The 144,179-nt window shown below is 37.4% G+C and overlaps 2 protein-coding genes across 3 annotated transcripts; both read left to right on the top strand.

The window, feature by feature from the left end:
* Window positions 1-32,424: 32,424 nt before the first annotated feature.
* LOC129238879 (SET domain-containing protein SmydA-8) lies at window positions 32,425-60,408 on the top strand. The gene is made up of 2 exons (XM_054874102.1): window positions 32,425-33,598; window positions 59,478-60,408. Exons 1-2 carry the CDS (start codon window positions 32,747-32,749, stop codon window positions 59,922-59,924), a joined length of 1,299 nt encoding a protein of 432 aa, XP_054730077.1. The 5' UTR covers window positions 32,425-32,746; the 3' UTR covers window positions 59,925-60,408.
* A 25,188-nt stretch (window positions 60,409-85,596) lies between these two features.
* LOC129238941 (SET domain-containing protein SmydA-8) lies at window positions 85,597-129,530 on the top strand. 2 transcript variants are annotated; one of them, XM_054874185.1, is made up of 2 exons: window positions 85,597-86,767; window positions 128,588-129,530. In XM_054874185.1, exons 1-2 carry the CDS (start codon window positions 85,898-85,900, stop codon window positions 129,020-129,022), a joined length of 1,305 nt encoding a protein of 434 aa, XP_054730160.1. In that variant the 5' UTR covers window positions 85,597-85,897; the 3' UTR covers window positions 129,023-129,530. The 2 variants fall into 2 exon arrangements, with proteins under 2 accessions (XP_054730160.1, XP_054730159.1); XM_054874184.1 differs by lacking the exon at window positions 85,597-86,767 and adding an exon at window positions 112,314-113,699.
* The last annotated feature ends 14,649 nt before the right edge of the window (window positions 129,531-144,179 follow it).

Genomic DNA, 144,179 nt, shown 5'->3' with positions numbered 1-144,179 from the left:
AAATCTTTGACCGACGAGAGCAGCACAGCTGAGAATTAGGTGCTGAGATGATTCCATCTCATCCTCCAGAAAATTTCTGTGTAAATGAATTTAAGCAATCCCAAGTCTCACCGCATGGAAACATAACGGACAATGTTTGGTAAGGATACCTACCAAATTCGAGATCTGCGGCTTCGTTAGCCTTAGAAGTTCCCTCTCCCCCATCTGCCCGTGGCCAGAAGGATCTCGCAACTTTGCGCCTCTGCGCACTAGCCCAGCGCTCGCTGAGTTGACGCGAGGCCCATCTTTGCCCTGCAGCAGACCACAGCTTTTCATGGAAACCCCAATCCTCTCTTTTTGCGATGAAGCCGTCTCCAGAGTCCGGTGTCTAGCCAGCTCATCAGTGCAGTAGTTTCTCTCCATGCCGCTGTGACTGGGAACCCAAATGAACTTAATATCGAAGTATAAGGATGCCATCGAGAGAGAAGTCAGGCAATCCCCGACTAATTGTGAACGCACAAACAACGAGGCCAAAGCCCTAATGCCGTAATACTACTTTCTGTCTATTTAACTTCTAAAATATTGACTTTTTTTGAAACCATCTAGGAATTTTCTACGAATGACTTTTGGTCGCCTTGATTGGTAAAGTACCCCTACGTACAACGTAGCCGATGCGGTCAACCATTTGAACAAAAAAATGCTTTGCTGCTGGCTGCTTCTTCTCTTTTCACGACACGTTGCTAGCAATGCTTCAATGGAATTGCGTTGTCAGCAAATATTTCACGTAATGTCCCACATCAGCGTTTATAATTTGTTCCAATGTTAATGTGCACACATTGGCTTTCATTAATAAATAAATACTTTACGAAACATGCTGTCATATTCGCAACCGATGAAGCGATCGACATGGAATGCTTGTGGCATCGCTTTGATTTGTGGCAATAATTTTTATTGACGCGATCAACTGTTAGCTTTGGCTGCTGGCTTTAAGCCATCGGCTAGCGATGTGAGATCGCGCTCTTCGCATTGCATGACATTTGGAATTTTTTATTGATCTCCGGCGCTCGCCGAAAGATACAGTGAATCAATAAAGTTTAGGTACAAAGATATTTTCTTTAAAAAAAGTTGTAATTTCTATAATAAAATTAATAAAAATAAATTTTTGTTCGTTATTTTACTTTATTTCGATTTTTTAATGAATCACTCAAATTTATTTCAAACAAATAAATTTTATTCCATTCGAACTTTTTTTTATGGTATAAAAGTTATGCAAAAACACAATTGGATGATTAATTTTGCCTCATCTCGTATTTCAAAACAAGTACCATTTTTTTACAAACACAATCAAATTAAAATCAAAAAGTTTTGATAAAGAAATGAATGAAATTTGAAAAACTGTGCAGAGATTGTCAGTCCACGGCTGGCTGTAATTACTGATTGTAGTTAAAGGTGCCCAGGAACCAGCATTAACCCCGATAACAATGTCAGCCTTGAAATCTAACGGAGAATCACTCTTGCCAACAAGTGCTACTTTGGACTGAGTAGGCAACTGAGTAGTAAAGTCCTCTCTCGACGAACACAACTAACACTCAACAAGGCTCTCATCATGCCCGTCCTAACGTATGGCGCAGAAGCTTGGACGATGACAACATCCGATGAAGCGACGCTTGGAGTGTTCCAGAGAAAGATTCTGCGGAAGATGTTTGGACTTTTTCACCTTGGCGACGGCGAGTATCGTAGGCGCTGGAACAATGAGCTGTATGAGCTTTACGACGGCATAGACACTACGCAGCGAATAAAGATTTGGCTGGATCATGTCGTCCGAATGGAAAGTATGAAAGTATTCGATGCGGTATCAGCTCCAGGAAGCAGAGGAAGTGGAAGGCCTCCTTTGCAAAGATGGAGAAGGAATTGGCTTCACTTGGTATGCCCAAATAGCGCCGGTTGTCAAACTCGACCAAAATCGTGTAGGGGATTATCGCGCCAATCAAGAAGAAGACGAAGAAGTACATACATACGTATTTTTGATTAGCACAGCGGTGTTGGACTTAGTTCTGGTATTTACAAGGGTGTCGAAAGTGTTGTACTCTTGTATGCCATAAACTTTAAATGGCTAAAACTATATTTAGGGGACTCGCAAGGTACCAAGCCATACACAGCTAATAAGTAGTTGATTTTGATTTCGATTCGTCTGAAGATTTATGCAACCATTAAGAACTTGATGACACATGTAAGACAATATGGCAGTTACGGAACCTTATGAACCATCTAAGTAATTTTAGCCCGTTGAAGGTTAAAACGATTTGAGTTTCCTTTCTATAGTAAGTTCACTGCGACAAAGTCCGACAAAGTTTCCTCCGGCCCTACTTTCCTCAAAATGTTGAAAACAATTGATGAATTTGATTAGTGCTGAGTGATAGTAAACACTTAGAAATAAGTCGAGTAATTTTTGATTTATTGCTGTTTTAAAATTGATTTTATGAGTTTGTAACACATTTTGGCTTAGAGACATGCCTCTTTTGGCAGTTGAAACAATTTAGATAGACCAAAATCTTCTAGTAGAGATTAACTTCAATACACAAGACATTCTGTAGAAATCGGGTCATTGTGCGAATAGTTATTAGTTTACATAATTATTTTGGGTCTTTATTTTATGATGTAAGATATCGATATTCGCCGACTAAAGAAGATATCTGATCTGCAGTCCAGATCTAAATTTTAAGTTTAACAAAGCCACGACGGCGTTGTACTCCTTCAGAAGGCTAATTTGGGGAAAAAGGGGGTTGGAACCCAGAATGACACATTGACTCTATACGGCAGTAGTTAGGCTAATTATCTACTTTGGTACTGTAGTATGGTGGAATGCTCTTGACAAAGGTGTGAACATCAAAAGAGTTGACAAGGTTCAACGACTCGCATCTGTTCTTATAACCGGTGCAATGCCAACCACACCATAAAAAGCATTATATGCGACATTGAACTTCCTTCCGGTAGATCTGCAGGCAAGATATAAGTGGTCAAACACGGACTACGGTCACGGTAAAATCCTGGCTGGCATTTTGAAGTTTCCCAGACTGTTGGACTATACACTCCCGTGTGCAAATGGCATTACAATGTTCATGACCCTCCTACCCTAAAGGGAAGAGTGGGAATGGGACGAGCCCATTCATGCATACACAGATGGCTCACAACTCGAGGGCAGGGTGTATATTCCGAACAACTGAGGATCTCCTTCAGTTCTCGGCTTCCCAGCTATTGTAGTGTCTTTCAGGCTGAACTGATGACAAGAACGAACGCCGTAACACTGATACAGTGTGATGCGATACCCGGAGATGGCATCTACATTTTCATTGATAGTCAGGCGGCGATAAAATCGCTCACAAAGCAGCCGACACGCTCCAAGGTAGCCACGAAGTGCGGCACATCTCTTAACGAGATGGCTGAGTCATTTCACCTAAAGGTAACATGGGTTCCTGGCCATTGCGACATTGAGGATACCTGCAGAGCCGATGGATGAAATGGCGAGACTCGGCACCAAATTGAGCGATGAATACATAGAAAATGGCATAGGCAAACCCTTACAAACAATCAAGTTACTTATCCTTGAGAAAATCCTAAGAGCAGCGAAAGAAAGATGGCGTAATGAAACTACCTGCAGAATCGCCCGAAAATTGTGGTCGACTCTCAATGCTGAACGCACAGAATTTCTGCTTAGCCGAGATAAGCACAGTCTTAGCACACTGATTTCTGTTATAACGGAACACTGCCTAATGGGTAGGGACGTTCACAGAATGGTTATAAAACTCTTGACGTCTGCAGAAGCTGTCTAGATGAGAAAGATTTAGAGATGATCTCCCACTTTCTGTGCCATTGTCCTGCTCTATTCAGACGTAGGTTTGCTATTTTAGGTAGTCGATTTTTTAATAAATTGGAAGATCTCAGTTCTCCGGAAATCAGGGATTTTCTAAAATTTTTGCTTTTAGGAGAGATAAGGACAAAGTATCCACGCGGTATCAGTTTTCTTACTGTGAGCGAAATTTCTAGACCACAACATTTCTTACAATTTGAGCAGTGCATAACGTTTGAACATTCATTCTCTCTCACTCTCTCCAATGAGAAAATAGTTTTATAATATGTATAGTTTTCACCAAAACATAGAAAAAACTTAAAACTATCAGAAGTAGATTTACTCATGGTGGAGAGAATTTAGATATCAGAGGCAGATATATCCGTTATCAGACCTAAATCTACAGTTAAGACTATGAAACTAGCAACATAGGATATAATATCGCCAATCATTTATGGGTAGAGAGGTTGGCACCGATTTCTCAGCGTGGAGGAGATACAGAAGTTGTGATCGACATCAGACCGGCTTTCAGCGGTTTTGAACGAATCAGCAAGTTTGCTGACGCAGCAGGGGATGTGACAGCTGGTTTTTTGCAATAGAGGCCGGCAAAAACTGAAATTATGCTGGTGATATAAGGAAAAACAGCACAGCCAACGCTCCTGATACTCTGTTGCCGTCTGAACAATTTATCATCTATATATCTACCTATCTGACATCATTATCCTTGATGTTTATTTACTTTCTTACTTCATTGCCTATGTGGTTTGCCATGAGATATAATAGAACAACAATCGGTTGTGCTGATCAACAAAATGCTTGTATTAGAATTAACCACAACATAATTTTTTTGTTTTTTAATTTTTTATAGTAAAAGCTATTGATAGGATTTTTAGAAAACAATTATTAGTGTACTTAAACTTTATTGATTCACTGTATATACATACATACATATACTATGTATATACATACACACATATACTAGATATAAGTTCGTCCGCCTATATTGCACCGTGTTAATGTCAATCGCCGGTTCTGCTTTACGGCATTTGTGGCAAGGCATGAAAAAACTAATGATGAAGGCTACAGCTAATTTGTCAGTCGCGTAAAATCGGTGCTCCTTTGCTCTTGCCAAGAAAGACATGGATTTCTAATAATTTTTCAGCTTTTATTCAGCAATAGTAAATACGCCGTGTTAGGGTCATGATGAAGGAGATGGAAATGTGAAATGGCCTTGAAATGAAATTCCAGCTAACTGAATCGCTAGCTATTTGGTTCACCCAACAAATGAGCAGCTGTCCATATGAACTTCTGCAAAAATGCTTGTACATATGTACATATGTGCTTGTGCAGCATTCAGGGGGGAACTACAAAAAAACCACACGGTAAAAGTGTCCAAAAACATTATACTATATTTTTTACCCACCAAATGCCTCATTAAAACGAAAGATCAGTACAGAATCAGTGGTTTTTTAATGTTTGTGTGCTGTTTTTAATCTTCCAAGAATGTTTTTCTTTTTGACCGGCAATGTGTAAATGCCACATGGGTTTCTATTTAGACAAACATTAAGCAGATGTTTTCGAAGTGAATGGTTGTATATATACAGTATTTGTATATAAAAGGTGTATTTCATATATATTATGGTATATGAAAAAATAGACAAACAATTTAGTACAAAATAAAAAAAATCAGTAAACAATTTTTTTAGATAATTTTTACTAATTAAAAATTTGTTTTAGAAAAAAAAAATAATTTTTTTTATAATTTTAGAAAAAAAAATTGGATAAGTATTTAAAAAAAAAAATTATACTCCAAATTTTTTTCTAAATTTTTAAAATAGAAAAAAACTTAGTACAAAACACTTAGTAAAAAACATAAAAAAACAAATTTAGTAAAAGATGTTAGATGTTTACTAATTTTTTTAGAAAAGAAAATTTATATTTTTTTCTAAGTTTTTAAAATAGAAAAAAAAGTTTTCGAAGACAATAAAAAAAGTTTAGTAAGTAGTAGTTTTTCGAAAAAATAAATTTTATTTTTTACAATTTTAGAAAAAAAATTTGGAGTAAGTATTTTAAGAAAAAATTTTAAGAAAATAATTTTACTCCAAATTTAAAGACAAAAAATTTAGTAAAAAATAAAAATGAAATAAAAATTCAGTAAACAATTTTTACTAATATAAAATTTTATTTAGATAATTTTTACTAAACTTTTTTAAAAAATTTTTTTTTAGAAAAAGTATTTAGTTTTTTTATAATTTTATAAAAAAAAAATAAAAAATTGGAGTAAGTAATTTAAGAAAAAAAATTTTACTCCAAATGTTTTTCTAAATTTTTAAAACAGAAAAATTATTTTTTTATTTAGAAAAAAATTTGGTTCAAAACATTTAGTAAAAAATAAAAACAAACAAATTTAGTAAAAAATGTTTACTAAAGTTTTTTTTACAATTTTTTCTTAGAAAAACAAATTTAAATTTTTCACAATTTTAGAAAAAATTTTAAGAAATAATTAAAAAAAAACAATTTCCTCCAATTTTTTTTCTAAATTTTTAAAATAGAAAAAAATATTATACAAAAAATTTCGTAAAAAAATAAAAAAAAAATTTCGTAAAAAATTTGAATTTTTTACAATTTTAGAAAAAAATTTGGAGTAAAATTTTTTTTCCTAAAATACTTTTAAAAAAATTTACTTTTTTTCTTAAAATACTTACTTCAAACTTTTTTCTAATTTTTTTTTTTAATAATAAAAGAAGTGAACATAAAATATTTTGCATGCATTACACAAGTGAGAGAATACAGAACGTTATTACAAAATCAACTGTTGAGCTAACGAAATTTTAAATGTTCATTTCCTTACTCCCTTTTCTATTATCTTCTTCATTTGCATTTTGCAATATTCGAGCCAGTTATGCCTGCATAAATTTTCCGTTTTCGCAATGTCTATTCACATTAACATTGACTCTCTCAACATATTTACGATCTCCAGCGAAGCTTTGCTGGAACAGCCGCACCGTTAACCGCTGCCAACGCCATCGTCAACATTGTTTTTGTTATACACACCGTAACATAATTAGAATAGAATAGTTCTTTATTTGCTTCCAGACTAAAAAATAGAATAAGAAAATAAACAAACAAATAAATAAAGAATATACGGCAATGACCTTAAAGGTCGTCTGCCAGAATGTGCGATATAAAGAGGTTTCCAATAAGAGATGTTATTCCCGTAAAATATCAATGGTTTCGTTGTTTGTATGGCACGTGGCGCCGTCTTGTTGAAAATCAACGTTGTCCAAATCAATACCATCCAATTCTGGCCATAAAAAATCGTGAATCATCTCTCGATAGCGCAATCCATTCACCGTAACTGTAGCTTCAGCTTCATTTTCAAGTAGGGTCCAGTGACTCCGCCGGCCCATTAACCGCACCAAACAGTCACACGTTGAGGATAGAGAGGGCTTTTCAACAATGACTCTTGGATTTTCTGAGCCCCAGATCCGAAAATTTTGCTTGTTGACGAAGCCACCGGGGTGGAAATGGGCCTCATCACTCAAAATGATTTTCCGATGGAATTCCGGATCATTTTCATGCATTTCAACGACCCAATCAGCCAAGACACGACGTTGTTGACGATCGGCCGGCTTGAGTTCTTGTGTTAACTGGACTTTATAAGCCTTAAGACTCAAATCTTTGATGATCTAATGACGTTTGTGGAATGCCTAATTCCAAAGAACGACGAGGAATAGACAAACCTGTGTTTTCTTCAACACTTTCGGCTACAACAGCAATATTTTCGGCTGTTCTCGGGCGACGTGCACGGGTTTTATTCTTCACATCACTAACTTGTCCCAACAGCTCGAATTTTTTCACCAATTTCTATATTGCGGTCACGATGACCTAAAAGTGTTTTAAGAACCGTCTTTCCCAAATTTTAACTATTTCTATAGTGAATTTTTATAATTTCAATGCATTGTTTAAGGGTGTATCGTTCCATTTTTATTAATGGCGTAGTTTCTACTAGTCAAATATCAAAAAATGACAGCTGACCGAAATAGCGAGCTATTCAAAATAACACCTGTTATTGGAAAACCCTTTATTTTTAGCGATCACGTGAATTCATTCTCTGCACTTTAAAGCACCAGTTATGGAGGAAACTAGCTTTTTCCAAGGCTTGTCATTTTTTCCATTCAACTCAGTCTCTATATCATAATGTGTCAAAGTTTATTTTTGAAAATTTGCAACACGGAATTGTGAAAATATGGGGCATTTTCCAATAAAATTCTCAACGTCTTCTTTTTCGTTTAGATTGCTGAGTGTACGATTATTATTATATAATGTCAATGAGAACTTTTGCTCTGAATTTCGAAAGAGTAAGGCTTTGATATTACGTGACACTACAGTAAGGACCAGTCTCCTGCATCCGCAAGATCCATCGCTACCCAAGTATCACTTTCAGAATTTGAATTTGCCATCCGCTCAGCAAGTGGAAAAGCACCCGGATTAGATAAAATCTCCTTTCCACTAATCAAAAATCTTCGACACAGTATGATATGGTGTGGTATTTTTCCACAGTTTTGGAAACCAGCCAACATAATGTCAAAACTTAAGTCTGGGAAGGATTCCACTGATCCTTCTTACTCTTCTCAATCTCTATTTTAAGCTGTCTTGGAAAAATCTTAAACAAGATTTTCGGCAACCGCCTTGCATCGTATGCCAGAAGAATCGTTTTATAACCAAGGTGTATCTTTGTTATCATTAGACTACCAAAAGGCTTTTGATAGCATAAGAAATGATCTTATTCTAAAATATTATTAAATGGAAAGTTGGTTAAAAAATGTTAAACTTCATAAAATTCTTCTTACTAACAGGAAACTCTTAGTCGCTGTCAATGCCTCTGAGGCATTTGATGAATTAAGCCACTTTCTATTTAAACACAAGTACATCGATCACCAAATTTATGCCGATGATGTTGTCATACTCGAAGCTCAACGACATCCAAACTCTCAAAAACACTTTTACAGATATCCCTAATTATATTTCATCGTGGTCGTTAACCTCTGGCGGATGACTTTCTTTTGAGAAAACTCAGCTTTTACACATATTTTTATTTTTTATTCATTTATTTTTTTTATTAACGCATCTTAAAGTATAAACAAAATAACGTTTAGAAATTACAATTAGTACAACAAAATAAAGATACTAATGAGCAATTTTTATTGGACATATAAAGGGTGTTTTTTTAGAGGTTAGGTTTTCAAGTTGCACTACTTTTTTCGTAGATGGTCTTTTTGACAGCTGTCACTTGATTTATGCTCAGTTTGGTTTGCCATTTCACGTTTGCAAATCGTGCAAATTTATTACGAAAATAATGGTTCGGTTCGCGCGGTTCGAAAATAATGATTTTTGTTCAGCGATGAAGCTCACTTTTGGTTGAATAGGTATGTCAATAAGCAAAATTGTCGCATTTGGAGTGAACATAATCCACAAGCCATTGCTGAGACGTCGTTACATCCTCAAAAAGTCACTGTTTGGTGTGCTCTATGGGCAGAGGGAATCATTGGTCCATATTTCTTCAAAAATGAAGCCGGCTATAATGTTACAGTCAATGGAGAGCGCTATAGAGCCATGATTAATGACTTTTTCGTGCCTGAATTGGACGATGTTGATGTGTACGACCTTTGGTTCCAACAAGACGGCGCTACATGCCATACAGCCAACGCAACAATCGATTTATTGAAGGAAACTTTTGGTGAGCGCATTATCTTGCGCCGTGGACCTGTGGCGTGGCCTCCAAGATCGTGCGATATAACACCGCTGGACTATTTCTTGTGGGGCTATGTGAAGTCGCTTGTCTACGCAGATAAGCCCGAGACGATTGACGTCTTGGAAGAGAATATTCGGCGCGTTATTGCTGACATACGGCCCTAATTGCTGCAAAAAGTGGTCGAAAATTGGGCCTCTCGGCTGGAATTTATTCGAACCAGCCGCGGCGGCCACTTGCTCGAAATCATTTTTAAAACATAATGGCGAACCCTTATCTTTATAATATAATAAATCTAAATTCTTGGCCATAACATTAAATTATATACGTTTTATTTCATCTTGAAAACCTAACCTCTAAAAAAAAACACCCTTTATAATATATTAAAATAAGGAAAAACTAAAATGCCTCAATATTTATATATTCATTATAAATGTATAAATATAAATGGTACAGCTGCTACTGGGTGCCCATCTGGTCTAAAACTGTTTTACGCTTGAGCCGCTGACGATAAGTGTTTGGCTGGAGCAAAACCAATGCTTCAGCGTTGACATGTGTACTTAAACGTTGTCCGTGAACCATGTCATACTTTTTCGCCACGTCAGTGACGAGCAGCATACCAAGATCACAATGGAGGTCGAGATTTGATTTCTCACATAGTATGGAGCATTGACGATGTTGCGCAACACTTTATTTTGGAATCTATGGATAATAGACATGCATGATTCGCTTGAGCATCCCCATAGCTAAATGCCATACGTCCAGACCGGTTTAAGAATTTGATTATATAGCAGTAGTTTGTTGTTTGCTGATAGAATAGAGGGTCTGCCAATACGAAAAAGAAGGTTTTTGGTTTTTAATTCTAACTCTTCACGCTTTTCCTTGAAGTACGCCTTCCAACGCAGTTTAGCATCAAAGGTTATTCCAAGATATTTTGCCTCGTTTACGTACGGTATATTTACGCTGTTTATGTAGACTGGCTTGTAAATTGTTTTTTTCAGGACGAAAACAATGTGCTCTGATTTTGAATTATTTAGTTTGATGCGCCATTTTTTGGCCTATGTTACAATAGAATTTACCGCTGATTGCAATTTCGTCCTTGTAGTCTCGATTAATTCTCCAACTGCTAGGTGCCGTGTCATCTGCAAAAGGTTGCGGTAACGTGTCGTGCTCGTGGACCGGTAAGTCATGCGTATACAAGAGGTATAGGAGACGGCCTAGGATGCTTCCTTGAGGTACCCCTGCGCTTGCTCCACCTAATTAAGAATAGGTGTAGTCAAGTCTGACAAGAAAGTATCTGCTATCAAGGTAGGAACAAATTATTTCGCAATAATTCCTAGGCTAAATCAATTTTAGTTTGTGCAGTAAGTCCGAATGCCAAACTTTGTCGCAAACCGCTGTGCAAGCCTTAGCGTTGAAGAGCGTTAACTTCGCTAACAAAGAGGTCCTTAAAACTGGCTCAACAACTTTTTTGGCACCAGACTAGGCGAGTTTAGGCGGAACGGCATTAACATATTGGTCGAGAGGTGGGAAGAGGTTATAAACAGCAGTGGCGATTATATAATTGATTAAATTACTGATATAATTATTGTTTTTTGTTTAAATAAAAGTCTTCGGAAAAAACGCCACGAACTTGTTTCCTAACCCAATATATCTATGTATATATAATTTTCTTTAATTCCGGTTGGAGCATAGGGCCATAGGCATATGGATTTTTCCTTATAATAATAATGTTTCCTGACGGTGCTGTTTCAAGCATTTTTTACTTTATTAATACGCAAGTGCTTAACACAGCCAAAGTCGTGAAAAAAATTTAGTTGACGGCTGTAAAAAGAAGAACTGTTATATATCACTTACACAAATTATAGCATTTTTAATAATTTCGAAGACCTTTAAAGCAATTAATGTGCGATCGAATGAGCATCAGTAATAAATATGGTCGCATAGTGACAGCAGCTCGCATATAAATAAATACAAACCTTCATACAAAAAAATATGCATATCAAGATGCAGGAAAATTTACTGTTCGCCGAGCAGCTGCAAGCAACCGCAAACGATGTACGTGCCACATTATATTTATGCACTTACCTCATCCAATGATTGCACTTACAGAATCGCTTTAATCATATTTTTTCGCTTAAATCAACTTAATTTAGACGCAATTAAAGTCATTAAAATGTAACATTGCATTCGAATCGGCAATAATTTTCAAATTATCTTCAAGACTATTGAATTTATGTGGTCAGCAAAATTTACAACCATCAATCCGCAAGGATTTGGCGCACGGACATGGTTTTTACACATGCACACACAGGCACATACACGTGCGTATGTATTTATTTCTTACATACATCTACTTGTAAATTGTAGTCATTTATTATTGCTTTATATAACAAAATTAAAATTTCACAAAATGCAACAGCGTCAAATTTTAATGACAGTCCAAGTCACCACCAACGGCGAATGGACAGTGGCAGCTGCACTGCGCTTAATGCATTAATTATTCGGTAAAAATCTAAAAAGTAAGCCACAACAACACCAGCAACAAAATCAATACTTGCTCTCAACACAGAGATTAAAATAAAGACACATGTGTGTGTGTGTGTGTGTATGGTATGCGTACAGCGGCTGTCAAAAATAAGTAAACAAACTCATCAAGTTGCCTTTGCTTTAAAAAAACTACGCGCTTTGCTCTTCATTGTTGAGCATTTTTAATTATTCTAAATAATCAGCTGCTTCTTTCTTATGATGAGTGAATGAAATGCGTTTGGCGCATTTTGAGTTCTTTGTACGAGCAACAGAAAGTAGACCTAATTTGCGTACACCACAAGAATAAGTAAAAAATCATAATTGGCAAGTTCTTTTAACCCTGCTAAACCATCGACGGTCTGGTGAGACCATTTAGATAAAAGGTAAAAATTAAGTATTTGGATGGATGTTTTGTGTGCTTGAGTCGTGAGTTGCATTTTCATCGCTGAAATCAGATGTAAATTATCATGAACTGGTCGTGAATTCAATCATTAATAGTTACTGAACGCGACAGGGGTTATACGCGAATACGAGATAGAAATAGATGGCGAGATAGTAAAATAGAAAGAGATGACGGGCAAAGCACAACTTTAAAAATACCACTAACAGAGCAAACAAACCAAAAGTGTATGTCAGTAGTTAAGAAAAACAAAGAAAAAGCTACACAAACAAAATACAAATGTATAAGTACAAGTAAAGTTAGGTATCTTTGAGGTATCTTGATACTTGGCTCCAAATTTCATTAGAAGCTACACATTCAAAATCTAGTAAAGAAGGTCAGTATAGCTTCTACTCCTGCAAATCTATGTTCGGCAAAAAATTGGGACTTAAGCAACAGGTCCTGCTTTGGATGTAAACGTAGCGGTTCCGCCAATTTTAACTTAATAATACCACTAAAATGTATTGGCATCACCGAAGCATGCAGAACTTGCCCCACCAACTTTCACGTTACTTTCATCGTTGCTCAAAGTGCAATCAGGTTAAAGGAGATTGGCTTCTGGAGGCAATCTCTCAAGGGCCTTGGTAGCATTTTTAGGCAGTTAACACCGTATTTCGCTGAACTTCGGACAGATTACTCTATTCGCCAACTGGAGTTTGGGGGTCGTGCCAGTTCAATCTTTTCAAGTAGGCCGGATTGGAGCGTGGGGAAAATCTGCACCGAAGCTGGCACCTCAGTGTTCACTTACGGCTTCCAGATGAAATGGAGAGTCAGAGAAGGGTTTTTTTTTCTAAATCAGCCAATTTATTTCCTTAAAACTGCCAAATACTGCTGGTGTTTCTCAGGCAGAAGTCTTTGCGATCCTGCAGGTATGCAAAAAGCTTGAGGAATCTGTGAGTGAGGGAGATATTAACATTTTTACCGATAGTCAAGCTGCCATCAAGTCTCTGACGACGCCATGGTGCAGATCTAAACTAGTCAACTCAGGAGAAGATTCAATATCTTGGGAGTGCAGGTAACATTTATCTGACCAGGGTTCCAGGAAATAGGAGTATAGAGATAAATGAGATTGCTGACGAGCTTGCCAGGAAGGGGACTGAATTGTCCTCAGAGACCTCCTACCCGGTTATCGGCAACTCCCTGGCTGTTGTTGAAGGAGAATTACACAGCTTATTTCTTAAGAAAGTGCAGAAGAGATGCAGCTCCATTTCTTCATGTATTATTTTGATAGCCCCTGGGCCTCACAGTACAATAGACTGAACAGTCAGAAAGTCCTAGAGACCCATACCATTCAGTTTCTAAGCTCTCTGCTGTGTTTACTAACCATTGGACGATCGGCTCCCACGCGGAAATGCTAGGTTTACCATTTAACCCCCATTGCCGAAACTGTGGGGACTTTTCAGGGAAGGAGACTGTTGAGCATTTTCTCTGTTAATGCCTGGGCTTGGCAGCTAGACGATTAAGGTCACTGGGCGCTTTAGTTCTACTACTACCAAAGTGGTATTTCGACCATTTCACCTACCTACCAACATATATTGTATGTACAAAGGCTATGTGACCCACTTTTATTGCCACGAGATTTTGTATGCCCTGGATTTGCGGTGAGTACACGCGATTTAACTACACTCTCAGGAGATCTGATAAGGCCAGAAAACTTAGTCGACATCATGATGATTTCAAGAATTGCTTGGGATAAGATTTCTCCCTTTTAGGGAGGGCTTTCTCATTTCCTTCTATGTTCCTATGCCCAGGTGCGCAGATGAGAGTGATGTCAGTCGTGCATGCTAAAGCATTAAGTTCCTCTTTGAGTTGTCTGACGATTTTTGTATTGGACTTTAAACTAAGATGACTACTTGACTATCTAAAAAAATATCAGGTTAGTCCATAACTTCGTGCGTGCTTTAGAGGTGGTTTTAAAATTAATAAAAAAGATGTTTAAAGTATTTATTAATCAATAATATATTTTCCTTCATTATTTACAATGTCTTCCCAACGTTTAGGCAAATTTTTTATTCTCTGCTCAAAAAATTGTTTGTCCTTGGAGCCAAAATACGCTTCGATATCCCTTTTTATAACTTCTTTTAGTTCTTGTTACTCATATGGGATTGAAGACCATGGAAAAGGTGATAATCACAAGGTGCAATATCCGGAGAATATGATGGATGCGGTATGAGGTCTTGCGTTGTCGTGGTGAAACAAAACTTTGCGTCTATTCACTAAAGACGGTCAATTTTTTTGATGTGGATGGTTTCTAATAATCGTGCAAGCTTCCCTTCTGTTTGAAAGATACTATTCCAATTTCTCAGGCGAAAAGACGGGAAGTTTTGAGGTCGTTTGAATACACTGCAGCGTTGATGCCGCAATCCATCTTGGATCCGTCCGTAATGTGCAGTTGTATGCTCTTTGACCACTGAATTCAAATCCCATTCATTTCGGTTGGGAAAATATTCAAATGGTGAGTTCAGCACTACGATGAATTCCTGAATGCAGAATCAATGATTTTATCTGAGATGTGCCTTGCAGGCTGTATTCAGGGCATAAAGCTTTAAAAAGTGCATAAAACAAAGAGGACGCTTCGATTACACATTTTTTCTTATTTATTTACCATTTATTTGAATTGTTTTATTATAAAAATAAAGGTTATAAAAAAGGGCATGAAAAAATTTCAATATTCCTTTTTTGATCAGCAACTAATGGAGGAAATGCCGCAAAAAAAAAAAATCATGCCTTAAACATATTGGATTCATGAAACTTCTGATGCCCCAGAAAAATTTACGAAAATGTCCAAAATATAGTAATTGTATCACGGAGCATGTCATCGCTCATTTGCATTATATTTTTCTCGTAGGTTATATGCACATCCATATGTAAGGTAAATAAATATTGTGCTTAATCTATGCTTACGCCAAATACGTAAATATTGCATTAACTAATTAGCGAAAATGTTTTCAAAATCCACCAAAAAACATATTTACATATGCATAAATCCATCTACTGCGTTTAGTTCACATATTTGTATATTTATATTAATTTGTATACATATATGAAAATTTTACGAAATGTCAGGCGTGTAACAAATTGTATGTGTAAACATTTATCAATGTTCTAAAAATGGTGTAAATACTATTAACAGTGGACAGCCATTTTAGTGAGTGGCTGCTGTTAGTGTCAGAACTGATAGATGATTCTGAATGGCCTCGGAGCAGTGTTGGAGAATGGTTGGTTAGGAGGAAAACCTGCATATGAGCAAATTGCATTAATTTGAATATATAAGTCAATATCAATTCGAATCCTTGATCTCCTTGAGTTTATTAATTGATTTTGAAGTTATTAAATAGAATCACTTTTAAAATTTTTTATTTCACATTTCATTCAATTTTTTTGTCTATTTTGGTTCACTGAATTTTTCTAACTTTATTTTTCTTAGTTTTTCTAGCTTTATTTTTCTGAATTTTTCCAAATTTATTTTTCTGAATTTTTCTAAATTAGCTTTTCTGAATTTTTCTAACTTTATTTTTCTGAATTTTACTAACTTTATTTTTATTGAATTTTTCTAACTTTGTTTAAACTGAATTTTTCTACATTTATTTTTCTGAATTTTTCTACATTTATTTTTCTGAATTTTTCTAACTTTATTTTTCTCATGTTTTTTAAATTTATTTTTCTGAAAATTTCTAACTTTATTTTTCTGAATTTTTTTAAATATTTTTCTGAATTTTTCTAACTTTATTTTTCTGAATTTTTCTAACTTTATTTTTCTAGCTTTATTTTTCTGAATTTTTCTAACTTTATTTTTCTGAATTTTTCTAACTTTTTTTTCTGAAATTTTCTAAATTTATTTTTCTGAATTTGGAAAATGAGTGCGCACATTTTTGTTGCCGAATCATGTTCAAACTTTGTAATCTATCATCATTGGTTAATATACCTTTTTTAATTTTCGGTCAAGTTTGGGGTAAATGAGCGTAATAATGAAATATCTTTTGAATAGAGTGTAAACAGCCCAGAATCACTCGGACATCCGCGCCAGTCATCGAAAACAGAAAAAACCCGCTCACAAGTAAAAACGCTGAAGTCTATCTTGTTCATTTAACATAACTTGGAACAAAGCTGCTTAAATTTCTGCGACTATTTGAAAGAAGAACCAGATTTGTAGAGAAGACTTCGTCACAGCAGAAGTGTCACGAGGGCGCTTTGACATTGATATGAGTTTAAACAACATATTTCACTCTAATAAGAAATCGAGCCTTTTTTCTACTTATTTTAAAAACACTTATGCAAAAACTTGCAAATTTAATATGGCCATAAAAAAAATGTTAGCCGAGAATGCAAATAAATTTTGAGGTTTTACTATGTGGACCTCTCAGTTTGAGTAGGAATCATTTCGCCTCATAAATTCACTGTGTTTTCTAAGGTCCGAAATTCTAACGAATGTGATGTAAAATTCCGCAAAAATGCAACATTTTTATAAACTTTTATCAAACTTTACTTCTACAAAAATTTACTCTTGGTTAGAAACCTGGTTTAGTTTCCTGTAGAACATTCTGCTGTTGTTGTTGCTGTGCTATTTTATTTAAATATTTAATTTATACCTAAGAAAATAAATAAATATTACAGTTTTGAGGCACAAAGTAATACAAGGTGTCACAAAATTATTCATCCATCCACTTTTCACTGCATCACAATTCTTTATACGTAAAGGGTTTTCCAATAACAGGTATTACCGGTGAATGGATTGCGCTATTGAGAGATGATTAACGATTTTTTATGGCCGAAATTGGATGGTATTGATCTGGACAACGTTTATTTTCAACAAAACGGCGCTACGTGCTACACAAGCAACGAAACCATAGATCTTTCCGGCCCGTGTTATCTCTCGAAGAGGTGATCACAATTGACCACCGAGATCTAATGATTTAACACCTTGTGACATTTTTCTTGGGGGCCACGTGAAAGAGAAGGTCTACGCCACCAGCCCAGGGTCGATTCAAGACCTCAAAGATGGAATTCGTGAGGCTATCGAGGACATAGGGCAGCCACTTTGCAATCCCGTTATACAAAATTTTATGAAAAGGATATTGTCCTGTTAGCGTGGTCGTGGTGGTCATTTCCCACTATTAACGGTCTACCCTCCTTTTTATAATGAAATAAAAAAACATCCCATCATTTATATTAAAAAATAGCATTTTTCTTTGAATATCAAAATAACACCTCTTATTGGAAAACCCTTTATATGCCATAGTTTTAAGTACAGCAACACGAGCTATACGATCCTTTCCAAGAACAGTATTCATAATTCTGACTAGTGGGTACTTCAGCGGAGGATTGTTCTCTTTCTTAACTAAAACCAAATCACCAGACTGTAAGTTTGCTGAAGATGATTGCCACTTCTACTGCTGTTGAAGAATAGTTAAATACTCTTCATGCCACTTCTTCCAGAACTACTGCCGCATACGACACACGCGCTGCCATCTGTTGAGGTGGCTTATTTTAAGCTCAGTTATGTTGGGCTCCACAATAGCTGTAAAGAGTGCACCAATTAAATGTGGGCTGGCGTTAGCACCCCTAAGTCATCGGCGTTCCCCAATACGGGGCATAAAGGCCGCGAATTATCAATTATATGTAAATATTTGACAAAGCTAGACGACTAAGGTCACTGGGCGCTTCTTTCTTCGACAGCCTGGGGCAGTGCGCCAACCTAAATCCCATCAATCTTCTCCATTATATCAACAGCTCTGGCTGGCTGTAGATCTCTCTGTTGGAGGTCTTATAATGGTATCAAAACGGCGCTTTAGTTTTACTTGAAGAGTGTTAGACCGGCACTTACCCCATTTCACCTAAAATGAATTGCGAAATTTACAGTTTAAGGTCGCGAAATCCTTCTGACCATGGGTGGATCGGGGGCGCTCGGGCGAGCTTCTGAGGTTAACAAAATCTCAGCTCTCGAATCTCGTGGGTTTAATCACACGACACTATGCGCGAGGAATGCATGCTGTGTGACTTGGAATTACCTCGAGTCCTATTTGCGTCGGATGCATGGCTCAGCAACTTCTCCCTAGCTGCCCTGCTCTGGCGAGGTTAATATCTAAAGATTAAGATTTTGGTTTGTACTTCATTGCTACGCCTGCTGATATAGCTGGCGTTGACATTAAAAAACTAATGAATTTCAACAGCAGCACAAAGCGGTTGACGCAAACGCAGCACAGTCATCGTTCATAATCCACGCACTTTAAACCCATCCTCTTAAACATCTCACCACCATCTCTCCCCGCCCTCTCCTTTCATCCCATCGGTTTTCTCTTTCACCTTTCCTCCTTTACAATGGTATCATAAAGGACGAGTTCATTTATCTTCGTACAAGTGAGCCCGTTCCTTGGGTAACCATTCCAACCTAACCTAATCTACCTGACTCATTACACAGCCATGATAAAATAATGGTTGAATGTGACTAGCAAAAAACTTGGCACTTAAAAATTCTTAATTTGTTTACTTTAGTTACGAGATCGGCTAACAAAAATGCAGCGGAAAGCTTAAGTTTTGGAACTGCAAGCGTCTTGAGTGTCGCTACTCACGATCTCATTCATCTTGAACCATTGCCTCCTCTGCAATACGCCCCGCTTTCACGCTATGTTGTGAGATTTTCATCTTAATGATTTGGAACAAATCATATTTGTGTGGGTGACTGCGGCTCTCTCTGCATCAACTCGAAACACAAAATGCATGTATCTGTGTATCGACATCAGGCATCAGGCTTTAACACGTATCTGTCAAAATTAAGAGTCGCTCGAGACTAGTTCCTATTCATAGCAGGGCCTCAAGCAAAAAATCAAAGTTTAGTTTAAAAAAATCTAAGTCCATTAACTTTGGAAATTATTTTAACAAAGTGAAACTTTTTATAAAATTAGTTTCGTAGATTGCGTATTGATTTAAAAAAATATTAATACATTGAAATGTATACAAAAAATTGTTTTAAAGATCGTATGTGCTTTGCCGCTTTTCAAGCGATCGCCTGCACTCCGAAAGAGACAGGAGGGATAACTGGTTTTGCTCTCCAATTTACTGACACACTTATTGGCTGTGCTTCCAAGTACATAAATTAAATGCGAAAGACTGGCTCGAATTATGTGGAAATCTTCCATTTGAAATTGAAATTTGAAAAGATCGAGCCAAGGAGCACCAGGGGATTTGGCGGTTCCTAAAACTTTCAGGCTAAAGAGCCCATTGTATTTAAAGCTCTGGAAAGAGGGTAGATAGTCTAGGAGGGAAGGAGGAAAGTATCAGAGAAAGAGATAGGAAAGAATAGAGATAGGGATAGAGATAGTTAGTCCTGTGAAAATTTTCCAGATTCTTTGGCAAATCTGTAAATACCCTCCAGATTCTTACGACATCAGAACCCAAAACTCGTAGCCGTGCTCTAGCAAAGGCGGGACACTCACTGAGAAAGTGCTCAGTGCTACCCGTCTCCTCCAAGTACAACAGGCACATTGGGTCCTCAATGATTCCAATGGTGGCCATATGCTGACCCCATGGGTTGTGTCCTGTAATGATGCCAACCATCAACCGAATGTCTTTCCTTCCAAGTTTTAGTAGAAAGTTTGACAGTTTTCTGTTCGGACTTGTCACAAAACACTTTGCAGTTCTGCAGCGTTCTAGACCGGACCATCGCTCTTTATGTAGATTGCCTACATAATCGCTGATCCAGTTCATGATTCCTGCGGAACTGATTCCGATTATTGGCTCTGGCCCCTGTGGGGGCACAGTTGGCCAATTCGTCGGTGATTTCATTTTCTTGAACACCGGAGTGTCGTGGAACCCATATAAGTACAATCGTGTTCCGTGCTGCAACGGAATTAAGTTTCTTTTTTCATTCTTGAACAATCTTTGAGGTTTGCTTCGCGTTCTCCAGGGCCTTCAGTGCAGCCTGACTGTCACTGAAAACTCCAATCTGTTTCCCGTTCCATCTCCTTGCGATTATCCATTTGGCTACTTTCAGAATGGCAAAAACTTTCGTTTGGAGAACAGTTGCCATATCCTCCACAGCATAGTATAGTTATTACTATCGTTTAAGTACCATCCGGCTTCAGACCCTATTTCATTCTTGGACCCATCGGTAAAGAAAATATCCGTAAAACCTCCCTGAATGCATGCTTACGCAATAGAAATCTGGCATTCCTTCCAAATGAAACTGTGGGTATCAGGTCATCTTTAGGTGCCAAAAACAGTGGATACTGCTCAGATAGCAACTTAAAGATTTCTCTGTGCCCCAAAGTTCCATCTTCGTGCGAGAAATCATATTTATGGAGGCTTCACATTGCTTTTATTGCTTCCTGTTGTATCGTAAGATCCAAGGGGAGCAAATCAAGCATAGCATTTAGGGCATCGCCGGAGGTTATACTCATGGTACCCGTGATGCATAAACATACCCTTCTTTGCATCCTGTATAATTACCGGAGTGTGGACTTAACCATGCTCCGTCGTCACCAGACCACAGAGGCGTAAGTGATGATTGGTCTGATAAGTGCTGTGTATATCCATAGGGTCACAGCAGGTTTCAGATCCCAGGTTTTACCAAAGGCTCTACGGCATTGCTGAATAATCCTCAAATCGCGATAAACCTTCAGTGAAACGTTTGTCTCCCAAGTCAGCTTCTTATCCAAGATTACTCCTAGATATTTAACTTCATCGGAAAGACCAAGTGTCACACCTTTCAGTGTTGGAAGACTGAGTCCATTCAATTTCCGTTTTCTCGTAAACAAGACTATGGTTGTTTTGTTCGGATTGACGGACTTGTCTCATGCACCAGTCATCGATTTTGTCCAGAATCCTCTGCACTTTCGTGCAAAGGCTCCTTAGGATTGCCTCCGATGTTAGCGCACAGACATCCTCCGCATTTGCTTGGACATGAAAACAGAGTTCCTGCATCTCCGCTAGTAGAGAAATCTTCCATTTAAAAAAAAACTTTTCTTCACTGACAAAATTCGGCATTTCGCCGCATTGTGGGAATAAAACTAAATTTTAACTTTTTCTGTCATTAATATTCTAATGAATTTGGTCAGAGCAGCTATTTAACTAACAAACGGCATTTAGGTGTCTGAAAATTAAAATTATAATAACTTAAATTTGCTTTTATTTTCACTCGCCAAAGTTCAATGAATGGGTTGCAAGCACATGTGCAACATGTTAATTTGCGTGCAAGTGCAATAAACCGTTAAACACTTAATGCATTACTTTATGTGTTTGAAAAAAAAATTACATGAAATTTCGAATAAAAATTTTCATCGAAATACTTCAAGAGTGTAATGTAAAAGCTTTTGAATTTTTTTTGTCTGAAGTGCTCCAAAAATCAAAACAAAAACAGCAGAAAAAATCTGGCAGCCACTTTGATTGGCATGTAAACAATTGTGCGTCAACAACAACAACAAGCGCATTTACTGCGTGAAACGCTAAGTGAGAATTCTGGTTGTGCATACGAGTGTGTGTGTGTATGTATGTGTTTTCATAATGTGCTCACAAATCACCTAACAATGACATGATGGGGCAGCATTTGTTTATGCCGTACCGTCGCAAGCAACAGCTAAGCAAACAAATCGGTGAGCACACCGCCAGACACCAACTGAAAATCGGTCAAATTGGCTCAGTGTGTGGGCGTTTAATTTTATAATGATACAGTGCGTATACGTAACATAACTTCCGACACACATACTTACATACAAACATATGTTAAGTGACTGTCAAGTAACAGTGATACAAATGAGCGGCTGCCGCCAAATGCGTTAAATGTCGCTCACGCTCCGAAAGGCTGCGAAAAGCAGAAAAATCACTCAAAGTGCACACCCCCTTCTCTCATTAGCTTTCGTGTTTTTCAGCGGCAACAGCAATTAATTTCCACAACTTCCGCAATCTGTCACTCATTTCGGCCAAACATTTAGCCAGGCAAAGAAAAATAAACGCTCTGGGCATACAAGTAAACAAATTTACACATTTATGCAATATTTACTAAGCAAACAAACATCGGCAAAATGTAGGTGGCATATTGAGCTTTTAAGAGTCAGATGTGAGAAATGAGCGTCGGCGGAAGTGGTGCATGCCGTGGTGTTGCTTCGCATTTTTAATTCAGTTGGCCTCTTGTAATTTTATTTTTTAATTCTTATTTCTTGCAATTTATGTGTGGCCTGCAATTTTTGTGCATTAATTTTAATGACTTGTTCTTTTTCGAATCATCGTTCGTTTTTTCTTTTTGCTAACATTTTTACTTCTTGGAATTCTGCATTCAACTTTTAGTTCACACTGCAAATTTGTCTGCGCTGTCATATGCGAGCGCACACACCCACACACATGCACACATGCACATAAATCACGCTCGATTAATAAAAATGTTCACGCTGACTTGATTGCATGCTGCCTGACAGGCGACGTACCAGCAACAGCAATAGCAACAACAACGGTTGCGCTTCGTATGCGGAAAGTGTGAGAGTGAATGCTGTGGCCCAGCGTTGCTGTTGGTTTGAGTGCCTTTCGTGTGCGGAAGTGCGTGGTGCCAACGCCGAAGTGAGGCAGTGCAATCACATTGGTTATCAGAGGCGCGTGAATATAAATGCTTGCATTTATACATAGAACAAATATTGCAGAGACTTGCGGATTCCGTGAACTAATTCAAAAAAAATTGTGTTCATTTGTCTAGGCGTTTGCAATACTCAATGGGCTTATGCATTATTTGTTATATGTTTTTATCATCTGACAGCTAGTTGTTGTTGTTGTAGCTGTGTTGCTAGTGTGTTAAGCTTACTGTGAAAATTTAATTTCCCAACTCGAAATTTACCTAAATCCAACAGGGCTTCATTTAAGTTTAATACAAAAACAATAGAAAAAATAAAGGGGTTTAATTAAGAGGGGTTTAATTAATCGGACATTGAAATTAAATAAAACAACTAATGCCATATGCATGTGGTGAATATATAAGTACAGTAATATCTGCCAGCCGCCGAATGGGTTGGTGCGTGACTACCATTCGGAATTCACAGAGAGAACGTCGGTTCGTATCTCGGTGAAACACCAAAAATTAGGAAAAAACATTTTTCTAATAGCGGTCGCCCCTCGGCAGGCAATGGTAAACCTCCGAGTGTATTTCTGCCGTGAAAAAGCTCCTCATAAAAATATCTGCCGTTCGGAACCGGCTTGATTAGCCACTTCGTTGATCCCATTCTAAATCTAATAAAATTCGTGTCCTTAGAGTCTAGGCGTGTTCTGTTGTCGATGTATTTTGCCTTTGATATTTGTGCGGGCTCAATAGATTGCCGGTATCTGCCCAATGAAATTAATTTTAATGTCGTTCCTCATAATACATTGTTTTTTGTAGGTATTGCTAAAATTGTTTATGAAATGAACGCTCCTTTTAGGAGCCTCCCTAGACTTTGACTTTTCTTACTCTAACTTTACTTTTAAGAAGTTACTTATAAGACTCCTGTCATTAGGTATTTTTGTGTGTTCATCTTATAAACCGTAAGCATCCTGCTTGTTAGTAAATAAATAAATAAATGACAAGTTGATATCTTTGATATTATTCAATTAATTTCAGGTACGCACAATGTGTGCATTCATAGCATAATTGAATTTGTTCAATTGCACTTTAAACATATTGAAATTGCGCAAGTTCCCAACAGGTGTTATCAGCAGGTAGAGTCACCGGTAGGAGTGAGCTTTAGCTTCATCAACTGGCCTTCTTCAAGTTACTCGATTTAAGGCAGCAGAGTTCTAGTTATATATTTTAAGCCTAGTAATACCTTTGATGACGTCATCTAACTAATTTTTCCTAAGCCTTGCTTTACATTTGGTGGCTAGAACGTTGTAATTCAAGAAGGACTTTTGCGGACGTTAATTATTTGTGCGCATGACATGGCCTAAGTATTGGAGTCATTCCGATTTGACGAACTTAACGACATCTTCCTCTTTTCTGCATTCGCCTTATATGGGTCGCTGGACATAGCTGGCACCAAATTATGGAGCTCCACCAGGCGAAGTTCTTACTGGCGGATATAATCAAATAATACAATTCATAGCTCTCCCCACCAACCAACTGAGAAGCGAAGTCATCTGCAGGTTTGATATTTGGTCCACTCCCGTCCTTTTCTTGGACTAGTCTCCGAAAACTCCAACTTATCTTCAACTCGAATGTGATGCTACAGCGCGAAGAAGGATAAGATATCTGGTAACAGAGGGAATACCTACTTAGCATTACTTGTGTAATTTTTGAACACTAATCGAACCAAAATCGACCAAATATTCACAATACGCCAAATCTTGGAAAAAACCCATGAAAGGAGAATCGACACACACTATCTTTTCGTCGATTTCAAAGCTGCATTCGACAGTACGAAAAGGAGTCACTTGTATGCCGCGATGTCAGAATTTTGTATTCCCGCAAAACGAATCCGGCTATGCAAGAGGACGTTGCCTAATACGAGCAGTGCCGTCAGAATTGGGAAGGACGCCTCCAAGCCTTTTAATACCAAACGAGGTTTCAGACAGGGTGAATCGCTGTCGTGTGACTTCTTTAACCTGATGTTGGAGAGGATCGTACGAGCCGCAGAACTTAATCGCTCAGGCACAATTTTTTATAAGAGCGTACAATTTGTGGCGTATGCCGATGACATTGACATCATCGGCCTTAACAACCGCGCTGTTAATTCTGCCTTCTCCAAACTGGATAAAGAGGCAAAGCGAAGGGGTCTGGTGGGGAACGAGGACAAAACGGAGTACCTCCTGCCATCAAACAAACAGTCGGCGCACTCGCGTATCGGCACTCAGGTCACTGTTGACAGCTATGACTTCGAGGTTGTAAAAGACTTCATTTATTTAGGAACCAGCATTAACACCGATAACAATGCCAGGCTTGAATCTCTCTTGCCAACAAATGCTACTTTGGACTAAGTAGGCAACTGAGTGGTTAGGTCCTCTATCGGCGAACAAAACTAACACTCTACAAGGCTCTCATCATGCCCGTCCTAACGTATGGCGAGAGAAAAATTCTGGGTAAGATTTTTGGACCTTTACACGTTGGGAACGGCGAATATCGCGTGCGATGGAACGATGAGCTGTATGAGCTTTACGACATAGACATACAGGGTTGTCTATATTCGACGGACCCGACGGATTTCGATGACTCTTTGGGCCCATTCCAATCGACGATGCTTGTCCGCAGGCAACAGTCTTTGCGTCAATTGAATCTTATACGGGAATAAATGCAAATCAATGCGGAGAACGGCGATTTTGGGATGTCCTTGGCGACGCCTTGGTCGGTTTTGATTTGGTCTCTTTGGATTAGAAAGAGCATCACTAATCGAAAACCTTTCGTACAAACGTTTAATAGTGTTCTTAGAAAGCGCACTTTTCACATTATTTAATTTTTTATAGGCACGTTGAGTTTTCACAATTGACTTCTTTTGTTGAATGTAAATTTCAACATTTTGGGAGCGGTCGCGTGGCCTGTACTGTTCCATGGTAAAAATTTGCTTTACGCTTCCAACGCGGTATGTCATTAAGCGATCTGATGTCTCTGTCAAAAGATACAGAGTTACCAGATGGGTCCGTCGAATATTGGCAACTCTGTAGACATAGCGCAGCGAATAAAGATCCAGCGGATAAGCTGGCTGAGTCATGTCATCCGAATGGATACAAACGAAAGTATTCGAAGATGATGACCTCCTCTGCTTTGGAAAGATCAGGTGGGGAAGGACTTGGTTTCATTTAGTGTGTAAGCGGTTATCGCGCCAATGAAGAAGAAGAATCCTTTAGACTGTAGGGTCTTACAAGGAAAGTCAACAATAAGACACTAAACGTAAATTGGAAAGAAACTCGGCCCTAACTCCTCTTAAGGACCTTAACGAGACCTTCATTCCCCAGCATCATCATCAATAGCTCAGGGTGAGCTTTAGCTTCGTCCACAATCATCGTCTAATCTTTACGCTTCATAGCAATAGACTTCCAGTTCATTGCTCGTAGCCTTTTCAGCTCGGTTATGACTTTGTCAAGTCAGGTTAACCTTGGACGTGCTCGTGTCCGGGTCGTTAGAGAGTTTGTTGTTAAAAAGGATTTTTGAGGGCGGCTGTCTTCCATGCACACAGTGTATCCTAACCATAGAAGCATTTGGGATTTAATGTGTTTAACGACATCTTCTCCCCGACACTTTCATTATTATTACGTCAGACCAGCAATCAGAATGAGCCAAAGTTCTAGTAGCAAACAATCAGCTTGAATGGAATAGGTGCACACATTTTATTCATATGATTGAATAAAACATTAATTTCGGCTAAATAAATATTTTTTCTTAAAACATATTCGGCAAAAAGCATTTGATTATCGAAAGTATTTAAGACTTTTCATGCTAGCCACTACTGCTTATGCATATATTTTGAAGAAACACTCACTATTGCGCCCTAGAAAATTTCACGGCAATGCAAATATAATTTCCATACTGAAAATATTGATATTTCGAAGCTTTACAAGTTTTCTCTAAGAAATTTTCCAATCGTAAGCAAATTTGTAGTGATTTGTTGATTTAACTGCTAATTGCGGCTAAATGTACGAAGCTGCCTGTCGGAGCAATAAAAAAGTGCAAAACCCAAAAATTGCTAGCGATCCCTTGCGCACACGCATGACAGTTGCAATTAATTTCACGCAGCAGCACAGCGTTTTATGCATAGCAAAGCTACAGCAACAGATATTTAAATTAATTATAAATATATAATCGAATGCCAACAGCCACCCACCCACCCACACTACTATACACACACACACACGGACACATGCACTGTGCGACGACCACCGACCGACCGCCAAGCAGCAGCGAGCGAAGACGTGCTGCGAGACAGGTAGAAATAGGTGGCAACAACAAACAATATTTCCAATAATTTATAGCGGAAAAACAAATTTTCAAATTTGCATGAATTTTTACACATATTAAAATATTTGTTACGGAATTTTTTTTTATATTCTCAATTTTTTTGAAATTTGACAATTTTTTTTTTATTCTTGTTTTTTGATTTTTTTATTTTTTTTTATTTTTTTTCTTTTTTTTTTTGATTTGGCAAAATTTCCGTTTCGCTGCAATGAAAGTGCAAAATTTAATTGATATAAAAATTTAATTGACAATTTTCGAATTTGAAATGCACGTAAATATTATTGAATTAAAATATAGAATTTTGTGATGTCCATATTTCAGCTGAAAACATATAAATTTTGATATTTAGATATTTTTGCCAAAAACCAAATACAAAAAATTCACAAAGTTCTATCACACTGTTGCTGTAATGTGATTTTGCAATCGAAAACGTGATTATACCAACGGCACTTTTACTGCTTGCCCAACAGTAGAATAGCAGCAGCAAGCAACAACAATTATTCGAAAATTTGCATAGCGATGAGTACAGAGTAAAATATGCGAGAATTACGTATTTGTTGATCTATAATTATTTGCGTCAAAACACTCGTGACAAAAATACTGAGACACCCTTACAACTCATGTACGAATGTAATCATGCATGTATGTGTGTGTGTGCCTCTGTGCAGATGGTCTGAGATGGCCCTCCGAAAACAAAAAAAATGTTTTTTTTGCTAAATTAATATATCTAATCAAACGCCTACAAAATGCTCAGACAGCAAGCATATTTGTAAGGATCACAAATTAAAATACAACAAAAAAGTAAAAAAAAGTAATCGCAATCAAGCAAATCGTGGTGGTGGCTCAAGAATATTTTCTGATATCTAAAGCAAATCGCAATTTCACGCGCGCTTGGCTGCTAGCGTCAAATTCATAATTCCACCAGGCATCCAACGGCAAGTGAGCGCGATTTTTTTATGGCGCCACTGCACCGCTGCCTATCTAAAATAATGAGCAACAAGATTCTGCAGCAACATGATGTTGGTTTCGTGCACCTCACCTGTAATCAACAGCATCTCCTCCTATGCAAGTGTCAGTCTGGGGCGCTGCCAACTGATTGAGTGCTTGGCCGAGTGCTAGTATCGTGGGAGCTGTCCGTGCAGTGAGAGTGAAAAATTAAGGCATAATGAGACATAGTGTTGGGGCGTGAGTTGAGTGAGAAACCGGTTCTCCACAAGTATTAGCACAAAATTAATCATTCAATTTTGGTTTTGAATAACTTTTTTATTAAAAAAGCAAAAGAAAAAACTATTTTGCGTAATGAAAATCTTTATTTTGACCTTCACGCACTCTATTGCTTATCTGTTTGTATGCTGCAGCTGTCTAGTTCACGACACCATTTGCAAATATTTATTATATTATAAATTTTTCGATAATTTTGCGCCACCTTGTATTTATCTATCTAAAGGGTGGTTAAATTTCAAGGGCCGATGTTGAGTGTGAACCACACCTAAGCGTCAAGTTTTTTCTGCACTTCATTTGACATTTTTCAATTCCAGACTAATTCAAATTGAACAATGGAAAGATACACAATCGAACAACGCGTTAAAGTTATTCAGGCTTATTATGAAAACGGGCGTTCAAATTAAAATGCATATCGCGCACTTCGGTCAATTTAATAGTCCAAATGTGCGTTCAATCGGAAAAATTGTGCAAAAGTTTGAGCAAACCGGGTCTGTAGGAGATTTGAAAACACCAGTGTATGCTCGTACAGTTCGTACTGCAGAAAATATTGCTGCTGGTCGCGATAGTGTGGTTGAAGATAAGTCCACCTCAACTCGTCGTCGTGCCCAACAATTGTAATTCTCATGCTCGTCGTTGCTGAACTTTATGCATAAAGACTTGCATTTACACGCTTACAAAGTGCAATTAATTCAAGAACTAAAGCCTCTTGACCATTTCAAGCGTCGTCAATGGTCAGAATGGTGGTAGGAAATAGCAACAGTGAATTACCAATTTTCCAAGAATATCATACTCAGTGATGAGGCACATTTTCACCTCAGTGGATTCGTCAATAAGCAGAATTGCCGCATTTGATAGTCCAAGAGTGATTGCCATGAAAGTGAAAACCAATGCACCCACAAAGAGTGACTGTTTGGTGCGGTTTATGGGCCGGCGGCATCATTGGGCCGTATTTTTTTCAAAATGAGGCCGGTCAGGCCTCACAGTTACTGTGAATAGTGTTCGCTATCGTGAGAGGATAACGAACTTTTTATGGCCCGAATTGGAAGATATGGATGTGGACGATATGTGGTTTCAACAGGACGGTGCCACTTGTCACACAGCTAACGAAACAATGGCCGAATAGTCTCACGTCGCAAGTCGAGAATATGATGTCATGTAAATGGCCGTCGCCACAGTTGATTGCCATTTGAACCTTTTATGGCATTTTCCATCACTTTGGCCAAAACATCCGGCGATAGGTCCTCACATTCTTGACGGATATTGTCTTTAAGAGCTGCAAGAGTCTGAGGCTTGTTGACATAAACCCGCGACTTCAAAAAACCCCACAAAAAGAAGTCTGGAGCGGTCAAATCAGGCAATCTTGCTGGCCAGTGCAAATCGCCAAAACGGGAGATTAGGCGCCCGGAAAATGCATCCTTCAGCATATCGGTTGTGGCACGTGCAGTGTGTGCCGTTGCACCGTCCTGTTGGAACCACATGTTTTCCAATCCCAATTCATCAAGTTGCGGCAAAAAGAACTCGTTGATCATTGCTCTGTAGCGCTCACCATTCACAGTAACCGTTTGGCCCGCGACGTCTTCGAGGAAAAAAGGTCCGATGACTTCTCCAGCGAAAACAGCGCACCACACAGTGACTTTGAGCGGGTGTAATGGCTCTTCGTGGCTTACACGCGGATTTTCAATGCCCCAGAGGCGTAAATTTTGCTTATTTACGTACTCGCTAAGATGGAAATGGGCCTCATCACTCATGATTATTTTTGATGAGAGCTTGAGCGTATGTTAGACGGGATTGGCGGTTAGCAGCTAACAGCTGATGCACCGTTTGGACTTTGTACGGAAACATCTTCAAATCTTGTACCAAATTCGCTGTAAAGACCGTCGACTGATACCCATTTGCGTGGCACGTCGTCTGGTCGATGTCGACGGCGCTTCCATGACATGCTCGGCTACAGCAGCAATATTCTCTGCAGAACGGCTACTCCGGGGTCTGCCACGCCTGGCAGCATCTCGTGTTGTGCCAGTCTCTTCGAGGCGAGCAGCTAAACGTCGCAGTATTTCACCAGTAGGCGTTAGTCACTGGCCGATTATTGGTCAAATAAATAGTCAGCAATATTCCGCGTTCTGGAGCAGTGTAGCGTAACATTGTTTATTAACGTGTATTTCGCATGTGTTTACTACACAAATGTCAAAACAGAACTGACATTAGGGACCAATCACAAAATTTATAGCATTTTCTGATAGGAGGATTACTTTAGCGCCACCTGTTAGTTCTTGTGATCCTAGTGAAACGAGTTGGAAATGTATTTCCATTAATTTTGAGGCCACAACTGCTGAGTCGTGAGCTGGTGCGTTGTCGTGATGATAAATGAAAATCTCTCAACTTTCTCGATTCAAACGAATGCCTAACACAAGGAAGTAGCTGAAACTTGGTTCGTGTTCTACCAAGAGATGCTGCTAACTAAACATAATCTCGATATGTGTCAGCTCTCTGACACGGCATGGACTTTTCAAACGAACCCCGTATATGCAGTAAGGCTTTACTTTTTTCATTTAATTTGTCACATTTTTCCATACTTATTTATGCCAAAAATAATAGTTTTCTAATGCCATAATGTTCTATGATTATGCTATGATTTTAGATGGCCACCTTTTAAATTAGCCATTACTATTAAAACAGCCATTACGCCTTTTTTTAATCCAGATCGGTTTATTGGGAAAATCTTGGAATGAAATGAACTCTCCCGGTGGCCGTCTGCTTTACTCAAAACTGAAATTTTTTTAGAAGAGTTAAACAATTATTGTTTGTGGAAAAAAAACTAAATATAAAATTGTGAAAATGACTAATTTTAACGATGTCATTTACTACGGTTTTGTTGTAGGAACAGTTTTCAACATTTTTTAAAAATTCCCTGTTGTTAGCTATTTCTTCAAAGAAATTTCGCAAAGGAATAGAGGGAATGAGAGTGCCGATAAGTTCGTAAAAGCAGGTATTCCCTTGCCGAGATTGGGCACGTCAGAAATATTAGTCCGGGAGCCAGGGGGCATTTTGACCAGGGTAGGCATGCATTTGAAGGCTTTGCAATTAGCCCGGAATTCGCTATCTATGTTGAGAAGCTCTAATACAGTCTCGGGAGCCTTGGTTAGGAAGAAGACAGTGCTCCTGTGACTAACAAATCAACGAACAGTGATAAAGACAGCATTCTACGCGATTTCGATAAAATGGGCGGTGTGCACAGTACAGGCGATTGACGGAAAACAGAAAATACTAAACAAAATCATCCATCTATGTGTGGTGTTACGATCGTTTTTGGTTCAGAAAGAAATTCATGATGCGCCACATTGCTGAATATTGTAAAAGAATGAATTTCGAGTGAATTTCGACGTGATCTACCGATCTAGTCCACCCCATCTAGACGACTTGATCTACCATTTGCCGCCACTTACTAGCCGAGTACTTACCTACTCAACTATCACAACCACTCAGCCAATCGCATCACTATTCGCAGACGCCGGCAATGGTCTAGACCACATCGAACACTCTATTTGAATCGAATTAAAGTCAAATTAAGCAATTTGAAAAGAATTCGTTAATTTCACTCAGATGTTGGCACTCACTCTCAGCGAATGTGTATGATGTTCGTGCTCGGCGCGGCAATGGTGGTTGGATTACGGCGATCGCGTCGTCATTTATTTTGAGATCAAGCATATTTCACAAAGATATTTAAAAAATTCAGAGATTTTCGAATAAAAGCGTTGTAAACTGGAAAACGGCGACAGTTTGCCAACGGCTACGTTGCGCGAAATATTAAGAAAATACAAAAAAAAATTGGCTGAGCAAATAAATAACTGTTTGATAAACTTAAAGAAAGTCGTGTGCAAAAAAGTGAAATCGGTGTGTTGGAAAGTGATAAACTTATTTTGAAAATTTAAAATAAAGAATATTAAGACAAAAAATAAAAAATAAATAAATAAATTAGAGTTGCAATTTTGTGCTAGTGAATTTATATATAATTTTATTTCGAATTTTATTTTCGCAAGCAACCACACACACGCACACACATTTGTATACACATAAACGACAATTATGATTTGTCCGAAGCGTACAGCAGAGTTGATCGCGCTCCATTTGGCGCCCCTCAAGGATGCCGAACCTGCCTGGGAGGTGGGAGTTTCCAAAATAGCTGGACGTGGCATTTTCACAACGCGCGATCTTAAACGCGGCGATGTGATATTTCGCGATATTCCGCTGCTGATCGGTCCTTCCGCGCGCGCCGAGGATACGCTCAATACGTGTTCGGTGTGCTTCAAAAGTTTGCCTGATACGAAATTTATGTGCCGTCAAGGCTGTGGTTTGCCCGTCTGCTCGCTTTGTGGCAAAAAACAACAACACAAAGTCGATTGTACACTTTTCAAAACGTGGAAACCCTGCGAACCGGATGTGGCCAACTCTTTGCTCATTCGTTTGTTGTGCGTCGGACGTGCCATCAATTTGACAAAGGATCAACGCGATCTTATCTATTGTTTGCAAGCGAATTTGGATAATAATCATCGCACGGAAGTGCGCAATGCCGCCAAAGGTTTCAATGAGTTCCCCAACGATAAGAAGATAATTGAGATTATGAATCGTACGGTGGCCGTGTTGCGTACGAATGGTTTTGATGAGACCGCCGATCGCACCAATGACAATCAGGAGTTTCCCCATCGTGCATTGTATCCATTGTTTGCTGTCATGAATCACGATTGCATTCCCAATTCATATTACACTTTCGAGGATAAGACCAGGAATATGGTGGTGCGAGCCTCAGTGGATATACCAGCTGGCACGGAGGTCACCACCACGTACACGAAATTGTTCACCGGAAATATTGCACGACATCTATTTTTGAAAATGAAGAAGGGCTTTACATGCAAATGTCCGCGCTGCTCCGATCCGACAGTAAGTGTGATCTCTGTGAAGTTTCTATGAAAGTGAATGAATTATTTGTAACTCAAGCGCTAATGAGTGTAGATGTGGCATTAAAAATAAAGCGGCAGCCAATTGATAGAGGGTATATGTTGTATATAATACGCGCTTACACTCTTTGTGGGGGTGTTTGGCCGAGCTCCTCCTCTTATTTGTGGTGTGCGTCTTCATGTTGTTCCACAAATGGAGAGATCTGCAGTTTCAAGCCAACTACGAATGACAGATATTTTTTATAAAGAGCTTTTCAAGGCAGAAATACACTGGGAGTATTGCCATTGTCTGTCGAGAGGCGGCCGCTATTAGAAAATCATTTTTTTTCTATCATTGGCGGGGTTTCATGCACGAATATTCGAACCTACCTTCCGAATGATAGTCATGCACCAACCCATTCAACTTTGGAGCGTATGGGTAATATTTAGAGGGAATAGCTAATATTTACTTGTGTAAAATACTTTTAAAACCAATTTCCAAAAATCCAGATATGGCGTATGAGAAGCATAAGTAAATATTTTGAGTTCATGATCGGTAGGTGGGAATAAAAATTGCTTCAAATTATTTCCTTGAGATTGAGTTAAAAAATATTACTTGATTAGTAGCAAAAATGATGCTTAGTAATAGTGTGGGTCGAAATGAGCAAAATTTTGGAAAAATATACAGTCAAATTACCTACTACTAAGTTGGTGTGGTAACAACAGAAAAATTCCCTATAAAGGGTGATTAAGTTTCAAGGGCCGGTGTTGATTTTGAGTAAAATACAATTTTTTTAGGAAATTATTGTCATTTCTCTTTGTTATGATAATATTGGTATGGCTCAATAATACACGTATGGAACAAAATATCGGCCAAATGGCCGCCGCGGCCTTGGTGGCACACCTCCATCCGACGGTCCAAATTTTCGATGACGCTAAGGCTAATTGAGGTTCTATGCCGTTAATGTGCCGAATTATCTCATCCTTTAGCTCTTGAACTGTTGCTGGCTTATCGACGTATACCTTTTCTTTCAAATAACCCCAAAGAAAGAAGTCCAATGGTGTCAAATCACATGATCTTGGCGGCCAATTGACATCGCCGCGACGTGAGACTATTCGGCCATCAAATTTTTCGCGCAAAAGAGCCATTGTTTCGTTAGTTGTGTGACAAGTGGCACCGTCCTGTTGAAACCACATATCGCCCACATCCATATCTTCCAATTCGGGCCATAAAAAGTTCGTTATCCTCTCACGATAGCGGACACTATTCACAGCAACTGCCTGACCGGCCTCACTTTGGAAAAAATACGGCCCAATGATGCCGCCGGCCCATAAACCGCACCAAACAGTGCATTGTGCTTTGTGGGTGCGTTGGTTTTTCGGCAATCACTCTTGGACTTCCATTTGTCCAAATGCGGCAATTCTGCTTATTGACGAATCCACTGAGGTGAAAATGTGCCTCATCACTGAGTATGATTTTCTTCGAAAATTGGTCATTCACTGTTGCTATTTCCTGCCACCATTCTGACCATTGACGACGCTTGAAATAGTCAAGAGGCTTTAGTTCTTGAGTCAATTGCACCTTGTAAGCGTGTAAATGCAGGTCTATATGCATAATGTTCATCAACGACGACGGCTCTTCAACCACACTATCGCGAACAGCAGCAATATTTTCTGCAGTTTTCACATCTTCTACAGACCCGGATTGCTCAAACTTCTGCACAAGTTTCCCGATTGTACGCACATTGGACGATTAAATTATCCGAAAAAATCACGAAGGTGCGATATGCATTTTGATTTGATCACCCGTTTTCATAATACCTAAGCCTGAATAACTTTAACGCGTTGCTCGATTGTGTATCTTTCCATGGTTCAAAGTGAGATAGTCTGAAATTGAAAAATATTAAATAGAATGCAAAAAAGAAATTGACGTTTAGGTGTAGTTTACATTCTACATCGGCCCTTAAAATTTAACCACCCTTTACATGCACAGGGAATGCTGCTCGAGTGGCTGTCCTTGGTAATCGTGGATATAAATTCCAGACGTTCCGGTAACCTAGAACCGACTGTTGTGGAAAACCATTTTCAAGTGTTTCTGCCCGGCTATGCGAGATGTCACAACGGTGCAAGGAGTTAAAAAAAATTGCATTTTTAAGAATGGTTTTTTCGAACGGAATAAAAGAGAATGGAAAAAGGATACAGGTACTAATGTCGAGTTTCGCCTGTTTCGTTTCGTGCTGATGAAGTTACTAAAAATGTTTGCTTTAAACGATGTATTTTAGCTATGTTAATACTGAAATTTCGATTTTGGATTGGGACAAACAGTGAGTCTAAGCTGGAGTTAATCTGTCAACTTGCTGTAATATTTTTAAATGAAAATCTGCGATCATTTTTTTAAATATGTACCATCTACTAGTACTAAGAGCTATACAATTTCTCGGTGCACATTTAAATTACATTTGAGGAACATGTTTTTTTTTTTAATTAAACTATCTAATGCCAAGTTTCATAGGGATAAATATTTGCGCTTTGCTAAAAAATTCAAGTCCTTAAGTAAAGTTGCACAGCATAATTATGTGCGAGGGTTTGACGATGCGATTAAAACAAATCCTAAAGCACTCTGGCATTATGTAAAATGCAGAAAGTCCTGCTCTAGCACTCCCTTGGATGTATTCTTCAATAGAAACTACGCTTTTACCAAGAAGGCTGTTGAACTTTGGCGAACTTTTTCAGTTCCAATTTTGAAGCCGCGTCAGAATCAATTCGATATGACAGAGTCAATACTGCTTCTTCTGTTAATTTTTGTTCTCTCCAGTAGTTAACTGTTGATGATATATGGAATGGTATTCAGCACATCAAAAGTTCATGACAAGTAGATGTTGATGGATTATCATCTTTTCTTGCCCAAAAATGTTCGACTTCTGCCTATCCACTTCTGCTAACCTTTAATACATTTTTTTCTTTAGCTTGTGGACAACTCATGGATGCTTGGAAAGTTACTTCCAACACAACTTTATTCAAAGCTGGGAATAAAAATAACATCGCGAAGAACGGACCTATTTCCAAGTTTGCAACGGTTTCAAAGCTCTCTGGACCTTTTCCACTCATATTCCCTTAAGGCATGAGAGGGAGGGGTGTTTCATTTGGCGGTAAGGTATGGCAAACATGTTCACGGATGGCTCAATGTTGTACGGAAGGGTTGGTGGGGGAGCTCTCCATCAAGTTCAAATTTAGGCTTCCGGACCACTGTAGTGTTTTCCAAGCGGAGGTAGCCGCAATTAAGGAAGCAGTGGATTGGTTGCTTACTTCGGTAATTACCATTAAGGATGTAAATATTTACTCCGATAGCCAAGCGGCAATTAAGGCCTCGGGCGCGATGTTTGTGTGTTCGGGATTGGTCAAGGAATGTCTAGCTTCTCTCTCGATTGCATTCGAATACTTCGATATCAGGCTCATTAGGGTTTCCGTCTTTAGAGACGGTTTCATCGCGAAATGAGAGGTCTGCTCCTGGAAAGATAGGCCTCGAGTCAACTCAGCGAGCGCTAGGCTAGTGCGCAAACGTGCAAGATCGCGAGATCCTTCTGGTCACGGATGAATCGCGGACATTCGATGGAACTCCTAAAGCTAACAAAGCCTTAACTGCAGGTAGGTGTGCATGCGGTGAGACTTGGAACGCCACAAGCCCGTTTTGCAGAAGCTGTCTTGAGAACGAGGTAGAATCATCTCAGCACCTTCTTCTCAGCTGCCCTGCTCTCGTCTGGTAAAGATTTCAGCATCTAGGTTCTGATTTTTTCGCTACGTCTGCAGATATAGCGGGTTTAAATATCATACATTTGGTGAAGTTCATCAGTATCATGTTGCGGCTAATTACGAACGTAAATCAGCCACCGTCGGCGACGTTGGAAGGTCATGGTCATCATCTTCTAATCCCAAGGCTCCTTCTTCCTTCCCTTCTCCTTTCTCCTTTTTTCTGTATGACATCACAATGGACGAATCTTGAATATTTGTCCAAGTGGGCCTCAAGTTAGGGGTCATTTAACCGAACCTAAAGCTCTCTGAGTATATCGTAAAACAAAATTTTTACTTCGCTGTAAAACGTAATATATCAATTAATCAGCATTGTTTTATGGCTAGTAGGTCAACGGTCACTAATCTTCCTTTTTTTCAGATTTTTTTACGCCGACTTTCAATAATAGCCTTCAAGTTGATGCTGTTTATATGGATTTTTCTAACGCTTTCGATAAAGTCAGGCACTCAACCTTATTTTCTAAACTAACAGCTTTTAGATTTCACTCTGTTTTCCTTAAATGGATAAAATCTTAACTTTTCAGTCGTAAATGTGTAGCTGTTGTCGCTAATGTTTCGTCTATCCTTTTATTGTCTTTTCCGGTTTCCCTCAGGGCATTATTTCAGGCGCTTTGTTATTTGTAATTTTTATTAATGACACATCCGACTGTTTCCATTTCTCCGAGTTTCTTTTATATGCAGATGACCTAAAAATGTTTAAAACTGTACTAAGCCTGGTAAAATTTTTCTAATCTGGGTTCCAGGACATAGGAGCATAGAGGGAAATAAAATTGCTCACGAGCTTACCGGGAAGGGGACTGAATTGGCCACAGAGACCTCCTGCCTGGGCATCGGCATCCCCCTGGCAGTTGTTAAAGGGGAACTGCACAAACATTTCTCAGGAAAGCGCAGAAAAGATGGAGCTCCATTTCTTCATGTGCTATTTCGAGCACCCTTTGACCCCAGTAAAATATACGGAAGACTCAGAAAGTCCTTTGGACTCCTCGCCATTCAATTTCCTAACTCGTTGATATGTTTACCGGTCACTGGACGATCGGCACACACGCGAACAGCATTGCAGAAGCTGTGGGGACTTTTCAGAGACGGAGACTGTTGAGTACTTTCTCTGTAAATGTCCAGATTTGGCAGCTAGACGATTAATATCACTGGGTGCTCTTTTCTTCGACACCCTGGGGCAGTGCGCCAACCTAAATCCCATCAATCTTCTCCATTATATCAACAGCTCTGGCTGGCTGTAGATATCTGCCTTTTGGAGGTATCAAAACGGCGCTTTAATGTTACTTGAGGAGTGCCAGACTTAAGTGCCAGTCACCCATTTCACCTACCTACTAATCTTCAATTAGACCTCAAAAGACTTGTGGCGTGGTGTGATAGGAATCTATTTCATCTAAATATTAGGAAATGGTCTAATGTATCATTTTCTAAGTCAAAGCATTTAATCTCTACTTCATATTTTATAAAGAAATCGCGTCTAAATATTCTTAATGAATTTACTGATTTGGGAGTAATATTAGACTCCGCTTTTCAGCTTCTTCCTCATATGAATTTTGTCATCGCCAAATCGTATTCTACACTTGCCTTCATTTGGTGTTTTGCTTCTGATTTTACGGATCCTTACAAGTTGAAGTCTCTATTTACTTCACTTGTACGATCCAAGCTGGAGTATACCGACTTTATTTGGAGGTCATATCATCAGTGCTCCCATCAAGGGACCTGAACGCATTGAAAAAATTGTCTTCGTTTTGCACTCAGATCTTTGAACTTCACGGATCCGACTCCTTCATATATTTTGCAAGGTGTGCATTACTAAATTTAAAACCGTTACAAAGTAGAATAAGTAAACTTTTACTCTGCTTAGTATATAATAGCATATAATATATATATATATATATAATTGGCGCGTACGCGCTTTTTGGGTGTTTGGCCGAGCTCCTCCTCCTCCTATTTGTGGTGTGCGTTTTGATGTTGTTCCACAAATGGAGGGACCTACAGTTATACGGCTGACTGAGTTGCGGTGGTGCTAGCCGCTTCATATTACTGAAGAAATTTATTAGGTTTTTAATATCAAGGCCTTCCATACAACTGGTTTAAAAAAGAACTTGAAGCAATGCCGAGTCTCACAGCATGCATACCTCGCGGCCAATATATTGTAAAGATACCCACGAAATTTAAGACCTGAGAATTGGTTAACCTCAAAAGATCACTCGAGCGTCTTCGATCCACATGCAGCCAGAAAGATTTGACGTCCTTACAAGTTTGTGTACTTGCCCAGCGTTCACTCAGTTGACGCTAATCCCACCTCTCCACAAGCAGACCGCAGGTAGTCAATGGTATTCCAATTCTCTCATTTCGCGGAGAAACTAATTCACAGGTCCCCTGTCTGGCCAGCTCATCCACCTCACAGTTTCCTGGAATATCGCCGCTATGACCAGGTACCCAGGTACCTAGATGAGCTTTATATCGAATTCGGATGCGATCGAAAGTGAAGCCTGGCATTCCCCAACCAATTTCGAGTGCACTATTATCGATCTCAGCCTACCGATTGCCGCTTTGCTGTCGATACTAACGCGTGTGACAATTATTACACAAGTGAGCAGCCAGTTAGCTGTTTCTTTAATTGACAGTACCTCTGCTTGGAATACACTGCAGTGGTTCGGTGACCTGAATTTGAGTCTGATGGGTAGCTCCTCCGCCAACCTTTCATATAACTTCGAACCATTCAACCAACAGGTTCAACGCGCCCTGACTCCAAATTGCTGCACTCCGCCCACTCTTCACTTGAAGGGATGTGAGTGGGGAATATTCCGCTTTGACTAAGCAAGGGTGTGCATTATGTGCAGTGTGCAGTAGTGTCTCATGCCCTACAATGTTTAAACCAATCTAAAAAAAATGTGTTTTAATTCTACAGTTATAACTATAGAACGACCGAGCCTCGGCTTCAGCTTCGGCAAAGAAAAGGCCAAACTTGGCCGAACATTTTCAATTTTTATTCCTTCAGAACAAATTCAAAACAGCCTTCGGGATATACAAAGTAGCTCTGTATATGATTTGCAGTAATAACATGGAAGGAATAAATTTTTCATTAAAAAATGAACGCCTGCTGAAAAGAAATTGCAACATTTTTGTTAAGGGGTTTAGGGGTAGTCAGAGACCCGAAAAAATGATGATTTTCGATAATTTTTACAAAAATAAAAACATAGCATTAATACATCATGTACAATTTCAAAAAACAAAAATTAATAATTGTAAAAGATATCCCTACTTGAGTGGAGCCCGTTTCTCCATCTAAAATCAATCGGACAAGAGAAATTAGTTTTATTAATAGATAATCTTGTGCCTGATCGAAGCTTTTTTTTCAAAATTAACAATATGGCGGCCTCAGGAAATATATTTCAGATTTTCGAGAAAAGAACCGACAATTAATTAAAAAAAATCGAAATTTTTGAAAAAAAAAATTATTCGATCAGGTGTCCGAACGCCCGAGTGCCCTTTGTTAATTGTTGAATAACTCGAAAAGTATTTGTCGGATTTACATAATATTTTTAAGATATTATACTTAAAGAAAATGCAGAAAAATCCAATTTTTTGAAAATTCTTACTACTCCTAACCCCTTAAAAAATTGCTTTAAAATGCTTTCAGATATGGTTTTCTAAGTCTAGGCAGTCATTTACAGCTATTCATTTATTCATTTAATAATCTAAAAATGCAATATGTCCTACAGACTATGGGAAAACAGATTAATGCTAAATAATTCAGGCAAAAAAAAAACTAAATTTATAACTTACTAGCTTCATTGCAATGAATAAAAGAAAAGGTAACATTTCTTATAATTTACAGGGAAAGAATATTAGATAATAATTAGAATTTAATTCAACAATTCATTTAGTAACATTTTAAAGTGGTTCCTTGTTGAAGAAAAATCTAGAATTAGGAGCATTGGAAGCATAATTACTTCTAACCACCCCTAATCAGAGAAAATAATGTTTTCGTAAGCTGCGCTGCGGAATATTGAAATTAATTTTCTCGAGTAGCGATGGCGAGTCAATGGCCCCAATTATGAAATCCAAAACAAAAGTGAGGAAGAGAATAGTCCTTTTATTACCTTGTTGTGTTCTTAGATTAATGAACAAGCACCGCCTTTTATAGGATATAATTGGATCATTAAAATTCAAAGAAAGCAAAGCATAACGCACAAATGCCGGGATATTCCAGTTTCGAACGCACTAGAGAGTCTTAAGAGCTTAAAAGCTTTAGAGTATTTGGATCAACAAAATCAAACAGACTAAAACGTCGAATAAAAGCTAGTACAAAATATGATTTTACAATGGTGTAATTTAAATGTCTCTGAAAAGAGAATCTGGAGTCAAATACCACACCAAAATCAATAATTTCACTTCTATTGGATAAACCAGAACCACCAATGTGGTAGGATGTGGGTATAAGAGAACAAGATTGAGAATAAGGATAAATAATAATAAATAATAACATAAAAGCACTTGCTTATATTGGAATGGCAACTAAGTAATTGCGGATTGTTTTAGAAAATCAAAGACAATTTTTTCATGAAACTAAATAACTTTATTCTATTTTATTGCCCATTTTGGTCAATGACCTTTTGCTATCTTTCAGGCAGCATCATAATCCCTCGATCATAAAACTTCTGGTTTTTATTACTATTACAACTGAATCAGGAACGATTTGACATCATAACCATTATTGAAATTTTTATCATTCAAAGAGTTTTGTAAAGATCGAAACAAAAAGTAATCAGATATCGGATACATGAAGCTTCTCTGCAATCTCACGTCTTGTACTGTGATGATCCGAATCGATTATTCCTTTGTTTAGTGCGTCATCAACTTCGACCAGAGCGATTTTCATCTTTGAGTAAAAAATCACCAGAACGAAATTTGGTAAACCAATTTTGGCACTGCTATTCTTTTAAGGCTTCGTCACCATAAACAGCACATCACTTTTTATGAGCTTGTGATGCGGTTTTCTCTTTCCGGAAATAAAAAAGCAAAATGTTACGAAAATGTTCCTTTTGATTTTCCATTTTTCAACGAACGCCAAACGAAAACTACGCTACCGATCAAAAAACTTTTACTTTTATTGATTGACAGATGAGTTGCCAACTATCAAATAACAAAATGTGTTTTACATTTGTACTACGTCTGCAAACCTAAAAATTCAACTGAAGCCATCTATGAGTGAAATCAGCAAATTATTTAGTTGCCAATCCAATATTTTAATTTAACTTACTTCTTTTACACCAAGCAATCAAGTTTGTTTTCTAATTTTCAATCTGCGATTTATAGAGTCCGCGGTACTTGCAATCACCGAGTATATCTTTGAATCATGAGCACATAAAAGAAAATTTGCGTTATGAAAATAACCTGAAATGTCATTAACAAAAATTATAAAAAGTAGGGAACCGAGTATACTTCCCACGGGTTACAACAGAGGACGCAATAAAAGAAGAAATAGATGACGCACCATCAGCATTAGCAACATATTTGCGGGACAAGCGACAGGATTTAACCCATTTTGAAAAAGTGTAGCGAAATCCTAAAGAAAATCAATTTGGGCATTAAAACTGTGTGATTGATCAAATGTTTTTGAAAAATATGTGTACACAGCGTCAGCTTGAACTTTTTTTGAGAAAATCTGATTGGCCATATTCAGAAAACATTGCAAGATTTGAAACAGTCGATCTACCTTTCATGAAACCAGGTTGGTCTACTGAGATTAAACGATTAACTGCAAAATAAATTTTATCTTTCACAATAAGTTCAAATATTATAGTTTCGAAACTGTGGATAATTTGCAGATGGGTCTATAATTTGCAATATTATTTTTATTGCCACTTTTGAATACTGGATTAATGGCTGTTATTTTCCAGGCATCTGAGAACTCCCCGTTCAGGGAAGATTTTATGGACGCCTTGAGTTGTCGAATTCCATCTTCAACATTGGAAAGCATAAATTAAACGTACCAATATAAACTGAGGAATTCATGTGCAAGAGACACTCATGAATCAAATCCGACTCTACTTGAATATTTGAGCGGAAGAAATTTGCATAAAGATTAGATGCATCTAATTATAAGTAATAGACAACGGAAGGAGTACTTGAGTATGATTTTCTGGATTTAAAATATCGCCAGAAGGAAGTAGGATTAAATTTTTGAAGAATATAATTTCGATTTCAATTTTTATCCAATTAATACCTCACATAGGTATGTATAATGAAGGAACACGTGTCACAGTTATGAATAAAGTTTCCGAAACTTTATTTTTATATTTTTTATATTTTTATTTTTGACTAAAAATTCCTATTTCTGAGTCATTTAAACTATATAATTTCTAAGTCACATTCAACTCTTGCCTTAAGATACTCTTAGGTATAGTAAAAGAGTCACGTTTTCAGACATTAGGGCCCAGCAGCGATGAAGTCTTAACTTCCTTATAATGTGAACTTACGACGATAGAGTGAGAACGAATTTCACTGCCAGACGAACCAGCAGGCTTTTCATATATTTTATGTTTTATCCTACGCATGATGGCTAAACGATCTAGCGATGATACGTTAGATAGTGACAGTTCTGACGAATATTACTTTGAATCTGATAAGATGGAAGATGATGGCATTACTTCGTCAAGTAGAAGTGAAGTCCGTTTTTGATTTAATGAACAAATTTTCTTGGGTTAAATAAACACTTAGTTTTTATAACGTTCAACGTCGATCGGTGCCATCTCCAAAAGGTTAATAGACTTGAATGAGTTTTTCGTTTCGCTCTCAGTTTGCTTAATTTTGTTGATTAGGTTCCTTCGTATGTTGCAAGATGCGGTATTATAAATTTGATGCTTCCTTTCGTAGGACAGTGAAAGAATTTAAGAAGACTTAAAAGTCTGTGGCTTTTGATTTTTCGTTTTCTAAGCAAACTTTTAAATTGTCACTGAATGAGTTGCATATAGATGTTTTGTGGGACTGGGAGTGCATGGTGCACTGGGAAATGCTCGAAAAGAATGCCACGCTCAAAAAAGAGATCTGCATTGCTCAGCTTCATCATATGAATGAGGCTATTCGACTGAAAAGACCTGATTGATATGGTCAAACCATACTTCATCACGACAACGCCATGCCCCATGTTGCGCAAGTCGTGAAAGCCGCACTCCAAGAACTGAATTCGAATGGGAGATGCTTCAGCATTCGCCGTATTTTCCGAACCTTGCACCGATCGATTACCATCTTTTCCCCTACTTGTCAAATCATATGAAGGGCGTTACCTTCGATTACAAAGAGGTCCTTAAAAACTGGCTCAATGACTTCTTTGACACCAGACCAGGCGATTTTTATCGGAACGGCATAAACAAATTGGTCGACAGGTGGGAAGAATTAATGATATAATTTTTTTTTTGCTTAAATAAAAGTCTTCGGTAAAAACGCTACGAACTTATTCCCCAACTCAATACATCCGTTTTTAAAACGGTTTAAGCTTAGCAATCCCATATGAGACATCATCGGAAGACAAAGTCTCTAAAATTGACAGAGGAGTTTATTGAAAAATCGAATGTGCATTGAGCACTTTCAGTAGGAAAATTTGAACTGAAAAACTCACCAAAAAGATTAGCAAACTTTTCCTCGAGAAAGACTATTGATGGTTAGATTTTTTAGATTTGACAAAATTCCAAAATGCCTTTGGGTTAGCTTTAATATTCGACTCCACCCAAATTATGTAATTCCTGTAAAGAAATTTAGCCAAACAGTTAAAGTCCTTGGAATATTTTTGAAATTCAGCAAAACAAAAATTGGTTTCCAGGTTTTTAAATAAGGTTCTTTAAGCTTTTTAGTTTTCAGTCGTACCATTGCAATTTATAAGGCCTTCTATGCAAAATTGGAATGTTATTCTTACAGAATTCTAACATAACTGTAAGATACGTTAACACTATGAAACAACTGAGGAGGAGAGTAACTCTGCCAAATGAAGCTTAAGGAGTAGGCTATTTAACAATCACAAAAATTACAAAATTTGTAATTATATACAATTTTGTCATTAAAAGCAGAAGACGGAAAGTTATAAATTCGAAATTAAAACCTATAGAAACGTGGTGCATATCAGAAGGCGATAGTGGTGAAAAACATTCTACGATACTATAGTTTATGACTGACAAAAATAAGATCAAGAGTTCTATCCAATTTATTAGTCTACTTATGAATTGGTATTAGATTAAGGCTTGAGAAACTATCAATATAAACAACTTCATCCTTGAAAGCCAACAGAGCGTATACATACATATGTATGTATGTATGTATGGATGTAGTTATTTTAACATAACATCGATAATTTATAGCTCATTAGCATCAAGATCGGCGCAAATAAATTCATAAATAAGCAGGCAAATATAAAAAAGGTGCGACAAAAATAGGCCAGCAAGAAGCTCAAAAATGAATAAAGCGTATTTAAAGATTTGGACAGCACAGATTTAAAAAAAAATATATACAATAGATATTGATACATAAATATGTGTACATACATATGTACATGGAATTTCACTGCCACTCTTAATAAGCACTTTACATTTAAGCAGGAGCATATAAAATAAATTTGTATAGGATTTAGACAGTCAACTAGGTTTTTAGCGCTTCAGAAGGGGTTAAGGAGTTTGATTTGTGAGCCAATTGTTTTATTCAAAAATTCCAAAGTGATTTTTCAGCATCAAAATATTTATTATGTTAAGTATATTAGCGCGCGTCCATTTTGCTTACGATGCGTGAGAAAGTATGTAGCGTAGCAATATTTTAAAATTTATGTTCGCTCCGCAAATTATATGCATCTACAGTATTGTGCAAAATGTTGGGGTCCATTGGGGTCTCTGCTGAGTCAAATATCTTAATGCTTTCGAAAGGATTTAATAGAACTTTATAGCACATTTAAGGGGGACAAACAGTGTAGAGTTTTCAAACAATCGCATTTTTTTATTGCATAAATTGTTAGTGTAACTACTCAAGAATATCCGGTAAAAATTTTAAAGCGAAATTCGCATTATTCCCAATTCTATGAGCACTTAAATGACTGCCCGTCGGTTCCGCACCGTAGCGCGCATACGTTTTTCTCGAAGAAACTACTTTTTTTCTACTGGTGGGCACTCTAGCTCAAAAAGTTATCGACCAATCGTTATATATTTTTTTCGGAGTATTTTTTATTTAATTCTTATTCATATGAACTTAATTTGGGATTATATTATATTATCATTAAAAATATTTTTTTTCAGCAAAATATAGTAGATGAAAAAATATGGTATGAAAAAATTGCATTGTGTTCAAGCGCCTCAAAGATATGCAATTTTCAATATTATTTTATCACAATTAGGTTCATATTCTTAGGAAACATGCTGTTAAAGAAAAAAATTGTTGTTCATAACGGAGAAAAATTGAAACTTCAGGAATGCCCACCAGCAAGGCACTCGGATGGCGATTGTCCATGGACAACACGCTCTAACGCCACTATTTTCGGCGGAAGTGGTTTGAAAGAATTTTAATGTGTACTTAAAAATATGAGTAAAATACCCTCCAAGTTTAAACAATTTCTGATTATTCCTTCCTTGTTCAAAAAATTCACGAATAACACCAAAATTTCGGCCCCTAAACCAGTTTCCCCCCTTAAGGCCCTAGGTATGGGTTTTTGCAATGAAAAGGTAATAGACTTCTCGCGCTTTGACTGTTTTATTTTAGGTTCGAAAATCATTAGAACAATCATGTTCTGGCCAAATACTATATTGAAGCAGAGCCAACGCTATTAGAGATTCGAAAGAGAAGATGCTCAGGGAAAATGGTGACATATCCATGGCGGCAAATGATTTGAACCCCCATGGCAACCGCAGACGACGAAGACCAACGCGCAACTGGAGACGACTGCTGGATTCAGAAATCCACAAATGCGCCTTAAATATACCAGAATGCAAGAAATTCGGCGTGGCTTTATGCTCCATACTGGAACTCTAGCAATTTATGATGAGTTATCATACATACTTTAAAATAGGTATACTCAAAAAATTGTTTTAGTACCGAAAAGTTTGAGCATATAGAGCCCTAATGGTAGAAAATCCTTCTCTCTATTAAATAGTACAACTGAACCGAAATATTTCTACCGCCATTAAATTTTCTTTATATAAATTGAGTTTATTGAGTTTAGTTTATTTTGCAAAAATTTTTGACGTGATAACGTCTTATAATTCGATGTAGCCGGGTGCACGCACGAAAAAATGCGTCGTTATCTTGCTCAATCGTCGTTATCTTGCTTATTCGTCGTTATTTTGCTTGAACTGCAAGCGAGAGCTCGGAACGAACGACAAATAGCACAATCGGGAGCCCATTTGGCAACGTTCGACATCTGGCTCTCTCCTACTTGAATGAGCATATATATGTATGTATATGCGCATATGTATACAAATTCACATACTTGTATGTGCATATGCCTTCTTCCTGTGTGCATGGTAATGAACCATTTCTCTGTTGAGAATAGGACGATGATAGAAAAAGTAGGAAATGAAAGGGAGTGTTTCGAGTGTAAAGTGTCTTGAAAAAGGCAAATCGATGATGGCGCCTCTTAGTGTTGTTGACTTATTAACATCTGATGCACAATCGAAATTGAAGATATCTTTCATGAATTTGATAAATGTTTCGTCATTTTGCACGTTTGTGTAAATGTAACTTGACCTATTCCATTGCAATTCCATTTACCTCCTCCTCTATATCCATACAAAATATCTATCAAACAAATAAAATTAAAATTTTGTTTTGAAAATTGCAACCCTTACATCAGTATTTTCTTATGACGTCGTCACGTTAAACTATCGTCAGTAAACCGACTTTACAGACAACCTCTTTTTTTTTAAATAAATGTGTTATGCCTTTGTACAATTTATTTTATGAGTTTTTTTTGTTAAGCGAGACTCTTTTGTTAAGGGAACGACTTTTTTGCTATATTTGAGATTATGTAACTAGATAAGGTACTCTTTTTGTAAAAATGTCAGTATGGTTTCTTTAATATTTTCTGGTATTTTGTGGTTTATTTTTACAATGAATACACCTCCTGATGCCCTATGTCCCACTAAGTATTGATGGCCAGAAGAAACGATTACACCTGTAAGGTTTTAATTCGCATTCAGTAAGTTCAAACGCTTTTTAAAATGTGTAAGAAGGTTTTCACTCTTAAGAAGATTTGAGAGAAGAAGATTTAATATTCTTGCATTAACTTAAAAGGAGCAAACAATTAAATTTGCACTTTCAGAGTGACCGTTGTCAACCTTCTTTTGTTTAATAATATAGTTTTTTTTTTAACTTACAGTTTCGGTAGCTTTGAATAAAAAAAAAGAAACAAACACGAAATTTAAAAATTTTCGCATTTTGGGTATAAAAAATCACTAAATTTATTGTGAAGAGCAAATGGTTGGCAAGATTGCACAACTCGGAAAAACGTGACGTCACGCATTCTTGATGGGCGCAATCTTCTTTCCATCATTCTTGCTTTTTACCTTTTTATTTCAGAGTATGTCACCGTTGTTTACAGATCATATTACGATTTCTTTATAAGTAGTCTTAAATCCATTCAAAATATGTACTTTCGTACGCTTTGCTCGCCGATCATTGATTCCCGTTGATCTCGTTTGTTCGTATGACATCACCTAAAGCACCACACAGTTCAGAGTATAAAGATTTTCCTCCTCTCCTTTATCTTCGTTATTACAATTGTTGTGGTTGACTCTCAATTCCCTCTTGAACGCATTCACTTCCAAAGAAGTTCTCAGAATTACAACACTTTTTTTCTTAGAACGAGTCAGACAAGCCATTGTTTTTGCGGTTGTTTGTCTTGATTGGTAAAGTGGCCTGCTTCTTTGTTGCTGCTTTGCTTATTCACATTTTCATGGAAATTTTTACATTGAGAATCACTTTTACAAAATCAAAATACATGTAAATATGCCTAAGAGCGTCAAAATAAGTTTACTTGCCCACAGACCTCGCAGACACTGATTTTATGTGGTATAAATATAACTTTCTATCGGTGATCGAATATTCATCCTTTCAAATATTTTGCACTGTCATCCATGGACATTGCGCTTTTGCTCTTTGTCTCTTTGAAAGCAAATATAGGGTTATTCAATAGGTGCGCTTCAACTTTTTTCCGATAGGGAGGGCGAACGACGCAATATTTTTTATTTTTCGCTTGTCATTTGTAAACTTTATTAGTATACATTTCATCATGGAACGCTACACACTTGTGCAACGATTGCAAATCGTGCAAATTTTTTATGAAAATAATCGTTCTGTTGCTGCTACTTTAAGAGCATTACGGCCATTTTACGGTCCATTTAACAAGCCGTCCCGTTTTGGGGTTATGTGAAGTCATTGGTCTACAGTAACAAGTCGGCGACGATTTGTGAGCTCAGAGTCAATATTGAACGCGAAATTGCTGGAATTTCGGCCGATTTATGCGAAAGAGTGGTCGAAAATTGGGTTCAACGATTGGACTTCGTAAAACGTACACGCGGTGGTCATGTAAAAGAAATCGAATTTCATACTTAAATGTTCAAACTCGATAATAAAAAAAAAATAGTTAAAAAAGTCAAACCGTTTGTGTTTTATTCAAAAAAGTTCAAAAGTTGAAGCGGTCTTACTGAAAAACCCTTTATATTTGAGAGAAAGTGCGCTCAGTGAGTCAAACGGTGCTTATCACAAACGAACGAAAGTCTTACATTACATTTAACTCTTTAATATGATTTTTTGCACAATAAGCTAGTTGATTTTTCTAGATTATAATTAAAATAAATTGTTAAAAAATTAAATTAATTAATTGCTAGCTTTTCTTTTAACGAGATGGAAAAATAAACCAAAGAGAACTGTAAATGAAAAAATGGTAATTATTTAGAAGAGCGGCCCTTCAGAAAATCAATATTTTTGTAAAATTTTTTCAATGATATCAATAAAATGTATTGTAAAAGAGTGTTTAAGATCGGGGGAACTATACTTTTATGTAGGATTTACTGTTAATATGAATATGAAATCCGGCGGGCGACACAACAAGAATTACCGCTTGAACATTATATAAGTGTTTTGAAATGTTGTCCAACTCCGGCTACGCAATCCACAGTATTTTTGCGTAGAACTCCTTTTTGCGTGGGCGGCCTTCGGCCGCGCTTCAAAAAAATAACCCTCATCAGTCCAACTCCGGCTACGCAATCCACAGTATTTTTGCGTAGAACTGATTTTCGCGTGGGCGGCCTTCGGCCGCGCTTCAAAAAAATAACCCTCATCAGTCCAACTCCGGCTACGCAATCCACAGTATTTTTGCGTAGAACTCCTTTTCGCGTGGGCGGCCTTCGGCCGCGCTTCAAAAAAATAACCCTCATCAGTCCAACTCCGGCTACGCAATCCACAGTATTTTTGCGTAGAACTCCTTTTCGCGTGGGCGGCCTTCGGCCGCGCTTCAAAAAAATAACCCTCATCAGTCCAACTCCGGCTACGCAATCCACAATATTTTTGTGTAGAACTCCTTAAACACTCTTTTACAATACATTTTATTGATATCATTGAAAAAATTTTACAAAAATATTGATTTTCTGAAGGGCCGCCGGATTTGATATTCATATTAACAGTAAATCCTACATAAAAGTATAGTTCCCCCGATCTTAAACACTCTTTTACAATACATTTTATTGATATCATTGAAAAAATTTTACAAAAATATTGATTTTCTGAAGGGCCGCTCTTCTAAATAATTACCGAAAAAATTAACCACAAAAAACATGGTTTAAAACGGAAACATAGACGAAAATCTTTGTCTAAAGAAAACAATTTGCTTAGGTCGTGCACAATACTGTACGTGCTTGAAGCATTAGAAAAATTAAGAAAAGAAAAAAAAACTAAAAAAAAATAAAAATACTCTGTTTATATGTATGTATATCAAAAATGTACACACATATCAAATATGACATTTGCCGGGCGAAAAATTTCACTAAACATAAAATAGTAAAACAAATTGATTTTGATCGAAAATTAGATTCTCAAAAAATGATATAAAATAAAAAAATACAAGATAAGTACATATGTATGTATATACATTCAAAGGTATATATGCACTCGTACGCAGACAAAAATATTTTTGAATTCGCGCAAAATGTAAAAAAAGAACATCATAGACTTTTTCTTTGTTTTTCGCTTGGCTAACTTTTTGAGGTGTAAATTTAATTAGTAGTAATATTTTGGTTTAAAAATAAACATTGATGACTGTTGAGAAAATTTTTACGTTAAGATTTGGTTGTACCAAAATAAAGACGAAAATACGTATAATAATAAAATTTCGAAAGCAAAATATGGAATTGTGCGGAAAACTGAAATCAAAACAAAAATAAAAGCACAAGCAAAAAAGTGCGAGCAAGTGATGTCGCCTTGAACGACATATGTACACTTGTCTGACTAATTGATTGACTGACGGAGTGAGTGCTCATTGCCGACCTGATGTTGTTGCTCTTGAACTTGGGCCACACGCAGGCAATCGCCGTTGGCTAAATGGCGGCTGTCAGTTGTGTAGGTTTAATTGGCTGGCCGTTTCTTTGGAATTTCACTAAACGACATAATCCCTATGAAAATTATGAACGATAAAAAAAGAAAGCTATACTAAATGTTTACTTGTGTCTAAAATGGGAAACAGTTTTTGCCTGATGAAAATTGCATGAATTCGAAAGGAAATTTCATAGATATCTGTGGCAATAAATTGTAACGGATTAAGTGGGCATAAACAAAAATTAATGAATAGCGTCATTACTAGATAATAACAATGTTGGCGTTTTGATAGTTTAAAAACAGCTGCTTGGCAATATAAATTACAGGAAAAATACAATGATGTGCACGAATTAGATCAACACTAGGTAGGTACACATATGTAGGTTGGGTGGTTGTCGTAGCGACTCACTTACACATTTCGCAGGTCCATTGTGATACCACTGGAGCTTATCCTTACCCTATGGGTTCCTTTTCAAACCATCCGGTAGCTTTAATAAACGAGTAGAGCTTCGTTAGTTTAGATGCGCTATGTCTGCAACATCGGTTAAAAATGCTGTATCAAGAGTACAAAGTAGGGCGGGTCGATTTAAAAATCGCTCATTACTCTGTGAAAATCGTTTTCTAGGGATCAAAATAAGAAACTTTGCCGAAGGAACCATACCTCTAAAACGAATTGTGATGTCCCCCAATTTGGGTCGAACGAAAAATCTCACTTAGACCCATTTAGAGTGCTCCAATCGAGTCCAAATGTATGACCGACCCCCACTAACTTTGGACGGCCGATCCACCCATGCCAGTGGCATATCCCCTGGAACTCCCCTGGGGGGTTCCCCATACAATCATTTCAAAACATCACCATTTTTGGCCTTTACTTGAAAAAATCAGCTAAATGGCTATGTTTTTCCTTTATTTTTATTTATTTATAATAATATCTATTTTTTCTCTTAAGAAATTTATTTAGTCAGAACATACCTATGTAAATGAAAAAATTAATGTGAGTTATAGAAAAGAAACTAAAATGTTCGACCCAAATTGGGGGACATCAGAATACGTTTTAGAGGTATGGTTCCTTCGGCAAAGTTTCTTATTTTGATCCCTAGAAAATGATTTTCACAGAGAAATGGGCGATTCTTTTGCCTCCCCACAAATCGACCCGGCCTCCTCATAGCTAAGCTTTCACACTCACATAAAAGGTGTCTGACTGTTTCCTCTTCTTCTGTTTTAAGACAGCTTCTACAGAAATCGAAGAACGGGAGTCCTAAGCTTCTAGCGTGGCTGCCTATTAAACAATGACCAGTTAATACACCTATCATTTTTCTTATAGCTTCTCTGTTAAATCTTAACAAAATTTTCGATCGACCGCTGTCCCAATTCGGCCATGTCCGTCTGTTTAGTTCGCATGTTGTGAGGTTTTGCCAGCTTGTATTTACCTTTTTGATGGTTTCCCTATCTAACTATAAGTAATTTACAAGTGGCTATATGCATGGGTATCAGCGTCTTATCCGGTTGGAGGTCGAGCGTTGAAATACTGAAATACCTGAAATACACTGTCATGATCAGGTAGGCGAAATGATTGGCATACTCCGAGTTTATCGGAGTGAGCCCCTCCACCTACTTTGTTGTCTAGTTTTTACCCATCTGTATAGATATTTATATAATTTTTCTTAATTTTATACGCAAGCGCAGTCGCGGACATCAACTAGCAACAAATAAAATCACTTTAATGCTTTTTTTTCTTAATGGTTGTTTTAGCAACAAACAGATTACGACATTTTCCTATAGAAGGGCTTCGCTAAAAATTAGTGCTGCAAAGGGAGTTACAGGGAAGTCTACCTTTAGAAACCGAAAATAAGCTTTTTGGCCAATGTTCATTTGATCTAAAAAAACTAATATGCAAGAACTTCTCCTGAAAATACAAAAGTTGTACAAGCTTCGATTCTCACTACGAAAAAAAAACAGCATAAAATTCCATTAAATATCATCGGAAATATAAATACTTGAAGACCAAATTTTGTGCTTTGATTAAAAATGCCAAAATGTGATACACAAGAAGCCAAATACTGAAAATATTCAAATAACAAAACATTGAGATATCCGTTTTAAATGGGTTATGAAACAAAATGCAATTAATTGAAGTGCGTAAACTTATACTTTTTTATATTTTCTTGGCGCACGGATCTTATGGGAAATAAGACATTAGCATAAAATTTTATACGCAATAAACTTATAAAGATTTTTTTTGAGGGGGTTGAGAAAACGCAGATGATAGAAAAATAAATGCTAGCCTTGGTATGCAGTGTGGAAAAATATAATATAATAGAAATGACTTGCAGAGATTCTTAATTCAATTATATTAATGCCAGTTATGCACTTTGGCTGGAACTGCGCACGCAACAATAATAGCGGCTAACGGTTGTTTATTTGCAATTCATTCCGCTCACTTGTAGTTTAAGTGCCAAAAGTGAACATTCGAATAGATGCACCTGGGAAAAATAGAAAGAACACGTGATTGGTGATATTTTTGCATGCCAATTGATACATACTTGTTTGCTATTCCTGGTGTAAAGAGTTCTGTTCATGGCGAGTTCTGTTAAGTTTGAGAAATATTCAGCATTTAAACCGCAATAGAGTAACTTAAATAGCTGGTTTTGTCTACATTTGAGGTTTTATTGACAACAGAGGGTTGCCAGAGTATAAACCAAATTTTAGTTGCTCCCGTATCGGAAAGTGAATTCAAGCCTAAAATTCAAACAGGAAATTTTAGCTTTCCATAAGTATTATTTTAAAGGAAAACGGTCAAGTTTTCACTTGAGCATGATTAAAAAAAAATTATCGAAATTAATAAAAAAAAAATTTTAGTTAAAAACTTCTTTAAGAAATACATTGGATGATAACTTTGCAGTAACAGTAAAAATGCAGTAAATATAATTTTTTACTAATGCAATAATTGCAATTAAGAATTACTGATTACTGAAAAAAATTTAGTAAAAATATTTTTTTACTGATAACTGAAAAAAATTGCAATAAAAATATTTTTTTAATGATTAGTAAAAAAAAATCAATACAAAATTTTTTTTTTTTATTATTAAAAAAAAGTATGCATGTCGAAATTAAAAAAAATAAAATTAAATCAAAAATTAAAAACTTTTTTAAGAAATACATGAGATGAACACATTGCACTAACAGTAAAAATGCAGTAAATATAATTTTTTACTAATATTGCAATTTAGTTTGCATTACCAAAACAAAATTTCAGATTCCTGAAAAAAATCTACAATAGTAAAAATATTTTTTTACTGACTACTGAAAAAAATTGCTATAAAAATATTTTTTTACTGATTACTGAAAATAATTGCATCCAAATATTTTTTTATTGTTTACTGAAAAAAATCCAGTAAAATATTTTTTTCTGATTACTAAAAAAAATTGCACAAAAATATTTTTTTATTGATTACTGAGAGAAATCTAGTAAAACTATTTTTGTACTTATTACTGAAAAAATTTCATACAAATATTTTTTATTGATTAGTGAAAAAAAAATCCAGTAAAAATATTTTTTACTGATTATTGAAAAAAATTGCAATATAAAAATTTTTTTACTTCTTTTTCTTCTTAGCGCCACAGTCCTCGGTGAACCATTCACAGCTTCTTGCCATCGATCTCGATTTACAGCCACTTGCCGTCAACATTGCACGCGCATTTTCTTAAGATCAGCCTCCACACCTTATAGCCACCTTTTCCTCGGGCGTCTCCTTTTTCTTTCTCCAATTGGGCGAAGATCTAGTGCCTTTCTCGTTGATCGCTCCCTTGGCATTCTAGTCACTTGCCCCAGCCATCTAAGTCGTTGAGACTATAATAAATCTTATTGTAGTTTCTTGCTTAACTATGTCTTCAAGTTAAGCATTGAGCCTAATGCGATAAGAGCCATCTGCCAGTCTAAGCGGACCATAGATCTTTCGGAGCACTCTTCTTTCAAATCACATCAGCTGTTTGGTCTCGTTAGCTTTCAGCGTCCATATTTCACATCCATATGTAAACACAGGCCGTAGCAGGACTTTATACATTCTTAATTTTTGCTCACGCGATAATATTTTAGATCAGCAATCAGTCCACCTAGATGTATTCTTTCCTCCAGCTTTTTGAACGCAACCTGCAGTTCGTTTTTAGTTTTTGCCATTATTAATATTATATATCATTTGCATAGGCACACTTTGGCAATGGCTTGTTGTAGATGCTTCCATTCGGGTTTATTTTGTTTAGTATTGCATGTAACACCAGGCTAAATATCAGCGTTAAGAGTTCATCTGCTTGTTTAACTCCTGAGGCAATAGAGAACGGTTCCGTACACTCACCTTGCACTATAACGTTTGCTAGCGTATAGTGCAAGGGTCATAATAACAAATTCAATAAGCTTTGTGAAAATCCATAAATAGGCAATAAATATCAATGCCGACGGGTGATTTTTTAAGAGCTATAGGAAAGTTTTTCAAAAAAACACACGTAAAATTCAGAAAAATGCATGCAATTTTTATTTAAATCGATGGTACGGCCCATATAATTTAATGTTTGAAGATTATTTCATGCAATTGTTAACCGCGACTGCGCTTCAAATGGTCCATCCGCTTAGTCCAATTTTGGCATACTCTTTCTAATGTTTCGGCCGGTATCTCACATATAAATGCTTTAGTGTTGTCTTCCAATGCGTTAATTCAAGCAGGCTTGTCTGAATAGACATGAGCTTTAACATAGCCCCACAAAAAATAATCTAAAAGCGTTATGTCGCACAATCTAGGTGGACAATTGACAGGTCCCGAACGTGAAATAAAATGTTCACCGAACACGCCTCTCAACAAGTCCATTATTACGCGTGCTGTGTGGCATGTGGGACCGTCTTGCTGAAACTACATGTCATGCATGACAAGCTCTTGCATTTTGGGCAAAAAAAAGTTGGATATCATTTCACGATAGCGCTCACCATTCACAGTTACGTTACGATTCGCAGCGTCTTTGAAGAAGTACGGTCCAAGGATACCTCCAGCCCATAAACCGCACCAAACTGTGACCTTTTCTGGATAAATTGGTAGCTCTTGCAATTCTTCTGGCTGATCTTCACTCCAAAATCGACAATTCTGCTTATTTACGTACCCATTGATCCAAAAATGAACTTCATCGCTGAACACAATTTTTCGACTTTAAACTTTCTTAACAGAATACGCATTTTTATAATAAAATGCAATGATTTGCAAGCGTTGTTCGTTTGTAAGACGATTCATGGTTAAACTATAGACCAAACTGAAGATGTTTGACAGTGAAACAAAACACGAAACGCGCGTCAGCTGTTTAAACCAACCGTTCTTCTAGTTTGCCAAAAAATTCCTCCTTAATGTTGTCTTCACTATCTTCGGTGGGGTCATATATACTTATTATGGAATAATAAGGCATGCCCCCAAACTTGCTCTGCGTAGGTTTGTATCGCTTGGAACAACTTCCATTTTTATTTTAACGAAATGAATGGCTTCGCTGTGTAGGGTTCGTGACAATTATTTTTTAGCCGCATATCTTCTTTAATATATGATTCCCCTTTTGAGTAGTCTAAATGTTTATAAATTCGCGTCGTGCTTGACTGCGCTTTTTGCCTTGCCATGTTGATATCTTTTATTTTCATTTCGGTAAGAAGTTGCACACAGCGATCTTGCCAGTCTGTAGCGGTGATGTTTTCTGCAAACTTTAGACCGAAGTCCATTCCCATGTCGTTCAGATGCTTAAGCCAAAACACGTTTTTACTTAAGATGCCTTCTGTAAGTTTGTGTGGGAGTCTGTTGCAATTATATTTATAAATAGTTTTCCAGATATACTTCATGTGTAGTTCTAAAGAATACATGCGGCTATCTTCTAAATTAGTTTCTAATGTTATTGCATAATTTGGAGTGAAGTCGGGTAGTTTGAGGATTATTTTATAAAGTAACATTGAAGTCTATTTACTTCACCGAATAAGGCATTTCCCCAAACTTGCGCTGCGTAGGTTGTATCGCTCTGCATACCGCTTGGAACCACTTCCATTTTTATTTTAATGAAATGAATAGCTTCGCTAAAAAATCGTTCTATGTGCAATTAATACTAGCTTTTGCTGATGTATTCCTGGCTTCTAAGTGCTTGTCGAATGCCATTTTGGGTGTGAGAATGACACCAAGATATTTATATTCGGCCGCCACCAATTTAATTTCTTCAGCTTAGTACCACCATTTTTTAGCCTCCATTATCTCGGATTTATTTGGGCTTACTTCCATATTGCATTCAGCGCAGTATTTCTCCAGGTTAGTAATCGTGGATTGCATGACTTTAGGGTTAATCGCCAGGAGAACAATATCATCGGCATAAAGGAGAAGACGTATGTATATTCATGCCCTCAACCAATAGTCCACCTTCTAAATAGTCGTGCAAATCGTTTAGGTATAAAGTGAACAAAAATGGCGACAACAGACATCCTTTATCTCACCACTATCTTTCCATCTTATTTCCCGTAGGGCACATATATTTATTTTGTATTCTATTAATTCGTCAACTATTTCTGCAATTTTTCCTGGTTTTAGCATTGTGCGAACATTCCATGTACCTATATTCATATCATTATCCTTTAAACGTTGCGAGGGTCGATATCGTTGATTGTTGTTTCCAATAAGAGGCTGTGTAGGGTTCGTGACAATTATTTTTTAACCTGATATTAGGCAGTCAACCTAAAGACCAGTCCCTTTCGGAGGGCTCAGCTCCGTTCTTAAGATCCTAGTGCTTCCATCGAGGTTTTCAGTTTTCCGGGAAACTGGAATATGTTTTTTGTTTTTTACTGATTACCTCAAAAAATTAGCTGGAAGTTTTTTAAAAAAACATAATAATAATAAGAAAAATTATATTAAAAGTCTGGTTTTTGTTGTTGTTGTTTTTAAGCAAATTAAAAAGATTCTGTTATTTTTATATTAAAATTTATGAATATTTCGCAAGCTGCTTAAAATTAAAAAAAATAGCTGGAATTTGATAAAAAAAAGTGTATTAAAAGTCTTGTTGTTGTTATTGTAGCAGCCTTATAATTCCCCAATATGAACGGGGACTGTACTGGTCCTTGGCCAGGTTATTCCGGTAACGTAGAATCGACTGTCGTCAGAAAGTTCTGTTTGCATTATTTTCTCCAACACTGCACTTCTATGTTCCTACATAAGATCTTTACCTTTAAATTTTTGTTTGAGTTTACAAAAACATATTAGCATCTCTACACAACATTATTTCAAATAAACAAATATTTTTAGTATGAAATGAAACAGAATCATTTGGAGATTATTTACAGAGTCTCTTTTCATTGAGAAAGGCAAATCATAGCGCTGTATGAGTGGTCAGTAATTCATTCATTAAAGTTTCCAAATATTTTTCTTTGATCAAACACGAAAATTATTGTTATTTACTTTTTCTTTATTTTACTAATACAAATTTTCTATTTGCAAATCTCCTCTCTTTACCAACAAAAGGAAAAAGGTGCCTTCATATCTGCGCTCTATTGTCGCGACACCAACTGCAGCGGACTGGCCGTGCCCGAGACCACCGGTATGCCGCATCCGAATTGGAATTGCTTGGTTTGCAAACAAAAATCGACGCATTCGCAAATGGCTAAGGCGCAAGATTTTGCAGCTGGTGCTATTAGTTCCAAATTCAATTCGAAGTCACTCAAATCGGTGGTGCTCTACTTGAGAGACAAAAGCTCTGGCTTTATACCCGATAGTAATCATGCGGTAATCGATGCGAAGCTGCAAGTGATAGCGCGTCTGGCGAAGAAACGAGAGGATTGCACTGATGACGAAGTGACAGCAAAAGCGAAATTTTGTGATGATATATTGGAGATCATGGACAAGCTGGGCCTGGGTGATTGTGTGATGCGCAGCTATTTGGAGACTCAGAAGGCGAAGGAAGTGAAGTAGAAGCAGGAAGCAGGAGGCGGCAAACAGGAAGGAATGAATTTTTGTATAAAGAAATTGAAAAATTAAGAAAGAATAAAATAAAAGATTTTTAGCGATGCAGATGTTGGGAAAATCAATAAAAATATTTATGGTTTCTTTCTGGAAGAAACAAGTTAAGAAAAAACAATAAAAAAGAGTTAGCATAATTAAACATTTTTCATTTTATAATTTCATTACATGCCCTTTAATATTTCTCATTCATGTCATATAATTTGAATACGAAAATTTCGCTGCAAATCAATGCTGACACAGTTTTTATAAAAAAAAAACTAATTTTTGTGCAAAAAAAAAAATCTTTTACCAAGAAACTTACGTGCATATGAAGTGAATAATGTACTATGCCTCGAATATTCAATGTAAATAGTTGTACTTGTACTTGTACTTTGTGTTATTTATGTGCATAAAAATAAATGTCCTTTAAACAAAATAAAATAATAACAATGAATATGACAAATTCCTTATTTTTTTCGGAAAAAATATTTAAGGAAATATTTACTCGTATTTAATAGAGAATATTTTTCTTTTTTAAAATTAGAAAAGAAGTAGGTTTGTCACTTTTGTTGCTTTTGAAAAAAACAAAAAAATATATGTATTTATTTTTCATTTTCTATTTCTATTATTAATTTCGCTTTCTTTTTGCATTCGCCACATAAATTCCTGCTTAGCAACTAATCCCCGCCGATGACTTTTTAATCCCACATAATTTTCAAGTTATTCACCCACTTAGTCCCACGTCGTAGTCCGATACATACGTATACAGTGGTCGACAGAAGTCTACATACATACACCTCTCTCTTTCGTTGTTTACAAAGTACAAACACTTTGCTTAAAAAATGTGTTTTTGCAATTTCATTTGAAACCTTTTTCTATTCGACTTAACTAAAACAAATCCATTCTTTAACATAAAACAACACAGTTATGCTAAAAAAACGCAAAAACAGCGTTGACCAAAGTGTACATACAGAACCACTTTCCTAGCTTGTACTCTGATATCCTATGTTGTGATAACGGTAAAATACCGTTTGTATATTTCTTTCTTTCTTATGTTTGTTGCTTTGCTAATATTGATTTTAGTTGCAATTTGAATACTTAAGCGTCTACAAAGGCTCCTCAAAAAGAAATATCAGTTGACGTTAGAAATTTAGTTTTAAACTTCTTAAACTTAAGTCGTGCAATAATCCAGACCATTGTAAAAAACTTTAAAAATGGTGGTTTCACTGAAAATAAGCCATGCAGTGGCCGCCCGAGCAAACTATCTCGCAGAGACGTCAGCTTGATTCTAACAGAAGAGGACGAAAATCCAAAAGTTTCTGCTCCGAAATTGACCGAGGATATAGCAAGCTCATCCAGCAAATGTGTTCATCCAAGAACAATTCAAAGAGCTCTGAACAAAAACGGGTTTCATAGTAGAACACCACGAAAAAAGCCTCTTATTTGTGAAAAAACCGTAAACTTCGCCTGGAGTTCGCCAAAGCACACAGGGAAAAGCGGCAGGATTTTTGGCAAAAAGTTTTGTTGACAGATGAGTCGAAGTTTAATATATTCAGTAGCGATAGAAGAGCAAAAGTGTGGAGGAAAAAAAATACTGCACTGAGTTCGAAGAATTTGGTATCAACAGTGAAGCACGGTGGCGGCAATGTAATGGTTTGGGGAGCTGTTGCTGCATCTGGAGTTGGAAGATTAGTATTGATTGAAGGTAATATGGATCGTTATAATTAAATACAAGTCACTATTGGAAGTCAATCTGAAATCGTTGGTGGATGATTTGAAGCTTGGTCTGGGTTGGGTGTTTCAACAAGATAACGATTCAAAGCACACAGCACACATTGTGAAGGATTGGCTGCTTTACCGTGCTCCAAGGCAATTAAATACACCACCGCAAAGCCCAGATTTGGATATTATTGAACATGTCTGGGAAATTTTAGATCGAAAAATTAGAAAAAATCCGATTTCAAGCGCTTCAGTACTCAAAGAACGACTAATAGAAGATGGGAACAATATAACTTCTGCAGAGTTAACAAATTTAGTCACCCCGATGCCACGACGGCTTCAAGCTGTACTTGATGCTAATGGTGGACCAACTAAATACTAAGAAGGAATATTATTTAGAGTTAAGCGAAGTTTTTCAGACTGGAGTAAGATATTTGTGTACTGTATGTAGACTTTTCTCAACGTTGGTTTTAGTTTTTTTGCCATAGCTTTGCTATTTTATGTTAATGTATGGATTTTTTTTAAGTTTATAATGATTAGAACAAGCTTTCAAATAAAACCGTGTAAACACATTGTTCAGTAAAGTTTTTGAACTTTCAATCCAGTAGAAATGGGGAGTGTATGTAGACTTTTGTCGGTCACTGTATATGGATGTTATGTGTGTATATAATGAGTACCGCATACCGCATACCAATATGTCAATATGTATTATATTTGTGTATGCATGTACAATAGATTCGGTCCATTTGATTTTTAATCCTGTATGCAACAATTCAAGCGTTACGAGTACACTTGACAGTACAATTAATGGACAGAATTAAACATATTAAACACAAAATATGAGTGTGCATGCCGGCTGTTATGCTTTTGTTAGTTCGTGGGTGTGTGTGCTTCTTATCCACCATATATAAATATATGAACATTAGGGCGTCATACGTCATTCATGGTGGTGGTGGTGGTAGAGGTGTTGTCTGAGTGACATAGCCCAGTCGCAATTAGCACAAAAAATGCCATTTTGATAAACCACTTGTAGAGCCAATACTTTTTCTTAGTCGAGCCATCTTGATTTGACTATGAATCTGCCTATGTCGTTAAAACTCTTCTCTGCAATTTCTTTCAAGTAAACCACCGAGAATTCCCCCCGTATTCTATGCCGCAAAGCACCCAGACTTGGGCACTCATACAGGCGGTGAAGCACTGAATCCTTAGATTTTTACTGATTGCAGATTCTACATCCATCGTTGTACGGCCACCCTATCTTCCTGGTATGGTCTTCCAAGGGCCAGTGGTCGGTTATTACTGATGTAAACCTGAATATGTCTGCTCGTGGCTTTCTTCAAAACTCTTCAATTCTGGATTTGGTGAAATTGGGCCACGTTTGTTTAGTTATTTGGAAGGTATTCGTGTTAGTCCCTCTGTCAACGGCCTGCCTCTAGAATAGTGAGTGATACACAAACATCAAAAGGTTTTATTTTTTATTTTTTTGGCGGTGAGGTTGGGTTAAAAGTGCCTTGGTTCCATATATGGTAGTAATCTTCGCTACTACGTGTGGTAATTCTACTAAAAATATCCCTTCTCTTCTCTTGGATTTTTCCCACCACCCCTGCTTCTGCATTGCTTCGAGGTAAAGGATCAAGACGGCGTCATAAGAAGGTCACTTACTTACTCATCCTGCGTCCAGGGTCGCCTGTTTTGAGAAACCTATGGTCAATGCTCTTCAGCATAACTTTCCATTTCACGCTTCTTTTTTCAGATAATATCCTCCACGAAATTTGCGACGGCATTCCATTTTTCTTCGTCATCATCATTTTCTCGATTATTTCTTCAGGTGTAAATATACCAATAGCGCGTTACAGAGCTGTTCTCCGCAGGTGTGGTTCGCATCATCATACTCGGTATCTCCATATATGCAGTTGCTGCGACGGAGGGCTGTCAGTCAATAGGACTAGTATTAAGTACTTCTAAAACTTGTAGTAGGACAGAAAAGATCTTTTAAGATCGTTGAAGTGTCGGCCATTGGGCACACTGCAAACACTAAAATTGTTATTATGTCATGCAAGGTGGGGCAAAATTTATCATCCAATTTTGTTTTTGAATAACTCTTTTACTAAATACAAAAACAAAATATTTTTTATGATGGAAATCTTTTTTTTTTATCTTTGAAAAAGTGGAATACTAGCCAATTATGTGCCAAAGGGATAGGAGCAGGAATAATGGGGCCGAGAGCACACAAGTCTTTAACACTGAGTACAGAAACTATAATTTTACAGGCGGAGCTTTTCGCCATATTGGGAACAGTGGAAATCGTATCCGAAAGAGAGTTCGAAAAAGTAAAAGCTAAAATACTTTCGAACAGTCAATCAGTCCTCAAAATCTTATATAGCTTTACATTTAATTCAAAAGTCCTAACTTTTTATTTTTTTTTTCCTTGTTTACTCCTTTCGGGAGGGCCTCGGGAAGACTCAGTCTTGCGTTGGTTTCGTTAATCTATTTTGATTTCTGACAGGGTAGGTGATTAGCCTGTCTCTACCAGTCCTAAATGGGAATGGCCATCTATCGTTGCTTGAGAACAACGCCTTCTTACTGCTTGGAGCCCCATCTGTGTTTCACCTTTTTCTGCTAGAAGGATCGCACAGATGGTTGAGGACTTCGCTAAATTTCGTGTGTCTGCGCTATTACCCTGATTGCCCACTTCCTCTTGCTGGCGCCACTCATGCAATACGTAACTCTGTGTTTTTCTTTGTTTTTGCTTGTTTTAGCAGCCACAGTGCAAATAATGTACTGACTATTGTGCGGGAGTAATGAGGGAAAGGATAAGTTTTGGGGGTTGAGGAAAGTAGGTAAATTTGGAAAAGTGCGAGGACATGCTTTACGAACCCGCAATCTCTGAGACTACCGAGGCCGCTCAAAAGTCTTAATAGAGTGTAACAATTCACCCAACAAACTGGCGACTCTTAATCAAGTTCTCCTGATTTGGGTACCAGGACATGAGAAACACATAGCAAACGAGAAGGCAGAAGGGCCTTATGCCAAGAAAGGGTCCGAAGGGCCAACCTCCATAACAAAAACAACCTAAAACAGGAAACTACAGAATATATACCCAAATAAAACCCGTATTCCACTGGAACGGCACAAAAGGTCTTAGTGACTCCAAAAAGCTCCTGAACTTTAATGCCAACAGGGAAAAATATGCTTTAACCTTAGATGAAAAAGGCCTCAGATTACTCAGTGGAATACTTACTGGCCACTTTGCCTGCAATAAATATTTCAATTCAATAAGACTATCCAGCACTACAGGGTGAACGATATGAAGTGTTACCTTTTCAAAACTGCATAACTTTTTTGAGTGAAATTAGTTTTTATTGATTTCAAAGACAAAATTGTTCAAAAATGATTACAATTTTAACATTTATTCACTTTAGCTCGATATGACCACCTTTTGCCTTGACTATAGCCTTCAAACGGTCAAAAAATGAGTTGCATGCTGCACGAATGTGATCTTGAGGTATTTTGATCCATTCTCGTATAATCGCTTTTTTCAGCGCATCCATCCTGGCATATTTTTTAGTCGTCACCTTGCTCTCCAAAATGGACCAGATGGAATAGTCCATCGGATTTGCGTCTGGCGAATTCGAAAGCCATTGTGTGGACGAAATGAAGTGTGGAACATATTTTTTAACCATTCTTGGTTCACGCGAGCTTTATGAGACGGTGCCGAGTCCTGTTGGAACGTCCATGGTCTACGACCGAAATGTTTGCGTGTCCACGGCTCTAAAGCAGCTTCTAAAACATTTTTCCGATAATAAGTCGCATTCACTTTGAGACCAGGCTCGATAAAAACGATTGGAGAGCGTCCATCAGCGGTCACTGCGGCCCAAACCATTACTTGCGATGGAAAATTGCTTCGAGTGGCCATACGTAGGCTCGAATTCTAGTATGAGCGTTCGGTCAAGTAAACACGATCATTTTGAGTGTTTATGAACTGCTCAATTGGGAAATCTTTTTCATCAGAAAACACAATGTTAGGAAATTGTTCACGTTCGTGCAAGCGCAACAACTCCTTTGCTCTTTCGCACCGAACTTTTTTTTGCTGGGGTGAAAGATCGTGTGCTTTTTGGAACTTGTAAACCTTGACCTTGAGCTCATTTTTCAATATGCGTCGAATGCCGTCTTGCGATATTTTCAGTTCTTTGGCCATTTTTCTTCCACTTCGACGTGGATTTCGTTCAAGTCGAGCCTTCACTTTCCGAACCATTTCTGGGGTTGTTGCGGTTTTTTTGGTCCACCTCCATAGCGTTTTGCAATGCTACCAGTATCATTGTAACGTTTTATGGTGCGATACACAAACATTTTATTCACTTTGAGGTGACTGAGCTCACGAACAATAGCTGGTTCTGATTTTCCAGCCAAATATAACGCAATCACTCTATTACCTTCGAATTCCATCACAGAAAAAAAAAAAATTCAACAAAACTGAGACACAAATGGTTTTGATGGCTTATAAATAATATATTGAACTGTCATTAGAACAATTTTGACGTTGATGTTGAAGTTCACCCTGTTTTTAAGCAGGTTCTGCTGTGGTAAAGAGGAGTCCATGGATCACTTAATCACCAAGCATTAGGTCACAGGAGACACAGAATCTTGAGCTCGTACCTATGTACTAGAGAATGAAGACTTACAAATGCTCCCTCTTAAGGAGCGTGTTCGATTCCGCGAAATGCTAAATAATTAAATTAAGCACAAAATACGAGTCTGGTTGCAGTGCATAAAGGCCTTACCCCAACTCATACAACCACTACCATAACCATTACTTTGACCTTTGCACCCCATTGTTTGTCTGTTTGTATTTTGCAGCTGTCAGCTGTTTAACTCGCAAATGTCAAATATGATCGACGAACGACGCCATGTACAAAAATTATAAATCTTCCGATATAGTGATTGATAAATATTGCGCCACCTTGTATTATTCATCCAAATTTCATTGAAAAATTATGACTAACTACTTTTTTGATTTTGATTTTTCATACACAATTTTTTACCTTGCATCACCCCTAAGTATTTATTTAATACCCACTTCCTATTCGCTAATTGTAAAGTTTTCGTGTAAACCAAATGCTTTTTGTGAATTTGTCTTACTGCCAACTTATGGTTGCCAAATGCGCCGACAGAAAGTCGTGTTGTTTGCCAATTGAACATGACAGTAAAAACAAACAGGCAGCGACATCCAACACAAGTGCCCATTCATATCCATTTCCAAATCGATACATTTTCCACACTCGGCCGACTAAATTATTTGCACGTTATACATACATACAAATATGATACACACATTCATATATGATACACACATACATACCAAATACATACCTAAGTGTTTACAAATAATGTTTTTGAGTTTTCTCTTTCTTTATTATTTTTAATAATGCATATTTTCGTTACTTTCTCGTCATGCGGCGGCCACATCTGCTCACAGCCACAATTTAGTCAACTTGCGCGCCAAATATTTTGACTAATTTGCCTTCGAGTGATGCACGAAGATTTGCATCTTCTTCTTCTTTTGTTTGCTCACTCATTTGCTTTATATTTAGTATTAAAATTATTTTTCCTTTTATTTTCATATGTCTCATATTTTGCCCGCTTGCGACCATAATAAACTGGGTTAATTTCAAGTGTAAAATCTGTGTGTTTGTGTATGCAGCTCTACATTTTATGCATAATTAAATTAATTATTTTACTCGCTGCAACTTTTAATGAGTCAACTTACTGACTTAACAAATAAATATGTCTGCGCATATGGTACACAAAAATATATTTATTCAAATGCTTTTGGTACATTTTAGATGACAGAAATATGCACAAGCACACGTGCATATATTTTATTGCGTGAAAAATATATTTTATGTCTTAATATTTTCTTTGGATATGTAAAAGTAAATGTAGTCTAAACCGCTACTAGGACGAGAAACAATTTTTCCACAAACGGTGACGTGGATTTTGTTAAAGCCAAATAATTTTCGTAATCTTTTTTTTATAAAAAATTATTGAATACGTTAATATTTTCCATAGCTTTTAAATGACACAGTGCAGCAAAATAAAAAATGAAATCCAAAAATTTTTAAGTTACCTAATGGACGTCGTAGAGTAGTCGAGTAGTGCACGGAAAGATGATTGATGATTTGCAGATTTTCAACACTCTCAAATTCTCAATTATTTATAAAAAACAATTTGATATGACCTCGCCCAAGAATGATACAGGGTCCGGCTCTCGAAGTGTAAACAACTTTAGACCGCTCGCGCAGCTGATGCACAGGCATCTGGTAGTTGGCTAAATGACAGTCCTTACTATTGTTTACAAGCGCGCGGTAATAATAAGGGTGATTTTTTAAGAGCTGTAGGAAAGCTTTGCAAAACAATACAAGTAAAATTCAGAAAAATGCATGACATTTTTATTTAAATCGATTAATTTAATGTTTGAAGATTATTTCATGCAAATGTTAACCGCGACTGCGCTTCAAATGGTCCATCCGCTTAGTCCAATTTTGGCATACTCTTTTCAATGTTTCGGCCGGTATCTCACATATAAATGTCTTTGTCTTTCAATGCGTTAATTCAAGCAGGCTTGTCTGAATAGACATGAGCTTTAACATAGCCCCACAAAAATTAATCGAAAGGCGTTATATTAATGTTTACCGAACTCGCCTCTCAACAAGTCCATTGTTACACGTGCTGTGTGGCATGTGGCACCGTCTTGCTGAAACCAAATGTCATGCAAGTCAAGCTCTTGCATTTTGGGCAAAATTAACTTGGATATGATTTCACAGTAGCGCTCACCATTCACAGTTATGTTACGATTCTCAGCATCTTTGAAGAAGTATAGTCCAATGATACCTCCAGCCCATAAGCCGCTCCAAACTGTGACCTTTTCTGGATAGATTGGTAGCTCTTGCAATTCTTCTGGCTGATCTTCATTCCAAAATCGACAATTCTGCTTACTTACGTACCCATTGATCCAAAAAAGAGCTTCGTCGCTGAACATAATTTTTCGATAAAAAAGTGGATCTTCGGCCAACTTTCCAAGAGCCCGTTCACCAAAAATTCTGCGTTGCGGTAGGTCGTTCGGCTTCAATTCTTGCACCAGTTGCATTTTGAAAGGTTTCACACCTAAATCCTTTCGCAAAATTTTTCACGTTGTTGAGTAACAGATGCCCAATTGCTGCGAACGGCGACGAATCGATAATTGATGGTCATCATTAACACTGGCCGATACAGCTGCGATATTTTCTTCAGTTCGCACTCTAAATTTAGTCACAATAGCTCGAATAGCCGCTTCAGTGGGTCGATTAAACTGACCATAAAATGGAAGAAGCGCGCGATAAACTTTCTTAACAAAACACGCATTTTTAATCTATATATATAAAAAGAAGTTACATTTCCTTGGTAATCTTATAACTCAAGAACCGCCAAACCGATCGGCACAAAAATTTTAGAGTTCTTTTCTATCTTTGAGGAGGTGGTTTGTGTGAAGTTTGATTGAAATCGATGCAGCCGTTCCTGAGTTATGACATTTTATGTGAGTAATGGTTTCCTCTCATACGAAATGCCTGTATGGGAAAAACAACAACAAATACACAGCCGCTTTTGAGCGTTTCTTTTGTACTGTTGTTGTTGTAAGTGTATTATGTTAAATTCAGATCCGTTATCTACATATATTTCTCGAACTTTACAGATTCAAGGTCAAATATACCATAGAGCTGGGTCTTTGCTACCATTCCCAGATGGTGACCATCAATTTTTGCAAATATATTTTATTGGTGATGATAATCGTGAATTAGATCAGCGCTGTGCAATTTCGACGAATACGAGAAGATCAATCGTGAATGAATTGCAAACAATGTTCCATCAACACAATGAATTGGTGAAATTGTTCAAAGTGGCACTCGATCTGATACCCACCGATAGCCACAAAATCATAATAAAAGCCCATAAAACACCAATTGGGGAGCACGCCAGACGATTCAATGTACCAACGATTGATGAAGTAGCCATTGTTGTGGTTGGTGAACAGTTTCGGCCACGAGATATTGTTTTGTATCGTAGAAATGAGAAATTACAACGTATTTCAGAGCTCCATCGCTGTTATGCTGCATTGCAATATCGAATTGCAAGTCATTTTGGACGAAAATGTAATAAAAAATTGAATGCTCCAGGAGGAACTGGAAACACATTTTTAACTTTATTTATTTTAGCATAATTTATTTAGCGCAAAAAATTGAAATGGAAATTAAAGAATCAAAGTTTAATTACAAGTTTTTATCGGCTCTTTCACCTTACCTGTATATAGGTGACCACCACAATCAAATTTTAAAAAAGTACAGAAAAGGCTATTGTGACATCTTTAGAAAGTATGTTGAATGAAAAAAATCAACTAATTCAACTGTTTAAACATTTTACGAGTTCTATAAAGAAAACTTAATATGAAAAATTTCTTACGATATAAAAAAAACATTTTATGTATGGTGGTGCGAAGCCCACTGGGTAATGCTAGTTTATAATAAAATTCAATGATTTGCAAGCGTTGTTCGTTTGTAAGACGATTCATGGTTAAATTATAGACCAACCTGAAGATGTTTGACAGTGAAACAAAACACGAAACGTGCGTCAGCTGTTAAAGCCAACTGTTTAAAAAGATAATAGTTAAAAAGTCACCCTTTATATTGCCGAGAGTAAACGCGAAAAAAGAAAATCAGTAATGAATTTCAAGCTTAACAGAGTGATTGCATTATATTTGGTTGGAAAATCACAACCAGCGATTGTTCGTGAGCTCGAGCATCTTAACTCGTTACAATGGTACTGGTAGCATCGCGAAACGTTGTGAAGGTGGCTGCAACGTCACATGAAATGGTTCAAAAAGTGAAGAAGCGACTTGAGCGAAATCCCGGAAAAAATTCCAATCAAATGGCAAAAGAACTGAAAATATCTGACCGTAGCATCCGCCGCATACTGAAAAATGATGGCAAAGTCAAGCGAAGAAGTTGCTTCGCTTGGCCCAAAACGGATAATTTCTGAACATAGGGTTTCCTGACGAGGCAATTTCTTCAAATTGAGCAATTCGTAAACTCCTAAAATGATAGGATTTATTTGACCGGCCGTTCATAAGAGAATTTGAGTCATCGATTGGCCACCAGGAGGCAGCACTCGCCTCCAATCGTTTTCATTGAGCCTGGCGTCAATGGGAAATGGAATGGAAAGTATTTTGGAGGTTGCTTTGAAGCCATGAGCAGACAAACATTTCCGTGGCATACCATGGATGTTTCAACAGGTCTCGGCACCGTCTCACAAAGCTCAAGTGAACCAAGAATGGCTAAAAACCAACGTTCCGAACTTCATAACGTCCACACAATAGCTCTCAAAGCCACCAGACGTGAATCCGATAGATTTATTAGACATTAGAGCATTCCGGTCAATGACTTCAAACACTCTTTCGAAAAGCTTTTAGATCGGGCAAAACAGTAATCGAGGTCAGACGGGACTATTTTAAATAAATAAATTCGAAGTTATCATAACAAAGCTCCTGTCGTTTTTATTTTTGCTTAGTCTTGTTTATTTTCGTCTACACCTTGTATTATGTTAACTAAAACTACAATGATCTGTATAGTATCCAGCGATAGTTTGTAAGTTCTTTATGTCGAGGTTTAGGAGCCTATTAGTAGCCCTTCTAGAAACAAAGATAAACTATTTTGTCTGCCTATTTTCGGGACCCTTCATCCAATGCGGTATGAATTCTGTGCATTCCTAGTCGTTGAGGACTTTCTTTAAGTGAACTTTGGTAAGCCCACCAAAGATTTCTATTTTTTGGAAATTTTGATGTAACGCCAAAATTCGCTGGATATACCAACGCTGATATAGTAAGTCGACCTATAGTATATTTTGATACGATTTTTTATCATTTTTTAGGGAGGTAAGTATATACCCTATCTAGCTTTTACCTTGAGATCTGCCCATCAGAAATTTCTGTTATATAATATATACAATTATACAATACACAATTTTTCGGCTAAAGGTCCTCCCAAAGTTGATATCGCCGACAGTATCGTACGCTTACTCGCCGTCTTACTTTTCCGTCGAGAGTGAGGTGTCAAATAGTCTCACTTCGAGAAATCATAAGCCGATTACTGGCTATAGCTGCATCACTACAAACGGTATGTGTAACCTTCTGAGACCCCGATATCACAATTGTTCAGTTAATTTGTTTCGGAAACCTGAAGATTAATTAATAATTATCTATAAAAAATCGATTTATCGAGTATTTGCTAGTTGTCAAAATATATATATGTAAGGATTTTTTTCTTGTGTTTTAATAATAACGCGCGGTACCGAGCTTGAATAAGTAGCTACATTCATGAGGGCTAAATGGTTTAGGCTTGGGTCTCTGTTTGAATTAATCAGTTAAATCACCCCGACAATCACGTAAGTATATAACTCAAACTTTGAAATGTAAATGTTTGCAGATATGCTCATTATAACCGAGTTATATGGAGCAAGGCCTGTTAAATAATTATTTAAAATTTAAAAATTTCTAAAAAAGAAGCAAATATTTTACTAAAATTCGCGAATGACATTCGCCACAAAGCTCAATTGGCTACAATAGACTCTTATTTGATTTGATATATTTTTCAAGTGCTTACAAATGTTGAAGAAACATTTAAAGTTTGTAGTAAAAAGTTCACATAGAAAGCTTTCTAAGCTTATTCAAGTTAACTTTTGTCCAAAGCTACCCTGTACACGTTTCCGTACAACTTTGCAGTATAATCTTTCACCAAAATATAAACTTTTTTCAAAAGTATAGCCTACATTTAGGCCGTAGGCCTTAAAAATTCATGTATTTCAATTCAAAAACTCAGTCAGACTATGTGCCCATTTACCCGAGGAGACATCTGGAAGGGAAACATTTTGTTCGGGGGTGAAGGACGGCCGCGGAAGAGAGAAGTGAATTTGTCTCCTGTACTGGCGACACGCTTTGCTCTTCTTATTCGTATTTCCAATCTCAAAGCAATTTTTGACAGTTGCTTCATTTGTTTTCTTCTTTTGTGGGAGAAGGTTCTGAGTTATGTGTTGGTTTTCAAGCAAACGGAATATAACAAAGATGACAAACATCCGAACACTGCTTGGGAAATGCACGATTATTTTTGCTAGTAAAGTAGGTATAATTTAAAATATATTATGGGGCATTTTTATGTTGAATTCTAATTTTCTCCGCATTACTAGACACTCAAGTTAATTTTAAGTTAATTATTTATGTATGAAGTATTTTTAATTTAATTTTTTTTTATTTAAGTACAATAATTCATAAATATATTTAAATAAAAAAACAACAAATTATTTATTATTTAACCAGTTTGCATTTTTCATTCATATATTTAAGAAATTGTTGACGAATGTTTTCCGCTTTACATGTAAGCGCGTGCGAGAATACATCCGAAACAGACGATGCTAAAGCATTAAATGTCAAAATGTTGCCGAAAACAATTTTGCCCGTGTGGCCGCGAATGAGACATGAAAAGACAATTTCCAGTGTCTCCCTTCCAGATGCCTCCTTGTGTAAATCCGGTGTATGCAGAATGTAGCTACCGATAGAACGCTTTTGGAATTGTTGATACATGATCTTAGGGTACATGTACACTTACGTGCACAGTAATAGCAGCGTGACATATATATTATATTTATACTTATTTTACTTTTTATAAAAATATTTCATTTTATACAAATTTTGTTCGCACGGCAGCACACCTGTTCGATACTCCTTGCTAGCAAATTTTCACGCATGAGTTCAAGTATATCCAAGAATATAATATATGTACATATATACCTATATAAAGGGTTTTCCAATAAGAGGTGTTATTTTGATATTCAAAGAAAAATGCTATATTTTAATATAAATGAAGGGATGTTTGTTTCATTATAAGGACGAAGGTTTGCCGTTAATAGTGGAAAATAACATCAAGCAAATGACCACCACGACTACGTTACAGCCTTTCCATGAAATTTTCCATAGTCGAATTGCAAAGTGGCTGCCCTATGTACTCACGAATTCCATCTTTGAGGTCTTGAATCCATCCTGGCTGTTGGCGTAGACCTTCTCTTTAACGTGGCACCAAAGAAAAAAGTCACAAGGTGCTAAATCACAAGATCTCGGTGGCCAATTGTGATCACCTCTTCGAGAGATAACACGATCCGGAAACTTTTCCCGACAAAGATCAATGGTTTCGTTGCTTGTGTGGCACGTAGCGCCGTCTTGTTGAAAATAAACGTTGTCCAGATCAATACCATCCAATTTCGGCCATAAAAAACCGTTAATAATCTTCCGGTAGCGCAATCCAATTTAAAATAACACCTTTCCTTTTTTCTTTCTGTAGATTTAACTTTTCTTAATAATTCATATATTATAAGTTTCGTGAGATCTGCTTATTTCTGGATACTTTTTAAAAATTTATCAGTAAAAGTTAAAACACTAAAATCCTAAATTGTTAGCCCTAAATTGATAATAAAAATATAAGAAATTTAGTTGGTCTTATACTTTTTTCGTGTGGTGTACATGCGCGAATCCAAATATCGTTGATGTTTCGCAAATCAGCAACAATAACTCTAAAACCTTCTTTATTGGTTTTATCGGTAATAATTTTTAGCATTGATGGAGTGAATGACAATTCAAATGCCACGAAATTATTATGTGAAACTTTTTAAAGAACAGCCACCAAGTCGATTTAAATTAATTTGTGACGTTATTGCATATAAAATAGAGGCGTTAACTTAACGCAATTAAATCAGAAGATCGGCTCAATTCGAGCAATTTTTATCGGATCGGCTTAAAATGAAAGTGTTCAATGCTTATTTTATTAAAGAAATATCTGTAAATACCTCAAACCTCATTATGTACTTCATATGTTAGGTAAGGTTTGGCAGCTGTATCGCACATCGGGGCAGCAATGCCTCTTAGACCACGAAATAAGTTCGTTGTGAGCCGCAGGAGTTGGGCTACATTTCCCTGAACTTTGGTCAAAGCTTAAAATGTTCTTGATACCTAAAGTGTATAGATCATCCATATTCATTAGGAAGTAAGATCTTAAATATCGGTCCCTGCTTCTGGCCAGAGCCGAGCATGTGTAAAAAAGGTGTTGCATTGTTTCCAACTACTCCTCATTTCTTCAGCACTGACAGAACTCAAGCATGTAAAGGACTAATCTCTTTGCGTGATTTCTTATGAGACAATATCCTGTGAGTTCCCCTACTAATGCCCTAATTGGAAATCTACTCAATTTTATTTTAGGTGCGCTACTAAGTTCCCGCTGTTTTTCAATGGATAACGTCAGCAGTGTGTGCTAGTCGATTCTAACATAACCTAAACGTCATAAACCAAGCTTAGACATTTGGTAAACAAACTGCTTCGACACATTAGTGATTTTGTTTTGGTCTCATATACTTTTGTGAAAATTACTGATTTTGTGCCGAATAATCGTCATTTGCGGGAAGTGTTGATTTTCCTCTCTCATTCGAAAAAAACGGCGGCTGAAGCGCATCGAGAGCTACAAAAATTTTATGGAGATGCTGGTTTAAGTGAAACAACATGCCGAGATTGGTTCCGTCGCTTCAAAGACGGTGATTTTAATGTTGACGATCGTCCGCGTGAAGGAAGGCTAAAAACCTTCGAAGACGCTGAATTGGAGGCTTTGCTCAATGTGGATTCGTGTCAAATGAAGAAAAGCTTGCTTCAGCATTAGGAGTTACCCGCCAATCCTTTTCCATGCGATTGCATGCTTTGGGAATGATTCAGAAACAGCGAACAGCAACCAAGCGAAACCATCACTGGGGATTGGTATCGACTTCAATTGATGCGATTGATCCGAGCACTACGCAAGAGGTGGCCGGAATACGCTGAGAAGCATATGAATGGAAACGCTCGGCCTCATGTTGCCAAACCCGTTAAAACATACCTGGAAACACTGAAATGGGAAATTCTACCCCACTCGCCATATTTTCCAGATATTGCACCGTCCGATTATCACCTGTTCCGATCGATGGCACTTGGTCTAGCTGACCAGCAGTTCCATTCATTTGAAGGCATCAAAAAATGGCTTGATCCGTGGATAGCCTCAAAAGATGAACAGTGAACCTAATATTATTATTTTTTAAATCCTATTTAAATACCCAATAGGAAAATAGAACGATACAAAATTTTACTTGCATTTCTTACAAAAATTTTGTATTTGAAGCTGCATGCTATGTATGTCCGAGTTCTTTATAGCGCCACTGTATGTAGGTGCAGCTGTGATGCTACAAGTCGTGCATACTGTTTTACCGGTAAAGTAGTATTTATGAGAGATTCCTCATCGCACGCGTCATCGCGGAAGAAGTATTTTTTTTTAATAAGTATTACAATTGGTTCCGCACGCGTTCGGTCTCGAACGCCCAGTGTCAAGAACTCAGCACTACAACAATAATTGACGTAAGTATAAATGCCTTTCAAAAGCACAATTTCCCGCCGTGCTTCACTTCAAATTGATTTGTTCGCCTCTGTGATATTTTCAGCTAATTGGTAGTATTTTTTACACTTCATTTATTTGTGCAGAAGCCAGTCAGTCGTGTGTCAATCAGATGAGCTTTCGAATGAAATGAAAGGAAATGACATCTTCTTCAATATTTTGACAGTGTGGGGAAATATGAGAATAAATTGTTTTTTCGTTTGTTTTTTGTAAATAGATGTGTACAAGCATATATATCTCCATGTACAATTGATAGCACCTCTTTTTTTTGTCAAGTACAGTAGCAAGTACAGCACTCAGACATTATTCAAGTCCAGTGTACTACACTTGGATTCCCTTTTAATTATCTTTAAATCTACCCGATCTCCGCAGAAATCTGAGTAGATCTTGTGGTGCCAAGGAGCCAAGGTGGTCGCTTCTTTATACATCAGTGCCAAATACCTCAAGCTTGATTCGAGCGAAGGCGGCGCAGACGCACAAGAAGTGGTCCGTCTTCTCGTCCTCCTCTTCACAAACCGGGCAGAGTACAGTACTGAGATACTTACCTTTGCCATGTGCTTTGCCCATAGAAAACGGCCCGTCACCAGTCCAACCAGCCTCCTAGCCGCAGAAGGGATTGGCAAAACGGGCTCTGGGCCAAAGAAGTTGGCCTCAGAGCCTATCTTAGCTAAGGAGTCAGTGGTCTCGTTACCCACGACACCCACGTGTCCCGGGATCCATGTTAGTAGCAGGCTATTTTGTCTACCGACATAGTTCAGCCTAGATTTACAGGACTTGACTACCCCTGATGCAGTTGGGGGGCTGTCTAAGGCCATGAGCGCAACTATCGCGCGGCTGTCGCTGCAGACACATATAGATCTGCCTCTCTATCGGTTTTCCACAACAAAGTTCATCGTTTCTTGAACCGCATACACCTCCGCTTGGAACACAGAAGCATGCATTCTCAAAGCAAAGTGCAGGTTTGTCCTGCTGGATTCCACATAGACCCCAGAGTCGGAGCCATGCTCGGTCCTGGAGTCATCCGTGAAAATGCGAAAACAGTATTTGCCGGGCTAAAAAAAGTACCGGGAATTGTTCAATAAAACGCAATTTAATCATCAAAATTTATTTCGTCGCCTTCAAAATAGGCTCCATTCGAAGCAATTTACACATGCCAACGATTAATCCAGCCATCAGAGCACCTTTTAAACTCGTTTGAAGAGATTTTCTTCAGCTCCTTTAGCGAATTCTCCTTAATGGCCTCTATCGACTCAAAGCGGCGTCCGCGGAGTGGCAATTTAAGTTTTGGGAAAACGAAAAAGTCATACACAGCAAAATCCGGTGAATACGGTGATTGTTCGATGATATTTGTTGAGTTTTTGGTCAAAAAAGTATAAACAATATGAGCCCGCGCACCGTCTCGCGTTATCATGGTGCAATATCCATGAGTTTTCTTTCCACAAATTGGGCCGTTTTCTACGCAAATTCTCTCTCAAACATCGCATAACTTCCAAGTAATATTCTTTATTTACCGTAGCACCATTTGGAATGAGTTCCGAGTGCACAACAAAATGATAATCAAAGAAAACGAGTAGCACGACCTTCACTTTTGACAGACCTTGAAGTGGTTTTTGGGTTTCGGCTAATGTGGATAGAGCCATTCAGGTGCCTGGTTACATGTTGACTGGTTTGCATGTCAAACTCATTTACCCACGTCTCATCACCTGTTATGATGCGCTGTATAAACATTGGGTTCGAATTAACTTGCTCAAGCATGTCTGCAGCCACCTTCTTCCGATGAATTTTTTGAAAGAAATTCAACTCTCTTGAAACGAGTCGAGCAGCCATGCATGAGACGCTCAATTGATGGTGTAAAATGTTGCGAATTGATTCGTGAGATAGGCTAAGGTCCCGAGCTACCTCCCTCAAACTTAAATGATGATTTTCCAGCACCATTTCCTTCACTTTGTCGACGTTTTCATCCGTTGAAGACCGTTGAAGTAGTAGCCAGCAATGGGCAATACTTTCAATGATCCACTTGTAACCACTTTTTCAGAATAAAGTTGTATTTTCATCAAAAAACAGCGATAACTTAGTTTCGCACCTAATACTTTTTGTAATAATGAACATTAAAAAAAATTCATTAAGAAACTTGCCAAATATGCTATAGTTTTCTCGCAGGGCGCATGGGAGATGTGATATAACAAAAGATCAGTGATCCAAATGGCACCAGTTATGTGTTAGTAAAGTTCCTTAGAAACAAAAAAAAATTTAATTTATTGGCTAATAAAATTATGTGGAAAATGGAAAACGAATTCTTGCATGATTTTGCATTGAAGGTTTTGCACCACAGGCGGCGAGAAATTATTCAGCTTATCGGAAGATTTATGATTTTTTCAAATGGTGTCTTACGTCGATCATATTTGGAGCGCGTAAAGGTGAAAATAAAGATTTCCATCACGCAAAATCATTGTTTTTTATTTAGGAAAAGATTTATTCAAACCCGAAATTGGTTAATTAATTTTATATTTCGTTTATGGCTGAACTAAATAGTATGTTTTCACATATATACTTATACATATGTAGATATAACTTTTTTTACAAGAAATTCCAAATTTTAGTCTACATATGTGTGTGTTTACATGTGTACTTATGTGTGTGTATGCATATCTGAACTGAAATTGAGAGGAAAATTATTCGAGTGCTTTATGATGTAATTTCTCTTGAAGTTTTCGCATCATTTCAATATTTCCAAATGAACCAGTGCACTACAATATTATCTAATTTTGGCTCCACTGCTCTTCCCGTAAACATATGTATGTTTATAGTATGTATGTAAGAGGTGTCTTTTTAGGCATGCGAAACTTGCGATAGAGATATCTGTCAATTCACTTTTTTTGACATTTTTTTAGTAAACATTAAAAAAACTGCCATACAGCAACTTACTTATGCACGAAAAATATGTATTTGAAAAACGTTCAAAGTTATTCCCATAATAAATGCGCTGCCAAAAAATTTATACAGAGTTCGTGTTGTCCAATGTTCAGTTTGAAGTGATGAAGCACTGCACCGGCTGAGTGGCTTTGTAAAAAAAACAAAGCTTATCGCGACACTTACCAATCAGTTACTCATCCACTCATTTTTTATCGACCACGTGGGCCCAATGGAACCTACTAAAAGGCATATAATTACATTTTGGTAGTAAAAGATGCTTTCTCGAAGTTTATTTGATTCTCTCCAACAAGGCACACAGACGCAGAGGTCGTGGTCGACAGATTAACGAAACAGTCAGCAGTTTTCGGGAACCCAAAGGGAATAATCACTGACAGAGACTCCGCTTTTCCCTCAAATCTTTTCAATGGCTACTGCGAGAGCGAGCAAATCGAATATCTGCTGATAGCGACTGGAGTGCCACGTGGTAATGGACAGGTCGAGCAAGTACAACGAGGGGTGAGGCCAATGATGACAAAGTTGTGTCTGAAAAATTCTGGAAAATGGTATATGCAGGTAAGCCGCAATTTCTCAACAACACCCCAACATTACTAAATCACCGCCGTTCAAGGGGTTACGGGTAGTTAGAATTTTCAAAAAATTCGATTGTTTTTTTGTATTTTCATAAAGTATAATATCTTAAAAATATTGTGTGAAAATTTGAAGTGAATCCGACAAAGGGCGCTCGGGCGCTCCGGAGCAGATAGCAAAACCTTAAATGTGTTTTTCTCAAAACTATGTTTTTGGAACTGGTGATCACTGTTACTTAAAAACCGCTCAAAAACTGCTTTTGAAAAAGCGCTGCTGATGGAAGGATTATTTTTTCTCGAAAATCTGAAAAATATTTCCTGAGGCCGCCATGCTGTTAATTTTGAAAAACAAGCTTCGATCAGGCACAAGATTGTCTATTCATAAAACTATTTTTTCTTGCCCAGTTGACTTTAAATGAATCTTCAAGGCCTTGTGATGATCACCGCAAGGGACTTATGGGGCTGCACACAAACAGCGATAACTTTTACCATTATCAATTTTTTTTTTAAATTTTGCTTAAGTCAAGTCAAAAATGATTTATTAATGCTATGTTTTTATTTTTGTAAAATAAAGCAATTGACTAGCAAAAAAAGAATTATTGAGAATTATTATATAATTTTTTCGGGCTTCTGACTATCCCTAACCCCGGAAGATTTTAACAGGTTTAGAGACGCGAGTCGTCGGAATTCCGCAAATGCAAGAACTTTTGGAGAACAAAGTATTGAAACACAAAATTGAGTAATTAACTAGGCGCCACCTTGTATTTTTAATCTCAAACTTTGTACACAATTTATAAAAATCGGCAAATTTACAAAAAGAAAAAAAATCAAAAGTTTTTGTTAGCATTTTTAGACAAATTCTCGGTACACAGTTTAGAGTTAATTAAGTTTTAGGCTAAAAGAGTGCAAGTCTCCCTGATTTTTGACTTTTTTCACTGTAGTATTGCGCATTTTCTCCGTGTAATGAATGCGCAATGAACGGACTCGCAAATGGGCCCAAAAATTGGAAATCGAAATTTAATTTCCTTAGATTACTTTTTGCGAAATAACTGACCTACAAGGAGTGCCTTTTATATTTCGGGATTTGGCAACCCTGGTGTTACAATCTGGCAACTGACAGCTGTATCGCAAAGTTTGACCTTTTTTGGCTTTTACGTACTCAGAACGTTTTGAAATACCAGCGCTATTTGTGTTGCTTACAGTAACTTAAAAATTCATCTCGGTCCAAAAATGGAATTAAATCGTGAACATTTTCGTGCGATTATTTTTTACAACTTTCGACGTGGATTAACTCAGCAACATTGCATGGATGAACTTAATTCATTTTTTGGCGATGAAGCTCCATCAAGGACCAGTGTTTATCGATGATATGGTGAATTCAATCGTGGTCGTAGTTCACTCCAAGACGAATTTCGTGAAGGTCGTCCAAAATCAGTTGTTGTTCCGAAAACCATTGATGCTGTGCACGAACTGATATTGCAAGATCGTCATGTGACCTATCATGAGATTGAGACAATCTTAGGCATTAGTGGGACCAGCATACATTCAATATTACATAAACATTTGACTGTCAAAAAAATTTGTTCGCGTTGGATCCCACACAATTTGTCAATCGCTCAAAAAAATGCTCATGTCGATTGGTCGAAGGAAATGCTCAAAAAATACGATCGCGGGGCTTCGAAACACGTCTATGACATCGGGACAGGTGATGAATCATGGATTTACGCGTATGAGCCCGAAAGTAAACAGCAGTCGACTGTATGGGTGTTTCAAGATGAGCCAAATCCGACAAAAGTTGTTCGCGCAGGAAGCACTTCCAAGCAAATGGTCTCCTGTTTTTCGGAAAAACTGGACATGTTGCAACCGTACCACTAGAACAACGCAGAACAGTAAATTCTGAGTGGTACACAACCATTTGTTTGCCAGTTGTCTTCCAAGAAATTAGGAAAACCAATCGCCAAAGACGGATCACTCTTCACCAGGACAATGCGAGCTCTCACACATCGGCTCAAACAACTGCATTTTTGAGCATCCAAAACATCGAATTAATGGGTCATCCGCCGTATAGTCCTGACTTGGCACCGAATGACAGAATGCATGTTTTGGAGGTACCTCATTCAGAGTGGCAAAAGTGCTTCGACAATTGGTTCAAACGCATGCAAAAGTGTATAGATATTCATGGAGAATATTTTGAAAAACAATAAAGTGATTTTCGATGATTAAAATTTGTTTTTGTTCTCTAATCCCGATATAAAAAAGGCACCTCTCGTATACTGGTAAGGCCCGTAAAAAGTGATAAACACCGGTAGACAAGTTGGTGCCATACCAGAATTTATTCATAAACACTCGCAAAAGCAGTCAAAGTATTGGAAACTTTTTTGGATAAAACAAATTCCATACCTAATAAAAATACACCCATTACATAGATAAGCATACATGTGCATGTTTATTTACATACACGCGCCCACATAAATTCGGCCAAGTCTACACATCCATTAAATTGTTGGAAATGAATTCATAAAAACATTCGCGCAAATCCATTTCAAACTACAAAGTAAATAAATTATACGAGAAAACAGTGGCTGTATCGTAAGGAGGCATTGTGAAAGGGCTAATTGTGGCATTGACTTTATTATTCCACGTGAATTGCTCAAAAAAAAAGAAGTTTAATAGAAACATTTACTAATTTTCGGCTTTAAAGCTTTCTCAAATGCTTATGAATTATTAAAAACAAAATATTAATTACAAAAAAAAAGTTTTCTATTTGGAAGATATCATAAAAACCGAACGAAACATTTAGTTTTTATCCAATTTTTTTTCCGAATTCTTGATGTTGTTTTACCAAAAGATCATTCAAGATATTGGTTAGGGGAGATCTTCATCTTACCAGAGCTAAATAGTAATGTAAATTTAAGAGTGCTGTGAATGTGCACTTTGGTATCCATTTCATTTTCGGCATAGTGTTACCATATTGCTATCATTACAGAACAGTTTATAATTAGTTCCAACTCAAAACCGAGATATTCACTTATTTCAAAGTATACTAAAAAATGCTCTAAGAAATATGGCTGAAATTTGTTTCTTTTTTGTAAAACTTGTACAAATTTAATCATCTTATTGCCAGCATGCGTAACAAAAAAATGGCGGAATATATTTTGCATTGTCTACATGATAATATTTCATTAAACTTTGTGAATTTCTACATTAAAACTATGTGGCAGGGCCATTCAAAAAATATTTTCTGATTAAAACATTCTGATTTGCCTCATACTCATATCTTAACAGCTAAGTAAATAAATTTTATGATTAAATTTTACTTTTCCATAAAAACGGTGACAATACCAAAAAAAAAAATGTTTTTGAAACCTTCGTAATCAATTTTTGCGAATACTTATATCCTATTATTTATGGTAATTCCCTTTGTAGTTAGTTACCGTTTTTGCGGTAAAAGTTAATTAGCAACGCCATGAAAGAGCAATTTTTAATTAATACGCAATGTCTTATGCACTCGTTTAACCAATTTTTTTAATTAATTTATATTTTTTTCCATTAACACTAAGTGGCAACACCATAAACTTAAGCTGAAAAATATTTTCAGCTTAAAGCATTATTTAACACCCTACTTTTCATAAGCATATACAATTTATATTTTTGCATTAGAAATAAGGTGGCAACGCCGAAATTTTTTTCTGAATAGAACATTGTTCTTTCTTTTGGAAAACATTTCTTTTGGTTGCATATCCTAATATTTAATACATTTTTGTAATTAATTTATATTTGTGCATTAAAAAGGTGGCAACGCCATTCAAAAATATTTTCAAAGCATTCCATGCCATCTTTTGCGTGGTACTCATAGACCATTACTTAAATTTGCTGTGTACATAACAAACAATTTCGTATTAAAAGTAAGTCGGCAACTCTATACAGAAATTTTTCTAATTAAAACATTATTCTTTCCTTTGGAACATATTTCAATAGATACCCTAATCCCAATATCTAAAACATTTTTGTAATGATTGCATTCAAAATTATGACTGCATACAAAATAAGGTGGCAACGCCATTCAAAAATATTTTTCAAGCATTATATGCCATCTTTTACGTGATGCTTATAGAACATTACTTACATTTGCTGTGTACATATAAAATATTTTCGAATTCGGTAAGCTGGCAACTCTAAACATACATTTTCCTAAGTAAAACGTTCTTCTTTCATTTGAAAGACATTTCGTTAGATCCCATATCCTAATATCTTATACAATTTTGTAATTCATTGATATTTGTGCATTAAAAAAAAGGTGGCAACGCCATTCAAAAATATTTTTAAAACATTATATGCCATATTTTATGCGATGCTCCTAGGCCACTACTTAAATTTGCTGTGTACATAATAAACATTTTCGTATTAAGTAAGTTGGCAACTCTATACATACATTTTTCTAATTAAAACATTCTTCTTTTCTTTGACACACATTTTGTTAGATACCCATATCCTAATAAACTATATATTTTTGTAAATCATTTATATTTGTGAATTAAAAATTAAGTGGCAGCACTATGCAAATATTTTCAGATTACAAAGATACTCAACTGGCTTTCTTTTATGCTGTGTAAATAGTAAATAAAGTAAGTTGGCAACGCCATAAAATTTTTTTTATTAAAGCTTTCTTTCTTATTGTGAACAGATTTTGTTTTATGTCTTTTGATGTATATTTTTCCCTTACAAATTAGGTGGCAACGTCTTAAAGAAATTAATTCTTATTAAAGTTTGATGAAACGCCCTTGGTTTGACTCCTATACATTAGTAATTAATTTTAGAGTTTTTAAATAAAAATTAGGTGGCAACGCTATAAAAATAGTTTCTGGATTAAAGTATCTTTAAATACATTTACTTTCATACTCATACTGTAATATAATATTTTTTCTGTTATTTAATAAATAACTTTTTTAAATAGATGGCATCACCATAAAAAAAATAATTTATGAACAAACTATCATTTCAGGAAAAATATGATTTCAAATGCAAAAAGTGGTTTTATAGTGGTTTTTGAAATTTTCTCATTTTTCATGTACACATACATACATACATATATTTTTATATATTCATGTATGTAAATAAAGGGTGGTTAAATTTCACGGGCCGATGTTGAATGTGAACCACACCTAAGCGTCAACGACACCGTTGGACTTCTTTCTTTGGGGTTATTTGAAAGAAAAGGTGTACGTCGATAAGCTTGTTGCTGGCTCAAGAGCTAAAGGATGAGATAATTCGGTACATTAACGGCATAGAACCTCAATTATGCCTCAACGTAATCGAAAATTTGGACCATCGGATGGAGGTGTTCCGCCGAGGCACCGGCGGCCATTTGGCGGATATTTTGTTCCATACGTAATTGAGCCATACCAACATTATCATAATAAAGAGAAATGACAATAATTTCTTTAAAAAATTGTATTTTATTCGAAATCAACACCGGCCCTTGAAACTTAACCACCCTTTATATGTAGAGATATTCCTAATGAAGAATAATAGTTTTTGCTGAACACCTTATTCACATTTATAGCATTGCAGCGCTGCCAATTTGAGCTTTCACTCTGAACTTAAATCATTTAATAGTAAAACCCCGCCACATATTTTTTTCACGTAGCCCCTGTTAGACACCAGCCCCGCCTTTGCCGGCGTAGCGTGCAACATACGTCAGGAAGTGAGTCGACTTTGATGATGATTTGGCTGTTTAACTCACTATTTGCAACCAAAGTGAATTGAAACGAACTAGATAAAATCACAGCAACTGGGAGAGCGCGGAGGTCTTTTAAGATTACCTAAGGTTAGAAACAGACAACGGCACGCTGGTAACCGTTGTGAACGGCTGCAGTACCAGCTAGCATAGCTATTAGTCGCGTTTGAGTAATGCCGTGGTTTAGTTGCCAAAATAGCATACAAAGATAACATACAGAGATTTGGCCGTGACTGTTCTTAAATCCTTACACAATCAACAATTAAAATAATTAGCTGCAACTAGTAGCATCATTACAGGCGAACGCGTAACATGTGCCAGGCATTAATTAATTAATAACACGTCCACCAGCAAAAAAAAAGTGAAAAAGTGAGAAAAGTGAAAAAAATTAAAGCTTATTTTAAATAAACTCTTTTTGCACTTAATTGGCACAAAAAGAAAAAAAAAATGTCACTACCAAATGTTCACCCCATACCAACATCAGAGGTGGCACAACTGATTGACCTACATTTGGGAGAATTACGCGACGCGGATCACTCATGGGTGCTGACCGATTCGCCGATTTCCGGGCGCGGACTGTTCGCGCGACGTGACATCAAAAGCGGTGAGCTGATATTTCGCGAGAGCGCGCTACTCAATGGTCCCACTGCCTCCAACGATACGAACTTGAATACCTGTACGATATGTTTTCGCCTGCTCGAGGGGCCCATGGAGCAAGTGCTCTGTTCTGCCGGCTGTTCTCTACCAATTTGTAATGCATGTGGTCAGACAGAGCGCCATGCAATGGATTGTAAACTCTTTCGCTCGTGGCGGCCCAAGGATACAACGCGCGTACATCCGCACTCATTGCGCATATTGAGTGTTGTGCGTTGCTACTTTTTGGCGCCGGAGAAGCGTAAATTATTGTTGGCCATGCAGGTTAACAGTGATAAATATTATCTGCGTGAAGTGGAGCGCGCAGCGAAATGTTTTGAAAATTTCCCCCAGGACAAGGATAGGCTGAGCTACGCCTATCACACTGTGTGTGCGTGCAATACGAATGCTTTTGAGGTGCGCAGTATTGTGGATGGCCATGAGACAATGGTACGCGGGCTCTTCGCATTGGCAGGATTTATGAATCACAATTGTACGCCGAACTCGTCACATCACTTCGAGGATGGACAGACAATTGTGGTGACGGCGGCGCGCGATATAGCGCAAGGCGAGGAGATCACAGCGACATATACGAAAATCTTGTGGAATACGTTATCGCGTCAACTTTTTCTTCGTGCTACCAAACACTTTGTTTGCAGCTGCAAACGCTGCTCGGATCCGACGGTGAGTTATGGGAGGGCAATTAAATTTGCTATTCAACTGTGAAAGATTTTTGCAAAAAAAAAAAAAAAAATGCACCAAAAAAAATGTTTTTTTTACGCTAATCAAGTTTTCTACTACACAAAGATTCAGTTTTTTGATTTTTTTAATTATTAAATTCTGCCAAAGTGGGCGTGTGAAATATGTGACGCTCTGTATGCCTACAATTAAGTACTTGCCTGCGCCTCTAAATACGAAGAAACCAGAGAAATTTAATAAAAATATTCGCGGCAAAATTTTCTAGTCAACTAAAATACATGGAGCAATAAACTATTAAAATTAATGATACCAGCCAGCTCTGCATAGTATAAATAACATAAACTTATATAATTTCTTACTAAGACTACATTTTCTTTTGCTTTTATTGTTAAAAAATTTCGCACAAATTTTGTTAAGAAAATAGAAAGATTCCTACAACTCATCAAAATCTATTCTCCTTGATTTTTTGTATTTCATGCTATGCCAAGAAAAGGAAATTCAAAAACACTGCGTTTAAAAAAACGATGCAAAATAAGCGCACACCTGTTGATTTATCATTGCAAAGAAATCGAGCAATTTGTGATGCCTACATCACATTGTTGTCTTGGCGGGTCGTGTGGCGCACGCCACAGCCACAACCACAACCTCAAAGCTAGACAGCGTAGCGCACATGGTCGAAATTAATTGCTGCACAGTGGGAAGCGACAAAATAAATATGTTCTCTTAATCGATTTAGTATACTTTATATGTTAAGCATTAAATTTCGTGTTTTGATGCAATTTAAAAAAAAAAAACAACGCATTCATATCTGTAGCTCAAGAATCTATAGGATATTAAAAAATGTTGTATATGAAAACACACTTTAATCGATTCTAAAGCGAAAATTTCTTAAATTTTTCACTATTGTGGGGATCAATTACAAATTACTGTGGGCAAAAAGTAAGGTGAATTTATTTGTCAAACTTCGCGGAATTAAAATTTCGCTCTAGTTATTTTTTTCATGAGTTGGCAGCACTGTTAGTAACATCTGGGCCAACTTTCATGTGAATGTCATTATCAGTAATATATTTACGCTTGTGTTTACTAAACGACCAAGAGTGCATTTTTCGATTTTTACAATGTCTGATTTGATTGTGCAGAGAAGAGCCATCAAAATTTGTTTACGGAATGAAATTTCGGCTGCGGAAACGTTTAGGATGTTGCAGAAGGCATTTGGTGATTCGACCATGTCGCAGAAAAATGTTTATAAGTGGTACAAAGACTTCAAAGAAGGTCGAGAACGTGTTGATGACTTCGAGCGCTCCGGACGACCATCGACGTCAACAGATGACCAACACGTCAATAAAGTGAAGGAGTTAGTGCTCAAAAATCGTCGGTTGACTGTTAAAGACCTTACTGATATGATCGGAATATCAGAAGGATCTGTGAAAACCATTTTGAAAGACCATTTGGGCCTACGAAAAGTCAAGTTTCGTTTGGTACCGAAAACTCTCAATTTCTTGGAAAAAAGTCGTCGCGTTGATGTGTGTGAAACAATGCTTTCAGATTATCAGGACAAGCTCAAATGCATCATTACGGGAGATGAGACTTGGATTTATGCTTACGATCCTGAAACAACCGACCAATCAAGCGAATATCGTGCTAAAGGCGAGGCCAGACCGAAAAGAGCACGTCAAAGTCGTTCAAAAATAAAGGGCATGATGACAGTTTTTTTCGATTTTCGTGGTGTGGTGCACTATGAATTCCTTCCACCTGGCCAAACTGTTAATAAGGAATATTATTTGATCGTTATGCGTCGTTTACGTGAAGCAATTCGTCTAAAAAGACCAGAATTATGGGCCAACAACTCTTGGTTTTTGCATCACGATAATGCACCGTCTCACCTGCACTCGTTCTTCATGACCATTTCGCCAAAAATTCCACGCATATCGTTCCGCAACCACCGTATTCGCCTGATTTGGCTACGTGTGACTTCTGGCTATTCCCAAAACTCAAGAGACTACTCCGGGGAACGCGTTTCGAGTCGATTGAGGAGATAAAAGCTGAATCGAAGAAGATGCTAATGGCTATACCGGAAATGGACTATTTCGCATGTTTCGGGGATTGGAAAAATCGTTGGCATAAGTGTATTTCATCGAGAGGGGATTATTTTGAAGGGGATGAAATTGATTTACAAGAATAAATAAAGAGTTTTCATTTTACAACAAAGTTCACCTTACTTTTTGCCCACAGAGTATCATCGCAAGTTTGAAACATCCATTGAAAACTTAGTATTCTATGCATTTCAAAAAAAAAAAAACTCAGTGGTAGGCGTTAGTATTTTCTGTTTACGACCAGCTGATTTGCAAGCGTTCAGAAAGTAACGCACATTATTTTTGTTATATATTAAAGGTTGATTAAGTTTTAAGGGCCGGTGTTGATTTGAAAAAAATACAATTGTTTTAGGAAATTATTATTATTTCTCTTCATAATGATAATACTGGTATGGCTTAATTACGTATGGAACAAAATATTGGCCAAATGCCCGCCGCGACCTCGGCGGCACACCTCCATCCTGGTTCAAATTTTCGATGACGCTACCGAATTATCTCATCCCTTAGCTCTTGAAGTGCTGCTGGCTTATCGACGTACATCTTTTATTTCAAATAACTCCAAAGAAAGAAGTCCAACTGTGTCAAATCACATGATCTTGGCGGCCAATTGACTTCGCCGCGACGTGAGATTATTCGGCCATCAAATTTTTTGCGCAAAAGAGCTATTGTTTCGTTAGCTGTGTGACAAGAGGCACCGTCCTGTTCAAACCACATATCGTTCACATCCATATCTTCCGACTCGGGCCATAAGAAGTTCGTTATCATCTCACGATAGCGACCACTATTCACAGTAACTGCCTGACCGGCCTCATTTTGGAAAAAATACGGCCCAATGATGCCGCCGGCCCATAAATCGCACCAAACAGTCACTATTTGTGGGTGCATTGGTTTTTCGGCAATCACTCTTGGATTATCATTCGCCCAAATGCGGCAATTCTGCTTATTGACGAATCCACTGAGGTGAAAATGTGCCTCATCACTGAAGATGATTTTCTTCGAAAATTAGTCATTCGACGAGCGTGAGAGGTGTTATTGTTGGGCACGACGACGAGTTGAGGTGGACGGCTCTTCAACCGCACTATCGCGAACAGCAGCAACATTTTCTGCAGTACGAGCTGTACGAGCATGCACTGGTGTTTTCACATCTCCTACAGACCCGGGTTGCTCAAACTTTTGCACAATTTTTCCGATTGTACGCACATTTGGACGATTAAATTGACCGAAAAAATCACGAAGTAGGCGATATGCATTTTAATTTGAACGCCCGTTTTCATAATAAGCCTGAATAACTTTAACGCGTTGCTCGATTGTCTATCTTTCTATGATTCAAATGGAAATAGTCTGAAATTGAAAAATGTCAAATGAAATGCAGAAAAAAACTTGACGTTTAGGTGTGGTTCACTTTCAAAATCGGCCCTTAAAATTTAACCACCCTATATTTTGTTGACAGCTATTTTCACATAGCAGGTCTTCCTTCCAAAGGTAGTTAGGTGAGGTGGCTGTCGCTATGACACACTTAGACTTTTCATAGCTCCATTGGTAACTAGATAAAAAAAAATGTTGCGCATGGACGGAAAAGTCCCGTGTCTAACTAAGAAAACACTTTTTTTTCTTCTGAAAATTAGCTTCACTTATTAATGTAATTTCTGTCAAGAACAATGCAATCCTTCCAGCGCCGCTCTAATATTTCAATACAACTTTTGTAAAACGATTTATTGGTTGCTTCAAAATAGGCCTAAGTTTCAGAGACAACCTTTTCATTCGAGCAAAATTTTTTACCGCCGAGCATTTCTTTAGGCCTGCGAACAGCCAGTAGTCGCTGAGAGCCAATACGGTGGATGTGGGAGCAATTCGAAGTTCAATTCATATAGTTTTGCCATTCTTTTGACTGACTTGGGACACGGTGCGCTGTCTTGATCAGTCAACAGTGAGCAGACGCGGCACACACTTTGGACAGAGCTTTCTCATATTCGAATGCTCATAGAATATAGAACCTAGGCGATCTTTTGATATCTTTACGATGTCAGTTAGCTCACGCAACTTCACTTTTCGATCATTCAAAACGATTTTGTGGTTTTTTTATATGTTTTCTGGTGTTACCACCTCATTTGCTCGCAATGGATGTCTCTACGACCACGTGAACTCAGCAAATCATAGTTCCATTGTTGTTTTTGATGAAGCGAAGTCTCTTCAACACTTTTAAAGCCATTGCTTTGTTTAAACGGTATTGAGCGTTAAAATTAAAACACGAAACTCTTTTAATCCATTGCTTTGAAAATAACAAAGTAACAAAAGTAGCTTCAGTCTTAGCACAATAACTCACGAACTAATGAATAGAATATCAACTTTTCAGCTCATGTGTTAATTGTCAATTAGGGCGAGAGGTAGAAGAGAGTTTAAAAACAGTAAACTTTTGTAAACAAAAATGAGAAGTTAGGTCAAATTAATCTAAACAGGGCAATTAATACGGAAGCGACTAGAAAGAAAAAAGTTGCCTGTAAACAAAAGAAAATATAAGCAACAAGTGCTAAATTCGACCCGACGCATATTTTAATAAAATTCAAATTGGGTTGGTTATTAATTTTTGGCCTCGGTAGTCTAGCGTAAGTGCACTAGCCTGCCATCTCAGAGGTTATGGGTTCGAATTCCACGTAAAGCACGGTCCTGGCCCTTTTCCAAATTTACCTACTTTACCTAACGTTTCTAACAAAAAAAATCCTCCAATTCCATTCCTCAACCCAAAAAACATATCCTTTCCATCCTTACTCCCGCGCAATAGTCTGCGCATTATTTGCATTGTGGCTGCAAAAACAGGCAAAAATCTAAGAAAAACACACAGTTGCGCATTGCATGAGTGGCGCCAGCAAGAGGAAGTGGGCAACCACGGTAATAGCGCAGACACTCGAAATTTAGCGAAGAAAAATGTGAAACACAGATGACGCTCCAAGCAGAAAGAAGGCGTTGTTCCTAAGCAACGACAGGTGGATATTCCCACTACTTAAACTGGTAGCGGCAGGCTAATCACCAGAAATCAAACCAGATTAACGAAACCAACGCAAGGCGGAGTCCTGTCGAGGACCTATGTTCCCGAGAGGAGTTAACAGAGGGGGGAAAAAATATTTTTGGAATCAAACAAACTTCTAGACAATAAGAGTTATAACTTATAACATTAGAGAGATGATCGGAAAGTTAGTCTAAAAATATGAAAAGTGGGCATAGTTTTTACCCCATCTGAATCATTTTTATGTCGTATCTAAATGATGAGGGGAGGTAAAGCAAAGAGTGCACAAAGCTTGGGCGATTTTTATTAAGTAGCTATCGAAAAATACCCATTTACTAAAAAATGGATGTGGTACTGCTCGTTTTCCAAAATTTCTCGTTTATAGTATTCATTTTTTAGGTTTATATATATAATTTCCTATGATTACGCGAGGGGGCAAAGGGCCACAGGTTTAGGCTTATACGTCTTAATAAATTTGAGTACTGTTGAGGACATGAAAAATGTACCTGATCAATTAGTTTAATACTGGGTAGTCACCACTCACGCCAAGTAGGCTTGTAACTGACAGTCAAAAGGGCAACGGGAAATTCTCTTTTGCGCGCTGTTCGGCATCGACGGTGATTCAATTTTTAAGCTTAGTTTTAAAACAAGGCGCATTCATTAAAGGTGGTGGCACTAGACCAACAACAATGTTTTATGCGTTTGATTGTCAAAGCAAAGTATGGGCAAAGTAGAAAACAAAGAATGAATTCGCCTTGTTTCTTTCCGGGCTGACAGCCACATGAACACGGCGAAAGAAAAAAAAAACAAGCCAGCTGATTTACCGATACCACCTTTAGTAGATTAGCCATGGTTTTAAAATTAATGCAAGATTTTGTATTTGTTGTATATTAATTAAATGGTGAATAAAAAAATGAAATTATATAAAATGCCATAAAACTAAAGAAACTAAAATGGTTTAAAAACAAAATATAAATTATATAAAAACAATGAAAAAATAATCAAGTACTTTTTATTCATTTATGACATTTATAAGGGAGGTGGGCAAGGCTATTGACCGATTTCACTAAGTTTATTGCCAACCTACGTTGGGCAAAGAGTAACATGTGACCCAAGTTTCACTATCTCATTCTGTCAAATTCACTGTGGGTCGATTAATGGCACTGTGGCATGTGCAAGCTTCGCAAACGTTGAAATATTCATACTAATATTGTCACTAATTTTTCCTACATATCCACATGCCAGCGGGATTATGCCGTTTGTTTGACAGCTTCATTCATGCGCAAGTACTGACAAATGAGAGCAGCTGTTAGTCAGTTGTCAGCAAGTGATCAGTACATGTATGTATTAAGTATGTTTCTGTGTTGGTGTGGCGAATGAACGTGAAATAAATAAATTACGAATGAATAATTTATTTTAGGTACTTATGTTTCTCAGCTACAAATTTATCAAATTTCAAAAAGTCCAAGATTCCACAATATGACCTAATTCTGTTGGTGCTCTCTAAGAAGAATTTGGAAATTATTATACTATCTATTAAAAGCAAAAAAATAAAAAATTAAAAAATTGTATATAAAAAGCACTTAGCCGTGTAATACTGTGACACAAGTGAGACTTTTGAATGTCAACAACAACAACTTAAGTTATTGAGACATTCCAATCCCTGTAATCGAAGTATTTCGGATGTTGGCATCAATTCATATAAAAATTGGTTTGTTTGAGGGTATGAGTATAATAAAAGTGAATTGAAAAAATTAAAAAAAAAATTTTATAATTTTGAGATTTATTCACAATGAAAATTTTGGCATAGAGTTTTTACAATTTTTTGGTTTAATGTTTTAGGCAAAATAATATTTAAAACATATTTGCTGAGAAAAAAGTTTTTCCCCCTTGTTCACTCCTCTCAGGAGTATTTGATTTTTGACAGAGTAGGCCTGCCGCCACCAGTCCTAAATAGTACCTATCGTTGCTTAGGAACAACGTCTTCTTACTGCTTGGAGCGCCATCTGTGTTTCACATTTTTCTGCCTGAAGGATCGTACAGATGATTGAAGTGTGTCTGTGCTATTACCGCACAGATGGTTGAGGACTTCGCTAAGTTTGGTGTGTCTGCACTTAGCAGAAAGTTATTTATGTATTCATGTTTCAAATTTTTTAAAAAGAATTTATTTGTATCATTTTGTTTAAAATGTTTGTAAGAAAAATGTTTTTGTCATATTTTAAAAGCACACTCCTCCGACCTTTTTCTTATTTTTTAAGGGGGAACGCCACTGTGAAAATTCAAAACAATCGATTTTTGTTTGCATAAATTGTTAGTATAACTACTCAGGAAAATGTATTAAAAATCTTAAAGCGAGATTCGCTTTATTCCCGATTCTATGTGCACTTAAGTGAGCGCCCGTCGGTTCGGCCCCGTAGCGTTTACGATACGATGCTTTACCTATTTCAAACGCGTTTTTCTCGAAACGACTTTATTTGATATAGTGGCAACGATTTCTCGAAGACTAATGAACCGATTTTAATTTTCTTTTTTTCCAATTTTTTGTTATCGCATTGGCTAACGTTGTACGTTAGGCCTGTTGAAAATAAAAAAAAAATGGTGAAAACACACATCGAAATTCAAATCACCAGCATTTTGTCAAAAAAAAAAACGGAACGGCTGCGTACAACGATAACCACTATTGCGAAGATTAATAAAATTTTTGGTGTTTTGATTTCAGTTCATTATTCATTGCTGTATCGCTGCCACCAGATGACGTCATTTTTTTTTTTAGCTCGTTACGTTTATTTACATAAATTTGTCAATTTTCAATATTTTTTAATAAAAATTTACATCAACATAGCTTAAATTATATACAATTAATTGCTTGCTGTCCGATCCTCGAATAATCATTTTACTTAAAAAAAAAATTCCCAAAAATCGACTATTTTTTGACCCCCCACAGTGGCGTTCCCCCCTTAAGTAATAGCTGAGACTGCGGTCAGTAATCCCTGCCACTTTCATAATATATTCTTGCCCCATTCACTATTAATTCGCACCATACACCATTATTGCTTCTTTCAGCAATATTTTTTATACACAAATATAGTTAATAATACAACAAAAACCATATAATGCAAAGTTCAAAACTTCGTGCAAAATTGTTCAAAATTTCATCTCAACTTTGAACATTTTAACCGGAATTTTTAGAATTTTTCTAGATATACAGTTTTATAACCCATTGAAATTTGGTGAAAGTTTTAAGTGACTCCAAAATACTGTTGATTTTTCACATTTTTTTTGCTGAAGTGTTACGCCTTTTTTTCCATACAAAGTCTTTGCTTGAATTTTTTTACATCTAAGAAAAAGTAGATATACTCGTAGCAACATTCATTTTTCCTGATGTAATAAAAACCAATTGTAAATAACTTAAAATTCATTCTGTAGCAAAACGTCACCACGTTTGAATGCGGAAAGCCAACAAAATACGTTGGCTCGTGTTGACGCTTCATCACCAAAAGTCGAAGCGACTCATTTACATCTAGAGAAGAAGCCATCCTCATCGGCTGTAACGAAAATGCCACGCATGCCATTTGCAGAAGCAGGGAGATAAATAGTTGGGGTCCCTTTTTTATTTCATTATTAGCTATAACCTTCTTTTTTGGAATAAGAGCAACATACATATGTTTGTATTCCCAGCATCGGAAACATTAAGCGGTTGTTAGGAGATGCTTGATATTACTCTTTCGACTAATTCCTCTGCAATTAGCGTGGATAATTAGGAGGTTTCTCAGAGAAATTCCTTTTCGGATCACAGGTTGCTCATCTTCGAAATTATTTCGCACGGAAAACCATGTCCTCCCACCATGAAAAGAATGGTTTCTGTTTAATAGGGTTTTCAACAAGAGGTTGAACAGGCGTAAATTTTCCAACTGATCAACTAAACAAGCAGGGTGAACACTAAGGCATTTGTCATGTATCTTTTAGCAAGTCAGACTTTCTTTTCTGTTGGAGCAAGACGTTGGATCGACTTGAAAGCAAAGGAGGGTTTTTAATGAATGCTAACAAATTAGAAACTTTCAAGCTTACCGCGTAATTTTCAATGAATGTAAAAAGCCATTAAATATGTGAAACGCAATTCTTGGAAAGTGTACTGCGGATCTGTTGGAGAATTCTGCCAGACTTAACAAGATCCTTTCGAGGAACCATTTCTGCAGAGCACTTGTAAAGGGCAACGATGGGGAGTGGCGGTTGAATCTGCAGAAGAATCCTTGACTATACTGGTAAATATTAATTTTGCGGAAAATTCTATTGCCCCATGGGACATTGTCGATATGAGTCGCCTGGCTGGATGTTTCACTGAAATCTATCCTGTCTGTTTGTCACTTGGGCAATCAATAGTTTTTCCCCCTTTAAATCTCTTGATTTTGACGCTATCTTGCCTGTGATGGTTCAGAAAACAAGTCCCGCGGTGGTTCCTGTCCTGCAAGAAATCTCCAGCGCAATATGCTTACCTGAATCGCTTTTAATTACGTCCCCGCCAACTAGAAGATAAAAAGGGCTGTTTTCATACCAACTTTGATACCTGGGCGGATACGACTCGGCCAAGAATTTCAGGCCTATGAGTCTTACCTCATTTCACGTAAAGGTGAAAGATTGACCGACTATCATATCTGATTGCACATCGAATCCAAAGTATCTCCAGCGCAATATGCTTACCTGAATAGGATATCTATCGAAATAGCCATAAACGAGGTGGTAGGGGCTGAGGAAAAGTCTTTGGAGTGCAAACAATTCACTTTGGCGGCCTTCATAGATATAGAAAGAGATTTTAATAACGTTAGGGCGGAGTCAATTGCCATTGCGTTAGATAGACTAAAGATGGAAACACTTATGTGCTCCTGGATCTCGTCTCTGCCTGACTTTAGGGAAAATAATGCGGTGGTAGGAGTGGCTAAAGTCAGTATATTCGTGCACAAGGGAACGACGGAGGGTGGTGTTCTTCTGCGTCTCTTTAGCCTAGTTGGTGACAATGTTAAATAAGGGTGGGGTTAAGTTAGAACCATACGCCGATGACTTGAATTTAATGGTATCGGGATCATTTCCCTCAGTCATGGCTGAGATTTGGGAAACTCATTGAGTCACTGGGCTGCCAGTTGCGGCCTCACAGTCAACTCTGATAAAACGAAGCTGAAGCCATTTACCAGAAAATATAAACCTCCACCCTGTATCTTCCCAGATCATATAATCACGTGTTCCCGCTTTTATCGGAAGTTAAATATCTGGGAATGATACTTGGCAACTAGCAACTATATATTGAAAATCGGATAAAGAAGGCCAGTATAGCCTCTACTGCTGTTAATCTATGTTCGGCAAAAAATGAGAATTCAAGCCACAGGTCGTTCCTTGGATGTACAACGTAATAAAGTTGCCAATTTTAACATATGGATGTCTTTTATGTTTTGTTTTTTTTGTTTAATTTACGATAGTAATGTCAAAATTGTCATATTCACAATGTTATGGTCATATCTTAAAACAAAAGTAGGAACCTACGTATTTTACCTTATATCAGAAGGAAGCTTTATGCGTGCGAAGCTTGCAATTTCAAGATTTTGAAGTGAAAATTCTTAGGACGTCGATGAACGAGCGATAATGGAGAGTAAAATTTCAAGGCCATGCAACTGTTTGGGCATTTTCGTTCCACGAGAGGGAAAAAAGATATAACGTAGAGGAAAAAGAGAGAGAGCTATACCTTATGTATATCTTAGATACACTTTAGGCTATTCATGTCTTCTTTTTGTGCGGTATTTCGACTTTTCTCCCACTCCTACGCTAAGGCTCTAGTCTAAGTCGTACGACGTATTGTAGGAGCAAGAGAGAACCACATATACATTATATACAAGGCGTTAGGATATAACAGAGAGAGAGAAAGAGAGTGACGCGTAAACGTAGAGCACTAACGCCATATTGCTATAGTAGAGCCAGAGAGAGCAACATATTGTTAGAATATGATAGATAGTATTGGGCTTGTGCGTGCCTTGTCTATAAACGTTAAAGTGTTAGACGCTATATGTGCGCACGGCTCTAACGTCACGCTATATATCGGAGCGAGAGAGAGCAACGTATAATTAAAATACGACAGATCGTATTGTGCGTGCTGTGGCAGTACGCGTTGGCGACAGACGCTATATATACGCAGTTGATATACCACGTGTATTTTTTTTGTAAATTTTGTTTATTTGTATTCTCTGCAAATGTTGTGAATTTATTTAGATATATATTCTTCCTCTCTCTCTCATTCTCTCTCGGGTCTCTCCCTCTTTCTTTGTCTGCCTATTTTGGTTATTTTTCATTGACTTTTGCCATAATATTATAATAGCGCTGTAATGCGGGTAATTAGGTTGACTCATTTTTTTAATAATAGGACTATGAATAAGTTCGTGCGGTTTTACAACAGATGGCGTAACTTGATTATTATTCCATCGATCCACATTTCCAAACATTCATTGGAGAGCTACTGTCGTAAGGCACAAACGTCAGTATAAGTTTTTTATTTGAAGCGTAAACAACAATATTTTTACCACACTTGAAAATGTCGAATTTCGTGCCAAATAATGTGTTTTTGCGGGGAATTCTTCTTCATTATTTTAATATGAAGAAAAAAGCAGCCGAAAGTCACCGTATCTTGGTGGAAGTTTATGGTGAGCATGCTCTAGCTGAGCGAACGTGCCAGAAGTGGTTTGCACGCTTTAAAAGTGGTGATTTTGGCTTGGAAGACGAAGAACGCGAGGGTGCGCCGCCAAAGTGCATGGATACCGAATTGGAGGAATTGCTCGATCAAGATCCGGCTCAAACGCAAGAAGAGGTTGCAAAAACTTTGGGAGTTGATCAATCAACCATTTCCAAACGTTTAAAAGCCATGGGAATGATCCGAAAGGTAGGCCATTGGGTGCCGTATGAATTGAAGCCAAGAGACGTTGAACGCCGTTTTATGGCATGCGAACAACTGCTTCAACGGCACAAAAGAAAGGGTTTTTTGCATCGAATTGTGACTGGCGATGAAAAGTGGGTCCATTACGACAATCCAAAACGTCGGGCAACGTATGGATACCCTGGCCATGCTTCAACATCGACGTCGGCGCAGAATATTCATGGCCTGAAGGTTATGCTGTGTATCTGGTGGGACCAGCTGGGTGTTGTGCATTATGAGCTACTGAAACCGAATGAAACGATTACGGGGGATGTCTACCGACGACAATTGATGCGTTTGAGCCGAGCACTGCGAGAAAAACGGCCGCAATACGCCGATAGACACGACAAAGTTATTTTGCAACATGACAATGCTCGGCCACATGTTGCACAAGTGGTCAAAACATACTTAGAAACGCTCAAATGGGATGTCCTACCCCACCCGCCGTATAGTCCAGACCTTGCGCCATCCGATTACTATCTCTTCCGATCGATGCAACATGGCCTGGCTGACCAGCACTTCCGTAATTACGATGAAGTCAAAAAATGGATCGATTCGTGGATTGCGGCAAAACCGACCGAATTTTTCACAAAGGGAATCCGTGAATTGCCAGAAAGATGGGAAAAAGTAGTAGTAAGCGATGGACAATACTTTGAATATTAAATTTGTAACCATTTTACGTCAATAAAGTTTCAAATTTCGAAAAAAAACCGCACGAACTTATTCATTCACCCATTGGCAATTTATATTCAAACTCAAATTATGCTATTTTAATTAATTTTCACTAAATAAGTGTTAAATTTTAAATTTATATTTTTTTTATAAACTTTGCACAATTGAAATGTGCTTCACTGTAAAATAAAATCGCATGCGATTTTTTCAAGTTCTAGCGAAGCAAAATATCACAGCTTTCTCACATATCGCATGCTACGAAATTCTTAAGCTAAAGCTCTCCATTTGTCTGGTGCTCTCAGTCGATAAATTTATGTGTGTATGCAAGATAGAAATAACATAGCCAACCTCTTAGAATAATTAGAAAAATATTTGTGCTTATTCATTTACATGCAGTGGCTCTGTAAACGCAGGAGAGTGGGGCTGGCTCATACGCTTAAAGGGCAATGATGGCAAACTTGTTGAAAGGCCTTGAACGCACGTGTGCAAAGTACCATCAAATGAAAGGGAAAATTCGATAAAAAACATTAAGTTGCGCATATGAAAATAATACTTGCGTGTAAAACAAAGTAAAAGCTAAGTATACATACATGTATGTACATATGTGCTTAGGTGTGCCTGCGTGTCGGTACGCTAATGATACTATATGTCAAGTAATAAAATTGTAAATAAGAAAGTAAATTCCATTATAATATTGCGCATACGCCACGTACGACAGCGTAAATGCGAGTATAAGCAAACTTAGCTGCCTGCAGGGTTAGGGAGTATGCAAGTTTTAAATTTTGTTAAAGGTTTTGTTAATTGATCTAATTTAATTGGGGTGGTCTAAGTTCAATGGCATGCTCCATTTTGTAATATTGGCTCCAGTTTGCAAGATAACAGTATCTGAAAATTGTGAGCGCAAAGAGCCGCATATTTGAACAATCAGTCCTATGGGAGCTTTATGATAAAGTGGTCCTATTGATGCTTTTGTGATGCAAAAATAAATGGGATTATTTTTATAATATAAAGATGTGCAAAATTTTAGCAGAATAGTTTTAAATTTGAGGGATTTATTTAAAACTAACTTAAAGCGCTAGCACATTTGTTAAACAAAATATTAAAAATAAATAAAAAAAATATTAAAATGTATTAAAAATTAGTTTTTCTTCAAATATTAAAATTTAAACAGTTTTCTGATATCAAAATTTATGAGCACTCAGCGAAGTCAACAGAAATTTCCAAATTCTATTATCTATAAAAATTCTGCCAATCTGGCAGCAAACAGGGAACTCGATGGAATTTGTCCCAATTAAGCTAGGCCAACTAACAAAACCTTTGCCCAAGCTTTGAATTTGCACACGGTAAACATTAATTACTGGTACCCCTACAGGAAAAAAAAAAAATTAGAAAATCTGAGCACGATGTTATTTTGAGAAGAACTTTTTTTTTATATATATTTATGTCAAAGAAATTAAGATCAGGTAAGGGCCACACAACCAATATTTTGTAAAATATTCTTAACAATATCATTTTTTTTCTTAATAGGTAGCTAAATTGAGTCCTAAAGTTACTCAACCCCAAAGTTATTCACTTTTTTGGGTTCCGATGTCATGAGAATGAGTAATATTCGTTCTCTAAAACTGTAGGATATTTACAGATTTGCCAAAGAATCTGGAAAATTCTCACAGGACTAACTATCTCTATCTCTGTCTCTATTATTTCCTATCTCTTTCTCTGATACTTTTCTCCTTCCCTCCTTGACTATCTACCCCCTTTCCAGAGCTTTGAATACAATGGGCTTTTTAGCCTGAGTGTTTTAGGAACCCCCACATCTCCTGGTGGTCCTTGGCTCGACCTTTTCAAATTTCAATTTCAAATTTCAAAGTAACTCAGCCCAGTCTGGTGGAGTTTGGTATTAAATTTAAGGTGTGGTATGTGAATGGACAACATACGCGTCGAGTATTTGAAGTCTCCAAATGTGGTTATGATGTTATAAACACTGATTGAGAATCGAGCAGTGGTAGGGTCAGTATTGGCACCTGTTTGTATGAGTATTCATTCAACTGTCTGCCAAATATATGCATCATTCGATGATTAGCGAAAGCTGAATTTTCAATTATCTGAATGGAAATTCCAGTTATTCGCCGTTTATAACTGCATTTCATGTCTCACAAAATACATAAAAATTAGGCGCAGCATTAAATTATTTTACACTTGTTTGTTTGTTTAAGAGTATTTTTTTCTAGGAATTAAAAATATATATGGGACGATCCACGTCAACCGGTACACTAGCCGGTCCAAAATTCTATGGGACCGATTTTGAAGTCCAAGGTCTCAAAATGATCGTCTGAATGTCCACTATTGAAAGCCGTCTGGCCCATTGAGAAATTCAATATGGTGTCCAAATTATGGCGTCTAAGCAAGAATTCAAAATAGCGGATCCAATATGGCGGCCAAAAAAAAAGAGAGCTCGACACCTAATTTCTGGCTTGAGCGGATAGAGGAACAACTCAAGTTGCAGACAAAAAGAAGTCTCGTCAATGGGATTTCGGAACGAAGAGCGAGTTCAGTGAGCATCTTCTGCTGATCGCGCAGGAGTATTCAAATTAGTGAATAACTACAGGGTCCGGCACTAGAAGTGTAACCAATTAAAAAGGCCATCCATTTAGTTTGGAAAATGTCTTTTATTAAATTCAAAGTAAAACATGAAAAGTGAAATAATACAAAATTAAGAATCAATTTACTTTTGCTCGATATGGCCACCTTTTGGTTTGACTATGGATTTGAGGCGGTCCAAAAACAAATCGCAATCTGCCCAAAATTGACTTGCAGGTACTTTGGCCTACTCGCAGATGATGGCTTTTCCCAGCGCCTCTTTTAGTTCAGACCGTAGAGCAAGGCTCAAAAAGAATAAGCCATCGGATTCGTGTTTGGGGAATTTGAGGGCCATTGTGTGGACGTTATAAAGTTCGGAACGTTGTTTTTTAGTCATTCTTGGTACTGGTGAAACGTCCCAGATCAGGCTCAATGAAAACGATTGGAGAGCGCCCATCTGCGGTTACAGCGGCCCAAACCATTACTTGTGGCGAGTGCTGCCTCCTGGTGATCAAGCGATGACTCAAATTCTCGTATGAATAGCCAGTCAAATATACCTTATCGTTTTGGAAGTTAACGAAATGCTCAATTTGATAAATTCGTCGTCAAAGAACACAATATTCGAAAATTGACCGCTTTCGGCCAAGTGAAGCAACTCCTTCGTTCTCACAAGTCTGACTTGTTGCTTTGGTGTGAGATCATGTGACTTTTGGATCTTGTAAGGCTTGACTTTGAGATCAGTTTTCAGGATGCGGCGTATGCTACGGTCAGATATTTTCAGTTCTTGCGCCATTTGATTGGTACTTTGGCGGAGATTTCGCTAAGTCGCTTCTGCTCTTTTTGAACCAATTCACGTGACGTTGCGGTTTTTTGATGATCACCTGCATGACGTTGCTACCAGTGCCATTGTAACGAGTAAACTTTATTTACTTAAAGGTGCTCGAAGCAATTTAAGCGAGATCCGAAGGAATGTTTGCGTCGAGTTGTCACTGTTGAGGAAACCTGGATTCATCTTTACACACCAGAAGCTAAGTAACAGTAAAAACAAGGGATCTCTCCCGGTGAATCTGCTCCAAAGAAGGCGAAGACAGTGCCATCAGCCGGAAAGGTCATATATATACAATATATATATATAATTGGCGCGTACACCCTTTTTATGGGTGTTTGGCCGAGCTCCTCCTCGTATTTGTGGTGTGCGTCTTGATGTTGTTCCACAAATAGAGGGACCTAAAGTTTCAAGCCGACTCCGAACGGCAGATATTTTTATGAGAAGCTTTTTCATGGCAGAAATACACTCGGAGGTTTGCCATTGCCTGCCGAGGAGCGACCGCTATTAGAAAAATGTTTTTCTTGATTTTGGTGTTTTCACCGAGATTCGAACCGACGTTCTCTCTGTGAATTCCGAATGGTAGTCGCCCACCAACCCATTCGGCTACGGCGTCCGCCAAAAAGGTCATGGCGACGATTTTTTGGGATGCGAACGGCGTCATCCTCATAAATTTTTTAGAAAAAGGAAGAACGAGCACTGAAAAATACTACAGTGAGTTATTGGACCGCTTTCACAAAAAAATTCCATCTGCACGAATTGCGTTATGAATTGCTGCTACATCCCCCGTATTCATCCGATCTGGCTCCCTGCGTCTTTTCTTGTTTCCTAACATGAAGAAATGGCTCGCGTGAAAAAAATTTAGCTCAAACTAGAAAGTCATCGCTGAGACAGAAGCGTGTTTTGGAGAGTTCGACTAATCGTATTTTTTTGGGGCGTTAAAAAATGGCGGAGCGTTGAGAGAAGTGTATCTTTCTAAAAGGGGACTATGTTGAAAAACAAAAAAAAATTTTTTGAAAAAAATGGTGTTAACACGGGTACTTATTGAACCCCTCGTATTGTATATATATATATATATATATATATATATATATGGAAACGCTAAGAAGATCATTTCACTTTAAAAAACTTTATACACAGTGAATAACCCAATTTTTGGGAAAAAAATTATGGGTTTTTGTTCAAAATTTTACTAAGTTAATTTTGTATTTTATTTACTTTATTTTTTTGTTTATAGCCGATACTATGCTAAGTAATCCTTGCATGTTTCATTATGAGATACTCGTAACTTTTCGGCTTATATTCAAATAGGTGCAGTTTTTCCAAAAATAATTGCTTTTAAATATATTTTATCTCAGGATATTAAAAAAAAATATTAAAATGCTAAAAGAAACTGAAGATATTTCACTTAAAAAAACTCCACGCCAAAATTTTCTACTTGGAATAAAACTCAAAATAAAAAATTTTTTTTTTTGAAAATTTTTTCATTTTACTTAGTCAACCCTGTGAATAAACCAATTTCGAGGAAAATGTACGACAATGTCAAAAATACATGGAACAGCTTGAGCTATTGGACATTTTCTTGGAAAAATCACCAGTTGCGTGCACTTAAAAGCATATCAAATGACGTGGTACCCAATGCACTTTTCCGTGCTAGAGCATTTCCCTACAGGGTGAATGCACTGCGCATATTGGCATAGAAAAGGCTATGCGAACGCAATCTAATAAAAACTTTTTACGGCACACAATTATGCGTTAATTATGCGGTGCAAAAGCATAAACAAGAATCAATTGCCCCTGTCGCTGCAATCGCATATTTATACAATATTTACATACACAGGCATTCCACTCAATCGCTTTACCGCAGTAAGTCTACCCGAGACACGTGAGAAACTACCACGAACACGTCACTTAATGCAGTGGCGCCCAAAGCAGCACTCGCAGTTCACGACGCAAGGCAGCGCAGCAAACGAACACGACAGCGCTGCATTCGCTTAAAATGCAGTGACGAGAAGCGCCGCAGCAATCAACAGGAAGCGCTGGCGCAGAGCGGGCAAAGTGTGCAATTTCATGCATATGTAATTACGTAGACGCGTGTGGTCTGAAAGTGGTTTCCATAGTATTTGTGAATATATGTACGTGTGTGTGTGCATTGTATACCTTTTCACATTCTCGTTCATGTCAAATGTTGCGCTTGATTCGTCATCAACAATCGCTCAGTCAAGCATTGCTTTGACCGCTTGGCCGGCTAGCCTGCGAGTTGGTTAGTTGGTTGGACTGTTTGAGCGCTTGACTGCTTGACTAGTTGATTTGTGAGTGTCGCTAGTGAACGAGCAACCGCAAAATTTATGGCGCATAGAACACTACTGATGCGACTCGGTGTGGCAATTGCCTGCTGCGCTACTACCATAGCCATCGACGAATGGAGGTCAAGGGAATTGCTTCATTAATCATCAGGCGCTTGTTATGAGCACATTTTGCGCATTGGCGACGGCACAAAAAAAAAAAAACGCATTGGGAATACTCTCAACATACGACAAGCCATGTCGTACATGATAGGCTCTTTGCCTAGTTCACCAACGAATTTGCGAATGTATGGATGCACAGGCTAAAGTGGACTGGGCAATAGCAGCGTTTCGGTTGACAACTAGTATTTGCGCCACAATGAATATTTAGTTTGTGTGATGCTCGTATTTTGCATTCTGCCAAAAGAGCGCTGAATAGTGGATGGGTTGCTTGGCAGTAGTGCTGCTGGCATACATTTGTACGTAGTGACAGTGAAGACCCGCAAGTGTCCTACCGAAGCCATATTTTCATATTTTTGCACGCACCGGCTAACTTGGCACTTGGGTAAGGAATCAAGCTGCATATTGGAGAACATCAAAGCAAGAAATATCAAAAAAATATTAAAATAATAATATAAATAGAATTGGTACGGAAAAGGTCTATAAAGCAATAAAATTAACAAACATAAAAAAGCAGTTAAGATTCTTTCATTCTCACAATTTGTCAGTGATGTGCACCGACTGGGTGCCTTAGAATTTAAAATTTTAAATCGCAGCTACTTAGTGGGCATTACTAAAGCGACAAATAATTTTAATTAATAATTTATTTAATAAATTAGATCAATGCACTAATTAAATGAATGTCTTTATATCCTTCCAGCCAGAGAGCTCGGTATGTAGAACTTCGCGCAAGTGGAGGAAGTTTTTGATAGCCATTCAGCCGAAAGCGAAGAGAAACGATTTTTTGTATACGGTTCAAGCAGCTCACAAAATTCGACCTTGATGATATATTCTCTGGATGGCAACCATAAGGTCGCTTGGTGTTGAGTTAATGTGATAAAGCGAACTCTGCTGGGCCAAGTAATACTCATTCTAGTAAAAGCTGACTAGGCTCTGCAGCGTCTGTCCACTAGTGTAGGCGATCTGCTCATACAGCTCAAACGATGAGCCTATGATACTCGCCGTCGCTAACAATCTTCCCTAGAATCTTTTTCTCAAATACTCTAAGAAACAACCCCTGCGCCATCCAATAGGATGGGCATGATAAGAGACTTTACTACTCAATTGCCTACTTAGTCCAAGGTAGCACTTTTTGGCACGAGAGATTCTACGTTTGATTTCAAGGCTGGCATTGTTATTGGAGTTAATGCTGGTTCCTAAATATACGAAGCCTTTTACTACCTCGAAATTATGACTGTCATCAGTGAAGTGGGTGCCGATACGCGAGGGCGTCGACTGTTTGTTTGTTGTTTCAGCACCAGACCCACTTTGGTTTGCTTCTTTATCCAGTTTGGAAAAGGCAAAATTAACTGGGCGGTTGTTAAGGCCGATGATGTCGATATCACAGGCATGCGCCCACCAGCTGTTTTAATGACAACTCCGGCACACCTTTTAAGGACTATGAAATGAGAGCATGCACTTGAAATTACGGGTATTTTCATTGGAGGCTGTTGCTATAGTAGGTACGTATAGTACACGACCACATTGAAAGATAACGCATCTTCTTCGGTCTTCGGTCGGTAAGAAGATCAGAACTTAGACATTCTACTGTAGCTGTTATGTAAAGAAGTGAAAATCCCAAGTCGATTAAGTAGATTAAGGAGTATTTTCCTTCATTCCGGTGAACGAACGTCTTACCACAATTCATATCAAAACGAGATTCGTGAAAATCTCGCTCAAAGGTGATCACGTCGAAACGGAATGAAAGAAAGATGCGCGGACAGGATACCCTGCTGGAAAACTTAGATTACACGACAAATCTAAAAACTGAAAATCTCGCTCAAAGGTGATCACGTCGAAACGGAATGAAAGAAAGATGCGCGGACAGGATACCCTGCTGGAAAACTTAGATTACACGACAAATCTAAAAACTGTAAAACTGTGCCCTAGCACAAAAAAATATAAAAACCTTTAATCTGCGGGCTCCAGAATTAATACTCATAACCAATTTAATCAAGGCATAAGCGTAAAACACGCTTCTAGAGCTTAGATGTGCGATTCGAAGACTTAGCTTCGACTTCAATAAGTATCTCATTGCAGCTAAGATCCAACAGCCCACTGTGCAGTAAAAATCGCGCGTCTAACTTTACAGGGAAAGTTCCCAGCCGAAATTACAGCAGACAGCCAGCTGATTTGACTACCGTTCATGAGTAGCATTCAACATAAAACTTGTATGAGCAATGCGGTCATATTTACTAAGTTCTGCGTACTGTCACCAAAGCAAGAATTGGGCTTTAGCGATTCCACAAAAGAAACTAGTTCGGCGGGAAGTGCCATATTTGGCGCAGAACGAATTGCATCTGTCTACAGAGCCATGATGCTATGGGTGTGACTGATAATGAGAATGAGGGCGGATAACATTCGAAGAAGTAAGAGAGACCGCGATGCGGGAGTGGAAAGATAGGAAAAACATTCGAAAAAAAAATTGAAAAATTGGGCAGCTTTTAGAATATTTTCAGATCAGTGCGATTTTCTATACGAAAAAACGAAGGCGACTTGGGTACTAATGTTTAGAATGTACTTAAGTTATAGAGGGAACAATTCCGCAAACTGTCCAATGGAGACAGCCTGAAGAGCCACACAGAAGATGTATAGCCCGATACTCAATCATTCGCGACGTAATTGACGCAAAAATCCATATATATAGGCAACTTAGGAAGAGCAAAGCTACGATGCTGAAGGACTATCGGCCGAACTGAGGCAGCGAGTAGGTAGTAAGTTGTCATGCAGAAAAGCCCATTTCGCTTGTGGCTGCTAATTAAAAAGTATCTTCGTTTCACTCTCAAGGAAAAAGTAAGTAGAGAAGCAGAAGAGAAGATGATAAAATAGTTGGAAGACAGAAAATAAATCAAGACAATTGGTGCACGACTCACAAACTTGAGCTAAAGCGCAGTTGCAACTATTAAATCTATAGCTAATTAAAGCTTCTGTATAAAAATTTCTAACTGCAAAGTACAACACTTTCTCTTTGACGATACTCCTTCCTCGCCTAAGAGTTCTACATAAATGCTCTTGTGAATTTTGGGCCATGCAAGAATAAAATAAAATAAACCTTCACTACTTCACAGTGCGAAATAGCAAAAGCCAAAAGGCTATTCTATAGAAAAATACCGAACGACTTCACATGCTTTCGACGACCACCCGCAGCAATGCCACTTTTTTGTGAATGTGTTTGCGTGTGTGTGTCAAATTGCAATAAACAACCGGTAAAATTGCGCTAATTATTCACACACATATTCACCCGCATGCATGTATGTATGTCTGTAGGCAAGAGCATGCCAAAGATGCGCCAAGCAATGCAATCGAGACGAAAGAGAAAAGTGAAAATAACGGCAAATGGTGAGGAAAACGATAATCACAACAGAACAGAAGACGCTGATTATGTACTATATATGTACATACATACATGCATACATACATGTATACACAGACACTACAAATGTACAAGCATATACACTTGTGTTCGCAATAACAGCAGGTGGGACATATCGGAAAATTTGTATGATTTATAATTTTTTTAATTTAAATTTTACTATTTTTTCATAAAAATTTATAATAGCTTAAGCTCAATAAATAAACATGTAACTCAATTTATCAAACTTTGTACAAAATTAAAAAAAAAATCGAAATTCAATAGAAAAATTTCTTACTTTTTGGTCTGAATTTTTAAAAAAATTCTGAATATTTTGTTTTGAAGCCAATTCAATTTGAGGTTGCTCAGAAATTGTGTTGAGTTTTAACAATTTTTCTTCGCTGCCAAAATGCCAAAATAAAACCAGCTCAAACTGGCACTGTTTTAAGCTAAAATTTAATGGACCTCGAAACTACAAGCCCAGAATTTTTCTCAAAATCCTGAAAAGATAAGTAAAAGTGGCAGTCGGTCTCTAAACCAAACCCACTTACACCGTTGCCGGTCCATTGTGATAGCACCGTAGCCGTTTATCTGCTACTCTTCGTTAAACCACTTTGTTATAAGTGCAAGGCCATTGATCTAACTGACACTTACGAGTTTATGCCTAAGGTCCTCAGATAACTTATCTAAACCAAGTGGCATGCCACACAGGACAGTGTCAGAGAAGATGTCCGACAAACTCTTCCTCCTCCTCATTCTTGCTGCCTCTCAAGTAGTCGAAATGAGATGCATGCGCATGTCCACCTATGAGCCAGTGACCTGTGATCCAAGCAACTAACGTAGAGATAGTTTTCATTAAATGATTAAGCGACGCTTTTGGTCACCTGACGTCCCATCCTGGCTAATTTTTGTTTTTTGTAGCGTTACATGTCAGACTATCAATCCACGTCGTGTGGACTGAAGTGGCAATGCTACTTGCATCACACTGTTTGTAGGTTGAGAGAGATATACCTAGAATCTCCATACCAACAGGAATAGGCTACAACCTCCATAGTCCTCTCTCGCTAATTTCTCTGCCTTCCAAACCCTGGTATGTCACTATGTTCTGGCGCCTTATCAAATGGATGCGGAAATATTCCGCTGTCTCGTTAAGAGATTCCCGGAGTTTGCGAGCCATGATGGAATGAGTGACAACTCCTCCAAGTGATTTAATCGCCGCTTGGCTATCGGAGTAAATATAGACTTCTCTTAAGGTAGTCTCATTTTTGCCTAACCAGGCAGCGACTTTATTAATGGCTAGAATTTCAGTGACTAGCAAGACGAGCTGAAACGCTTGTTTTTGCCTTTTTATAGTAGATACCAAAGCCAACTCTATCGGCAAGTTTTGAGTCATCAGTAAAGAACCATAGGCAGTTTTCCCGACCAGTTATGTTGTCAACCTAACTTACTAAAGTATGGTGCATTCAAACAATAGTCAACAGGGTTGTTTGTACCCAGACCTAGTTTTAGGGCCGAGTATCCAACACCTAAATCGTCCATTATTAGTTGGGGCAAGCCGAGCAGCAGTGTTACCTGTATTCTGTTGACCACCTAAATCCAAGGAAGGTGAGAAGAAAAGAGTATTCAGAGCAGCAGAGGGTGTAGTTCTAAGAGCGCCATACGTTAAGCCCTCTGATGCCTGTTTATAATAGTAGTCTTATAGAGAGCAGTCCACCAGACTATAATCCCGAAAAGTAGAATAGGTCTGATAACGGTTATATACAGCCAGTGAGTGTTCTTCGGAGAAAGACCCCGCCCGCGTCCTATTGGCGCTTTGCATGAGAATAGAGCTAAAATAGCTTGTCTTACTCTGTTCTTTACATTCATGTTCCAATTTAGTTTCTTGCCGAAAATCGCACCTACATATTTGGCGCTTTCTCATATTCCTATTTTTATACCATTTAATGTTGGCTGCACAAATTGTGGAGTTTTGTATTTCCTTGAGCCTTTTCTAAGGGTTTACACCCAACCCACTATTTAGAGCCCATCTAGGCAGCTTATGAAGAGCGGTCTGCATTAGATCGCTTAGAGTTGAAAGATATTTGCCCCGATCAACGAGCATCAAAAGCAGAGCACAGAAGAAGAGAAAGAACGCCCCTTTGAAATTTTCCAACTAACTAGCAGGTTACGTACAAGTTGTCTAATTGACATATGAACTCCAATCTTACAAAGGGCCGAGAGTGTTTTCTCTGTAGAGATATTATTAAATGCACCTTTAATGTCTAGGAAGGCTGTTAGAGTATTTTCCTTAACCGAGAAAGATTTCTTAATAGTACCCACAAGTGAATGCAAGACAGTATCGGTGGACCCACACTTCTGAATTAAAAATTTGTAATTTTCATGGAAATTCGTTTATTTTTTTTAATAAAAAATTAAAAAAATATGTATAAAAAAATTTAAGAAAATTAAAAAAAAAATGTGTAAGAAAATAAAAAAAATTTAAAAATTAAAAAAAAAATTAGAAATACAAAAACAATATGAAGAAACTGGTAAAAAAATATATAAAAAAATTTTTAAATTTATAACAAAATATAAAAAAAAACCAAAAAAAATTATAAAAATTAAAAAAAATATAAAGAAACTATTAAAAATATATATAAAAAAATTTAAAAATTTATAAAAAATATAAAAAAAATAAAAAAAAATTAAAAAAAATTTTTTTATAAAATTTAAAAGATTAAAAAAAAAAAATAAAGAAACTATTAAAACAAATGTATAAAAAAATTTAGAAATTTATAAAAATATATAAAAAAGATTAAAAAAACAATTTTAAAAATTAAAAAAATTTTTTTTTAATTATTATAAAATATAAAGAAACTATTAAAAAAATACCTATATAAAAAAATTTAAAAATTTATAAAAAAATATTAAAAAAATAATAAAAATTAAACAAAAAAAATTAAACAAAAATTAAAAAACTTCAAAATTAAAAAAAAATATAAAGAAACTATTAAAAAAATGTATAAAAAAAATTTAAAAATAACAGGAATTTAGAGGCACTAGTTATGTTTTTTTGTTGTAGGATAAACTAAATTTTTATAAAAAAATACAAGAAAAAAATAAGTAGTCAAAACTTTGCAATATTTCCCGTTGCTATTAATGCGAACACAGGTGTACATACATACATACAAATGTACATCTGTTGCGCGCCGAACTTAGCCGAGACATGCACCTATGAGTGGCCAAATGCCAGACCGACTTGTGTGCTTTATTTACGATTTGCAGGCAAAAGGCCACATATACATATGAATGTGAATTTGCGCTGCGAAACGGCATGACGTAGCGCACCCAAGGCTTTTGGCGATGCCAGCGTCAACGTCAAAGCTAGCGCTAGTGACACTGCTGCTGTCATCTGCCATCTGCCGCTGTCTCCTTCGTTTGCTGACTGCCACTTGCTGGCGCAGCCGCATGCCGGTGTCAGTAAAATGTAGCAGCAACAAAAATCGGTAACAGATGTAGCAGCAAAAGGCAGACGTTATAGAAGCAACAGTGACAGCTGCCCTGTGCAGCGTGTCGTGTGGCATGGCGTGCATTGGAAAAATAGTTTTGCGCCTCTTATACATTTATGTTTAGGTTGCCTTTGGCGACACTTCGCTTTAGTATTCTCACGCGTAATCGCATGTCGGCATTCGTTTCGGCGCGGCGCGGCGTCAACTATTAGCATTTCGAATTCACAACTCAGCGTCAGCCTTTCGTGCGGTGAATTTCACGCGTGCCCATATTACAATGACAATAGTGACAGCAGTAAAGAATAATAATAACATAAAACAACCATAGAAATAGAGGCAGACCATCAACATATTTCGTTATGTTTGGCATTCGTTACGATCCGAGCCATAGTTGTCGCCCGCATTCTGTATTGTACGGACCTTAAGTGCTCCGCAAAATTATTCAGCGCGAAATATAAGAATCATAAAAAAAAGCTAATTACATTCGTCTAATTAAAAAAAAATAAACTGAAATAAGGCGGCATTCCCTAATATTCGTACTACAAATTTCCCATCACTTAACGCGAAATGGCCACTCCCGATGAGTTGGCGCGCCTTGTCGCCATACATCTGCGCGATCTGCAGGAGAGTGAACCCAATTGGACCGTAGCGCATTCCGATGTCGCCGGTCGCGGTGTCTTCGCAAGGCGTGACATCGCCGCGGGTGAGTTGTTATTTCGCGAACGTCCGCTTGTTGTTGGCCCTACAGCGCGCAAGGGCTCCATACTCAATACTTGCATTTGTTGCCACAAGTTGTTGGCCGTCAAGGACTTCCTCTGCAAGCGCAAGTGCATGTTGCCCGTTTGTGAGGCGTGCGCCGTTTCAGAGAAACACCGCGACGAATGTGAACTATTCCAGCGTTGGCAGCCTGTGGAACTGAGTCAGTTAGTCGATATGTGCAATGATAAAAGCGCCGGGCCACCTTTGGTGAATCCATACTCGCTGCGCATACTGACAGCTGTGCGCGTTTTCTTCCTCAAACCCGATCAACGCGCGCTTGTCGACGCCATGCAAGCGAATGCGGATCGGGGCTATCGACAGGAGATCATCAAAGCAGCACAGAGCTTTCGGAAATTCCCCACTACAGATAAGCCTTTTATGGACAATCTCTTTCGCACCGTAGGTGTGCTGAATACTAACGCATTCGAGGCGCCGTGTCGTGTAGGTGAACACGAGACACTTTTGCGTGGCCTTTTTCCGCTAACAGCCATCATGAATCACGAATGCACGCCCAATGCGAGCCACTACTTCGACAATGGACATTTAGCGGTGGTGCGTGCGGCACGTCATATACCAAAGGGTGCTGAGATCACAACCACCTATACAAAGATCCTGTGGAGCAATCCGACACGAGGCATTTTTCTCAAAATGACTAAACATTTTGTCTGTGAATGTGCGCGTTGCAATGACCATACGGTGAGTGTATGTGTAAAAGTGTCTGGTTGTATGGTTGTATGGTGGCGCGCTTGTTGGCTTATTCGATTGTTCGGTTGTGGCCAGAGCGCGTGACCTTACCTGTTAACGTGTTGTTGTTGTTTTTGCTTTTGTCGCTGACATTGGCAATGGGACTAATGAGATTTATTTGCGTGACCAAGAGTGTGTGTGTGTGTGTGCGTTGTAAATAGCTGCAGTGCAGCAAAATGTTTCAAGGAACCAGAGGGGAATATTCTGATGTGTGAGAAATTGTAATTATTTCATTAAAAGTTAAGTTAAAGAGGAATTATTCTTGTTTAATAATCGAGTGTTAGTGGTTTGGGTCTTAATGAAATTAATCCACAATAAACTAAGGTCAAAATAAAATGAAACAAAATAAAGTGATTAAAAATCTTAATTTAATCTTTTGAGATAATGGGTCAATTGTTACAGAAAAGAGCAGGTACTTAATGTGAGACATGGCGTGAGCTTGTTTCTACTTTAACTTTTTTTATTAGAGCTCAATGGCTCTGTGCGGGAGGTACGCGTTTGTGATTTTTTTTCTAGCCATACCTCTTCTCACTAGGGGAGGCAAGTGTAGTGGTGGTTCCGGCGCTAGATCCCATAAACGACAGAAGTCATTTCAGCGATTTGCGAGAATGCATTCTCAGATTGTATTTTCCTAGTAAGGACTTAGAGGGGGAACGAGGACAAAACGAAGTACCTCCTGTCATCAAATAAACAATCGGCGCACTCGCGTATCGGCACCCACGTCACTGTTTACAGCTATGCTTTCAAGGTTGTACCACACTTCGTATATTTAGGAACCAGCATTAACACCAATAACAATGCCAGCCTTGAAATCCAACGTAGGCGGCAGTAGTAGGCAATTGAGTGGTAAAGTCCTCTCTCGACGAACCAGACTAACACTCCTCAAAGCTCTCATCGCGCCCGTCATAACGAATGGCGCAGAAGCGTGGACGATGCCAACATCCGATGAAGCGATGTTACGGCGACATAGAGATAGATAGTGAATAAAGATCCAGCGGCTACGTTGGCTGGGTCATGTCGTCCGAACGAGTACAAACGCTCCGGCTATGAAAGTATTCAATGCGGTACCAGCTGGTGGTAGTAGAGGAAGAGGATGGCTGCCTTTGCGCTGAAAAGATCAAGTGGAGAAAGGCTTGGCTTCACTTGGTGTGTCCAACTGGTGCCGGTTAGCACGGGAAAGAAACGACTGGCGCGCTTTTTTAAACTCGGCCAAAATCGCATAAGCGGTTATCGCGCCAATGAAGAAGAAGAAGTGGAAGGCTTAGTCTGACGAAATCCCACAGTTTGGAGCCTACTTATGTCATGTAACCTTATCTCTTTGACTCTAAACTCTTTCTTCAGGCTATGTTGTCCCATGGTTAGAGAGAGCTCAGGTCCCTGACAGGCGAGCAATGCTCTGCATATAACAAGGACGGCATTCAGAATGAATTCAAATGGAAGGCCCTTTCAAAAGTAGGAAAAAAATTTATAAATCCCTGAAGGGGCCATATATCGAAATACCGCAATGCTCTATTCACAAAAGTAATAATAATGCTTATTCGTCACAGAGTCCGATGTCTACTTTCACGAGAACTTAAAATGATAATATAAAAGAAAAATATTGTTGGTATGATTTTTCTATTATTATAATTAATCTACGGCGGCTGCCGTTGCCGAAAGGGTTGGCGCGTGAGAGAGAGAGATCGCAAGTTCGAATTTCAGTGAAACACCAAAAATGAAGAAAAAGTTTTTCTAGTAGAGGTCGCCCCTCGGCAGGCAATGGCAAACCTTCGAGTGTATTTCTGCCATGAAAAAGCTCCTCATAAAAAATATCTGCCGTTTGGAGTCGGCTTGAAACTGTAGGTCTCTCCATTTGTGGAACAACATCAAGACGCACCCCACAAATAGGAGGAGGAGCTCGGCCAAACACCCAGAAATGGTGTATGCGCCAATTATATATGTACCTATATACAGATGTATAATCTGGGAGATAATTTCATTGCATTTATTTTTTTCATATGATATCCGACATAATTTTTTACTTCTTTTTCAAATAATTTCGAATAATACATCTAAATGAGCTCAATCAGCAAATATGTGAAGCAAACGATGGTCACTTGGGCTCAATTATTGCACAATCTGTATTCTATAGAGACGTAAGCCGAGATCCTTACGTAAAATTTTCCACATAGTCGACGGACAAAGGTCACCAACTTGAGAACGACGGCGAACCGCCATTTGGGTGCCTTCTTCAACACTTCGCCCTATGAACTTCGCAAACAGATTTATTTGTTCCAAAGCAAATTTCCAAATATTACTGAACAGAAATGTCAACGCAGTTTGCCATTCTCAGTTGTCACCATAGTTGTCGATGTCGATAGTGCTCATGCACCTAAAAAAAACCGGATATGAATTTCAAAGCAAATAGTAAAAGGTAAATGATGGTTCTTAAAATTGGATATGAGATTGAGGCTAGTAATTTTTCCTCAAACTAACTTGAACTTTCAAGAGCAAAAATGTTACTTAAAAATACTTTAGCTGATAGCTCTTAAATGTTGTAAATACTCGTTTAATAAATAAATTACAAATTTCACCAAGCGCTCTATATATATTTTTTTTTTTGGAGTTTCATACTAAAACAGCTCCAAATTAATTTTGCTATAGTTTCAGATGTGCAAAAATGTAGTAAAAAGTGTGTTGATGTTGGAGTGCCTGATTTCCAGTGCCTGCTGCAACAAATATTTTTTTTACATTTTCATATTTATTACAAATTATTCCATGGATTTTATATCACACTCACTTTGTCACTAAAACTAAGCCAAGTGAAGAGATTAAAGAAAGACTGTGCGTTTCTAATTTCGTGACCAGCCGAAACACAAAAACAAAAATCGGTAAATAATTTAAATTTATTTTAATAATCCAACTTCGAATATAGATTGATAGATAATTCATTTAATTTTCAAAATTCTCAAAAAAAATCTTACAAAATTATTGACAATATTTTTTTACTTCATTTAAGTAAACGTACGGCAATGACTTTAAAAACCGTCTATGGGAAACATTTGGTAGATATTTATTTACAAAACTTTTCATCTATAATAAATTGTCCGTACTTTAAGGCGTTAGCGGTATTCGAAACCCCGAAAAAATTATGATTTTCAATCGCCTTATTTTACAAAAATAAAAACATAGCATTAATACATCATGTTTCGACTTGACTTTAGCAAAATTAAAAAAAAAAAAATTAACGATTGTGAAAATTATCGCCATTTGTGTGGAGCCCGTTTCTCCAGAAGTCCCTTGCTGTGATCATCACAAGTCCTTGAAGATTCATCTAAAATCAATTGGACAAGAGAAAGTAGTTTTACTAATAGATAATCTTGTGCCTGATCGAAGCGTTTTTTTTTAATTAACAATATGGGGGCCTCAGGAAATATTTTTCAGATCTTCGAGGAAAAAATCGGCAATTAATTATTAAATTTAAATTAAAAAAAAATCAGCAGCGATTTTTCAAAAACAGTATAAATTTTTTTAAATCTACCAAGCAGTTTTTAAGTTACAGTGATCACCAGTTTAAAAAACATAGTTTTGAGAAAACGCATTTAAAGTTCTGCTCCGGAGCGCCCGAGTACCCTTTGTTAATTGTTCAATAACTCGAAAAGTATTTGTTGGATTTAGTTCAAATTTTCACACAAAATGCTAAAAACGCAAAAACAAAACATTTAGAAAATTCTGACTAGCCCTAACCCGTTTAAATCCATTATGGGGAACGAAATAGTAAATGGGATAGCAAAAAGTGCTGTTAGACTACCTTTTGAGCAAGAGAACGACATACCAAAACCACTAAATACAATATAAAATGAAATGGACGACTGCATGAAAAGGCGAGTGAAAGCTCGGTGGACTAATCTAACCACATGCAAAACAGCAAAAGTTATGTGTACAACTAACGACAAAAAACTGACTCAATTCGTACTTACGCTCTCGCGAAAGGACTGCAGAACTATCATAGGTGTGCTGACAGGTCATAATCTATTGGCTGCACATGCGTACAAGATAGGGATTGCTAACACGGACAAATGCCGGAAATGCAGATAGGATGTTAAGAAAACTCTAGAACACCTTCTGTGCGTTTGTCCGGCATTACTAAAAACGCGGTTAAAGTGCCTGGGAGTCCCACTGTTTGAAGGTCTGGATACCTGTCCATACCTGTTTCTAAATAAATAGCGTAAGTAGGCGAACAGCTTGGGAGCTTAAAAATACAATTGTATTTTGTTTTTGAATCTAAAAGTCTATGGAACTTATTCCCCAACACAATAACTTTAATTCCTTTTTTTCAAAAAAGTTATTCTATGTGAAGTCTAAACTAAACATTGCGGCCTCGTTCATGTTTTCTAGATGTTTCAGCAAAACCATTTTGGGTGTAAGAACCACTCCCAGTTAGCTGTCTGTTATAATAATATTCTCTCGTTCATATTGCCATATTCCTTTTTACGTTTGCCCCCACGACGAAACCCCATTATTGCCGATTTGACAAGGTTAACCTCCATGGCTTCAGTAAGCCTAGAGGCTCGTCAACTTTGAAACCACCACCCAAATGGTGATGCAAGTCATTTAAATATAGGTCCAAAAACTCTTGGACTGAATTTTGGAAAAATTCATATGAAATCCTGTCAAGCGTTTGCTTTCGTTTTATTAAGCTGTGATTGGGCAGTCCAAGAAATCGTTTTTGTCTTCCACAGTAGCGTAGATAATGTTATTTGCTGACTAGGTTGGATTTAAAGGTGTTTTGAAATATTCCTTCATCAAAGTCTGATTTATGTTCGAACCAAAATCAGTTTGCTTTTTTTGTTACTTCTTTTGCCAAAGCCCACCAATCTTTGCTGCACTTAATATCATTTATTTTTCTCTCAGTTTCCTTATAATAATTTTTATTGCTTTATATTGTTTGATTGCTGCCAAATAGCTTCTCTATCAGACTGGAATTGTATTTCGTTATACTCTTGAAGTGCTTTGATGAAATTTTGCGCAACTTTTCGCATCTCAAATTTAAAGCATTTTATTTTTTCCATTTCCATCTGGTACGGAATCATTGATTACACAGGCCAACAACCAAAAAACTTTTTCGATAATTTTAACTAAGGTTTTAAGGTTTTTTTTATGCTGAAAACGAATATGACCTTGAAAATGCTCCAGCACGTCAGGATTTTTGGCAATTTGAGGTTAAAAAGTCAAAAAATGCAGATTTTGGCCATTTTTGCTAATTTGTTTTGGGATAGAAATTTTTTTTTTCAATTTTCGACAAAAAGGTCGCATAGTACAACTCTTTAACTTTAAAACCCATTTTTTAAAATTATTGTACGATTTTTTAAAAAAAAGTTATGACATTTTGAAATTAACAGTTTCAGTTACGTATACTTACGTATACCTTTTTTGACTTTTTAACCTCAAATTGCCAAAAATCCTGACGTGCTGGAGCATTTTCAAGGTCATATTCGTTGTCAGCATAAAAAACCCTTCAAGAAACACCCATAGCCGTTTTAAAAGCTGTAACAAAGCGAGATTTTGTTGGCCTGTGTTATATACTTTTGTAATGGTAGCTAAATCCTATTTCTTTCTTTAGCGTTTTTTTTCATATTATTATATATTTTCGAAATTTTTGTTCAACTTTTTTTTGTACCTCAGTCGCTGGGCTGCCACTTGCGGCCTCCGAATCAACTCTGACAAAACGGAGCTTAAGCTATTTACCAGAAAATATAAATCTCCACCCTTTCGACTTCCTAAATTAAACAACCATGTTATACCGCTCTCGTCGGAAGTTAGGTATATTGGAGTGATACTTGACTCCAAACTCCATTGGAAGCTACACATTGAAAATCGGGTAAAGAAGGCCAGTAAGCCTTCTACTCGTACAAATCTATGTTCGGTAAAAATGGGGACTCAAGCCACAGGCCGTACTGTGCTTGTACAACGTGGTTTTGCCAATTTTAACGTATGGATGCCTGGTTTGGTGGGAAGCTCTTCGGAAGGGCTAATCTGGGGACGTTGCAAAAGGACTGCATGCAGTGACATCACCGGAGCATGTAAAACTTGCCCCAGTGTTGCTCTGAATGTTTCATTTGTTGTCATTTCCATCGCAGCTCTAAGTGTAATCAGGTTAAAGGAGATGAGCCTCTGGAGGCAATCTCTCAAGAGACATGGTAGCATTTTCGGGCAGTTAACACCGAACTGCACAAATTATTTCTCAGGAAAGCGCAGAAAAGATGAAGCTCCATTTCTTCATGTGCTATTTCGAAAACCCTTTGGCCCCCAATACGATATACAAACCGGTCAGTGGACGATCAGCACACACGCGGAAAAGCTAGGGCTACCATTTAACCCCCATTGCAGAAGCTGTGGGGACCTTTCAAAGAAGGAGACTGAAGAGCATTTTCTCTGCAAATGTCCGGGTTTGGCAGCTAGGCAATTAAGGTCACTGGGCGCTCCTCTCTTCGACAGCCTGGAGCAGTGCACCAACCTAAATCCAATCAATGTCCTCCATTATATCAACAGCTCTGGCTGGCTGTAAATATCTGCTTGTTGGAGATCTCATAATGTATCAAAACTGCGCTTTAGTGCTACTTGAGGAGTGCCAGACCAGCACTTCAACCATTTTACCTACCTATGTCATGGAACTCTTCCAAACTATTTTTAATTATTGTATTTTTGCATTTTTTATTTATATTATTTCACAGTCTTTCAAATAAACATAAAGTTACCGGCATATGATCTGACCAGATTTTTTGCTCAATCGTGAAGAACTCTACTTAACCCAGAAAGTTCTGCCCTATCGCACAAATATCATTGACCGAGCTACCCATTTCTTCAAAAAATATCAAGTTACTGTCTTCATCGCCTTTTGGTTACACATTCATAGTTACAAGGCGATGTAAATTGCAAGTTTCTATAAACCTTTTTCCATTTGCATTTATCTTAGCGTCCTTTGATTTCCTAATATCACATCCTGATATAATATCACATTCCTGTTTGTCTAAAAACAATAATTTTAATAACGTACGCCACGAATGTAGACTCGAATCTTCGTGCATGAAACACAAAATGATAGAAAGGTTTTTCTAATAGCGGTCGCCCCTCGGCAGGCAATCGCAAACCTTCGAGTGTATTTTTGCCATGAAAAAGCTCCTCGTAAAAAATATCTGCCGTTCGGAGTCGGCTTGACACTGTATCACTCTCCATTTGTGGAACAACATCAAGACACACATCAGAAATAGGAGGGAGAGGCCGGCTAAACACCAAAAAAGCGTGTAAGCGCCAATTGTTTATTCATTTTTTATGAACAACAGTACTTAAAATTCTCACCTAAGGTTTACAAAAAAGTTATACAGTGATTTTGTTTTATTAGCGCATAGTTTCTAATTATACGGCCGCCACTGTATACACACTTTACGATTGGAATGCCATAAATCATCAATTAGCTCTAATTAGCATAAATATCTAATTTCCACAAGTGGTCATGGCTGTCAGCGCAACCATAGAATACAGCTACTTATACGAGTATGTGGGCATGTTTGTGTTCCCACGCATGTCCAATTCACTTATTGGAAGTCTTTTGTCGTGACAATATGAAAATTGAATATGCATAGGCACTCTTCAGTACTCAGGCGATGGACTATTTTTCTTCAATAAAAAATCCATTACTGCAATCAATACGCAAATGAGTGCAGGCAATGAGATGCAAATAAAGTTGTGGTTTGTAGGTAAAGTACATTTCTTTAATTAAATACTGCAAAGGAATAGTAATTCCTAGCACACGAAAAAAATAAAAATAAAATGAGTTCAAATAAAAAATAAAAATAATTTATGCGCGCTTCACTTATGCACAAATTAACAAAATGAATGTAAGCAACGTTCAGAGTATCGAAGTGCACCCGAATACCAAATGCCCATAACCAAGCACAAGCAGTGGGTCGAAAACTGAAACCAAAATTATCATATTTGACTTGCTTGCATAGCAAAACAAAGAGGAAGAAAATAAAACTTCAAAAAAATATTTGAAGAAAAGAAAAATTAATTGTTTTTCGGAAATTGGTTTCAAAATCTACTTTTAGAAGTAGATGTGGTGGCGCTTTCAGCTGAAAAAATGTATGCATGTACTATTGAGTGCTTATACGGATATGAATTATGAAATTCCTAGTACCTTTCTTGACAAATGGATGTACGTACATACGTCACTTGTGGAGCAGACAGATACGCACCGTGGCCGCGACACTAATTCTTAGAGCAGACATGAAAAAGAACGCAAATGAGTTGTGTCTGATGTGTAGTACATTTGTAGATGTGTATGTGCATGCATTCATGTATATGTTCATTCAAATAGAGACCAATATAGCCTTTTCTATGCCTTCTTCAAGAATAATATCCAAACATATCCAAACATACGTACATACTCATATGTACTTATATGTAATATTCAAATTTTTCGTTCATTGGCTTTTGGCAAGAAATTTGTGTTTTTGTTAAATATTTTTTTTTGTACTGATATTTGTTGCTGAAGTATGTAGATGTGTATATTAAATGATAGAAATTTTGTTTTCTCATAGTGGATACCAGTGTGTGCAGGCAATGGCTAAAATCCGCGCGAATTTTTTGCCAACAAAAAAAAAATCCCTTGAAAACCATCTGCCAATCGGCGGCGGCATAAAACTTGTAGGAGCTCTTGTGGGACACCATCAAGATGCCCACTATAAATTGAAGTAGAAGCTGCGAGTATGTCGCACTAAGAAAAAATATGCAACTTTCACGTCTTGTGTCCGCTTTTCTTATTTCTACGTTCCAATGCAAAATTTCTATTCGATGCCTTTTAAATTGTGCGCTCAATATTTATGTGCTGCTTGGTAATTCTTCCAAATAGGGTACTCGTATTCAACCTTCGAAAGGCATATGCTTTGGATCAGAAGTTTTTTCATTGCTGAAATGCGAGCAAAGGTTCTTCGATCCTGCCGAACACTTCGAGCCCACAACAAATCGAAAGACAATTATGCAAAAATCTTTCACTCTCACAGCCTTACTTTCGTAATACCGATAATACGATAACAAAATATTGTATACTCGTACATCAAAGCATTCTTATTTCCTAAAACCTGCAAAACCTACCACGACTCATTGCAAACTATTAACCTTCCAAGGGAGAAAAATTCTTTCAGTTCTATATGAAAAGCCGAAAATGAAAATATAAGTATGTTAGAAATCAAGTTGAAGAAGCGATGAACTTTGTTGTGGAAAACAGAGGAGAAGCAGATCTATATGTGTGTGCAGCGACAGCCAAGCTGAGCTTATGGCCTTAGATAGCTCCCCAACCACATCAAGGGTATTCGAGTACTATAAATTCAGGCTGAACTATGTCCGTGGACATAAAAGCCTGATGCTAACATGGGTCCCGGCATACTGGGTATCGTGAGTAACGAGACCTCTAACTCCTTAGCTACTGCTGACTCCTCTGCCACTGCCTTTTGCAGCCATCGAAGCCACGGTTAGCAAATGGGTTACTACAACCCAAAAGCGAGCTTGGCAGGCTGAGAGAGGTTGCAGATGAACTAAGCTGTTGTTACCTGTCCTGTCCGACCGACTGTCGCAAATCCTCTTGTCATTAAGTAGAAGGGACTGCTGACAGCTGGTTGGACTGATGACGGGCAATTTTCTGTGGACAAAGGCAAAGGTAGGCATCTCAGACAGTGTACTCTGCCTAGCTTGTGAAGAGGAGGATGAAATAGCGGAACACTTTCTTTGCGTCTCCCCCGCCTTCACTCGAATCAGGCTTGAGGTATATGGCACTGATGTGTTAAGAAGCGAGCACCTTGGCTCCTTGGCACCAGAAGGTCTACTCAGATTTCTTCGGAGGTCGGGTGGATTTAAAGAAAATTAAAAGGGAATCCGAGTGCAGTACAGTGGACTTAATTGGGTCTGAGTGCTGTACTTGCTAGTTGTCACAAAAAAAAAAAATCAAGTTAGTAATTTCTGTTAGTAACCAAAAATTCATCCAGAAAAGAGTTAATTGTGAAAAGGAGGTCGTGTTCAGAACACTCATTCGTGAAGACCCTGCAAAGTTATCGCGTTTATTGAACAATGGGCTCAATTTTGGGGCATGAATTCTTGGCATTCTGTAAATTCGACACTGGGCTTCCTTGGGAACCACTTTTTCGCAAGATATCATAAATGGTGAATATTGTCATATTTTTCATTTCCTTTATATAGGGTTTTTTAATAGGTGCGCTTCAACTTTTTCCGATAGGGAGGGCGAACGACGCAATACTTTTTATTTTTCGCTTGTCATTTGTAAACTTCATTAGTGTACATTTCATCATGGAACGCTACACACTTGAGCAACGATTGCAAATTGTGCAAATTTTTTATGAAAATAATCGTTCTGTTGCTGCTACTTTAAGAGCATTACGGCCATTTTACGGTCCATTTAAGAAGCAGTCCCGTTTTGGGGTTATGTGAAGTCATTGGTCTACAGTAACAATCCGGCGACGATTTGTGAGCTCAGAGCCAATATTGAACGCGAAATTGCTGGAATTTCGGCCGATTTATGCAAAAGAGTGGTCGAAAATTGGGTTCAACGATTGGACTTCGTAAAACGTGCACGCGGTGGTCATGCAAAAGAAATCGAATTTCATACTTAAATTTATATGTTCAAACTCGATAATAAAAAAAAAATTAGTTAAAAAAGTGCAACCGTTTGTGTTTTATTCAAAAAAGTTCAAAAGTTGAAGCGCTCTTACTGAAAAACCCTATATGTCCGATCTAGCCATCAGAGGTCCACCGGGAGGTCTAGAGCTACAATAAAAAAAAAAATGAAAAACGATATTTAAATTTTTGAGGCTTTTTATTTAACTTCTTTTACATACAAAAATTAAAAAGAAAATTTTTTTAATTTTAATAATTTTAAAAATGGCGCTGAATTTGAGCTTCTATTTATCTAAAACACAAAAACCATATGGTTGTAGCTATTGTATGACCCGTTGTTGTTGTTGTAGTTGTTGAGTACTTCCACTGAAATAATCCTAATTAGTGACCAGCACCGTTTTACTACCACTGCCTTCGTGTGATGTCTTTTTTTTCTTTTTTTGTTTGCTTCTAACTCAGATCCATTTAGTGAGGCCCACGTATAGCAGCAAATTCTTACCGAAAGAGCGAAGTCGGGCCCTAGCTAGCCCTGGACATTCACATAAGTCGTGGAAAAGACTTTCCTTCATCCCTTCCGCTTTACAGCTTCTGCAGATGGGGTTGAAGTGGAGGTTGAGTCTGGTTGCAAGTCCCGTACTAGAATATATATAAAAAAATATCAAAATGGCGTGGTTTTGTATTTGACACTCTAAAAATCGGGGTTTTTTTGTTTTTTATATTAATAAAAAAAATACTAAATAATTGAAATAATAATATGATTCTTGTACGGACGATAGCCATTAATGTTGTGAACTACATATTAAACTTTCGAACGATTAGGTTGAATAGTTTTTTGTTTTTTCGACAACACCAGGCCGTAAAAAGTAGTTTTGAGATACTTGAGTTTAAAGTTTTGAGAGTGCATAATGCGACCATTCATGCCGCCGTGTGAAAAATATGACTCTACCTGCTAAAACGGCTGTAGAATCGAAAATACTGGAAATATCCTTCCACAAATTTGACAGTACATTCTCAAAAGCCATCAAATTATCAAAAAAGAATCGATTTTTTGAAAATTCTAGACCACCGGGACCCCTTACAGATATAATAGCGCTTGCACACAGATGACAGAATACAGAAGGTTGTGCGTTCCGCAAGCCACTAATCTGCTTTAAGTAAATCTGATTATCTGACTGAACTAATTTGATGAAGCTGTTTTCTTAGTTTTATTAAAGTAAAAATTAGTCAGCAAAAGCACATTGCCGTCCATACTAAAACAGTTTTTTTAAATAATACAATATAATACAATTCTCAATCCGTAAGAAAAAAAATATAAACAAAACATACTAAATCAAATTTAAGAGCTTTGTTTAAACTTTCTTTATATTGTATTTATTCTATAGGTACCTAGAATAGAATACACTTGAGATTTGTACTTACAAAATTTCCATTTTGAATTTCAATTGAATATTTTGTTAAATTATTTGTGATCACTATACGTTTTTCGGTATAAAAACTGATGAAGTGCGCGCTGTTGAACTCTGGCAATGACAATAAAAGTGAAGGAACGTAATTGCGAGAAATAACATATGGGCTGAAAAGTCCCGGGCCTGACAAAGAAAACTCGTTTTTTTTTGTTGAAAATTGGCTTTATTCATCAACCTAATTTCCATCTAGAACAACGAAATCATTCCAGGGCCGCTCGAACATATCAATGTCACTTTTGTAGAACGATTTATCGTTTGCCTCGAAATAGGCCTCACTTTCAACGACAACCTCTTCATTCGAGCGTAATTTCTTACCGGAGAGCATTTTTTAGGTCTGCGTACAGTCAACTAGTATTAATTGGGGCCAAATCTGATGAATATGCTGGATGTAGGAGCAATTTCAAGTTTAATTTATGTAGTCTTGGTCCATTGTTTTGAGTTACTTGGGACACGGTGCGTTGTCTTGATGTAACAAAACAGTGAGCAAACGCGGCATCCACTTTGAACAAAGCTTTCTCATAGTCAAATGCTCATGGAATATAAAGCCAAGACGTTCTTTTGATATCTTTACGAAGTCGGCTAACTCACGCAACTTCACTTTTCGATCATTCAAAACAATTTTGCGGATTTTCTTGATGTTTTCTGGTGTTACCACCTCATTTGCTCGTCCACTGCTTTGTGATTCATTGGTGTCTTTACGACCACGTGAACTCAGCAAATCAAGGATTCATTGTTGTTTCTGATGGAGCGGAGTACCCATACCACTTTTCAATCCATTGCTTCGCTTGAACGGTATTTTTCCCCATCAAGAGGCAGTGTAAAAAAGTGTATTAAAACACGAAAATCTTTTTGATTCATTATTTCGAAAATAACAAAAGTATCGTCACTCTTAGCACAAAAACTCACGAACTAATGAATAGAATATCAAGAAATTTTAACAGTTGTCTTTCTAAGGTTAGCAATCACTGAGAAAGAGGCGAATACAACAAAATTAGTGCCACCTCTGTGTTAGACCCGGTACTTGTCAGCCCATGTGCTATGTAATTATGGTATAGATTTTTGGAAATAAAGTTTTTAACGAACTTGAAAGTTTCTTCAAAATTGCCATTGTAAGTTCATTTGATCGATGTTCTCGAAATTAAGTTAAGCTAAGCCGGCCTTCGACTCAAAAACGATTTGTTTTTGATTCTAATTAAAGTAAGATTTTTGCTAACCGAAATAAGAAAGCAATACCGTAGGACGCATCCGGAAATATCCCGAAATCTCAGGGTCAATAATTACCGCTGATATTTTCTTACTAATTAGTTTTTTTTGTCCTTGTTCACTCCAATCGGGAGCGTAGGGCTTCGACAAGACTCAGTCTTGCGTTGGTTTCGTTAATCTAATCGTTTTAGGTTGCTTATTATTAATTATTATTATATTATATATTAACTTAATACAATAAATACTCAAATAGAATGGGATGAAGAGTTTGAAAATGTTTTCTAATTTTTGCACAAAACTGGAAAATGGGATTTGTATGGGTTTTATTAGACAATGAACAATTCTTTTAAGAGGTTACATACGTCAAAAATGCGCTAAAAGGCAAACTGTTTTTAGAAGGGATAGCAATATTTTAATTTAATTTAAAAATTTATGTTAATTTCTCTTTATAAAAATTAGTGCATAAAAAATCACGTGACCCAAAAAATAATAAAAAAAAGTTGCTGCACTGTCTGCTTCATTTCGCCTTGAAATATTGATGGATCTGTCAGAAGTAAAAAAAATTCTTGTAAATAAAGTTATAATCTGTCGAGCCTGATTTTTGAATTTCGAAAAATTTTGCAATTTACGGCATTGAAAAAAAAACGTATGCGTTTTACGTCATAAATGTCACACTTTGATAAAAATATCAAAAATCAAATCTATAGAGAAAACAATTTCGAATATTAAATTATTATTGTGTGTGCCTGTGGGTTTTGCCGCTCTACGTAAAACGTCTGCTCAATTCGAATGCAAAGACAGAAGTAATTTTTTATTTCAGTATTTTCAGTTTCTTACATTTACATATGTGTGTTTGTGTGTTGCTGAGTCCCATTCCAGAGAACTGGTGGCAAGGGTGTTGGGCTGGTAACTCGCGGCCCGCTCTCTACCTAGTTAATGGGCTGTAGAAGCTATAATATTGGAAATTCCCGCATGAAAACTTCACAGAATATTCTTAAGATACTATACTTTCGAAATATCGAAAATAAAAATCGATTTTTTTTAATTTTGGACGTATTTAACCCCATAACCAAAATAAGGCACGTTCCAAAAAAGTCAAAATTGGTTTAAACGTTGATGTGCTATTATTTTGTTGCAGGGTATGAATGTTCTCGAGGCTTCTACGTTTATTTTTTTAGTATTTAATTTTTAAATTACTATGAAAGAGTGAACTCAAACTAAGACTTATCGGTTCTTAACCCAACTGCCCCATTTTTGATTTGATTCCTGTAGTTGCATACACTCTAAAAAAACAAGTGATAGTTTTCACGCGCCCATGAATATTTAGAACTCTTTCAACTTCTCGTATATGCAAATATTTTAAATGGGATTTGTGTGCGGGTGTTTCTTTGCTGCATTCGAGCATGCAATTTACATTTAGCAAAAATCAATTTAACGCAAATTATTTCATGCATTTACATTTAAACTAAGTTAAATTTTTATTTAATTCCACTCACCTATTTTCAGGAAAATGGCACCTACCTGTCTGCGCTCTTTTGCCGTGAACAAGGCTGCAAAGGCATCGTGATACCACTGCAAGCGAAAACACTGCAACCGGACTGGCGTTGCCTCACCTGTGACACAGTCTTTCCGCACTCGAAGATGTCGCGCTATCAGGACTTTGCGCTGAATACGATCAATAATCGCATTAACACGAGCACCGTGCACGATCTGATAAATTTCATTAACGAAATGTGTCCACGCTTCTGCCCACCCTCGAATTATGTGCTGGTCGAAGCGAAATTGAATGTGATTTGGCGCATGCAGCGCTACAAAGGCGATTGCACCGAGGAGGAAATGCAACATCGCGATCGCTATCGGGAGGAGATACTTGAAATATTGGAGAAACTGGGTGCTGGAGATTGTACGCTGAAAAAGTTGATTACCAATGAGATACCGTGAGCAGGGGCAGCGAGTGGCGAAGGTGGAGCTGGAGCGGCGTGCGGGGCAGAAAAAAAGCATTAAAGAAATTTTGTATTTATTGTGTTGAAGGGGGGTTTGTGTGCGCCAATATCAAAAAAATATGTGATTGCAGTGCCGAAGTGCTGGTGCTTACATACATATGCACATATTTCATTGTTATTTGATTGTTACAATAGTAATTTATTCATTTCTCTGTTTACTGTTTACCCCCATCGCTGACAGCTTTCGTGCAGCTGCAAATTTCACACTAGATTTGCTTGCGAGAACAATGCAATTATTTATGCGTTAATTTATTTATTACTAAATAGTTTTGCCCTCAAATTTATAAATATTTATTTAATGTTGGTGTGTGCGCTTTTTTCTATTGCATAATAAAGTCTTTATATTCACATAAAGTCTGAAATAAGTAGCAAATGGTTAATGAAACAATTTAAGTAAATGAAAATAATTAAATAAAATGAAAATTGCAATGAAAAGAAAAGCCGAATACGCTTCATTTCTGTCGCTGGGTAAATTAATTACATTCATTTGAATTTTATTTGCAGATGCATAGTTTGGCGCTTATTTCCTGCCATTGTTGTATTGCAAAATTTTTCTAATCTCCTTACACTTTAATAAGTACGTCTGGCCATAAGTGCATATGTGTTCAGTTCGGTTGATTTCAATTTTAATTAAATTCGAGCAACATAGACGGCATTCTTTGACAGAGCTGTGCGCCTCATGGTCAACAGAAACCAATCTCTCAGAAAGGCCACCCAACCAGAAAATGGGAAAATGCGAAAAAAATTTTGACCGAAATCTGCAAGAAGAAAAATAAAGTTTCACATATCACAAATCATATAACGGGCGTTTGAAAAGGAACTACCCAAATCTGAAAGCGCCATTAAAGCTGCTTGACAAACTTTCAATGCCAGTTTCCTTAGAAAGTTCTGACATTTCAAAAAATTACAACAATTTTAAGGTAAAATATGGAACGTAAAGGAAATATAAAGTGCGTTTAAAAAAAATTCTCCAATTTTAATTATTTATAAGTATTCGATATCTACCGATTATAACATCCGATGAGACGTTCCTTGGAGTGTTTGAGAGAAAGATTCTGCGCAAGATTTTTGGACCTTTGCACGTTGCCAATGGCGAATATTGCAGGCGATGGAATGATGAGCTATATGAGCTTTACGACGACATAGATATAGCGCAGCGAATAAAGATCCAGCGGCTCCGCTGGCTGGGTCATGTCGCCCGAATGGATGCAAACGCTCCGGTTCTGAAAGTATTCGACGCGGTACCTTCTGAAGGTAGCAGTGGAAGAGGAAGACCTCTTCTGCGTTGAAAAGATCAGGTGGAGCAGGACTTGGCTTGCCTTGGTGTGTCCAAACTCCGCCAAAGACGCGTAAGTGGTTATCGGGTCAATCAAGAAGAAGAAGTGTTTTATATTTACAAAGTAAATGACACCTAAATATACAGTCTGCGTACAGAGCGTGGTCACTGTTACACGTATATAAAAAATCACAGCGTCCTGTTTCTTTTTGTATGACATAGAGGGCACCTCAGTCCTTGATGCTTTTTGTAAAAGGTCAGCTGTCTGTCAAATTTAGTATTCAATTGAGTGGTTTTTGGAAATGAGTGCTGCTTACGCCTCTCGATTTGAGGCAATTTTTCTATGTTTGCATGAAAAAGGGCCCAAATTAACGCAAACTGCTGCTGCGAAATATATGGGAAAGTCGAAGCAGTTCGTTAGCAAGTGGATAAATCGCTATAAAAAGGTCAGTAACGTTGATGATTTTCCTGATAGCGGAAGTGTATGCAAAGTCTCAAAAAAAGACGAAAAAAAGATTCTCGCATTGTTCTCGAAAGATCCAACTTTGACTTTACGTGGAGCTGCTGTGAAATTGAAAGCAAACGGTGTTGACATATCTTACGGAACGATTTGCGGGCACTTGCTTGCCAATAAACTGAAATATCACAGTACTTTGGAAAAACCAATGTTGAGTGCAAAACACGTTGAAAAACGAGGGGAATTCGCGAAGGAAAACTTAGACCGCAATTGGAGCAACGTAATTTTTTCTGATGAATCCTTCTGGGCATTTCCGACGCAAGCCATGTAATTTAGACCAACATTCTTGACAAATTCGGAAAATTTGGAGGTGTTCCGGTATAATATGCAGAAAAACTAGTGGAAAGTATGCCCCGACGGTGCCAGGCCATCATTGACAATGCAGGAGATTGGACTTGCTACTGAGGTATTGGCATTAGGTATTGACGACCAAATTATCAATTATCAAATAAATAAAAAGCGAATTTTCGAAAAATCAATTGTTGTTATTATTTAACAATGACCACGCTCTTATGTAACAACGTAACTAGCAAAATCGTTGCGTTAGAATATAAAATAACAAAATGAAAAAAAAAAAAAAAGTTTATCAAACAGCTTCTTCACGAAGCAAAATTTGTAATTCTATTCTATTCCTATTCAAACCCCTTACGTGTGAATTCCTTTTTACATTCAGTGCAATAAATAATTTTGGCTTAAAAAAATTGTGTACATAACCAATCAATTTTTACATACATGGAATTGTATCCAATACATGGAATTGTATCCAAGTTGTAGAAATTAAATAAAAAAAAATCCAGTTTTCATAAATTTTTTAAACTTTTCAATAAAAAATAAAAAAAAAATTAAAAATTGAATATGCAATTTTAAAGCTCATTAAATTTTGGTAGAACAAAATACAATTTTCAAGTGACCCAAAATTGGTTTTGATTTTTGACAATATTTCTTTTACAAGACAAGTGCATTTTCTCCACACCAACGATTGCTCACCACCCAATACCGTCAGCAAAAACATTATCAAACATCAACGCGATTTGTATGCCCCTTTCACTTCGTTGTACCGAAATTCAATGGGCTATAAAACTGCATACTTAATTTCCTAAAAAAATTTATTGAAAATCTTACGAAAATATGTTTTTTGTATGGACCATTTTTGTTTTTATTTAGCATAAAGTTTGGAACTGGATTTATGGGGAAAAAATGTTTGATTTAGTATCCAAAAACTTATTTAAACTAGTCAATAAGTCCCTACACTACAACAAAACAAGTTAGCTTGTTATACTTATATGTAAGAGAAGCTAATAAGAAAAAACAAAAACAAGATCAAAAGGTGAATATCACTTCACCTCGAAAAATTTAGTGTATAAATTTCAATAAAAATTTATTTTTTATGCGTAGGCTAAATTTCAATTCAGTTGAAATTAAACTATCAGCGATTATAATACAACTGCGGTGGAAAATGATGTACTCGCCTTGCACTTGAACGCAGTTTGGAATTGCTGCAATCTTTCCAAGGTCAAGTCTCTATTGTCGAAATAAGTCGTTTGTTGAAAGTTTAGGCTGACATGTAGCACCCACCAGGCTTAATGCATGCAAGTCTGCGCAAAAAGTTCATTCGACTGATTGCCTAGTAGACAATAGCAACGGTCTTCGGTTCGTATCAAAAAGAAAGTGGCTGCTATACCCTCGATACTCAACAGCCTACATCCTACTCCCTAGACCCTTTATCCTACTCAATCTATGAACGCCGATTTTTCATCGAGTCTAATAACTGAATATTTCATAGCCCACCCTAATTTGTCTCATTTCATTATCGGATAGTATGGTGGCCGCCCTAGTCGAATAGTTGGTGCGTGAATAACATTCATTGATGCCCGGATTCGAAATCTCGGGCATGAAACACCAAATGATGAAAAACGTTTTTTTCTAATAGCTGTCGCCCCTTGGCAGGCAATGCAAACCTTCTAGGGTATTTCTGAAATATTCATGAAAAAGCTTCTCATAAAAACCGTCTGGCTTTCGGAGGCGGCTTAAAACTGTAGGTCTCTCCATATGCAAAATAGTAATTGAAAATTGGCTACATCGAATCTTGCTCGCAAGACTTGTAAGAAGTGGATAAATTGGCAAATAAAGGCTCTGCAAGTATGCCACTAGGCCCTGAACCCTTTCTAGGTGTCAATTCCGCATCGATTCAACTATGGATTGATGAGGTCTACCCACAGAGGTCGTTGGTCTGAGTTGAACTCGTGCAGAGTAGCCAAGTGATTTGTTAAAGAATTAAACAGGAAAACAGCAACCTTTCTCCTAAAACTCAGCAGAAAGGACCTGAGAGTACTGGTGGGTGTAATCACAGGGTACAACGACTGTGGTCAGCATATGGCTACCATGGGCGTCATAGACAGCCCGATATGCCAATCCTGTCTTGAGAATGACGACACTGCAGAGTATTTTCTCTGTAGCTGTCCTGCATTTTCCAGAATCAGACTTAGGATATTGGGTTGCGATACACGGAGTATGGATCCTCTTCGGGATCTCTTAAAATTCATCAATGAATCCACGAGATTTGTGGAAGAGTGACCTCAAACTAATTTATCCGTTTTTACCATCTACCTTTTATCATTCCTATCTCTATTGTTTCTACTGAAATATATCCGGGTGTAGTACAATGGTCTACTGGCTGAGTGCTTGGACTTGTCCAACCCCCCCCCCCCCCCCCCCCCCCAAATCTAATCTAATCGAAGAAGTCATGTAAGAAAACTTAATTAAAAACAGTGATGTGAATTTTTCTTAAAGGAAGAAGTTTCATAATAATAATTGGTTTTCTAGGTATTCAAAAATAAAATGAAATTTCATAAAAAGTAGAGAAAGAGTAAACATCGTGAAATCCCTGCGATTGAAGGTTTATTTACTTGTACTATTTGCACTAATTGCATAGAATATTTCACATTTTTCTAAATGAAAAAATTTCTAGACCAACACATGAAACCTAAGGCATTTGGTATAATGCCAAGTGGGTAGTGTTACTTGCTACTGCAACGCTTAATAAATCTGTCAACAGGCATTTAGGACTCGACATTCTGCAACAATGTTTGTTCGCGTTGAGTACCCATTTAAATGGGCGCAAAGATTTTTGAAGATAATCGTAAACATAACAATGCAAAATTGCAAAAAGGCATCAGAGGCCCACATTTTCACTTGCACATGCAAGGAATGCATTTGCTTATAGGTACATATGTATGTGTATGTATGTGCATGCGGTTCACAATGCAATGACAAATGGTATGTGGGTTGTGCTTGCGTTAAGGCTTTCAGTATACCCAGTGGGAAATATTCTTCATTTTAATTAGCACTCTAGCCGCCTAAGCCATTTTGCGTGACTCCCAAAATATTTCGTAGACATTTCTCTTAAAATGGAGCGTAATTTCGGACCACTGGTTGAAGCATTTTTTGCGTGGAAGAGGTGGAAGGCTCTTCGTTCCTAGGCCACCAATAGAGAGCACAGTATCGAGTAATTCAACAAAGAGATCTTTAGACGTTTACAAAACTCTTTTATATTAAAGAGTTCCCAAAGCAACGCTGTAATGGGTTCCGAGTTAGGAAACGTTTGAAGGCAGCGAAGGAGCTGGCGATGTCGCAAAAACGTGCGCACAAATAACGGCTTTTCTGTGAAATATCCAAAGGAATACGAGGACTGCTTACTTACTAGGTTAGGTTAGGTTGAAGCGGTTGTCCTGTGGGACAAACTCAGGCTCATAGATCATTTTGATGCCGCGTGGGGAGCTTGTCCTTATCCTAAAACCAGTGTGTGCTTTTCAAAAATTTTTAAATATCTCTGATTTCTGTAGAACTGAGACCTTCCAACTCATCAAAAAATTGTTCACCTAGAATAGTAAACCTGCATCTGGATAGAGCAGGACAGTGGCACAGTAGGTGCGAGATTGTCTCTTCCTCGTCCTCATCTAGACAACTTCTACAGAAGTCATGTGTTTGCACACCCATCCTTTGGGCGTGTCTACCTATTAGGCAGTGCCTCGTTATGACTGAGATCAATGTGCTAAGACTGTGTTTATTTTGGCTTAGCAGAAATTCTGTGCGTTTAGAGTCGGCCCCAGTTGACGGGCGATTTTTCAGGTGGCTTCAGTGCGCTATCTTTCGTTTGCTTTCTTTACAATTTCTTCAAGGATGAGTAGCTTACATGTTTGCAAGGGTATCACCTGTGTCATTATCTATGTACTCATCAGACAATTTAGTGCCGAGTCTCGCTAGTTCATTGGCTCTACAGTTACCCTCAATGTCGCGATGGCCAGGAACCCATGCTACCTTTAGGTGAAATGACTCAGCCATCTCGTTAAGAGATGTGCGGCATTTCATGGCTACCTTGAAGGTTGTCGACTGTTTTGTGAGGGAATTTATCGCCGCTTGGCTATCAGTGAAAATGTAGATATCATTTCCGGATATCGCATCACACTGTATCAGTGTCGCGGCTTTTATTATTGTCATCAGTTCAGCCTGAAAGACACTACAGTAGTCGGGGAGCCGAAAACTGAAGGAGATCCCCAGATGTTCGGAATATACATCTCCGCCCACCCTGTCCTCGAGGTTCGAGCCATCTGTGTATACATGGATGAACTCGCCCTGTCTCACATAGTCCCATTCCTACTCTTCCCTTGAGGGTAGGAGGGTCGTAAACCATGTAACGTCAAGTATAGGCGGGAGTGCATAGTCCACCAGTCCGGGAAGCCCCAAAGGGCCAGCCAGGATTTTACCGTGACCATAATCCGTGTTTGACCACTTATTTAGAGTGTTCAGCCTTATTGCCGCACTGCGTGCATTATATATTGCCTGCAGATCTAACGATCTTAGCTTACTTACTAAGTCGACGGAAGAAGTCTCATTGGCGCACTGCCCATTGGAAAAGGTAATTCAAGAGGTTTGGCTTCTTCTTGAAACGTATCTGAGTTGTTGTTACTAGCGCTGCTTATTTATTTATTTCTTCTTCCGATTTCGTAGTTTGAATGTCAAAGCGAGGTTTCCTTTGTTGCTTTAATTGATTTTGACATTTAATCCAACAAAATTTCCAAAAAAAAAAAACAAATATTGTATAATTATTGTTATTGCTCTAGCGACTTCTCCTTGTAGAATCTAAAAACATTTACCGGTTGTTGAGATGAAACTTACTGAAGAAACGGGCTGTGGATTATGTAGGAGGCTGAAGACATGCCAGAAAATGTGTAACATAAGCAACTGTAGGGAGTAACTCTGAGGTGTAAATAATCCTAGAAGCGCTTATGGATGTAGCGTGTGCTGAATGACATTGAAGTCTGCGGGAGTAGCGGGTAGCTGTGTGCGCTTATAGTAGTCTAAGTTGTAGGTGAAGAGAGAGGTGCATGATCCCTGTGACCGTGCTGCTAAACGCAGCTATGAGACTAGCTTTACCCCAGAGGACGAAAACGGTAGTTGGAGACGTATGGTTTCGTTTTCTTTGAAGTTTATGTTAGGAAAGATACTAAGGGTTTACAGGTACTACATCAGGGTCTTTGTTCATATGAAAATGGCGGCAGATGAGCTCCAGAGGTGAAAGTAGGTTGTGTGCAGTTTATAAGGTGGACAAGTTCCACCACTAGAATGGAGGAGAATAGGCTGACGATGCTGTTTCCCTCACACTATTTTCGCCAACAAAAAATCCCACGGATGATTGAGGACTAGAAGAAGACAGAATAAGTAGCTGTACCCATTTTATAATTTGTGTACTCAAACGTCCTGAAAAGAGAAACCTTCTGAGCTTGATGCACTTGATGAAGTACACATCTGCCTGATGGCCTTACATTTGAGGATCACCCAGAGTTAAGTGACCTTTTTTTAAGAGCCAATACAAAAAATACATTTAAGCTGCAGTGCGAGTATTCTCTATATTCCAATAGCTACATTGGAGGACACACATGCTTCGTTGGGGGTTGAAAATGTGTTTTCTACTTCGTTTTTAAAAAATCGATTTCAATGCCTTACTATTTTAAAAATGAGCGATTCCATATCAAGTGATCCAAGTATTTTTGAATTTGTTGGAAATTTCCCTGAAAATTGGTTTATTTGCAGGTTTCTGTATTATAAAAAGTAAATTGTTCTTTCAGCACACATTTTTTTTTTATTTTAGCATAAAATATAAAAAATTAAACTTGTTTATGAAATATTTTTTGCGTAAACATATTTTGTTTTTTTTTTTTCATTTTTAAAACTTTCCTTTCCTACTAAAGAAAAAAATTCAATTCATTTCAAATATGAGGAACTTTTTTTTTTTTCAAACAAAAAAAATTTTTCAAAACAAAGTTTTCTTAAGATATATTTCTCACTCTTTGTATTTTCTTTCTTAAACATTTTTAGCAACATTTTTTTTTTTCAAACAAAAAAAATTTTTCAAAACAAAGTTTTCTTAAGGGGGGGGGGGCGGGGGGGGGGGGGGGTAACGTTTTTAAATTTTTTTTTGTGCATTTTTTTTTTATTTGGTTTTTTAAATGAAGAACCTTTCAAGAATATTCTGTGAAAATTTTAGATGAATCGGAGCAAAACTTACAAAGATACAGCCATGTAAGTGTTGCTACCTACCTGGCTCAACCGCGCGCCATTTGTACTTTAAAGCGTTGTTCCCATAACTTACGTTTTCAAAGTCGGTGCCCCTCATAACTTTCAAACTACTACACCGATCCTTTTGAAATTTTGAACACTTTTTCTGTAGATGTTTTACAAGGTAACGCCGAAGGGTTTTTTTCGAATTTGTTGATACTTTTGTTTTTACGGTAACTAATTCACCGATTTTTTACGCGAAAATCGTGTTTTTGACTTTAACGTGTTCCCAAAAATCGAAAAATTTTTAATTTCAAAAAACCCTCTCGGCGTTACCCGGAGAAAACGATTATCTAACGAAATAACTTTGGTTTTTTGATTTCAAATGATTTAACACCTAGTTATGAGGGGCACCGCAAAACTACTTTTTTTTGAGATGCGTCCGAATAATTTCTGCCATTGCCGTATTTTTAAATATTTTTGGATGAAAATTTCACAAAATATACTTCAAATGCTATAGTTTTATGTAGTAAAAGATTTGACGAATAAATTTTAACTGTGTCATCAAAAAAAAAAAATCATAAAAATGTGCCTTTTTTTCCGTGAATTAACGTTACCCCCCCCTTAAGATATATTTCTCACTCTTTGTATTTTCTTTCTTAAACATTTTTAGCAAATTTTTTTTATTTTTTTTATTTTTGAAACTCTCAGGGATTACTGAGAATAGTTAGACTACGTAACAAAAACATTTGAAGAGGGTGTTTTTTAAAAATGTCAAACAAATTTTACAAACAAATTTTAACAAAAAAAAACTAATACAACATTTTTCTAAAAAATAATTTTTTTAACGGTATATTTTATACTCAGAAATTTAAAAAAAAATTTTTTAAAGGTATATTTTTCCTAAAAAATGTTAAGTGCTTGATCTTTGCCGAAGATACCTATTTCCGCGTTGTCAGCATAACTCCTGACAGGATCATCAAAAATGACTCGAAAATTTAGGGTAATATCCCTGAGATGTTGTAGAAATTAATAAGAATTGTAGAAATTAATAAGAAAACAAATCAAATCAATTTTTTTAACCCACGAAACCCATGTAACTCCTTAAGGCTACTTATTCAAAACATGTTATTTTTTTTGTTAAACATTTTAGGGGAAAAACATTTAATTTTTTATTTTTAAAAATTTTTATTTCAGGGATTTACTGAGCATAGTCTCAGCCACTAAAGAAAAAAATTTAAGGAGGGTGTTTTTAAAAATGACAAAAAAAAAATTTTTCAAAAAAATAAAAAAACAAAAAAAATACAGCAGTTTTCCTAAATAAATTTTTTTTAAATTATTTATACTCAAAAATTAAAAAAAAAATTTTTAAGTTCAATCTTATCCTAAAAACATTCAAGTGTCTGATCATTGAAGAAGATATTTCCCTCTAAAAAAGTCTACATAAAAAAAAAAATAATTTTTTTTAATTAAAACAAAAAATATTAAAAAATTGTTTTTAAATTAAAAAAAAAAAATATTTAAGGTATATTTTATCCGACTTTTTCAAAACAATTTAGGGGGGAAATATTTTTCTTTTAATATAATATTTAAAAATTTCATCGCTTATCGATAGTCTCAACTACTAAAGAAACCAATCTGAGGAGGGTGTTTTTCAAAAACGGCAAACAAATGTTTAAGTATCTGATCATTGCTGAAGATATTTCATTTTAAAAAATTCAATATCAAAATTTTCAACTTTGAATAAATCCTAAAATTATTAAATTAAAAAAAATGTTCAGCAAAAATTTGTAATATATTAATTTCAAATTACTGAAATAAGTTACAGTACTCCGTTTCCCAAACCTACAAATAAACTAATTTTCAAAAAAATTTACGACACGCCCAAAATCTCAGGATCCCTTGGCATGGAATCGCTCAATGGTCTTCTGGCTCTTCTAAATGCATATACGAGTGTGTATGTATGTATGTTGTTGTTGTTGTTAATAGGTATATGTGCATGTACTTCCATCTTTCATAGTTGCCAAATTTTGTATGCAAATGATTAATGTAGCTCTGATTGTAATCAAAGAAATTGTGGCGCGTTGTAGCTAGAGAATCTAAACGAGATATATAGAGCAGACGGCGAAAAGCATCACAACACTTTTCAATTTTAAGTATATAATTAAAATGTACAAATAATAAATAAATAAATACAAATTGCATTATTCCAACGAGGAAGACACAACTGCATACTGGCATAGTTGGCGTTTGGTTCACCTTGTGAAACAACCCAGTGTACAATTTTTCAAGTACCGATGACAGGTAAGTAAGATATAACCAGCTATCAATTATGGGACTATTATATGGCAGCTATCATATGGGAGATGCGATGTGGATTCATTCATGATGACATACAAAAAATTTAATACAAAATAAATAAAGAGATTTTCAATACGCGCACCCGAACTTCTGCAGTATATGGCGGCCATCTCGACTATCAAACTTAACAAAAATGTTTTTTAGTTTTATCCCTCAACCATGGAATACCACACGATTCAATAACGCTTTGAAATTGATATAATTGTTAAACAAAATTAGTGCACTGTTCGCAAAGTGCTCCATGTGCTGCGTTCGGGAAGAAAATCTGCTTGTGAGATTAGGCTCATTTCTGGTTAAGTGCCTTGTTTACAAGGAAAATTGCCGGATTGGAGAGCGAAAAATCAGTTTGCGGTACCTCTTCTTCTTCTTGATTAGCGCGGTAATCGCTTACGCGATTTTGGCCGAGCTTAACAAAGCGCGCCAGTCGTTTATTTTTCGTGCTAACCGGCGTCAGTTGGACACACTAAGTGAAGCCAAGTCCTTATCCATCTGATCTTTCCAACTTAAAGGAGGCCTTCCTCTTCATCTGCTACCACCAGCTGGCACCGCATCGAATACTTTTTGGACCGGAGCCTTTGGGGCCATTCGAAAGAAATAACACAGCCAATGTACCCGCTGGGCCTTTATTCGCTGCGCTATGTCTTTACCGTCGTGAACCTCATACAGCTTATTGTTCCATCGCCTACGATACTCGGCGTTGCCAACGTGCAAAGGTCGACAAATCTTCCGGAGAATCTACAACCTCGAAATCATAACAGTGGAGAGCGTGCCGATACGCGAGTGCGCCGACTGTTTGTTTGATGACAGGAGGTACTTCGTTTTGTCCTCTGTCACCACCAGGCCCATTCGCTGTGCTTCTTTATCCAGCTTGGAAAAGGCAGAAGTAACAGCGCCGTTGTCAAGGCCGATTATGTTGATATCATCCTTTCAGGAATTTCAATATTTCTGACCAAAGTCGGAAATTTCACTGTGAGTCCAGTGTGAGTGATGCAATAAAAAATTCTCAGAAATTTCAACAAAACTATTTAGATCGCTCGCTTTGAGAGGCACATATTCCATATGCATATTAAAACTGACTCGAAAATGGTAAAGAGATGGTTCGCACCTAGCGGATAGTAAGACCAGTGCGGGTGTCTTTGCGCCAATCTTCAAAAGGCGAATACTAATGGATGGCTATTCCACAAATTTTTCAGCGGGGATCCCTAGCAAAGAAATATTTGGCAGAAAATGCTTATCTCGACGTGGATCTGTATTGGGGTAGAAAGCCCGGCAGCCTTATGTTCTCAGCAGTATCACATAATAACATTCGAGCTCGACAAATAATACTTCATTGTTCCCAATTCTCTGGGTACCAGAATATGGAAGCCATGAAATATGCAGACCGCCTAGCGAACTAAGATGCTATGCTAAGGTGCAATGTGCCTGACCCGCTTTGTGGGCCTACCAAAACCATAATAAAGACAAGGAACTCATACGATACTAAATAGAAAGGGCAGGAAAGAGACAGGCAAGGATTTTATTCTTCGTTTTATATTACCATCAAATTAGCTCCTAATAGATGGAGACGATTTGTGAACTAACAGGGGATGGTATACGGAAAACTGTAATCTTCACTATCATTTGAGGAAACGAAAAAAACTATATTGATAGTGACACTTAGATCACTTTTCTGTAAGTCTGGTTAATATCCCTTTAACCATTGGCAACTTAACTAAATGAGGGCTGATATGAAATTACAATTCCTCTAGCTAACGTCGTGTTAGATCGCTGATTGTGAATGCTCCACATCACCTCAGTTTCTTTACTATTATTAATTGTAATTTATCTTACCGTTTTGAGTGTTCTTGTATTTTCTAGTACTTTTATTTAATAATAATCTTTTAATTCCTGCCCTCCCTGATCAACACAGGGCCTCTACAAAAACTTCTTTGAAAGATTTTCCCTAAGTTCTTTTCGGAGAATTCTCTTCCAAGTGCACCAAGGGCGTTCTTTTTTCTAACGCCTTTTGGAGTTCTTGCCTGCATATTTCTGTGGGATCCTTTCGAAGAGTACAGCCTCCACTTCCTTTATTTATTTCATCTGGAGGTGTAATTGCTTACAATTCGCCCAAAGCTATCTACTGTTGATTGTTCTGGGCCACCAAATCCGCAGTAAACGTCTTAAACATTTGTTGACAAAAACTTGCAGCTTATTTGCAGCCTCACAGCCACACAAAAGGACTGATTTTACATTTGGGTTGAAAATACGCAGCTTTGTATGTGTGGAAATCGATGTAGACTTCCACATCTTGTTCAGCTGCAGTTCTGCTTTGTATGTCGTCCTCTGTACCTCCGTCCGTAGAAATCACTTTTTCCAGGTAGGTGAAGTTGTTGACGTTTTGAATGCCGGACATGAAAAAGCCCGCCGTAAAAAATATCTGCCGTTCGGAGCCGGCTTGAAGCTGTAGGTCCCTCCATTTGTGGAACAACACCAAGACGCACACCACAAATAGGAGGAGCAGCTTCGGCGGCCGCCGTAGCCGAATGGGTTGGTGCGTGATCACCATTCGGAATTCACTGAGAGGTCGTTGGTCCGAATCTCGGTGAAAGCAAAATTAATAAAAACATTTTTCTAATAGCGGTCGCCCCTCGGCAGGCAATGGCAAACCTCCGAGTGTATTTCTGCCATGAAAAAGCTCCTCATAAAAATATCTGCCGTTCGGAGTCGGCTTGAAACTGTAGGTCCCTCCATTTGTGGAACAACACCAAGACGCACACCACAAATAGGAGGAGGAGCTCGGCCAAACACCTAACAGAAGTGTACGCGCCAATTATTTTTTTTTTTTTTTATATATACATATATAAAAGAATGAAATCGGATTCTCGGGAGGAGAAGCAAAAGAGCATTTCAATAACATCTTTAGAAAGCCTTGCTATAGCTTTAAACTCTGAAGTGGGGTATGCATTCATAATATCTCATGAATGTTATTTCGAGTTCACGTCGATCGGAGCAAAATTGAAGAGATTATAAGAATGTGAACGTCCGTTACTCGCAGATAAGTTCTGTGGCGATCTTGCAGCCTGTCACTAAAAATAAAAGTTAAAATCATCAATACCGGCGTAAAATAGGTTCCCCGGTATGGTTGTGAGACCTGGCTTGTGTTTGACTACATAAGTCGACGTCGTCAAACGTTTGTCAACAAATGCCTCAATTATATGCCGTGTCAATCTCCAATATGGACCTTCTTCTGCTTATCAAAGGTTCCCTATTAATTCCGAAATAAAAAGACGAAAATCGAATTGGATGGGACATATTTTCCGTAGAGAATACGATTATGTTGCCAAAATGGCTTTTCCATAGGAATTCGCAAGGAAGTCGACACAGAGGTCGCTTTTTTACGAATTCTCTTTAAACTGTTATGCCTGTCCGAGCGTAACGCGAGCAATACGAACTTACTCCACGACGGCTTTGGTAATGGTCCCTGAACTTCTTCCACTCCACCTTGTAGCCAAAGGGTCGGCAGCTAGAGCAGCACTAAGACTTCCAGGCGCACCAGTGTGATTTGCTGATGGGTCCAAAGTGGATCCATTTTTCAGGCGGGGGTATTCATGTCATCGTAGAGGTAAGTGTGATCCCAACATCAACATTTTCTCTGACAGTCAATCAGGTCTAAAAACGCTAGATAGCTTCTCATTCCACTCTAGGCTGACCTGGGAATGTTTTAAAATTCTCGATGCTCAAGCATCAATAAACTGTGTTACTCTGATGTGGGTACCAGGACACGAGGGGGACGAAGGGAATGGAATTGCGGACACTTTAGCGAAAAAAAGTGCAAACACCGCACCTGACTAAATTACCTGGGAAGCGGAGGAATTAATCCTATAGCAGTTTTAGGATTTATTAATAGCCTAAAACTCTTTGAGTACTACACTATGTACACCTGTGCTCAAAATAATTGTGAAGTTTGGACAATTAATTTTATTTATGAAATTTAAATTGATTTTTATAGAAGCACAGTCCATTTTAGAACCAAAACCTTATCCGAGTTTTAAAAAATTCCACAAATTTACATCAAAATCTCAAACTTTTTATTTAGAATTTTGAAACTAATTGTGAGTATGCCGTTTTATAACACATTCGATTCCAGTAAAGCGGAATGCAGTTTTGAAGCGGTTGAAATTTTTATTGATTTTTGTGAATTTTTTTTTGCAAACGTCATTTTTTCCATACAAAAATTATTTCAAACAAGCGCCTTTTTGTATAGCTGTTTCGCCCACAAGGGACATGCTTAGGTCACTGCTCCCAAATACAAGTTGGGATACTTTTTTTACCATAAGCCTCTTCTTTCGCCAAGCGTCGACATGTGAAGTCATATATTTTGCGTATTTTATGGGCAATACTTTGAAA

This window comes from Anastrepha obliqua, chromosome 2 (genome assembly GCF_027943255.1).
Source record: "Anastrepha obliqua isolate idAnaObli1 chromosome 2, idAnaObli1_1.0, whole genome shotgun sequence".
Classification (NCBI taxonomy): Eukaryota; Metazoa; Arthropoda; class Insecta; order Diptera; family Tephritidae; genus Anastrepha; species Anastrepha obliqua.
The sequence above is the reverse complement of the archived record's forward strand: the minus strand, read 5'-3'. Positions and strand labels throughout refer to the sequence as shown.

What these genes read in the sequence shown, in the direction of transcription:
- LOC129238879 (XM_054874102.1), top strand. Translation starts at nt 32,747, where the DNA reads ATGATTTGTCCGAAGCGTACAGCAGAGTTGATCGCGCTCCATTTGGCG. An exon ending in CGCGCTGCTCCGATCCGACA is followed by an intron (nt 33,599 to 59,477) that starts GTAAGTGTGATC and finishes TACCAACAAAAG; the next exon opens with GAAAAAGGTGCCTTCATATC.
- LOC129238941 (XM_054874184.1), top strand. Translation starts at nt 112,812, where the DNA reads ATGGCCACTCCCGATGAGTTGGCGCGCCTTGTCGCCATACATCTGCGC. An exon ending in CGCGTTGCAATGACCATACG is followed by an intron (nt 113,700 to 128,587) that starts GTGAGTGTATGT and finishes ACCTATTTTCAG; the next exon opens with GAAAATGGCACCTACCTGTC.